Genomic DNA, 144,179 nt, shown 5'->3' on the forward strand with positions numbered 1-144,179 from the left:
AGCAAGTCCACTTGCAGGCTGCGGCATGTACACAGCATGGTGGCTATGACCACATGAGGAAGGCTGTTGAGGAAGAGTGGGGACCCTCTACATGCCCACCACTGGTGAGGGGCAAGGGAAAAATAGCTCTATTCCTACAAAATAGAGCTTCCCTGGTGGCTCAGCTGGTAGAAAATCTGCCTGCAACGCAGGAGACCACTTGCAGCAGAGGAGACGCTGGTTCAATCCCTGGGTCTGGAAGATTCTCTGGAAAAAGAAATAGCAGCCGACTCCAGCATTCTTGTCTGGAGAATTTCAGACAGAGGACCTGGTGGCCTACAGTACATGGGGTCACAGAGAGTCTGACTGAGTGACTAACACACACCTACAAAATACTTCAGTGTCTTATGTACCCCCTTAAAAACAAACCAGACAGAGTGGAGTGTTCTGGAATGAGGTGAATGCCAAGGAACTCAGCTGAAAGAAAAAGCAAGAATAGAACAGATTCCCTTTTGTATAAATGCACAGTGTACCCCATCCGTCCATAAGCCGTCTACAGAAGCCTCAGGGAAGGAGGTCCTTTTCACTGTAGACCCCTTGAAATCCCGAGTGATGGAGGTGGGCGTGGTGGCCACTGTCACTGGTCCTGCAGTTTTGTACATTTCACACAGATCATCTCGTTAAAGCTTCACATAATCCCATGAAGCAGAATAATTTGCTTTTGTTTTTAACAGAAAACTAAGGCACAGAGAGGGAAAACTCTATACTCAAGATGATCTAAAAATCGGAGACACTTGGCTGAGAGCTCAGGGAGCCTGATCCCCAAACCGATGCTCTTAATACAATGCACATGTAATTTTTCATTAAAAAACAAGTCCCTGAGGAATTTCTGGTTCCTAATATTGCTTCATCCATCGGGTCCCATGATTGTCAGACGCGGGCTGGACCTCAGACGCAAGCCGCTGCTCTCAGGATCCGGTGACCGAGGCTCAGAGCTGGGCGGAAACTCATCCCGGCCCGGGATCTGGTCCCCCCACCCCACCTCCCCGAGAGCCCCAGAAGCAACGCACTTGGTCGGCGAGCGCGGAGGCGCTTTCCCGCGTCCCGGGAGGGAGCCCGGCTGATGAAAGGTAGCTCCCAGCTCGGCTCCGACGCGAACCGGCTTCCCTCTAGGCCCGGAGGCGAGCCCTGCGGGCGGCTCCTCCCGGTGGGGTGACCACGCGGGGCCGGCCCGGCCCGGGGGCGGGACTCGGGAGGGCGGCGCGGGCGGCAGGCGGGGCGCGGGCGGCCGTGCCCGGAGGCTGCGGCGCGGTGGGGCGGCGGTGCCCCCGACCTTCCGCGTCCCCGGGGGGCGGTGGTGCGGGCGGCGGCACGGACGGGTGAGTGTGCGCGGGCCCGGGGCGCGCGCCCCTGTGTTTGCGCGGGCGCGGGCGCGGGCGCGGGCGCGGGCGGCCGCGAGTCCAGATTTCAGCCGCGCTGCCGCCTGGGTGCCCCGGTCCTGGCCTGGTGTGGGCGCCGAGGGCTGAGTTTGGGCCCCTGTTGTGCGTGGGAGCCGCTCTCCGGCGGCCCTTGTGAGGGGGCGGGGGAGGGCGAGAGGGGCGGGGGGCTGATTTCGGGGGTGGAGGGAGGCCCAGGGGCAGCAGACCCTGGATCAAGACTCAGCCGCCCAGGCCAAGGCCAGAGGTGGCCGAACATCCCCCTGCCCGAACGAGCTTGGTTCCTTTGTGGCTCCATCCCCCAACCTGGCTCCTTGACCTTGGATGGTTCACTTTCGTTTCTGGGTCTTAATTTTCTCACGTGTAAAATGGAGGGCTTGGAGCTATTGTCTCTGAAGGCTTTTCCACCCCAAAACTTCTGTGACAGACCCTCCATCACGGCCCCTTGTTGGGACTTTCCAGTTTAACAAAACAAAACTTGACTTGTGAAAACTGTAGGATTCCCCCGTACCCCCCCCCCCCCCCCCCCGGCAGACACACACACACACACACACACACACACACACACACACACACACCTCAGGGAGGCGCATGGGGCTCTTCTGGGGATGCTGGGCACTCAGTGTCTGCAGAAATGGAGATTTTTGCAGAGGTTTGCTACCCAACTCTGAAAGATGGATCATTGGAAGGTCTGGTTAAATGGAATCAGCAAGGGGAGTTAGGAAGCTGGGGAGTGGATGGCCAATTAGTTTGAGGAACTTCAGGGCTGGGCTCACTCCCTGCCTGACTCCATCCTGGTGTCCGACCTCACCCGCCTTGTCCCGTTAGGGCTAGTGTAGGGCTGGAGGGGGTGTGGCAGCTCAGAATACACTAATGGGTGATGGGTCAGCACCTGCCCTTGGCCAACACCCCTCCTGCCCTCTGCAGCCTCCAGTTTGGATGAGAGGCTACAGGGTGAGAGCAGAGGCCGCCTTGATTGGCCCCATCCTGCCCTCTGGTTTGTACCTCTCCCTACTTGGCAGTTCCTTCTCTCCCTCCACCTTTGCCAAGCCAGGATCCTCCTTCTGTGCTCTGAGAAGCCTCCAGAAGAAGTCTTCCCTCAATCCAAGGTACTGCCCGCTCCCTCTGACTGCCTTCTCTGATCATTGTCCGTTTCTTGTTTCTCTTTCTCTTAGTTTGTCTTTTCTACCAGATGGTGGTACCCATCAGAGAGGGCCGAACAGGGACTCAAGATTTTATTGCTGGCTTTATAATCTAGAAAGCACAGGGCCTGGCACCAGAAGATTCTTAGGGAGTGTCTGTGGAGTAAAAATAATGATTGGTATGTTCTGTTTTGCCCTGTGCTGCTCTCAAGTGATTTAAGTTTGAATTCTTTAAGCCTCACAACAACCTGGTCGCATTATTCCCATGTACACGTGAAGAAACCGAGGCGGTGCAAGGCACTCGCTCCAGGTCATTCACGTGGGAAGTGGCAGGCCTGAGCAGGTTGCTTTTCTCCATTACACTAAATAGCCTACAGGTGCATGACTTCTCCTGGTTGGGACTTTGTGGGAGGCTAATTGGGCCAACTGGGGTGATGGGGATTTCTTCCCCAAAACACTGTCTAATTGTGGGATTCTGCAGCTAATGAACCTTCCACGCTGTCTGGAAGGCTGTCTGGGCAGCTCCAGCTTGTGGATGGTCCCTTCTGCCTGGAGGAGGGACAGGGGACTCCTGGGCCCCACAAATGTTTCTGAGATTCCAGTATAGCCTCTCTGGGAAACAGATTCCTAGCTAGGATGTCCCTGGGTTCCTGGTCTGGAGCATAGATCCACGGATTCTCTTTGTCCCATAGGCCTAAGACCCAATCAGATGGAGCAGAACCTCGTTTATCGCCAGGTACAGGGTAGATATCCTTGGGCTGTTGTTTTCATGCCTCTTGGGGGTACCAGGGAAGAGGAAGGAAGTAAGGGGCGATATGATTGACTGATATTCAGCAGTATTTGGGAGTGCCTACTGTGCGCCAGGCTTGGGGGAGATGGTCCCTGCCCTCCCACAGCTTGGCAGCTCAGATGCCAACTCGAATGTGTTGTTGGATCACACCTGGGAAATGCAGTCTCCTTCCACCCACTCTTTTTTAAGGCAGTTTAAGGAAGAGGCTCAGCCATAGCCGGACCTGGGTTCCGAGGTTCAGAGATGTGGGAATGATAGGCTTGGATTCTGGAGCTGGATGGCCTGGGTCATCTCCAGTCCCCACAGCTCCCAGCCACCCCACTTCGGGCTGATCACGTCACATCTTTGACTCGCAATTCTGTCTCTGGGGAAATGGGAAAAACCTGTGAGGAAATGGCCTGATGGTGAACAGGATACTGGATGCCACACTTGTATTTCTTTGTGTAGCCCCATAGCAGCTATGCTGGGCTGGCCTCCCTGCACCCATTTTGCAGGTGAGGTCAGCAAGGCTTGGGGAGCTAAGTACCTTGACAGTGGATGTCCCAGAGCATGTGAGGGTCAAGTGAAGGTTCACATCTAGGTCCTTTGGTGCTGAAGTCCTTGCTCTTTTCTTTCTATAACAGTCTGTTGCTTTGTATAAACAAGGCTCCCTGTCATGAATAGACCTATCCTCTACTCAGTCAGGAAGGGAAATCCCAGATGCCTGAGAGTGGGGTCTGGTCAGCTCGTGAGTTCCCTGTGGTTCCTGGATGTGTCTGAGCTGGAGAAGATCCAAGACCAGAGGGAAGTTCTCAGCCCAGGCCTTGGAGGGTTCTGGCTCCTCCTATTCATTCCGTCTGAGAACGTTCCTTAGTCTGATCAACGAGACCGCAGTCCGAGGAAAGACTCTGGGTGGCTCTACTCGGTCTGGTGATGGCTTTGGCCTTGAGAGTCTGAGGAAGCTGGCCAGCCCAGGACCAGGCCTGAAGTTTTTTCTCATGATGTTGTTTTCTGAAGGCAGGCGAAGCTGAGCTGGCTGCTCCAGGATGAACCGCAGCTCCAAGAAGGGGAAGTAGGAGTCCTGCTGGTGCTGCTATGGCGTGTGAACCGCAGATGGACCCCGGTGGGGCGGCTGGCCCCTTGCCCACCTCCTCCCCTGGCTGGAGTCCCTTGCCTGGCGGAAGCCCTCCTGGCTGGGGGCAAGGTAGGGTCATGACCCTTAATTCCTTCCTCCTCTACCCCCCTGCCCCCGCCCCTAGGATGCTGAGCTGGACTCAGATAGTATGCTTGAGGAGAGGTGAGTGGAAGGGCCCAGAAGTGCCTGAGATAAGGGTGGGCATTTGGGGATGTGTTTCCAGGCATTTCTGTCATTGCTACGTACTCTCTCTGTCACCGAATTCCTTAGCTTGCCCTCTGCTAGGATGCTATAGCTTCCTCTTGCTCCTTGCCTCTTCCATTGTCTCTTCGTGGTGTCTCAGAGGGGTTTTTAAAAATGCACAACCTTTCTGTTTCCGTTTCTGTTTCTATCGTTCACCAGCTTGCAAGGCCTGCCTTAATGGCTTCTGCTGCCCCGGCCATGCTGCGCTGCCCCAGGACCTCTGCACCTGCTGTCCCTTTTGCATGTTATGCCCTTTCCCTGTCTCCTTTCCCCTGCTTTATTTCCTTTCATCCTTCAGAGCTCAGTTCAGATATCCCTTCCATGGGGAGTCCTCCCCTGATGGCCCAGCCTCAGCCAGGCTCTCTGATATATCTCTGCTTCTCCCTCTGGCACTTAGCACAGGTGAGTGCCACGTGCTAGTGCTAGTGCCAATTACTAAAAATTACTTAGTTTGTAATTAAATTAATTCCTTGTGTAATAACATGTTGAATGTCCAGCTTCCTAAGTAAAATGTAAGCTGCATGAGGGCAGGGGCTCTGTATTGCTTTGTTCATCCCTGTGTCTATAGTACATAGCACACAGCTTGGCACATACTCAGTTCAGCTCAGTCGTGTCCGACTCTTTGCGACCCCATGAACCACAGCACGTCAGGCCTCCCTGTCCATCACTGACTCCCAGAGTCTACCCACACCCATGTCCATTGTGTCAGGGATGCCGTCCAACCATCTCATCCTCTGTCGTCCCCTTCTCCTCCTGCCCTCAATCTTTCCCAGCATCAGGGTCTTTTCAAATGAGTCAGCTGTGTGCATCAGGTGGCCAAAGTATTGGAGTTTCAGCTTCAACATCAGTCCCTCCAATGAACACCCAGGACTAATCTCCTTTAGGATGGACTGGTTGGATCTTCTTGCAGTCCAAGGGACTCTCAAGAGTCTTCTCCAACACCACAGTTCAAAAGCATCAATTCTTCAGCGCTCAGCTTTCTTTATAGTCCAACTCTCACACCCATACATGACTACTGGAAAAACCATAGCCTTGACTAGGCGGACCTTAATCGGCAAAGTCATGTCTCTGCTTTTTAATATACTGTCTAGGTTGGTCATAACTCAGTAAGTATTTTGAATGAATGAATTAATGAGTGGCTGGGCATAGGCCAAGTGGAGATAGCATTTTATATTGTGGCTGGTTTCTTAGATGATTTCAAACTTAAAAACAAGGCTTCCTTTTATGTCTGCTGTTATTAGGAAAGCAATTCACACATACACGCGTACCAGTAGAATGAAATAGAATGGAATAATTTGCCTTCAGCTCTTTGAAGACATTGCTCCACTGGTTTTTGGCAAGCCAGTTCTTGCCCCTTTATAGGAAATAGCTTTCTGTATGTGCACACACACATACACATGCACACACACACACTTGTACACATGCATGTTTCTTGGTAGCTTTTCAGATCCTTTTTTTTAGCTTAGTGTGAAAATAAGGATTTCTAAGTGGAGGACTTTAAGTTCTCACTTTAAGCAACAGATGAGAGAGATTATTGCCAAGAATCCAGGAATTCATGGTTTGAAAGGGAAACAGAGATACCATCACTGTGAGAAGTCTTTGCATTGCTCGGGCAAACACTGTCCCTAGAGTGCAAAGAGCCAGGCTAGGGGAGCAGTTCACAGTCTCCACGCCCAAGGTCCAGATCAGTGTGGGTTTTCCACCCTGTGCCGTGTGGTGAAGGGCTAGTCTGAGGCTCCTACAGCATAGCTGCTGCCTTTTCTGTGCTCCTCTTTCTTTTCACTTCTTCTCTTTCTTACTTTCATTTCCCCTGGTATCACCAGCCAAGCTGGTTCTCCTTTCAGAGGCCCTGTTTCCTTTCCCATAGTCATTGTTTTCCACTTTCTAGGGCTCTTGCAGGAGACCCTGGTTTGATTCCTGGATTGGGAAGATCCCCTGGAGAAGGGATAGGCTACCCACTCCAGTATTCTTGGGCTTCCCTGGTGGCTCAGATGGTAAAGAATCCGCCTGCAATATGGGAGACCTGGGTTTGATCCTGGGTTGGGAAGATCCCCTGGAGGAGGGCATGGCAAATATTCTTGCCTGAAGAACCCCCCTGGACAGAGGACCCTGGTGGTCTATGGAGTTGCAAAGTCAGACATGACTGAGTGACTAAGCACAGGGCTCTTGGAGGATTAAATGGAATCAGGACTGTGATCCTGTGATTGTGGCTACTGCATGGGAAGGGCTCAGTCCCTGGAAGCTATTCATATTTTATTTTATTGTTCTATTTTTATTTCAGCCCTTATCTTCTTTTTATCTGTTTTCCATCATTTACTTATTTTAAAATCTAATTTTATAATTTTGCCTTTTTATATTTTATTTTTATGAAATCCTTTCTGGACCAAGGTGTGGGAAGATAAAAACCAATACAACTAAACCAGTGTGGCTTTATGGTAACTTAGGCGCTCTGACAAGCTTTTAAATGATGACAACCATAGCAGCCAGTTATTCAGCACCCATTTTACACTAAACGCTTTATCTTCATCGTCTTAATTATTTGCAGAATCTTCTGCAGTGGATATCATCATCCTCTAAGGGGATGGCCAGGAATTAAATGGCTTCTTCAAGTTTCTCTGTTAGTGAGAGGCTCACTTACAATTTGAACCCCAAACCATCTAGCGTGTGCTTCCCCCACTTCATTCATACATGAAACATTTATCTAGTACCTGCTGTATACTTGGCACTGAACCCAGTGCAAGGGGATTCAGTGATGTGTGAAACCCATGTGGGAGTAATATTGTTCGGATGGAGACAGTGGCTGATTGAGTAACTGGGTGTACATGAACTCATCTTCAGGGAGCATAAAGGAGAAGGGCAGTGATGGGCAGGGTTATCAGACAGATTTGACCTGGCGAGAGTTTAGAGCATCAAGGAAGACTCCCTAGGAAAGGGCTTAATGAACTGGAACGCAAATGATGACTGGGGTCTAAGGGAGTGATGCCAGGGGGATGTGTTCTAGGGAGAGAGCGGGAAGAGCATATGCAAAGGCCCTGTGGTGGGAGAGAACACTGCAGTCCCAGGAACAAAGGAAGTGGCAAGATGCAGAATGAGGCTGTGCCTTCAAGTTGAGTTTGGCAGGAAGCTAGTTCTTCTAAGGCCTTGGGGGAGTATGGTAACGAGCTTGGTTTTCTTCAGAGCACTGGGAAGCTATTGAAAGTTACTGTTTTTTTTTTTAAAGATTTATTCGTTTATTTATTTTTGGTTGAGCTTGGGTGTTCATTGCATTGGGCGGGCTTTAGTTGAGGGAATGGGGGCTACTCTCTAGTTGCGGTGTACGGACTTCTCATTGCAATGTCTTCTCTGGTTGCAGAGCATGGGCCCTAGGGCACATGGGCTTCAGTAGTTGCAACACACGGGCTTAGTTGCTCCATGGCATGTGGGATCTTCCCAGACCAGGGATTGAACCCGAGACCGCTGCATTGGCAGGCAGATGCTTAACTCACTGGACCACCAGGGGAAGGCCCCTATTGAATACTTTTACTCAGAGGATTCACGTCATTTGATTTGTGCCCTGGCAGCTGTGTGAATCAGAGAAAGCAATGGCACCCCACTCTGGTACTCTTGCCTGGAAAATCCCATGGACGGAGGAGCCTGTTAGGCTCCAGTCCATGGGGTCGCTAAGAGTCGGGCATGACTGAGTGACTTCACTTTCACTTTTCACTTTCATGCACTGGAGAAGGAAATGGCAACCCACTCCAGTGTTCTTGCCTGGAGAATCCCAGGGACAGAGGAGCCTAGTGGGCTGCTGTCTTTGGGGTCGCACAGAGTCGGACACAACTGAAGTGACTTAGCAGCAGCAGCAGCAGCTGTGTGAATGCACTGTGAGAGGAAGAGCAGTTGAAGAAGCCAGTTAGGAGACGGGTACAGCGAGAGGTGAAGGGAGCCTGGGCGAGGGTTGTGGGGAAGATGCCGAGGGGTGCATGGAGCTGGGAGAGATTTTGTTGGGCCCAATTGGCAGGGCCCAGGGATGGACTGGGTGAGGGGGTGGAGGAGCGATTGAGGTGGGTGGTGGGCAGGAATCCCCAGGAAGGTGGAGATTTAAGACTCCAGTATTGCCCAGAGCTGGGCTCTGTGCCAGTAGATAACATGTTTGTGGTTTAACCCCTTCAGTCCTGCTCCTCTTCTGAGTGACAGCTACAGAAAATGTGCTGAAATATTCAGCTTCCATCCTCGAGTGGCTCAACTCTAGGATCCTAGTATCTCAGGGCTCAGCCAGCCCCAGCTTTGCCCTGGCTGCTCACCGGTGGCTCCCGGGGCCTCATAGGTGAGAGAAGAGCTCAGTCCTTCCCTTCAGAGTTTCTCTGCCCAGAAGGGAAGTAGGTGTGGCTTCCTTCTGCTGCCATTCCTCCCTGGGCCTGAGGGGATTACCTCACTCTGGCTCCTGGTCTGGCTTCCATGCAGCGTTGCAGGGCAAGAGTGAGAAGTTGTGATAAGCCTGAGTTGATGTGCTTTTTGAGGTACTACTTTCACGCAATTTATGCTTTTAAAGTGTCAAACGAGTGCTGATATACTGGGGAGGGCTTGCCAGTAAGTTAGTGGATTGGATTTCTGTGGCTATTGTAACAATGACCACTAACAGGAGCTTAGAGAATGCAGTATCCTCTTGCAGTTCTGTAGGTTAGGAGTCTGACACTGGCCTCACTGAGCTCAGATCATGAGGTCAGCAGGGCTGTGTTAGGAAGCTCCAGGAGAGACTGTTTCCTTTTCTTTCCCAGCGTCTAAAGGCTGCCCATATGCCTTGGCTCCTGAAGCTTTCTGCCACTTTAAAGCCAGAGGTGTTCCATCTCTTTGTACCTTTCTTCTGTAGTCACAGCCCTCCTGGCTCTTCTGCCGCCTCCTTCTTCCACTTTTAAGGATCCTTGTGGTTGCAATGGGCCCCTCCCCAGATTATCTGGGCTTCCCTGGTGCCTCAGAAGGTAAAGAATCTGCCTGTAATGCAGGAGCCTGGGGTTTGATCCCTGGGTCAGGATGATTCCCCTGGAGAAGGGAATGGCTACTCACTCCAGTATTCTTGCCTGGAGAATCCCATGGACAGAGGAGCCTGGTGGGCTACAGCCCATGGGGTCGCAAAAAAGTTGGACATGAATGAGCAACTAACACTTTCCACTTCACCCAGATAACCTAGGAATCTCTCTCTTTCGGGCCCTATTAGACCCTTACTTTTACCTGCAGCCTTCATTGGAAGGTTTAAGGATGGTAAGTCCTTCCTTGCCATGTGAATGTTCAAGGCCGGAGGAGGTGATGCCACCAAGATCTGGGTTCACCCCAAGTCTTTATCGCTTAGCCAGATGAAGCGTCTGTCTGCTTTCAGAGCTCCGCAGTGGCCAGGTCCTTACGGTGCTCCGGATCGACAATACCTGTGCGCCCATCTCATTTGACCTGGGAGCCGCCGAAGAGCAGCTGCAGACCTGGGGTATTCAGGTGAGTGCTGACTGTACTGTATCCTTATTACCTTTTCTCCCATCCACCCATCAATCCACCCATCTGTCTGTCTTATCTATTCTATCATCTCATTATTTACAACATTTCTTTTTTTTACTGGCTCATTCACTGTTCTTTTAAAATTCTATTTTTGTATCTCATACTGGGGTGTAGTCAATTAACAATGTTGTGATAGTTTCAGGTGAACAGTGAGGGGACTCAGCCAGACACGAACATGTATCTATCCCCGCCCCCCCCAAGACTCCACTCCCATCCAGGCTGTCGCATGTTATTGAGCAGAGTTCCAGGTGTGATACAATAGGTCCTTGTTGGTCATCCATGTTAAACATAGCCGTGATTCACAACATTTTTTTTAAGCACCTACCCTGTGCTTGATATGCCAGTTAATTCACTTAATAGACATGTGTCTGGGGGTGTCCACCCTGTGCTGGGCACTTAATCACAGCTGCTCAGTGATTGCTACAGAGGTGACTAGGTCCCCGTGCCTGGGGTCACACACTGGGACTTTTGTGCAAATGAGAAGACATAGTGCTCGAGGAACACGTGCACCGACTCTGGCACATAGTAAATGTTCAATTAATTGTGGCTCTTAAGTTCCCACAGGTGTGATTCTCACTCTTCTCATATCCTTTAGAGTATGAGGTCTGATCATCACTGCCTGGGATGGATTATTTATGGATAAGGAAGCTACAATGCTAATTTTACCCTGAAGACTTGAGAATTTACTCCTTTAACACAGAATTGTATTATGGTTTAAAACATTTTAGCACCATTAAAGGGAAACGTTCCAAGTTGAAAGTACTCACCCCACATCAGCATGACAGCTGGTTTTCCTTCCCACGCTTCCTTTCAGCCTTTGTACAAAAGGACATTTTCCTTAAACAGTTGTCTTCAGATGGGGTTTTCTTCACTGGTGAACAGTTTGCATATTGTTCTACCATGCTCCTATCATCTCTAATGATTAAATTCTGTGTTCTTAAGCAGTTCATTCTCGTAAGACCTTTATGCTCTAGGGCGTTTTGCTGGGGCAGAAAGATGTGAGTTTTCAGTATCTTGGACTGCATTAATAGTTGTTGATGTAGTTTGATACTAATACTTGTGTATCAAGTGTTCACTTTGGAAGGGGGCCCTGGGCTTGGATAAGCAGATAGTTAGATACAGATATCCGTCTAAGTAAGAGAGCGACTCTGTGTGCAGTCTGTGCTGTGCTTAGTCTCTCAGTCGTGTCTGATTCTTTGCAACCCCATGGACTGTAACCTACCTGGGTCCTCTGTCCATGGGGATTTTCCAGGCAAGATACTGGCGTGGGTTGCCATGCCCTCCTCCAGGGGATCTTCCCAACCCAGAGATCGAATCCAGGTCTTCGGCATTACAGGCAGATTCTTTACCATCTGAGCCACCAGGGAAGCCCCAAGTAAGAGAGCAGAAACTCCCAGGGATGTCCAGATAATATGTATATATATATATAATACATATATTTACTGTATAATATATGGGCTTCTCTTGTGGCTCAGCTGGTAAAGAATCCGCCTGCAATGTGGGAGACCTGGGTTCGATCCCTGGGTTGGGAAGATCCCCTAGAGAAGGGAAAGGCTACCCACTGCAGTATTCTGGCCTGGAGAATTCCATGAACTAAATCCATGGGGTCGCAGAGTCGGATATGACTGAGCGACTTTCACTCACTGTATAATACATGCTGCTGCTGCTGCTATGTCGCTTCAGTCGTGTCCGACTCTGTGCGACCCCAGAGACGGCAGCCCACCAGGCTTCCCCGTCCCTGGGATTCTCCAGGCAAGAACATTGGAGTGGGTTGCCATTTCCTTCTCCAGTGCATGAAAGTGAAAAGTGAAAGTGAAGTCGCTCAGTCGTTCCGACTCTTAGTGACCCCATGGACTGCAGCCTACCAGGCTCCTCTGTCCATGGATTTTCCAGGCAAGAGTACTGGAGTGGGGTGCCATTTCCTTCTCCGGTATAATACATATATAAGTGTTATAAGTATTATCTTGTTTAATATGCACACCACCTCTATAAAGTGTACATTTATTACCCTCATGTTCCAGAGGAGGAAAGTGAGGCTCAGAGAAGTGGGTTTCCTTGCTCTGGGTCACGCAGCACATGAGGGGCAGGGCCAAGGTTTGGACCCAGGGCTGGTCAACTCCAGGGCTTGCCCCTTAACCATTAGGCTCTCCTGGGTCTGTTGTGAGGTGCTGAGCTTGGGGTTATGGGGATCCCTCTCCTGGGCGTCTCCCTGGGTCTTGAGCTGTCCCGCCTCCCCATTAGGGCCCGTCCTTCTCTGACCCTGTGATGCCATTCAGGGCTCCATGCGCCTTGTTCTGCGTTCTAGGGCAGCCCAGGATGCACTCACCCCACTTCCACATGATAGCCACGTGAACTGGACACAGCATGCTTGCTGGTGGGAAGAAGGGGCGTGGTTCTCTGTGGCCGACGGGTCTCTTTCCCTTGGGTGGCCAAACAGGTCCCAGCTGACCAGTACAGGAGCCTGGCTGAGAGCGCCCTCTTAGAGCCCCAAGTGAGGAGATACATCATCTACAACTCGAGGCCCATGCGGCTGGCCTTCGCTGTGGTAAGGAGGGCGGGGTCCCCTGAGACACTGCTGAATTCAGTGCCACGCCCTGCAGCCTGTGGGTGCTGGTAACGCCTTTAGGGGCTGGTGGCCAGGCTGCCGGGGAGAGAGCAGTACCCACGGCCCTGGGTTTGGTGTAGGAGGAGGTTTATGGAGGAGAGTTGTTACCAGCTCCTCATGTAAGGGGTGGACGGCAGATTTACTAAGGGCAGAGGCTGGGGGACTGGGAATCTGCAGACCTACCCCCGAGACCCCAGTCTTAGTATCTGGTCTTGTGAAGACCTTTCTGCTCTCTGGGACTTGGTTATTTTATTGACCTTTATAACAGCCACATGAGGGAGGTATTATTATCCCCATTTTATGGATAAGGAAACTGAGGCTCAGAGAGGTGCTATAACATGTCAAGTCCACTTAGCATTTAAAGTGGGCTTCTGACTCAGATTCATCTCGCTCCCAAGCCCTGCCCTTTTCTGTTTTATTTAAAATCAGAGTAAGAAGGAATTTGGAATACCTGTTCTAACCCCTTGCCTCTCCATCTGCTTATGAACAAGGAACAAGGGCTCGTTCTCACAGGCCCCCACACCCGCATTGGTCTCTGTCTGGCACTGTGAGCTCTCTAAATCCGAAGAAGGTGTCTGAAGTGGCCAGAGGGTGGCCCTGGGAGTGGAGCTGCTCCACCCAAGGACAGGTGTCCCTGACCATGCCCTTTCTCTGGCTTCTCACAGGTGTTCTACGTGGTGGTGTGGGCCAACATCTACTCCACCAGCCAGATGTTCGCCCTGGGGAACCACTGGGCAGGCGTGCTGCTTGTGACCCTGGCTGCCACGAGCCTCACCCTGGCTCTCGTGCTCATCTTTGAGAGACACCAGAGGAAGGTGAGCCCTCCGGGGACCCCAGCCATGCTCCCTCCAGAGAGGCTGTACCAGTAGGAGAACCCCAAGTCAGATTTTTCTTCCACCTGCTTCAAAGAATTTCCCCAGCTGTGAAACTTTGCCCTGGCCGATGTGTCCAGTGACTCAAAGAAGTCCAGTCACACATGTGATCAGGTCCTTTCTGTTTCTCCCTCTGATCCCTGTGTGTTGTTTTTTGGAAGCGGGCTGTGTTTTGAGAGTGTGGGAGTGGCAGGGACGGCCCTTTGAGGCGACTGGGCCCTGCCATGCGCCTCCCCTGCCTGTGTGCTTGCGATAGCCGTGCGTGTGGGTGGACTCCAGCCTGGCCCTCAGTTGACAGTTGCATCACCTTTAATCTCAGTAGCGACCTCTGAGGCCAAGAGTGGGTGATCAGGGAGTTTAGGTAACTTGTGCCAATCCCAGTCTGACTGGCAGAGTTGGGAGTTTAAAGCTTGAACCCACTGATTCCTGTGCCTTCATTCACAAAGGAGATTGATACCTTTGGCTGAATGTATGGTTTGCTAACTGTCTTCTGCTTCATCAGCATCAGTCTTTTGTTACTGTTGAGCGCTTCATATGTGGTAGATAAATGCTTTACATACCTTAACTCAGAACCCCCCAGTAAATTTCTGGGTAGAGTCTTTTACATTCATGTTACAGATGAGGTACTTGAGACTCCAAAAGGCCCAAGGAGTAGTCCAAGGTCATGCTGCTAATAAATGGCAGAGCTGGAATTCAAAGCCAGGAGCTCAGATTCCAAGCCATGTTCTGGACCAATACCCAAGTGCACTGGTGTTCTGTGGCTGAAACAGATAACCATAAATGTAGTGGCTTAAAACAATGTTTTGTTTTACAGTTCTGTAGTTTAAAAGTTTTGACAGGGCAGGGCTGTCTCTTCTCTAGAACCTCTAGTGGGGAATCTGTTTCCTTGTCTTTTCAAGCTCTCGAGGCCTCCTGCGTTTCTTGGCTCATGGCCCCTTCCTGCATCTTCAGAGCCAGCAGTGGTGAATTGAGTCCTTCTCACATTCTTGACTCTGAGTCTCCTCCCTCCCTCTTCCATTTATAAGGCCCCTTGTGATGACTTTAGGGCTTCCCTGGTGGCTCAGATGGTAAAGAATTTGCCTGCAATGCAGGAGACTCAGGTTTGATCCCTGGGTCTTTGGCCTGTCTAGGTACTCTGGGCCAGTCTTCCTATTTTAAGGCTAACTCATTAGCATCATTAATTCCATCTGCCACCTTAATTCCTCTGTGTTATATAACATAAATTCACAGATTCTGTGCGGTAGGATTTAAGCAGCCTTGGGAGGTCATTATTCTGCCTGTCACACCTCCATTGTCATTCTTTCTTCTTTTTTAAAAAAAAATATTTATTTATTTTTGGCTGTGCTGGGTCTTCACTGCTGCACGTGGCTTTCTCTAGCTGCAGCGAGCACGGGCTGCTCTCTAGTTGCAGTGTGTAGGTCCTCATTGTGGCGGCTTCTCTTGTTGCAGAGCACGGGCTCTGGAGTGTGGGCTCAGTGGCTGTGGTGCCTAGGTTTAGTTGCCTTGCAGCATGTGTGATCTTCCCGGAGCAGAGATCAAACCCATGTCCCCTGCGTTGGCAGGTAGGTTCTGAACACCTGGATCACCAGGGAAGCCCCTCCACTGTTCTCCTAGCTACTTTAGGAAGCTCCCCGGCACCTGGCACAGAGGTGGACTTTGAGACCTTTAGTAAACACTTTACTCTTGCCTGACTCAGGAGGAGAGGGCGGGATGTGAGGAAATGTGGTCAGGGTTTGGGGTATGAATTCCATTTAGCGCCTGTGCTCACAGGGACGAATAGGAACTTTATGGCTCAGTCATTCTGAAAGGATCTTTGTTGAGCTTCGAGATGAGGCTGACAAAATAATGCTGCCCTTGGGCTCCGTTAATGCTTTCATGGTCTTGTGTTTGGCCTATAAAAAAATAAATTGAACTGGCTGCTTTTGCAACAAGAACCTTCTCTTGGGGAGGGGGAAAATGCTAAGTGTTCTGCTTTATCAGGAGCAAGAAAAATATCTGGCGCCTGGCAGGTGCTTCAGGGAGGCAGTTCAGGGAGGCCTGCTGTGGGTTTCTGCCTACTCCCTCCGTTTCTTCCCTATTCAGCTGATATTCATGAAGGCTCAGCAAGTGCCAGGGGATGTGCTGGGCATAGGGCAGAGAGATGAGCAAAACTGTTTTTCCTCTTAGGTGCAGCATGGAGGCCCCAGGTGCATAATGGCTCTTCTGTCATCACTGTTTTTTGATCCTCCAGGATCCTTTACTTTCTAATAGGGCCATCATTTAATGAGCACTTATTATGTGTTCTGTATTTGGGGCCTGATACCTATGCCCAACAACCTGACAAGAAGGCAGGATACCCCTACCATTTGCTAGCCCTACAACCTGGGGTGACTTATGGCTTAACCTCTTGGGGCTTTAGTTCTCTCGTCTGTAAAATGGGGTGATAATTGTAGCTCCTCATAGGATTGCTGGGAGAACTAAATGATGTAATACATGCAGTGCTTGTAATCCTACTTGTGTGTGTGCGTTAGTTGATCAGTTGTGTCCAACTGTAGCCCGCTAGGCTCCTCTGCCCATGGAATTCTCCAGGCAAGAATACTGGAATGAGTTGCCATTCCCTTCTCTAGGGGATCTTCCCAACCCAGGGATTGAACCTGGGTCTCCCACGTTGCAGACAGATTCTTTACCATCTGAGCCACAAGGGGAGCGCATAATCCTACCTGGTATTACATAACATATTAACTCTTCACTAGTGGGGAAACCAAAGCTCAGAGAGGTTAAGTAACTGGTCTGTGGTCACACAGCCTTCCTTACGTCTTCCTTTGAGCCTCAGCTCAAGGACTTCTTCTCAAATCCCTTGTCACTCAGGACCATGCAGATCCCCCTCCCTGACCGTCGTCACTCTGATTGTTTGTGTTCAACCTGCATCACACAACATCCTTGAGAGTCTCAGCATTTGTACACACCGCTTTGGTTTCCCCTGTTTGGGAGAGGCAGGAGCCCCTCCTCCTGCAGATACCTGTGGCATATGACTGTGTCCTGGGCACTAGGTGAAGTGCTTCACACACACAGTCTCAATTCAATCTCACCACCTTCCTAAGGGCTGGGGACACTTTTTATCCTTATTCAGAACTGGAGAAAGCGAGACTCAGAGAAGGGACACAGCTGACCAAGACCACACTTCCCAGAAGTGGTGGAGCTGGGCTTCACCCCAGGCTTGCTGACACTGTTGAATTTATTGTCCCAACAACCCCACAGTCTGTTGTATAGGGGAGACAGTGGCTGTGTCTTAAAGACCAAGATTGTCCCGTGGTGTCTCGGGCTGGGACAGTGCGTGGTTATTACCTGGGCCCAGGAGTGCCCCGACAACGTGAAGTTCAGGCCGTGAGGCTGGTGTTTGTCTTCTAGGCCAACACCAACACAGACCTCAGGCTGACAGCTGCCAACGGAGCCCTACTGAGACACCGGGTGCTGCTGGGGGTGACGGACACGGTGGAAGGTTGTCAGAGTGTGATTCAGGTACCGCATCATTGAGCGACCCCTCCTGTGGGAGCTTTGAGGCCGGGCTCCCCAGGTCTGTGCAGTGTCTGCCCGGGTCTGCTAACAGAGACGGCATCAGCAGCCCTTCCTTCCTCCCTGCTCCCGTGTCCTCTTCTGGAGACTCCTCTCTTTGTGGTTAGCAGCAGCCTAGAACCTCCACAAGGCAGGACTGGAAGGACAGTTTGAAGGAAGCCAAGCTACATTCTGCCTTCAACATTTATTCAGCAGAGAGATGGGGCCTCCCCTGTTTCAAGCCCTCAGTGTCCAGATGAGGTCCCTGGAGAGGCAGGTCAGACCCTGAAGGCCGTGTGCCCCTGGCTTGGTTGTTTCCTTGGCTCCAGGGAAATGCGAGATCTGAAGCGACCAGAAGGAGGTCACACAGTGGGTCTGGGACACAGCCAGGCTGGAAGAGGCTCAGGGCTCCTGATCCTGGCTGGGCTCTGCCAGTGGGATGGGTGCATCTCCTCAGTCAGTGTCATGCCTGCCTCTCACCCAGTGGGAGCCCGGGGTGGGGGTACAGGTGGTCTTTGGTAGGAAGCCCATTGGGCACATGACCTGTACATCCCCAAAATATTTACTGAGAGCCCACAATGTGCCAGGCACTGTTCCAGGTACTGAGGCTATGGCAGAGAACAGACATAGGCAGGTCCTGAGTTTACGAAGCACGCCCGAGATGGTGTAGGATGTAAAGCGATCTTGCTTGACACCAAGGGTGAACTTGATCACTAGACTACTGGTAGGTCAAGCGTGATAGTGTAGGTCAGGAGCTTCTTGAATCTGGGGGTCCTTTCAGCCTCATTTGTCTCTAAATCCTCTTTTATCATTTGATACAGAGGAGCGACTTGGCAAGTGTTAGTTGGATGTATGGCTGGCTGGCTGGATTGACTAAGGAGTGGACACATCTTTTAAAAAACCAGGTTCTTTCAGTTGCAAAGTAGCATCTTGAGACGGGGTGATATAATGGATTTTTTTGGGGGGGATGTGGGGCATGGAGGGGTCCAGGGTGAGTAATGGGTGAGGGTAGAGATGAAATAAGCGTAGCATGAAGAGATAATCACTGAACCAAGATGATGGGTAACTGGAAGTTAATGACTTCCTGTGCTCTTCTTCTGTGTATATATGTTCATGATAAAAAGTAAAAAAGTAATCCAAATATTCCCTTGGGGGTGAGGTAGTGGGAGAGATGTGACCTTGGGTCTCACCAGGAAGAGGGAGGCCCGGGATCCAGAGGAGCGGGTCTGTGGCCAGGGGCGTGGGCCAGGAGCCAGTGGTTTCTTGCAGAACTCAGGTTGTGATGTGTGAACATGGAGGATTTCCACCTGGCTGAGTTTACCCCAGCCTCTTGGGGACTGTGGAGGTGGAGGTGGAAGGGGAGGTGATGGCGAGGGGCCAGCAGACTTCTTAGTCGCTCCTGCCTCCAGAGCCCCTAGGTTGTTGACCTCTGACATGGCCACGGCCAGTGGAGGTGACAGCTCCGAAGGGTTTCACTTGTTTGATAGGTTCCAGACAGAAGGGCATCCCAACCACTGTGGATAGAGGGGTACACACAGTGTTCATCCCAGGTGGATATGTGATGTCCAGGATGGTCCAGAGTTTATCTGGGATGTTCAGCGACTTGAGAGAGATGGGACTTCAGCCATTTGGGACAGGGTTTGACAGTTTCCGAATTTTGCACACAAAGCCATTTGTCTGCCAGTCATCCAAAGGGGATCGGTCATGTAGGGGAACTATGAGAGACAGCAGAATGGCTCCCATCTGAGACCAGGGTGAATCTGGTCATCCCCAGAAGGGCGGGCCTGTGGGGAGGAGGCAGGGGGTGAGGCCCGTCTTGGGGATGGAGAGTTCAAGGTCCCGTGGGCTTTGTCCTCTGTGGTCATGACTGCTTCTCTCCCCAGCTCTGGTTTGTCTATTTTGACCTGGAGACCTGTGCGCAGTTTTTGTCTGATCACATTCGAGAGATGAAGATGAGCCAAGAGGTAAGTAAGATACCTTAAGTGAAAAACAAAAGAAGAAAATAAACCAGGAGGCTAAATTGTATAGATTGCATTATCTCAGTGTTGGAAAAATGTCTAAGGAAAAAGTTACTTGGAAGGAAGAATACCTCTGTGGAATCATGGCTGTTTTTGCCCAGGATATTATGGCCGTTTTTCTCTTCCTTTATAACTAGTTGCATTTGCCACATTTCTTATAGTGAATGTTTATTTTAATTATAATAATAGTAATAAATAATAGATTTCATGTATCACGACAACAATGATAAAGATTCTGGCAGAGGAAAATACCATATATTTAGGTGACTTTCCCTTGTTCAGAATTTTCAGTGTTTTGAGGAGGAACAGGGAGATTTTGCTTCACCTACACAGAAGCAGAAACTGAGGCTCTGAGAAGGCCCAGAGCCAGCTGGAAATGCTGGATTCGGGGCCCAGCCCTCCCATCCTCGAGCCCTGTGCTTCTTTCGTGGGACCCATTTCCTTGGTCCCGAAAGTGCTGTAGTTGGTCTTGAAGTCAGGATTGTGGCTTAGCCCCGATCCAGCTAAGTTAGTCCCTGTGTGGCTTAGGAGAAGGCCTTTGAGCTCAAGTTTGCTCATCTGCAAATATGGGTAAAGATTCCCATATCCCAGGCTATTCTGAGGAACAGATGAGAGCATGGAAGGAAAAGTGCTTCTGACTGTATTTTTGCAGGAATTATCTGATCTCTCCAATGTGGCTCAGCTCCAGGGTCTCCTGAGGTTGGCATCTGAATCTGTAGACGGTCCACCCATCCTCTGTGGGTCTGATGCTTGGCTAGCCACCCGGCCTCCTACATCCACCCAACTGAGGACACCACTGAGCCCCTCTCTGTTTCCCTCGTAGTCCTTGCTGAGAAGCAGATTGAGCCAGCTGTGTGTTGTCATGGAGACTGGGGTAAGCCCCACAGCCAATGAGGGGCCAGAGAACCTGCTGGAGGAAACTCCTCTCCTGCCCGACCGTCCGGGTTCCACGGAGAAGCCGCTCATACAGACTGAACTTCGCCAGCTTGTTCCTGAGGCTGAGCCGGAGGTAACAGGCACTTGGGCTGGTAGGGCCGCCCTCCTTCACCGGGTGTTTGCATAGAGTCCGTGCATGGCTCTCAAGTTCTACTGTAGATTCCTGGGGATGTGCCTTTACTGAGTTGGTTGGGACAATACACCTCTTCCAGCCTACTAGTTTTTTTAATATTTTTTTTCCTCACTGCAGCAGTTTAAAAGATAGCTTGCTGCTACTGTTGCTGCTAAGTCGCTTCAGTCATGTCCGACTCTGTGCGACCCCATAGATGGCAGCCCACCAGTCTCCCCCATCCCTGGGATTCTCTAGGCAAGAACACTGGAGTGGGTTGCCATTTCCTTCTCCAATGCATGAAAGTGAAAAGTCAAAGTGAAGTTGCTCAGTCGTGTCCGACTCTTAGCGACCCCATGGACTGCAGCCTACAGGCTTCTCCATCCGTGGGATTTTCCAGGCAAGAGTACTGGAGTGGGGTGCCATTGCCTTCTCCAAAAGATAGCTTAGAGGAATATAAATATAAATTTTTAAATATAAAATACTTACTGGGTACCCCCCCATTTAAAAAATATCTTTGTATTTTTTTGTATAGTTCCATGGGATGTGTAGTTGTGTGTTGATGGATGGTAAGCCTACCTCAACATGAGCATGCTGATAAATATTTGGGTCATTTTAAAATCTGTTTATCAACTAATCCATCATCAATTTATCTATCTCCTTAAATTGTAGTTGGATATTGAAATCTTATGTGCATCTCTATTGAATTCTATTTCCTCCTGCTCCAAAGTTCTATTAGGTCCTGCTAGCTAAGCTGTTTGTTTGGGATGGCTAAGAGCTGGTAGACCAGAAGCCTGGTAATATGGTTTGCAGCTTGTGGAACCCCCTTCTCACCATGAGGACAGACGGTTTGGATGACATGCAGCGAGGGGTGATCTCCGGCAGGGTGTGATACAGGAGAACACTTGCCTTTGGTTTTTTGCCGATAGATTTGGAGATGAAAAGTCTAGTCCAGTCCAGACTTTACCTTTTGCATGGATGGGGAGTGGGGAGCCTGCAAATAGGACCATTATGAGAGAAAATGATAAATATATTAATCTCTTCAAAGAGCTGAAAATATAAGGTCACATTCTTTCTTGCGCATGCATGTCTGGGTTTATGTGAAATAGCCCATTAACTATGATGGGTCTTTTAAATGATTTTTTTCAAATTCACTCAAACCAATAGTAATACAATTTCCTGTCATGAATATCAAGTCTCAGTGCGTGTGCACATGTTTTTAAAGTAGCTGCCCTTACAACGTAGTGAGGGAAAGTACAATCTATGCCCAAGTCTCAGCCTGGGCCAGACTGTCATATTTTAGGAGGAACCCAGTGTGTGTGAAAGGCAGATAAATAGTTATAATAACCTCTTACATTTTTATAGATTTTTGTCATGCATAAAATTCTTTAGCATTTCCTCTAAAATATGGGTTATTTTCCCTTTTTTCTTGTTGGGTGAAATAAACTTCCAGGGCGTCAGCTGACTTACCCAAGGTCACATAACAAGGGAGAATATGGCAGAATCCAGGGCGGAAACCAGCCTATGATTTCCAGGAGGCAAATTTTCTTGTTGAGTTTCTTTCCTTATGTTAATCAATTTTGAAGTAAATGGGTGCAAAGCTCAATCTGAATTAGTAAGTGGTAGGCTGTTTGATGTTTTCAGCATTTTTCTAGCACAAAGGATAACTCTGAGGAAACACTGATCCAACAGAGCTAGTTTCTGCTTTTTGAATAATGATAATGATAGTGACATTGATGGCATTCACTGAGTACTGCACACTGGGCTTTCTTTCCATAAGTTCCTTTAATAAATCCTCACTCTAGCACAGCCAGAAAGATGTTTCGATTTTCTGTCTTTTGCTGCTGAGGAAATGGCTCAGCAAAGTGAAGTGACTTGTTTCCGGTCTGTCCCAGGGTGGCTGAGCTGATATTCCCACTTTTTTTGATCCCTAACTGTACCGACATAAACAGCCTGGGTGTAACCCACACCTTACTGCATTACCTTCAGACTGGCTGCAGGTGAAAGATCTCTGAAAGAGGAAAATAAATATAAAATTTTAAATAAAAAATACTTACCAGGTACCCCCCCATTTAAAAAATATCTTGGTATTTTTTTTGTGTGTAGTTCCATGGGATGTGTAGTTGTGTGTCAATAGATGGTAAGCCTACCTAAACATGAGCATGTTGATAAGTATTTGGGTCATTTTAAAATCTGTTTATCAGCCAGTCTGTCATCAATCTATCTCTTTAAATTGCAGTTAGATATTGAAATCTTATATGCATCTCTGTTGAATTCCATTTCCTCCTGCTCCAAAGTTCTATTGGGTGCTACCACCTAAGCTGTGCTGCACGTTAAGGAGCTAGAGCATCTTCCCTGGAATCCCAGCTGCCAGACTGGTGGATGGAACTTTGGAGACCAAATGTGTTAATAAGAGCATGCAGTAAACAATTTTTCCAGTTCTTTTTTTTTTTAACTTAAATTTTTTTCTATTGCAATAAAATATACCCAATATTAAATTTCCCACCGTAATTCTTTGTAAGTGTATGTATTTCAAGGGCATTTAAGTCCATTCGCATTGTTGTGCAACCATCACTGCATCCTCCTCCAAACCCTTCTTATCTTCATTGTGCATCACTGAAACCACATACCCATTAAAATACAAACTCTCTTACCTTCCCCAGCCCCTGGGAACCACCATGCTACTTTCTGTCTCTATGAATTTATTGCTCTGTGTGTATGCTCAGTGGTAAAAAAAATCTGTCTGCAATGCAGGAGACCTGGGTTCAATACCTGGGTCGGGAAGATCCCCTGGAGAAGGACATGGCAACCCACTCCAGTATTCTTGCCTGGAGAATGCCATGGACAGAGGAGCCTGACGGGCTACAGTCTATAGGGTCAGATGTGACTGAGCGACTAACACGCACACACACACACACACACACACGTGCTTGGTCACTCAGTCTTATCTGACTCTTTGCGACTCCATGGACTGTAGCCCACCAGGCTCCTCTGTCTATGGAATTTTCTAGTCAAGAATACTGGAGTGGATTGTCATTTCCTTCTCCAAGGGATCTTCCTGACTCAGGGACTGAACCTGGGTCTCCTGCATCAGCAGGTGGATTCTTTACCACTGAGCCACCTGGGCTTCCTGAATTTATTGCTGTATGTGCCTCTTTTAAGTGGAATCATACTGTGTTTGTCTTGTGTCAGATCCTTTGTACACACAGCTCTGATTGAAGAGGTCTTTGGCCTCAGCCAGCAAACAAACAAACAGAAACAAATGAGTGAACGGGGTGAAATGACTCATTGCAGTTTATTGCAGAGAAACCTGCTCCTCTCACATGCATGAGGGCAGGAAGTGAAGGCAGGTTCTCAGTGGGACGGGGACGGTCCCCTCGCGCTCTTAGGCTCAGCCTTTTTTTGCTCCTAAATATCCAACTGAGTCAGGCCCTGAACCCCGCTTTCCCTGGATCAGAGCATCCTTTATTTTCTCTAGGGGGCTCACACAGCATAGAGGAGAGAAGCGTGATCTGGTAGCCTCGATGAGCACTTTTAATATAGGAGTACTAGCCTGAAGTAATACAGCAGGTACTACCCTGTGTAAATTGAAGAATCTGCCGTCATAGGGATATTCCCAACCCTGCCTCCGTTTACTGGTGCTTCTCTTCAGGTGTATTACTTTGACCTCTGTACTTTACAAAATCACTTGAAACTGGAAGAAGAGAGAGAAAGAGACAGTGTGTATCTATGTGTGTGTGCAATTGGCTGTTATAAGCTAATGGTAATTTCTGTAGTGCTCCCTAGCTTTTTTGTGCATGAAAGTGAAAGTGAAGTTGCTCAATCGTATCCGACTCTTTGCAACCCCATGGACTATATAGCCTGCCAGGCTCCTCCGTCCATGGGATTTTCTAGGCAAGAGTACTAGAGTGGGTTGCCATTTCCTTCTCCAGGGGATCCTCCCAACCCAGGGATCGAACCCAGGTCTCCCACATTGCAGGCAGATGCTTTACCGTCTGAGCCGCTAGGGAAGCTTTTTTGTGCATATTATCGCCTACTAGCAGTTAGGTTACCCACCTTGGAGATGAGGAAATTGAGACTGCAGTAGCCCCACAGAGCTTGAGAGCTGGAGTTCCGGACCCGTTCAGGCATCTTTCAAGAACCCTGGCTGAGGGCCTGGCTGGGTTCTTCTTAGTGAGTGTCACTGCGTGACCAGTGTCAAAGCCGAGGACCACTTGGCTTTCTCCTCACTCTTTAGATACTTCTCTGTGGGCCTCACTCTGCTTCCCTGCCTCTTCCAGGAAATGGCCCAGCAGCTGCTAGCGGTGTTTGGTGGCTACTACACCCGCCTCCTCGTGACCTCTCAGCTTCCCCAGTCACTGGGGACACGACACATGGACTCTCCAAGGATTCCATGCCCCTGCCAGCTCATAGAGGCCTATATCCTGGGCACGGGGTGCTGCCCATTCCTGACCAGGTGACCTTGGAACGAAGGTACTCCTCTTCCTCCAGGACTGAAGGTGAGAGGTCAGGGAGGCTTTGCAGCCCCGGGGCGGCTGACGGCGAGGCTCTGGGGTGCCCTGAGGCTGTCAGTCATGTCAGCACTGGGGATCCGGTGTTCACTCCAGGACCCTGCACCAAAATGGCTTGTCGACAGTCCACGCTGACCCCTGGCCTTTGCAGAAGCCGATGGTCCCACTCTGAGCTACTTTCTGTGCTGCTTAGAACCGTTGGCATGAGTGGAAGGGGCCCCTCGCCCATCCCTTTCATTGTCTGCTGAGCCCCGAAAATGTGAAGATGACCAGACGGGGCTGAAAGTGGGCCCAAAGCTGGCTCTCAGGCGATGCTCCAGTCCTCACCTGCTTTGCGTCAGATGGAGACTCTGGGAGGACTCTGCTCTATGTGGCGTTGCCTCGAGCCCCTTAAATTATAAGATGCCCCCTTCCCAATCTGAAGCAAAGAAGTAAATTCTCAGAATGTTCTCCACTTTTAAGTTGTTTTTGCCCTACATTTTCTGAAAAAACGATGTCACTTGGGCTTATCTGCTAGCACGCAGGCCTTCAGGAGACAGAAGGAAGGAACGAACAGTATGTAACTAATGAGATTTGGAAGAGACTGATCCTGTCTGATCAGAGGACTTACTTTGTTCCAAGGCACACACGCCTGTGGGTGTGGTCTCACCGCAGACAGAGAACGGCAGTCCTGTTCCCTCACACTAACGCTGTCCTGCAGTGAAGCGAGATCTCTCCCTCGTGGAATTCCATGAAGAGCTCAGAGGCTTCCAGGTGCTCTGCTTCTGAAAAAATATGAAGACCCATTGTTCCCTGGGCCCGAATCTAAAGACCCCAGCCTGGCATTTAAAGGCTCCCCAGTGCTGAAGACCTGGCCATCATCTGCAATTTTGGCCTCATTGCCCATAAAAATCCTTCATAGGTTGAAAATATTTCCTGAACTGACATAGCTATTCTTTTGCATCTGTTGGATTCCTATGCATGCTTTTTTTTAAAAAAAAGATGTTTTAAAATTGAGGTATAGTTGATGTAAGATATACTATGTAAGTTTCAGGTGTACAATGTAGTGATTCCTCATTTTTAAGGGTTATGCTCCATTTATAGTTATTATAAAATATTGGCTGTATTCCCTGTGTTGTACAGTATATCTTTGTAGCTTATTTATTTTATACATGGGAGTCTGTACCTCTTAGTCTCCTCCCCCATATTGCCCCTCCTCCTTGCATGTTTTAAAGCCTAGCTGTCCTTAACCGTCCTTCAGGAAGCCTTCCAACATCTCTGCCACTTCTATTTTTTTGTTTTTTAAAATTACCTCTTTAATCTATTAATCCAAATCATCTCACCTTGTTTTTTTTTTTTGGCCACACCATAGGACTTGCATATCTGAGTTCCCTTACCAGGGCTTGAAACCAGGCCCTTGGCAGTGGAAGCACTGGGTCCTAACCATTGGGCCTCCAGGGAATTCCTGACTCTGCCTCCCTTAAATTCTCTCTTTTTAAAAAGTTACTATTATTATTTTGCCTTTGGGCTGTGTCACATGGCATGCTGGATGGTTCCCTGCCCAGGGACTAAACCTGGGCCTCTACAGTGAAAGTTCCGGATTCAACCACTGGGCCCCCCGGGAATTTCCTCCTTTGAGTTTTTGATGTAGCTGCTGCCTTTACTGGAGAAGGCAGTGGCACCCCACTCCAGTACTCTTGCCTGGAAAATCCTATGGATGGAGGAGCCTGGTGGACTGCAGTCCATGGGATCGCTAAGAGTCGGATACGACTGAGACACTTCACTTTCACTTTTCACTTTCATGCATTGGAGAAGGAAATGGCAACCCACTCCAGTGTTCTTGCCTGGAGAATCCCAGGGATGGGGGAGCCTGGTGGGCTGCCGTCTCTGGGGTTGCACAGAGTTGGACACGACTGAAGCGACCTAGCAGCAGCAGCTGCCTTTACTGCCGTTTTGTTATTGATTCTGATTTCCTGTGCACAGGCCTGTTTTTCTAGCCAGCCCATAAACCCCTCAAGGACAAAGACTTATACTTTTTGTGTATGACCTAGACCTGCTAAGGAAAAGAAATGCCTGTGGATTGAGTGCTTGTCACCTCAATAATAGCTTTTGCAAAACACTCTCTGTACTCAGTTGAATGATGAGTAGAGTTGGCACAGACTGGGGTTCTGGTCTTGAACTGACACTTTTAGCTATGTAATTTTTGGCTGGTCCTCAGTTTACACATCTGTATAATGGGTAGCTTGGATTTTTCTTTTTTTTTAATTGGCCCTTTCAAAGTCAAATATCTGGAAAGTTCCAGCATTTTCTGTTCCATTCTTGCCCTTGGCCTTTCTGTCTGTTATGCCTTTGTTTACATGTAGAAAGGTTCTATAGCTTCACACAGATAAGGTGCCCCAGGCTTGATAATCATTTGGATGGGGTTGTAGGAGACCTGGATTCTCATCCTAGATCTGCTTCTTCTTAGCAGTGTGACCTTGGCTAGGTTAACCTCTCTGAATGTCAGTTCACTCTATAAATGACTCTAGTGAACATGAACTGTAATTATGTGGCTGACTTACCATGTAAGAGATGAATCTGACCATTTTCTCTGGGCCAGAGAAGAGAAAGCGTGAGCATAGACCAGCTCTTAGAAATGGCTGTTTTAAGCATTTCTCTTCGGCCAATGCCGTGGCCTGCTTTGCTTAATGAGATTTATTCATAAAAGTGATCACTGCCTTCTTCCACCTGCCACAGAGGAAGTGTGGGCTGTGACTGTGACCAGTAGAAGCCCACGTTTATCATCCAACCACAAAGCCCTGGTAAGTATAATAATAGAGAATAAAAATGTGTGTGTTTTGAGAAAACAGCAGTTTCTCCTTAAAGGGCCCTTGATGTGTTCTTTCCGGCCTTTCCCTCTCTGTAGAGTTTCTGGTGGTCTCACTGGGCAGATGGGCCATTCAGGTATGACCATAAGATACATCTCTTTGCATTCAAGCCTCATTTCTTCTTTTAGAAAGTTCTGTGATCTCTGTCTTGCCTAGACCTTACAAGGTTGCTGTGAAGATGAGATTCCATAAAAGAGCGTGTGGGCTGTTTCAAGGTTCTGTGTTAATGATAAGTATGGTGTTGGTGAAGATGGTGCTGTGTTGTGAAGTGGGAGCGGAGGGCTTGGATTCCAGAGCCGCATGTATTCAAATCCAAGGACTGCCACTTTAGGGGAGGTGCCTCCCATCCTTGGGTCTCAGTCCTCTAAGGTGGAGTGGGGATAAGTGTGCCTACCTGGCAACTGATTGTGAAGATTAAATGATAGGAAAAATACTGTAAAGTGCTTACAACTGTGAGTTGCAAACTTGAGTAAAATCTCAATAAATTGTGGCTGCCATTATTATTTTTTCTCTCTCACGATGTCTTGTGTGCTGTAGGTGCCTCAGGTATGTTTCTGTGGATGACATTGTTCATTAACAGTTCATGTTTATTCATTCTGCATCAGAGCTCAGTTACCCCAGCACCGTGAGGTGTACTTATGAGCATAAAGATTCCAGTCTGATCTCTCTGAAATTCAGTACTGGAAGAAGCCTAGCGGGGTTTTAAGAACAAGCTGGTTGGAGATTCTGGATGCTCACCCTCTGTTGCTTCTCATCTGTTAAGGGCGTGTGTGATGACAGGGAGATGAGTTGAGGTGATGCATGGAAAGCACAGGTCTGGTTCATAGTGTGGTCCCTAGTAAGGCCTCCGTCATCCAACGCTGTCTTTTCTTTAGCTGCTACATGCTGTTTTCTATCTGTGTCTATTTGGTAAGATGTTACTTACGTTATTCAAATCTATATCCTTACTGAATTTGGTTGGTTGGTTCTATCAAGAGAGGAAAGTTTCCAACTAGGATTGTAGATTTTCTGTTTCCTCCTTTGGCTTTTGACAAGTTTTCTTGTTTTAGTTGCTGAGTTTAAAATATTGAGATGTAATTAATATGCCATAAAATTCACCATTTTAAAGAATAAAATTCAGTTATATTTCGTATATTCACAAGATTACACAAACATTACCACTAATTAATTCTAGAACATTTTCATCACCTCTTCCTCTCCCCACCAAAAAAAGCCCCCTACCCATTCAGTCACCCCCTATGCCTTCTCCCCAGCACTTGACAATGACTGATCTACTTTTTCTCTCTATGGATTTTCCAGTTCTGGACATTTCGTATAAACGGAATCATGCAGTTTGTGGCTTTTTAGGTCTGACTGTTTTTTCATGAAACATAATATTTTCAAGATTCATCCACATTGTAGCATGTATCAGTACTTTACTCCTTTTTAATGACCCTGTAATATTCCATTTCTTTTATACACCACATTTTGTCTATCCATTCATCATTTGGGGTAGTGAACCTACTTTTTGCCTATTATGAATAATGCTGCTATGAGCAATTGTGTACAGGTTTTTGTGTGAACATGTATTTTAATTCACTTCTGACAAATTTTGTTCTTATTCCATGCATACACATTTAGAATCATTAAAACTGCCTGATTTGACCCTTTTATCTTGATGAAATGTCCCTCCTTATCTCTACTAGATTTTTGAATTGAAAATCTACTTTGTCTGATACATTAGCTTTCTTTTGGTTAGTGATTATATAGTATATCTCTTCGTAATTTTAGTCTCAACTTATCTCTATCCCTATATTTAAGATACCCCTCTTATAAACATGGGATTAAAAATATTCAGTCTTTGTTTTTTAACTACAATATTTACTATGCTATGTCTAGTGTGTTTCCTGATATGTTAAATAGATTTGAGCTTAAATAGTCCATCTTACTATTTACTTTCTACTGGTTCTCCCTTTCTGTGTTCTTTTTTCTGTACTCTTTTGCCTTCATTTGCATTAAGGCTTTGTGATTTGTGTATTATTAGCTTGTGAGGTATGCATTCTTCTCCCTTAGTGGTACCCTAAATTACAACATACATTCTTGACACATTCAAGTATGTTACAAGAGAATCCTTCTACCACTTTCTGGACAATCCAAAGAGTTCAGAACTCTCTCACCTTTTCTGCCTGTGATGCTCTGGTTATAATGAGTTTCAATTCTTGCTGTATGGTAAACCACAACAGACATCATTATTAATGTTTTATATAGTCGGTGTTCATTAGGTTTATCCACATCTTTACTTTCTGTTATTCTTCATGTGTTACTTTGTTGGTACTCTTTGTCCCTTCCTGCATTTCTACACATTAATCTAGACTCTTTCACCTTCTCCAGAAACTACCTTTGGAATTGTTCTGTAGCATAGTGTTAACTATATTTAAAAGCACCCTTAGTATTTTCCTTCCAGTACAGATCTTCTGGTGACAGAGTGAGTTTTGGTTTGCTGAGAGGTCTCTATTGTGTTTTTATTTTTGAAAGAAATTTTTGGGAAGTCAAGAATTCCAGAGTACTACAGCTTACCCCACTCCCTCTGCCCCCAACCTTTGGAAGATGTCATTGGCTTTCACTACTTGTCAGTTCTGTGCTGTTCTTAAAGTTTTCTCTCTGCTTTGCATTTCAGCAATTGTATTTTGATCTACCTAGGTATAGATTTCTTTATATTTATCCTGTTTGGGGTTCAGAGCACATCTTGAAATCTGGGACATAGTATTTTTCATCATAGCTTCTACCTTTCTTTTTTTTTTTTCTTGTCTCCTTCTAGGACTCTAAGGATATGTGTGTTAAAGTCTTATCACTGTATCTCTAAGACTCTTGTGTTTTCTGTTCTTTTGGTTCTTCAAGATTTAGTATGAGTTTTTTTTTTTTTTTTACTGACTTATCTCCACTCCATTACTTTTACTCTCTTTTGTTTTTTGTTTGTTTGATTTTGTTGTTGTTTTCTTGGCCACATCATGCAGCATGTGGGGATCTTAGTTCCCAGACGTGGGATTGAACCTGCAGCCCCCTGCACAGGAAATGAAGAGTCTTAACCACTGGACCACCAGGGAAGTCCTTTCAGTTGAGTTCTTAATTTCAGCTATTGTAATATTCAGTCCTATAGTTTTTAATTAATTTTTAAAATAGTTTACAGTTCTCAGATATAATTTTCCATCCTATCATCTATTTTCTTCAATATATTTTTTTTAATATTAAAAATTTTTTTTCTTCAGTAGTCCACATCGGCTAATTCCAATATCTGGTTCTTCTGTAAATATGTTCCTTTTGTTTTTGGTCAGTTGATCTGATCTTCTAGTATGCCTGGTAATTTTTGATTGAATGCTAGACTCTTAAAAAAAATGAAGGATTGAAGAAATGTACAAGACTCTGGATATTCCTTCAGAAAGGATTTATTTTTGCTTCTGAGAAAGGTAAAGTTGAAATAGTTTGACTCTGGGTTTTAGTCCTAGTGAGATTTAGTCTGTTTCTGGTTAGCATTGATTTTCAGGTCCTCGCTCTTCAGGAACTTTAACTAGAAACCTATTTTATAAAAGCTTTTAACAGCCAATCCTTTTCCTCCAGGGTGAGCCCCCAGCCTCAAAGCTGTGATTCTGCTGGAAGCTCCGCCCACTTTTTCAGCCTTCTAGACTCTTTTTAGAAATTGGCAAGTGCCTGGAGTAGGTAAGAAGACCTTGATGTCCATTTCATCTCTCTGGACTTCATTTCTCTCCAGGATCTTGGCCCCTCAAGTCCTCACTGCCTTGGTAGCTCTCTGATACATTCAGACAGATTTAAGGAAAAAGAAACCACAGGCTTTTAAGCTACTCTCAGCAGGAGGGTTAGTCTGATACCAGCTAATGTGCCATAGTCAGAGGTGAGGCCCAACTGTGGCTTCCTTATTATTTTTATTATTTGAAAATCCTCTAAAGAAAGATATCATCCTGAGGCCAAGAGCCATTTGACAGGTTCTGTGAAGTGGCTTCTCAGTGCAGGAGATGACATTTACGGAGCCTCTTTTATGTGCAGATCACGTGCTGTATCTGTTGCAGGAAACAGTTCCAAGACATGAGGAACCTAGGGCTTTCTGGAGGTTCCCTTCCAGCCATTGTTCTTTTACCTTTTCCTGCTACACATTTCTAAAGCTGTTCTGGATGTGGCCACCTAGATGTCCCATAGGCTCCTCTAGCTGAGATAGCCCAAGATGACACGATCGCCTGTGCACGGTCAACTTGGCCTCACTGCCGCCCTTTTCTCAGTTCTGTGCTTTGCAAAAGAAATCAAGAACCTCACTGTACAGAATCTTCTTCCCTATACGGTTCTGAGTTAGAGTGTGGCTTTACCTGAGATATATATTGTGACTTGGGACTCTCTTCTCCATCCTAGAGCTGCTGACCTAGTGCATACCTATGTCACTGTCTGTCCTGATTGCTTAGGCAGCCTCTTTTTGGATGTATCAGTTAGGGGCCAATCAGAAGACAGAAAACACACAGTCATTTGAATATAGGGCATTTAATATAGAGAATTACTAACTTTAATGGGGGGTTGAAATAATGGATTAGTTAATAAGAAGTAATCTCTTATAAAGAATATAGAAATAGCAGATCTAAGGCATAGCCACCACCAAAGGGCTGAGATAGAGCCCCCAAGGAAGAGACCCCCTCCCACCCCCGCTCCATCCCTAGCTGAAGTATGGACCTTGGAAATGATATGGCTATGGCCCCCTGGATGCAGAGAAGTGTCTGAGATGCGATGTTGACAGAATGTTCTAGAAATGTGCCCTCTAGGGTGCTAGATAGATAGGTAGATATCTCTAGCTGTCACGGAGAGATGGAGGCACTGCTCCATTTGCTGGGGGAAGGCATGGGAGAAGCTGCTGGCTGCTAAGTGTTACTGACCACCACCACATGCTTCTGGATCTGGGTGCGGGAGAAGCCATGTGAACTGCCAGAGCCAGATATCCAAGGAGCTGCTACAGGAGCCTTCTTAAGAGGAGCTCCCCAGAGCAGAAGGAGAGCCCTGTGTCTACCACTGTCTGTACCACCCCGTAATGACAAAGCATGGCATTGCACTAGCTGCCGAGGGGAAAGATTTCAAAGGGCCCAGCACCAGGTTTGAAGAGCAGGCAATAAACAGTCCGCTGGGAGCCAAAAGCAATCACTGACTGCCATTCTACCATCATTGTGAAGGGCAGCATAACCAGTTGGTTAAGAGTACTGAATCTGGAACCAGGAGTCCCGGGTTCAAATCTCAGCCCTGATACTATTAGTGTAGTTTGCAGAGACTTAGGCACTGTATCTCAGTTTCCTGACTTGTAAAAACAGAGCAGTAACAGTACTGTCCTTGTTGGATTGTTACGCTAAGTGAATTGATACTTATAAAGTACTTAGAAAAGTAAGCAATATACCGGATTTATACATTTCCAGGATTGCTCACACTCCTTTACAAACAGCACATCCTTCAAATTGCAGCCAGGATGACCTTTCTGTTGTAGGTATGAATTGTAATCTATGATATCCTGGTGTAAGACATCCTCTTCCCTTATTCTTCTGTGCTGGGGGCAGACACAAGGAGTAAATGTTGCCTTAACAACTCACCATGTTCACACTGCAAAAACTAGAAATATGGCTATGTAACTATTGCCAAAACATTACCTTTCTTGACTCCCCATTACCTTCCAGACAGAGTCTAACTGTCTTTTCCTGGATTTAAGATTCTTAACGCTCTGTTCCCCTCACCTCCCCCCACGCCCTGGCTCAGGTCTTCACTTTCATCTTTCCAAACATTGAACTTCACCACCTTGTACTCCTATCAGCTTGTGTCTCTATTTCCCAGATTTGCCTATTTTGTTCCCCTCTTCTGAAATACCGTTCCTGCCTCCTCTTTCCCTTTGACTCTCAGGAAGCTCAAGCACCAGGAAGCCTTCCACCACGCCCCCCACGTTGGTTGCCAGATTTCCCAGTGCTATTGTTTCCAAATCGTGGTCTGCTATGTGAAGCCACGTGCTTCTGTGCCGGGCTCCCTGGCTAAAGTTGAAGCCACCTGGGGGCTCTTGCATGTTACTCATGTTGGCAGGCTCTGTGTTTTAGTACAGACAGCTTCCTACATCTGCATGTGCTATGCGCTGCATCTCTATAGGGCTGCTGCCTGCAGAGCTTTGTGCTTCCTGCCCCGCTGTTCACCAGGGCCCCGAGCACCAAATCGAGTCTCGCGCAGGCGAGCAGTATTGTGCCCTCCAGCTCCAGACAGGCATTGCCACGTCTATTTAGAGCTGCCCGTCACGCTGACCAGCCTCTCCCAAGCCCTTCATCAGGTGGGTGAGGAGTGACTGAAAGTGCTTTAGAATCAAGCCTCATTTCCTTGTTGTTTTCTTTTACTTAGTTTTTTTTTTTTTTTAAATAATATACAGTAGGTCCTTGATGGTTATCCATTTAAAATACAGCAACGTGTACACGTCCATCCCAAACTCCCTATCCCTTCACCTCATCCTTCCTCTACCCCAGCAACCACAAGTTCGTTCTCTAAGACTGTGAGTCTCTGTTTTGTAAGTAAGTTCATTTGTATAATTTCTCTTTAGATTCCACATTTAAGGGATGTCATACAACATTTCTCCTTCTCTGTCTGACTTCACTCAATATGACAATCTCTAGGTCCATCCATGTTGCTGCAAATGGCATTATTTCACTTTTTAATGGCTGAGTCATGTTCCCTTGTATATATATGTACCACATCTTCTTTATCCATTCCTCTGTGGATGGACATTTATCAAAACTCATTTTGTCATCAGGGATGCCAGATTCTAATTGTCCCCTACTCAAGGGGATCTCAGAAATAGGGCTGGGAGAGCGGAAAAAAAGAGGAAGAACACAGGCCTACGATGCAACTAAGGACTTTAATTGGAGGCAGCTCCTAAGGGTTTTTCCAGGAGCTGAGGCGATTCTTGCTGGTGGCACAGGGATGGCTCAGACATCACCTGCTCCTCTTGGAGAGTTTCTGAATCAGTCTTCATGGTCTCTGTTCACCACCCTCTTCCTCCTGGAGACACTCTAGTGACCGTGCAGCCTCACACGCATGTGAGGGGCTGCCATCTATACAAATCAGGGTCTCCCAGGAACACACTTCTTCAACGCAAAATTGTTGAAGTGATGGTGATGACGATGTTGGTATCTTGTTGACATATTATTTCTTTGAGGGTCTGCATTCAGATCTGAAAGAGTGGAGGAAAATATTTATCCCGGGTAAAGGCTTTGAATTACACGTGAATAAATGGTCTTGGTCATATCCTCCTTGGGATATTTGCATATTATTAGTGACTTAAAAAAAATATTCTGCTTGCTCGAGCTACAGATAACCTCAAATTGGGTTAAGGAATTGAGATCTTAGAATTTCTTTGTCACTTTAGCACAGCCTGTCTGGCCCTGACTCTGACGGATACACAATTACCATCTACTGAGTGCTGGGGTGGGGCTGTAGTCATTTATATATGTCGCTTCATTTCATCTTCCTAACAGCCTGAAAAGCAGGTGGTATATTGTCATGATCCTCATTTTGCAGAGAAGACGCTGAAGCTCAGAGAGAGATTCAGAGACATGCACAGTAAGTAGCTGAGACTGAGCTCTGACTGGTATGTAGGGTTTAAGTCCGTCATCAGTTCAGTTTAGTTCAGTCGCTCAGTTGTGTCCGACCCCTTGCAACCCCATGAACCGCAGCACGCTAGGCCTCCCTGTCCATCACCAACTCCTGGAGTTCACCCAAACTCATGTCCATTGAGTCAATGATACCATCTAACCATCTCATCCTCTGTCATCCCTTTCTCCTCCTGCTCCCAAACCCTCCCAGCATCAGGGTCTTTCCCAATGAGTCAGCTCTTCTCCTTAGGTGGCCAAAGTATTGGAGTTTCAGCCTCAACATCAGTCCTTCCAATGAACACCCAGGACTGATCTCCTTTAGGATGGACTGGTTGGATCTCCTTGCAGTCCAAGGGACTCTCAAGAGTCTTCTCTAACACCACAGTTCAAAAGTATCAATTCTTTGGCGCTCAGCTTTCTTTATAGTCCAACTCTCACATCCATACATGACCACTGGAAAAACCATAACCTTGACTAGATGGACCTTTGTTGACAAAGTAATGTCTCTGCTTTTGAATATGCTATCTAGGTTGGTCATAACTTTCCTTCCAAGGAGTAAGTGTCTATTTAATAACTGATGTAGTTTTTAGCTGTGCTGTTATAGGTTTGAATAAAAAAAATCCCTTACCACACCCCCAAAAGACTTGAAAGAAATCTGAAATGACCCAGAGCAGAAGCTGGGTGGGGAGTCAGAAGTCCAGAGAAATGATTCGGTGTTTTTACCAAAGCACTACAACACCCATGCGTGGAACCTACCGAAGGTCCGTGGGTGACGCTGTTGGCAGGCATTTTGACTGTAGGAGCTACCTGTGGTGGAAGACCCCTCATCGGGGCAGCAGCAACAAAAGATCCTTGACACCATGCTTTGGTGGGTGGTGGGAAGAGGAAAGGGCACTGCCATGTCTGGTTCTGGGCCTCAATCCAGAAGCCCATTGTTACTTAAGCAGTGGGTCATACTGAACTAGCCTCCCCCAAGATATCACGCCCCTCTTCTCTCCCAAATCTCCTGTGGCTCCAGCAGATCCATGCCCTCTTCTGCCCAAAATTCACTTAACCATGGGAAGTACTGCTTCTGCTCTGCCAGTCTTTACCACGTGTGTGCGTGCTCAGTGGCTTCAGTCGGGTCCGACTCTTTGAGACCCCTCTGTCCATGGGGATTCTCCAGGCAAGAATACTGGAGTGGGTTGCCATGCCCTCCTCCAGGGGATCTTCCCGACCCAGGGAGGGAACCCTTGTGCTCCTGCACTCCCTGTATTGGCAGGCGAGTTCTTTACCACTAGCGCCACCTGGGAGGCCCAGTCTTTACCCCAGGGTCGCCTTATTGAAATCAGTAGATCTTAGAGTCTGGCCCAGTTCTCTGGACAAGGCTGTTTCCTAAATGAATAGAAGACTACAGCCAGAGAAAGCCAGTCCCTTCTCTGCCAGGGCTTTTGGCAGCGCCCACAGGCCAGCCTATGCTTAGGGGTCAGATCTGTCTTTTGCTTTCTAGGTCTGTGCTCTTGGGTGGATTCTGTAATCTCTTTGAGCCTCACTTTCCTGCCTGGAAAATACTAGTGTTGAGTGGTACCCACCTTAAAGGAGTAAGTGATTAACTATGCACAGTGACCACTGGGGTAGCAGGTGCATATAGATGCTGGCTCAGTGTGCATACTTTTTCCAGTCCCACTGGAATAGGTAACGCAGCTCAGCCTTGCTCCTTCAACTCTTGCTTCCATCACTCACCTGCTCAGTAGCTCTGAGTCCAGGCTCCCGTCTGTAATAGGAGGCACTTGGGCTGCACCTTCTCTCCAGGGATCCTTCCGGCTCTGATGACACAAGCGGCAAGTCCTTGTCTCAGTCCCAGTTTCTCCTTTCTTTCTCCCAGATGCCTGGTCATCTCCTGCCCTTGCTCCCTCTTCTCTCTGGCCAAAGCCGCACGCTGGGAATTTCTGTCTTGGTGGCTGTCTTTACTAGCGTCACACTGGCTTCATTTCCTGGCCTCACCGTGGGCACCGGCTCCCCACCCTTCCCAGCCAGCACCATCTCTCACCTGAATTGTTGCAATGGCTTCCTGGCCTCTCCCAGCCCAGTCTCCATTAGTGTCAACACAGCTGAGAGTGTAAGTCCGATCGTGTCACCCCTCTGCTCCTTGGCTTCTTGTGTGAGGCAGAGGAAATGCTGAAGTCCTTCTCTGGGACTTCCCTCAAAAATTCACAGTCTCACTGCTACCCCTGCGGTCTCCTCTCATCCTTCCTTTATCCAGCTGCACCCAACACCCCACCACGACTGCCTTTGCACATGCTCCATGCTCCACCTTTGGCCTGCAACGCCCTTCCTTAGAGATCCGCAAGCTCACCCCTCCCTCTTTCAAGGCTGTGCTTAAAGGTCATCTTTCTGGTGAGGTCTTCTGGCCAAGTCACCTGAATTATTTACCCTATTTAAATGGCCCTCCCCCTCCCCTGGCAGTCCCTGTTCATTCTTCTGCAGAGCCCTTGGCGCATTCCAACACATCCTCGAGTTTATCTGCATGGGCTTTGTCTTCCCAGGAGAAATGCTGGCTGGGGTGGGGTGGGTGTGGTGTTCCTTGCACTACCAATGACAGCCTCTAGATGGAAGCAGGAGCTAAAGAAAAGGGCCGTTGGTTTGCCCCCAGTGGGCTGTGAACTTCAGGTCTCCCGTGACCCCACAGCACTTCAACCAGAACGAGAAAGATCAGTGAGGTCAGAGGGGAAGACTCCTAGAGCTGGAGGAGCCCTTAGGGGTCATTCAGCACAGGTGGGGAGATTGGGACCCAGAGAGAGAAACAGTGGGGTCATTCGAAGAGTAATGGTGTCTGCTTCCGGAGCAAAGTGGATAGGTGCCTAGGAGTGATGGAGATGTTGTCCCTTTAAATACAGAAAAGTACTCTTCCTGCTCTCAGGCCCAACCTTTGAGCCCCTCTCACCTGCAGCTGGCAGAGCAGAGATGGGACTGTCTGTGACGTCACAGAGCCTGAGAACCAGGGAATGTTGGGGACAGAAGGGTTTGACTGGACCACAGAGTTAAAGAAGGGGGAGGAGGTTTACTGACCCTCTCTCCCGTTGACCTTCCCTCGGTTCACGATGCCATGGCGTCTGCCGATGTTCATCAGGCTGGCTGGGGCGGTTCTGCCTCATGTAGCTCCTTCCTTGGAATAGGTTGCTGGGGCATGTTCTTCTCAGGGGGATTCTAGAGGCATGAGACAGCAAGCCCTACTGTGAAAACACATTTCTAAGCTTCTATTGGTATCCCATCTACTAGGTTTCCATTGGTTAAAGCAGGTCATATGATGAAGTTCAAAGTCAAGGGGGAGGAAAGGACACTTGGTCATATGATGAAGTTCAAAGTCAAGGGGGAGGAAAGGACACTTCACCCAAGAAGACTTGGCTAAGAAAGGTGAAGAACTGGCTAATAGTTTGCTGTGCCACAGGTAGATGTCATTGCTGTACCCATTTTACAGATGAGGAAACTGAAGCACAAAATTTATTAGGTATTTTGGCTAAAGTGATACTGCTAGTAATTGGCAAATGAAGTGATCAGAGGTGGAATTTTAAAAGGTTCAAATTGCTTTACAAATGGGTTATACCATTTTAGTTCCTTCTCTACTGGGGTGGCAATGCTGCTGCTACTTCCCCTCCTGTCTTGGCCTCTGTGCTATCATGGCAGTAACCAATTTAACAAGAAATTTGCCAAATTTATATGAAGAACATTGAAAAATAGCCCTGAGAGACAAAAAAGTAGGTTTGAACAAATGAAAAGCCATTTGTATGTGGATGGGAGGAGTAAAAATTGAAGAGGTGTTCGTTCTTCCTATGTTAATTTATATTTTTTTCCTGGGTTAATTTTAAAATTTAGTACTAGTTCTAGTTCAGTCGCTCAGTCGTGTCCGACTCTTTGCGACCCCATGAATCATAGCATGCCAGGCCTCCCTGTCCATCACCAACTCCTAGAGTTCACTCAAACTCATGTCCATCAAGTCAGTGATGCCATCCAGCCATCTCATCCTCTGTCGTTCCCTTTTCCTCCTGCCCCCAATCCCTCCCAGCATCAGAGTCTTTTCCAATGAGTCAGCTCTTTGCATGAGGTAGCCAAAGTATTGGAGTTTCAGCTTTAGCATCATTCTTTCCAAAGAACACCCAGGGCTGATCTCCTTTAGAATGGATTGGTTGGATCTTGCAGTCCAAGGGACTCTCAGGGGTCTTCTTCAACACCACAGTTCAAAAGCATCAATTCTTTGGCGCTCAGCTTTCTTCACAGTCCAACTCTCACATCCATACATGACCACTGGAGAAACCATAACTTTGACTAGATGGACCTTTGTTGGCAAAGTAATGTCTCTGCTTTTCAATAATGCTATCTAGGTTGGTCATAACTTTTCTTGCAAGAAGTAAGCGTCTTTTTTTAATTTAGTACAGTCACAATAAAATATCAATTTCTTTCTTTCTTTTTTTTGGCTGCACTGCATAGCATGTGGGGGTCTTAGTTCCCCAACCAGGGATCAAACTTGTGTCCCTTGCTTGGGAAGCACAGTCCTAACCACTGGACCGCCAGACAAATCCCCCAAAATATCAATGTTTTTTTTAAATGGATCTAGACAAGTAGATACTAATGTTTATATTTTTAAAAAATGGAGGAATGTGGGGAGGGAGATGGGAGGGAGGTTCAAAAGGGAGGGGATATATGTATACCTTTGGCTGATTCATGTTGAGGTTTGACAGAAAAAATTCTGTAAAGCAATTATCCTTCAACTAAAAAATAAATTTTAAAAAATGGAGGAATAAGACAAGGTAGTACCAGACCGACTTACAGTGGAATAAAATAGAAATTTCAGAAAGAAACCAAAATACATATGAAATTTTTGTACACGAGGATAAAGGAGTCATTGCAAATGATTGGGCCAAAGATGGTCTTTCAAATAAATGTCCAAAAAGATATGGATCCATACCTAATATATATAATGATAAATGTGAAACGGAACAAGGATCTAGATGTAAGAAATAAAGGCCCACAACATGTAACAAACATGGATGAACTCCTCTATAAACTGGATGTACCAGTAAGGGGGAGGGGAAAGAGGAGGTACAAAGTCCTGTGACGTCACCAAAGACTTTAATTGGAGGCAGCTCCTCCCAAGTGGCTTTTTGGGGTCTGAAGTGACTCTTGTTGGCAGCACAGCGTTGGCTCAGACGTCTTCTCCTCCTGGAAGGGAGTTTCCGAATCAGTCTTCATGGCCCCGGTGCACCGCCCTCTTTCTCCTGGAAACTCTCCGCAGCTGCGCAGGCTCCAAGACCTGCAAGGGGGTTGCCGTCTAGAATGATCAGGGCCTCCCGATGAGGCATGGTTGGTACGGCCAGTGATCCTGGGAGTAGCGGCTGAGCCTTCTCTTGTGAAACCCTCTTTTGGAAACTTGTGAATTTACATCTGAAAGGAGAAAGGAAAGAACACTGAGCGAAGACTCTGCTTTGGGCCTGGATGGACTGTTCTGGTCACCTCCATCCCTGTTCGGTATCAGATTCTGGAATAGCCTGTAAGTCATGTGCCCCCCCCCGCCTCCCCCCCCCCCCCCTCCACTCCCGGTCTGGGACGTGTTGGTACTCTTATTGGAGCATTAAGTGACAGCAGTTTGTCTTGTGAAATGCAGTAGCCTAGAAAATAGAAGAACTGGGCCCAGCCTGGTTCTGACATTACCACCTCTCTCTGCTGAGCTTACGCACTCCAGTGTTCTTACCTGGAGAAGCCCAGGGACGGCGGAACCTGGTGGGCTGCCGTCTATGGGGTTGCACAGAGTCGAGCACGACTGAAGCGACTTAGCAGCAGCAGCAGCTGCTGAGCTTTGGGAAAGCCCCTTCCCACTAGGGACTGAAGCCTCCTCTATACAATCAGAGATGGGTTTTTAAACTATGCACCATGGAGCCCTGTGAGGGGAGGGGAACTAGTGGGGCACCCAAACACTCATGCCCAATTCAAGTACAGCAGGACCTCGGATTTTTTATAGAAATTGGACTTTGAGATTTTGGTTGCAAGGAGGGTTTAGCTGTTATGAGAATTTTGTTTGTTTCAAATGTGGAATCTTATTTATCTTACATATATATGATATGTAATTGATGTCCTTTATAATTCTATGTATTTTATTAAATGCATATAAATACATTACTCCGAGAAGGGGTTGGTAGCCTTTTCGTTGTTGTTTTGACTGTGCCCTGTGATATGTGCGTGGCATGTGGGATCTTAGTTTCCTGACCAGGGATCAAACCTGTGCCCCCTGCATTGGAAGTGCGGAGTCTTAACCACTAGACTGCCAGGGAAGTCCCTGTTGCGAATCCCTCTGAAGTGACTGGGCTGGAGGACCTTTACCTCTCAACAGCCAGCCTGATGGGGTGGTTGTGAGCTATGTGAGGTCACCCGGGCACAGCGTCGGTGCCCATCAAGGGAGCCACATTTCTTCTTCCTGGATATGGCTACAGTCCAGGACTCAGAGGCATCCTCCTCCACCTGGAGACTCTCGATGCACAGGCATTTTTTGGCGTGTTTATCTGCCATGTATCTGTTTGAGTTTGGAGGAATGACACTCATGTAGGCCCTGCCCTCCTGGAACTTATCATCCGGAGGCTGAAGCAGACATTAAGCGAATACTTACATACTATACACATGTAAGACAATGCCACGGGGACTTAGAAGGAGAGTATGGACATGTATTCTTTCCTCTCAGGGCTCCTGCTCCTCATGTAATTCCCAGCTCCGAGGATCATACAAGCAGGTCTTTCCCTGGGCTCTGTCTGGTGTGTTCTAGAATGTGACTGCAGCATCCTAAAGGGAGGAGTCCCGCCGCTCCTGTCATCCCACTGAGCTCAGTATCAAACTCGGGTTTGGACATGAGGACAAGGCTCCCTACCCCAGAGGTTCCCGGTCAGCATCAGGGCCCCAGTTTTGAATTCACTATACTCACTGCTGCTGAAACAAGAAGTTGTCTTTTCTGAGGGGAGCGTGGCTTTCCCCAGACTCATGCAGGGTGCTGCATCACTGTGCTTGAGGCTTTGTCTGTTGAGCTCATCCTTCTGCACACCTGGCAATGGTAATTCCACGTGGTCATGTGGGGTGCTCAGAGGAGGTCACAGAGGCCAAAGTGTTTTGCCAACTCTGGAGCGCGCACATGGACCGGCGGCGATGGTTATGGAATGAGGTGTACCTGAATCAGCATCACTAGTCTTCTAAGTTCTCCCCCCTCATAAGCAGGTACTGGATTCAAAATATGTATTTCTTTACAAGTATAAAGTTTACTTTTCCCCATTTATAAGTATAATTCATACACATTATACAAAAGCTTAGGAAATATTGAAGAATATGAAGTAGGAAAAAAATGCCCCAAACACCACTCCCCTCAGATATGATCACAGTTCCAGGGTTTGCCTATGGATGTTTTTACAGAGTTGGACCATAAAGAAGGCTGAGCACTGAAGAACTGATGCTTTTGAACTGTGGTGCTGGAGAAGACTCTTGACAGTCCCTTGGACAGCAGGTGATCAAACCAGTCAATTCTAAAGGAAATAAGCCCTGAATATTCATTGGAAGGACTGATGCTGAAGCTGAAGCTCCAGTACTTTGGCTACCTGATGCAAAGAGCTGACTCATTGGAGAAGACCCTGATGCTAGGAAAGCTTGAGGGCAAGAGGAGAAGGAGGCAACAGAGGATGAGATGGTTGGATGGCATCACCAACTGCGTGGACATGAGTTTGAGCAAAATCTGGGAGATGGTGAAGGACAGGGAAGCCTGGTGTGCTGCAGTTCATGGGGTGGCAGAGTCGGACACAACTTAATGACTGAGCAACAACAATTTTTACATAGTCCATCACATCCTATATGTTATGCATGCTTTTACTTTCTACGTATCATAAGCTGTTTTCTTATGTCACTAAGCTTTAAAAAAAATGGTTGCATAATATTCTATGGATAATTCAGGATTTATTTAACCAATATTCTATTTTTGGGTGTTTAGACTATTTTCAAATTTCTCTACCATAAACACCGCTGTGATGAACATTGTATATAAGACTTTGTTTATATACTCCTAGATTCTTGTGTAACAGTCTTGTCAACAGACTAAGCAGTGTTCTTTAATAAACAGCTCTGTTCTTTTCTAGCTGCCTACCTTGAACAAATTGCTTCACCTCTCTCTGCCTCTGTTTTCAGAACTGCAAAATAATACATTCATTCTGGACAATCAGATACACTTCTTAGAGTTATTATGGGAGTTAAATAAGACCACTTTTCTAGTGTTTAAGTTCTGAAACGGTAAGGGACTTACCTGGTCACAGCTGGGTCCCTGTGCCTAGACAGTGCCTTGCATCTAATAGGGGCTCAGTACTTACTATCATCTTGGAAAAAGGAGCTGACACTTTTAAGATTCTTGTTTTTTATCATGAAATTATTTGGTTGGTCAAAATCCAATGGAATAAAATACATGGAAAACCCTGAATGAACTTTTTGGCCAATCCCATATTCCCAGGGGAAATGTTTTAAAGGCTCCTAGGTATGGATTTCTGGCAAAATATGCCATGAGTTTTTTCCTGCCATTGAACTGCCACGTCTCCCGGTAGGACCGTGCCGCCGCTCACCGCTCAGCTGTGTGTTAGTCCTAGCTTTGCCTGACCTTGACAATAATGCATATTTTTTTTGGTCTGAAATTGCTGATTTTGACCCCCAGTCTTCTCCACTATGATCTTTTGTCCTGGATCATTAAGAAGGATATAATTACAAACTGAAGGCCAGGATGCCTTCTCTCTCTCTTCCCTCTTATACCTGATAGTCTTGGAAACCATGTGTTCCATATGCCTTGGCTAAAGGTGAAAAATAATATGTAACAGACTTTGCATGAGCAAGAAATACACTTTTGTTTTGTAAACCATTGAGATTTAAAGGCGTGTTTGTTGCAGCAGCAGAGCCTATCTTCTCCTGACCAATACCTTATACTATAGTCTTCATTTGTTGACTTTTGTTGAATTCCTACTCTGTGCAAGCCCTGTGCTTTTTGCCTCTATACATTCCCTCTTTTAACCCTCCCAGTGATTCTGAAAAGCAATAATACAGTATAAGTATCCCTGTTTTACAGGTAAGGACACAAGCTTGGAGTGAGAGGGTAATTGACTTGTCCAGTTCTGTAGCAGAGCTGATTGAATTTAGCCTCAGACCCAAAGGCAGGGCTCTTTCTGTGGATTTGTTTATAAAAAATTATAAAAAATCTTTATAAAAAATTAAATTTATTTATTTTTAATTGAAGGATAATTGCTTTACAATATTCTGTTGGTTTCTGCCAAACATCAACATGAATCAGTCATAGGTATACCTAAGGCAGGGTTCTTAAGCACTATCTTTATCGTCTTTAGACAAGTGATTCTCAAACTATGATATACATTCAGGTTTCCCTGAGGTCATATTAAAATAATGGTTCTGACTTGGCAGGTCTGGAGTAGGGTCTGAAAGTTCAGTTCTAACAAACTCCCCGGAATGCTGATGTTGCTAGTCCAAGTATCCCACTGTAAGTATCAAGATTTTAAGCTCTATTGTTTATCAGTTTCGTTACTTAGCCGGTCAGTCTTCACCTCATTTTAGGTTGACATTATTCACTCAAAAGCTGAAGGAAATCTGAGGGCATCTCAGCAGGAGGGGGATGAGCAATATGAGGTCTCCCGAGGCTGGGCAGGGCATTCTTGCCTGGTACCTACCATGCTTCGACAGCTGAAGCTCTTGGGTTTGATTGGGGATCTTGGAGTCATCTGCAGCATCGGGTTTCTCACAGCATTTGCAGCATGAAGAGAAGATCTTCGAGGCCAGGTTTTGGTGAGCTGCTAATATGAAGAAAAAGGAATGGGGGCCCTTGGGATCCAGGGCCTGAATTCCAGATGCCCCGTTGGAAATTCCCTGTGATGGCAGGGACCGGGGGGTGGGGGGGGGTCATATAGGCTCAGCCTCCCCCAAGGTATAATAGTCTTCTCCTTTCCCAAATCTTTTGTAGCTCCTCCATGGAGCTACAGTGGGGAGCATAGTGGTTCTCTTCAAGTCATTTCCCCTGTTTTATACAAAATTTTCTTACCCATGGAAAGGAGTTGAAGCCTCTATTCTTTTAGCATTGCTTGCAGGGCTGCCTTATTGAATCAGCTGATCTTTGAGCCCAGTTCCTTGGGCAGGGCTGTTTCCTAAATAAACAAAAGACTGAGGGTGAAAAGTGCTCATGCTCCAGGTCGGACCTCACTGCAGCAAAATGCTGGGCCATGCAGAGATGCACAGAAACGTGTTTGCAGACCTATATTCTATTCTGTTTCTAGGTGTGGGTTCCTTAACTTTCTCGAGCCTCACTTTTATCCTGTGGGAAATGGGAATCACAGTGCCTGCTTTGCAACTGGCAAGGTTTAAACATACACAAAGTGACCTCTGTGGTGCCAGGTACTCAAAGTGCCTAGTCAATGGTCATTCCCTTCATGTAGCTCATTGGCTACAAAATAATTCTGCTGGTCCGGGTCGCAGGAGAATGTGGTGATGAAGCACACTCTTACCAACTTGCTGTGTGGCTTTGAGTAAGTCCCTGCTTCTCTCTTTGTCTCAGGCTCCTCACCAGTAATAAGAGGAAGTTAGGTTGCATGATCACTTCAAGCATCTTCCTAGTTTGGACAGTCCAGAAAAAGGCCTTGTTTTCATCCCAGAGTTTTTTCATTGTGTACCAACTTTTCCAGGTTTCTGGATGCTTCCTGTTCTCCTTTCCCTTTCAGTGGTAAAACCCCCTTGTAGAAAATTCTTCTCATGGTATTGGTTAGATGTCCCTCACAATCCTCAGTTCAGTAGATGAGTTGTTTCGTTCGTAGGCATTTCTGTCTCACTTTCTCCACTGTGATACCAAACAAGCCACCCTGAATTATGGCAATAGCTTTCTATTAGTAAAGTGAAAGTGAAAGTTGCTCAGTTGTGTGTGACTCTTTGCGACCCCATGGACTATACAGTCCAAGGAATTCTCCAGGCCAGAATACTGGAGTGGGTAGCCTTTCCCTTCTCCAGGGGATCTTCCTAATCCAGGAATCAAATCCAGGTCTCCTGTATTGCAGGTGGATTCTCTACCAGCTGAGCCACAACTGACTTCTTAATAATGAAGACAAAAATCTTGAACTTCCTTCACATAAGCTATTCAATATGTTGATAGCATCCTTTATATATTGTGGCTAGATACCCTCAACAGACTAAACACATACAGATGTCTCCACTATGTGGGATCCTTGGACCAAGAAGGGTACTTTCTGGGCCCATCTAGACTCCAGTGTTCTTGCCTGGAGAATCCCAGGGATGGCGGAGCCTGGTGGGCTGCTGTCTATGGGGTCGCACAGAGTCGGACACAACTGAAGCGACTTAGCAGCAGCAGCAGCCTCAATCTCTGATAGTCCTTTGGATCTGCTGCCAAGCGAGTTTTCTGTCATAAATTTGAGCTGTGACATATTTCACTGACTCTTTAATGAATTTGTTTTATTTTCTTAGGATATATAAACAAATGGATGTTAATATGAGGCAATCAGATCTTTTGTTTTGGAGATGCATCATTTAGCAAATACGCTTGCCATTAATACAGATTCTTCTGCTTGCTGTAGTTTCAGTTCTCTTCATCTACTTATATAAACTCTTGCTTCATGGGGTTTTTCTCTGTTCTAGATTACCTCATGTATGTGAGTGTAGAAGGCAGTGCTTCATAGGAGGGAATGGAGGCTTTAAGTCTAGCCAGCCACCCCCTCCCCCTGCCACCCCCCACTACCCCACCAGGCAGCCCTGGGATCTAATGGTTGGAGGTCTGTTAGACTGGTGGTCAGTTTGTAGGAAGGGAATTGCTAAAGTTTTGCCTTGGGTGTCTCCAAACCTTCATAAGCACATGTCTATCTTGTTAAAGGGGCTTCCCTGGTGGCTCAGAGGTTAAAGCAACTATGAATGGTCACTTTTCTCAGCCTGTATTCTGGAATTAGTGATTTCCAGGGCATAGATCATATGAACTCTTTAAGGTTCTCCTTGGCCAAGAAATTCAAGATGCCATGCAAAGTATAAACTTTTGACTAACTGTAGTGTATTCTTTTGGGCTTCGCTGGTAGCTCAGCTGATAAAAGAATCTGCCTGCAATGCAGGAGACCCTGGTTTGATTTCTGGGTTGGGAAGATCCCCTGGAGAAGGGATAGGATACCCACTTCAGTGTTCTTGGGCTTCCCTGGTGGCTTAGATGGTAAAGAATTTTCTTGCAATTGGAGAGACCTGGGTTCAATCCCTGGGTTAGGAAGATCCCCTGGAGGAGGGCATGGCAACAGACTCTAGTATTCTTGCCTTGAAAATCCCCACGGACAGAGGAGCCTGGCCGGCCACAGTCTATGGGGTTGCAGAGAGTCAGACATGACTGAGCGACTAAGCAGAGCACAGTGTATTCTTTCCTGTTTCTCATGGTCTCATCTATATGAAATTGCTGCCTCTTTCCAGAAAAACTCTTGCTTTGTATATATAGTCTCATTCAATGTACTCTGATGTGTTTATCTTAATGACAAAAATTTTGCTAGATGACTTAAAATGACAATGTCCATTATGGCAAACTTTCAGTGTCAAAAATAATAGATTCAAGAGGCACAGTAGAAAAGAGAGAAGACAAAAACTCAGATACTTAATAGAAGGCTTCTTTGATTGATATACTCTGACCCCAGAAAGAAGAAAAAAAATCTTACTCCTTCTCAAACCTGAAACTTACTTCATTTCATCTCTCACTCTTCCTCCACAAAGCATTATCTTTGTGCACATGTTAATAGTGCACAAAGAGTGGTGTCCGACTCTTTGCAACCCCATGGACTGTTGCCCGCCAGGCTCCTCTGTCCATGGAATTCTCCAGGTAAGAAGACGAGTGGGTTGCCATGCCTTCCTCCAGGGGATCTTCCTGACCCAGGGATTGAACCCAGGTCTTCTGCAGTTTGGGCAGATTCTTTACTGTCTGAGCCACCAGGAGAGCCCAGGTTTATCTTTATCACCCACTTAAACTTCTCTTGTTCCTTTCCCTAACTGCCTACATAAACTTTCTTTATGGGGCATTTCTATAGAAATGAACAGTCAACATTGCACAATATTCCTCTAAAACTCCTGTACAAGAAGGTGGGTCCATAGAGGTTGAATTTAAAATCTGATGAGAGCTGAGTTGAGGAGAAATATTTAGAATCATGCCAAATTTCAGAACAGAAAGTTGCAGTCCAGTTCAGGGTTCTGTTATTCAGTTACTATTGCCCTGAATTATCACACTTGTATCAATTAGTTCACTTAATTGTTAACCTTCAACATGGGGGACGGAGAAGGCACTGGCGACCCTCTCCAGTACTCTTGACTGGGAAACCCCATAGACGGAGGAGCCTGGTGGGGCACTGGAGTGGGGTGCCATTGCCTTCTCCACCCAGGTGGCACTAATGGTAGAAAACTCGCCTGCCAACGCAGGAGACATAAGAAATGCAGGTTCGACTGCTGGGTTGGGAAAGTCCCCTGAAGAAAGAAATGGCTACCCACTCCAGTATTCTTGCCTGGAGACTCCCATGGACAGCGTAGCCTGGTGGGCTACAGTTCATGAAGTCACAAAGAATTGGACACAACTGAAACAACTTAGCACACATGCATAATTCCTAAAAGAGTCAAGGGCTTGAGAAGTGTAGAAACAGAAAATATGCCACATAAAATTATTTCAGAAGCTATTAAAAAAAGAATAAAAACTTTTCTCTTAAGGGAAAGGTAGTTTGGACAAAGATTCAGAATTGCAAACAAAACCAAGATGAATCAATAGGAGACTGAATAAACTTCAGGACATTCTGGGGTAAACCGACAGCTTAAGCGAAACTTTTCTTCTTGCAAAGGACTTAGACCTGAAATGTGGACTTCGAGACAATAAATTGGAATGAGAAATGTCAACGTAGATCTCCAAGTTATTTTCAAATAGTCCTAAAATATTAACTAGAAATCAAAATGACTTAAGATCTCCTAGATAAAACAGTTGGTTTCTGAAATAAAAACAGGACCAAAATTTCCTCTGTTCTTAGGGAATATGGATTCTATGGATGAAGATACTTGCATATACTTTGAGCAGAAAGACCATTAGAAGAACTCATGTTCCATTATGGCCAAAGGTCAAATGTCCAGACTTGTCTAGTGATGCCATTCTAAGGAGCCTTAGCACTCAACACCTGCCTGTTCTTCCTCTAAACTTGCAAATAAAGTTGATGAAAGTGGACAATGATACTGCTTGACTGGTGACATGGTTTATTTCTTGTAGGAACGTCAGAGTCTTCAATGCTAACTGCGACTGTTTTTCTTTTTTTGATGACTACATGGACCTTTCCAAGTGTCCAGTTCCCCGGTAACCTCCGTGGACTTACACAGTGTTGGAAAGGAAAAAACGTCTTTATGGGGTTATCAATACCCTAGACTTTTGAGGACAGTGAGCCCTCCAAAGGAGGTGGACAGCACAAAGTGCTCATTTTCCTTCACGTTTACTGACATAGTACAAAACAGCTCACACCCTGCTGCTGCAGCTAAGTCGCTTCAGTCGTGTCCGACTCTGTGCGACCCCATAGATGGCAGCCCACCAGGCCCCCCCATCCCTGGGATTCTCCAGGCAAGAACACTGGAGTGGGTTGCCATTTCCTTCTCCAACGCATGAAAGTAGAAAGTGAAAATGAAGTCGCTCAGTCGTGTCCAACTCCTAGCGACCCCATGGAATGCAGCCCACCAGGCTCCTCCAGCCATGGGATTTTCCAGGCAAGAGTACTGGAGTGGGTTGCCATTGCCTTCTCTGCTCACACCCTAGGGCACAAACCACCAATTGAAAATCCATAGCTCACAGGTTTGAATTGTCTTAGTCATCCATTGCCTCTTGTCCAGAGAGTTGAATACTTCTATGCAGCAACTGGCCCGACATATGGTTCTGCAGATAATTTAAGGACAGAAACAAGAAGACATCAGGCTGGTTGATGCTCAAACTGAACACCAGATCCCTGTAAGTGGAAAACTGGAACTGCGTCTTCAAGGAAAGTCAGTAACAGTGGTGAAGATCTGTACAATCCCCAAGAGTATCTCCTGCAATTTTGGTTTGCTGCTGCTGCTGCTAAGTCGCTTCAGTCGTGTCCGACTCTGTGCGACCCCATAGATGGCAGCTCACCAGGCTCCCCCATCCCTGGGATTCTCCAGGCAAGAACACTGGAGTGGGTTGCCATTTCCTTCTCCAATGCATGAAGTGAAAAGTGAAAGTGAAGTCGCTCAGTCATGTCCGACTCTTAGCGACCCCATAGACGGCAGCCTACCAGGCTCCTCTGCCCGTGGAATTTTCCAGGCAAGAGTACTGGAGTGGGTTGCCATTGCCTTCTCCGGCAATTTTGGTTTAGGAAGGGCCCAAAGGGGGAGTTCCTACACTTCTAAGTGAAGACCAATTGCTCTGTAACCTTGATAACAGATAATCACCAGGACCTGTTTAAAGCCTTCAATCTGTTAATGAACTTTTACCTCAATGACCATCCTCCTGAAAGGAACAGACCGTAGTTAACACCTTCATGGCCGATGGTCTGCCATCCCTAGGCACTCCTGCCTCTGAAATACCACAAACTCAACGCCTTCACAGACCCTTAAAACACCAGCCATTAGTTTTGCTCAGAGACTTTGTCATCAAAGCGTAGGTCTCCCTTGTGTAACTAAAGTCAGATTTTGTTCCACACATTGAATGGAACAAAATGGAAATCTCTTCTGCTAAAGCAGCTTATACATACCCAGTGTCTTGAGGATCTCTCCGTAGTAGCAGCTCAGCAAAAATTTTCAAATATAGGTTTATCTGAATCTAGCACTGATGATTTTCATATTTTTACTCCCCAGCAGTTCACTGAGGAGACAGGTAGAACCACTTTCTCCTCTAAGTGTTTGTAACTAAGAGTTTTGAACTTTTGAACCCTCTTCAGAAATGGAGAGGATCTTAGGAAGGGCAGTGTAGCACTTACAAGCACATTTTTGGGGGTATAATTCCTAAGAACTCACTACTTATTAGCTATGAAATTTAAAAGAATTTAACTTTCCTGAACCTCTGTTTTCATGTTTGTAAGCTGGGAATGATAATAGTATCTACCCTTGAATGTGGTCTTGAGGATTAAATAGTGATGGGAAGTGCTTAGCACAGCTGTCTGGCACATTGGAAAGGCTCAGTAATTGTAAAAGCTGAATCTGATGAAAATGTGGGCTTGATTTGGCTTGGTGGGCTGGGTGTGGTGTTTCTTGCACTGCCAATGCCCTCCTCTAGATGGAAGCAGGAGCTAAAGAAAAGGGCCCTCAGGTTACCCACCCCGCCACTCCCGCCCTTCCCTGCTGTGACTGTGAACTTCAGGTCTCCAGTGACCCTGGAGCACTTTGACCAGAACAGGAAGGATTGATGAGGTCACACTTCTGTGTGATGAGGAAGACTTCTGGAGCTGGAGGAGCCCTTGGTGGGGGGTGGCGGGGGGTCATTCAACACAGGTGGGGAGGCTGGGACCCAGAGAGAGAAGCAGTGGGATCATGGTAAGAGAGATGGCCTCTGCTTCCTGGAGCAAAGTGAAAAGGCGTGATGGAGACGATGTCCCTTTAAATAGAGAAAAAAATGCCCCTCCTGCTCTCAGACCTAACTCTTGAGCCTCACTCACCTGCAGCTGGCAGAGCAGAGATGGGGCTGTCTGTGATGTCACAGAGCCTGGGAACCAGGGAATGTTGGGGACAGAGGAGTTTGGGCTGATGGTCAGTGCAGGAAGGGCGAAGGGTGTCTGCTGATCCTCTCTCTAGTGGCCCTTCCCTCCGTCCACAATGCCATGCTGTCCTTTGGGGCACTTGGGATGGAAGTCTTGCTGCCTCTTGTGAAAGCTTCTTGAGGATGGCTGGGCAGAAGGGGGCAGCAGAGCACTGGATGGCTGGGCAGAAGGGGGCAGCAGAGCACTGGATGCAGAAGACCTGGGTCCAGGTTCTGTTTCATACCCAGCTGGGTGGTAACCTCAGGCAAATGTACTTTGCATCTCGGTTGTAAAATGGCAATAATTATTATTATTTAATTGGAAATTATAGTTTTAGGATTAAATGGGATCAGGTAAACATTTAACACGGTGCCTAGGTATAGTAAACATTCAAGAAATGGTTGTTGTTAATGATAGGTGCAAAAATAAAGTGGCATTCTCTTCCCAATCTATCTTCTAGGAAAAGGCATATTTTATATTTGAGTCCTGAGAGAAATCTCTCACCTTTGGGGGGCACTCTCAATTCTTTTATTTGGGACAACCAAGTTCTATTTGGGGAAGCCAAATTAGGTTGAAATGTTCTCAATCAGTGCTATCTTTTGATGCTTCTGGAAGCCACCTGAAACAAAAGGAACAGAAAGGAGCAAAGATTCCGCCCAGTTTTTGGTGTCCTGGTGGAGGGGTGGCTGGACGTTGTTATGGGAGTGGGAGGTGCCCTAACTGAAACAGACTTTTAAACCTCATTTGTAAAGAAATACTCCTAAGTATAGTAACGTTGACGGTTCTCAACTCTGGCTGTAAGTGAGATTCATCTGAGATATTTTTAAAATGTAGAAACACCCTGGGGCTTAATTCCAGAGGAATTAGAATCCTGGTTGGGGGTGGGGAGGGATGGAGCAGCGGGTGGACCCTGGCATAAGTATTTTTAAAAAGCTTTCCAGGTGATTCTCAAATGTAATCAAGACTGAGAACTACTAAATTACGTTGTGGAGATTGTTTGTTATACACGTAAGTGGTGATTCTTGCAAAGGCTGCAGAAGTTTTAAAAATGTCAAGCTTGGGAATTCCCTGGTGATCAGGTAGTTAAGACACTGAGCTTTCATTGCAGGGGTTGCGGGTTCAGTCTCCAGCGAGGAACTAAGATCTCACCCGCTGTGCAGAGTGGCCAAAAGAACAATGCCACGCCCAGTGCCCACTTTACAGGCCAAAAAAATCACTATTTCTGGGCAATGGGAATTTTAAAAACTCCCCAGATAATTTCTCCCCACCACCCTTTAAAAAATTGAGATATAATTGACATATAAGTTTGTATAAGTTTGAGATGTACAACAGTGTTGGTTTGATATATTTATCTACCACAATATGATTACTAGGATATGTTAGCTAACACATTTATCACTTCACATAATTATTTCCTTTTCCTGTTGAGAACAATTAAGATGTAGCCTCTTACCAACCTTGAGATTTATAATATAGTATGACTTTAAAGTTGCAGCCAGCATCGAAACTACTGACTTACAGAACAAATTTTAAAAACCTAACTTTTGTTGATGCTTGTATAAATGTATCTTTTAGCTTTTCAAGGACAGTATTATTGATGGGGTCAAAAGGATTATTTTTAAAATAGCTTAGAAATGAAGACAGTATACTCTGGAAACCTCTGTTAGATGAAAATTTTATGAAAATTTTAAGGATACTAATGTTAGAGATATGTGAGAAGCATTTGAATGAAATCATTTCAGAAAACGGGAGAATGAGAATAGCAGTATTTCCAAGTTAATAGATTTTATGTTATATGCCATTGTATATAAACATCCTATATTGAATCCTTGTATTGAATTGGGCAAAATTTCATTTGGGTTTTTCCATAAGACATTAAATAAATGCTTGGTTTTTTCACCCATAGCACTAAATGTTGATATATTCGAGTTGCCCAAAAGACTTAAAAAAATCTTTGCACGGAGAAATTGGGAGATTGTCTTCTGTTTGGGATGGTTTATCGTTCAAGAATATATGGTATGGTTGCTTCTTTCCTCTTGGATCTGAGGTAGGAGTCTAATCAGCAGGCTCCTGTACTACTTCCTGGTCCAGGTAGAGAATAATGAACTCTTGAACTAAGGCAATGGCCTAAGATGAATGAGTGGATTTTGAACCTGATGATTCCAGAGGGTATGGCCTCTGGAGTTGGGCTGCCTGCATGAGAAGCCTGCCATGGTAACTTACCCCTCTCATCCTCAGTTCTTTTACCTTTAAAATGGGAATTATAAGAGTGTTCATGTGAGTACTGCCTTAGACCATTCATGGAATGTTGTAAGTATATAGTTGTTCCTCTGTATCTGAGGGAGGATTGTCTCCAGGACACCCAAGGGTACCAAATCTGAGGATGCTGAAGTCCTTATATAAAATGGTGTGCTGCTGCTACTGCTAAGTCGCGTCAGTCGTGTCCGACTCTGTGCGACCCCATAGACAGCAGCCCACCAGGCTCCCCGGTCCCTGGGATTCTCCAGGCAAGAACACTGGAGTGGGTTGCCATTTCCTTTTCCAATGCGTGAAAGTGAAAAGTGAAAGTGAAGTCACTCGGTTGTGTCTGACTCTTAGCGACCCCGTGGACTGTAGCCTTCCAGGCTCCTCCGTCCATGGGATTTTCCAGGCAAGAGTACTGGAGTGGGGTGCCATTGCCTTCTCCAAAAATGGTGTAGTATTTGCATATAATCTAAACACATCCTCCTGTATACTTTAAATCATTTCTAGATTACTTGTAATACCCAACACAATGTAAATGCCATGTAAATAGTTGCTAGAGAGTGACAAATTCAAGTTTTGCTTTTTGGAACTTTTCAGATTTTTTTTTTTCTTCTCTTTTTCTATTATGGTTGCTTGAATCTGTGGATGTGAAACCCTTGGATATGGAAGGCCAACTGTAGTGCCTGGTAGAGAAGAAGCATTCAATAAATGTGGCCTGTTCTTATTATTATTGGATATGGAGAGTGAAGGTTGAGTCTGGGCTGATGGTGTCACAGCTGTGGATGTGGAATTAGAGAATTCAGGAAGACTATATTTTGGATAAGGATAAATTTAGGTTTTAAAACTTTATTTTGAAATAATTACAAATTCACAGGAAGTTGCAAAGAAAAGAGCAGAGTTTCCATGGATCCTTTACTCAGACTCTCCCAATGTTAACATCTAGTATTACTAATGATATCAAAACTGGGAAATTAACATTGGTGCAATCCACTAAGCTCATTTGATGTTCACCAGTTTTGTATATACTCATACGTGTATGTATGTATACAGCTATGGCTAAGTCACTTCAGTCGTGTCCGACTCTGTGCGACCCCATAGACAGCAGCCCACCAGGCTTCCGCCCATGGGATTTTCCAGGCAAGAGTACTGGAGTGGGGTGCCATTGCCTTCTCCAATGTATGTATACAGCTGCATGCAATTTTACCACATGCGGCTTCATGTAACTGCCGCCACAACCAAGACATAACTACCACCACGACCAAGTTCCTTTGTGCTGCTTCTTTATAGACACGATACTCCCTCTCCCCACCATCTCTAACTCCTGGAAACAACTGATCTGTGCCCCATTTCTAGAATTATGTCATTTCATGAGTTTTCACAAATGGAAACACAGAGTATGCACGTATCTTTGTTAGTTTTTTTTTCACTCAGCATAATTTCCTTGAGATTCATCTAAGTTTTAGCATGTATCAATAGTTTATTCCTTTTCATTGCTGACTCATAATGCACAGTGTGAATGTGCCACAGTTTGTTAAGCAGTCACCAACTGAGAAACATTTGAGTGGTTTCTAGTTCTTGGCCATTACAAGCGAAACTACTGTCAACATTCATAAACTAGTTTCCAGGTGAAGGTAAGTTTTTTTACTTCTGTGGGGTAAATGCCCAAGAGCACAATTTCTGGATTGTATGGTAAATCCATTTTTAGTTCTACAAGTAAGTGTCCAATTGTTACCAACTTTCCCAAGTTGGTCCCCAAACAAGGGTCCTCCTGCCTCCAATAGAATGAGACTGATTTGAGTTCAGAAGCAAAGGAAAGGTCCCCCTTGCCACCACACCTCAGGCATGGCATGTAGGATCTTAGTTCCCTGACCAGGGATCAAATGAGTGCTGGTGCTTCCTGCAGTGGAAGCATGGGTTTTTAGCCACCGAGCCACCAGGAACGTCTGTGAAAGTTTTATTCTTTGATCAAAGAATGCCTGCACTTCCACTTCAGGGGGTGCAGGTCCCATCCCGATCAGGGAACTAAAATCCTGCATGCCATGGTGGCCAAAAAATAAACAACAACAGCAATAACAACAACAGCAGACGTGCCAGCTCCCGCTCGGGAGTCCATGCTCTCTGCTGCCCCTCAGGCCATTAGGACTCGCTGCTTTGTAGGGAATCGCTCATCTGTTGGGGAGGGTCCAGCACAGCTTTACTGCGCAGGCTCCAGATCGCGGCGCCAGGCACAGCCCCTCTGCGCACGGCTCATTGCCGCCATCTTGAATTGCAGTGCCGTGTGCAGTGCTTCTGCACGCGGCCCCGAGCTGCAGTGTTAGGTGCCGCCATGGTTTCTCACTAGGAATTCTGCTGTAAAGTGCCCCGTGGAGGCCTCTGTCAGTGGTAGCTTGTGAGAAAGTAAAGCTCCATGAAGCTCAAAAGAAAAGGAAAAAAGGTTAGATTTTATTTTGTTACCCAGATTCTATTTTTATTTCTTGGGAATTGTGAATGGGCTTTGCTGGTGACCAAATGATTTTCCAGAGAGACTGTGTCAGTTTATATTTCTCGCCTCTTCTCCAGGGTTTCCCCCCCCACCCCCCCACTTTTTAAATTTTAGCCATTCTAATTGGTGTGACCTGGTATCTCATTGTGCTTTTAATGTTCATTTTCTTAATAGCTACTAATGTTGAACATCTTTTCACATGCTTGTTAGTCACCCACATATCCTCTTTGGTGAAATGTCTTCATGTTCTTTACCCACTTTCTGATTGGATCATTTTTTAAAATTCAGTTTTCAAAGTGATAGCTTATTGAGATATAATTCATATGCAACAAAATTTGTTCTTCTATGATGTACAAGTCAGTAGTTTCATTATGTTCACAGAACTGGGCAACATTGTCTAATTTTCAATATTTGCATCACCCCGAAAGGAAACTCCATACCCATGAGCTGTCACTCTCCATCCCTCCTACTTTGCAGCCCCTGGCAACTGCTAATCTGCTTTCTGTCTCTATGGATTTACCTATCCAGGACATTTCATATAAATTGAATCATATAATGTGATTTATCTTTTTAAGGTTCGTCCAGATTGTGACATGTATCAGTTCCTCATTTCTTTGTGTTGTCAAATAATATTCCATTGTAAGGATATACCACATTTGTTTACTTGTCTATTGATGACATTTTGGTTGTCTCCAATTTTTGGCTCTATGGAAAATATTGCCACGAATATATGCAAGTTATTTTTTTCTGTGGACATGTGTTTTCTTTTCTCTTGGGTATATATACCTGGAAGTGAATTTGTCGAGTCATATAGTAAATTAGTTTTAACCTTTTAGAAATAGCCAAACTGTTTCCAAAGTGGTGCTACTCTCAGCAGTGTATGAAGATTTCATTTGCTTTACATTCTCAACACACTTGTTATTGTCTTTTTTTTTTTTTAATTTTAACCATCTTAGTGAGTATAAATAGTACCTCATAGTTTTGATTTGTGTCCTAATGACTAACCATATTGAACATCTTTTCATGTATGTATTGGCCATTTGTATATCTTGTTTGTAGATATGTCTGTTAAGCCCCTTTACCCATTTAAAAATGGGATTACCTTTTTATGGTTGAATTTTAAGAGCTATTTACATATCCTGGATATTAGACCATTGTCAGATATATGGTTGGCAAATATTTCTTGCATTCTGTTGATTGTCTTTTCACATTCTTGATGGTGTCCTTTGAAGCACAAAATTTTAAATTTTGATAAAGTTCACTTAACCAGTTTTTCTTTTGTTGCTTATGTTTTTTTTAAATATAAATTTATTTATTTTAATTGGAGGTTAATTACTTTACAATATTGTATTGGTCTTGCCATGCATCAACATGAATCTGCCACGGGTATACACGTATCCCCCATCCTGAACCCCCCTCCCACCCCCCTGTACCATCCCTCTGGGTCATCCCAGTGCACCAGCCCTGAGCATCCTGTATCATGCATCAAACCTGGACTGGCGATTCGTTTCATATATGATATTATACATGTTTCAATGCCATTCTCCCAAATCATCCCACCCTCTCCCTCTCCCACAGAGTCCAAAAGACTGTTCTATACATCTGTGTCTCTTTTGCTGTCTCACATACAGGGTTATCATTACCATCTTTCTAAATTCCATATATATGTGTTAGTATACTGTATTGGTGTTTTTCTTTCTGGCTTACTTCACTCTGTATAATAGGCTCCAGTTTCATCTACCTCATTAGAACTCATTCAAATGTATTCTTTTTAATGGCTGAGTAATACTCCATTGTGTATATGTACCACAGCGTTCTTATCCGTTCATCTGCTGATGGACATCTAGGTTGCTTCCATGTCCTGGCTATTATAAACAGTGCTGCAATGAACATTGGGGTGCATGTGTCTCTTTAAATTCTGGTTTCCTCGGTGTGTATGCCCAATAGTGGGATTGCTGGGTCATAAGGCAGTTCTATTTCCAGTTTTTTAAGGAATCTCCACACTGTTCTCCATAGTGGCTGTACTGGTTTGCATTCCCACCAGCAGTATAAGAGGGTTCCCTTTTCTCCACACCCTCTCCAGCATTTATTGCTTGTAGACTTTTGGATTGCAGCCATTCTGACTGGTGTGAAATGGTACCTCATTGTGGTTTTGATTTGCATTTCTCTGATAATGAGTGATGTTGAGCATCTTTTCATGTGTTTGTTAGCCATCTGTATGTCTTCATTTTACGTTTTTGATGTCATATTTAATCAATTACCTAACCTAAGGTCATAAGGATTTACTCTCATATTTTCTTCTAAGAATTGTATAGTTTTAACTCTTACATGTAGATCTTTGATCCATTTTGAGTCTCAGCTAGATGTTACCCACTCTGTAATGCCTACGGAAAGTTGACAATCTCCCTTTAATAACAAAAAGAAAATGGCACCCTCAGAGTTTTTGCAGGTGACAGCATCATACCAGAATCTCAGCCCATTATTATGTTTTTATTCAACTTTTTATGTTGACTTATCCTCTTATGGTACATTTGTTTTAGTGTAAAATAATGAGATGGCTTAAAGAAAAATATAACGAAATACTAGATAATAGGCAGATCCAACAATGATATGTGAATAAATGGAGTCTAGGAAATACTGATTTGATGTACATCATGATGTCTGTGGCCTATATAATAAATATTAAGAAATGGATTTATGTTTATTTTCTAAGCATCTTGTAGAAGGGCATCATTTTAGATGTAAACTCATCTCTTGCCTGTACTATTTGAGCCCAAAATTGGGCTTATTCTTTCAAAATATTTGGGCTTCTCAATTTCCAGGAATCTCAACCCCTAGACTTCTTTCAAAGCCCCAAGGTGATGGTCACAAATAAACTCCTTTTGTGGCTCTTACATAATTGTTACTTCGGAACCTTTTGGAAAAATCCTCCTCTGTAATCTCACATTCTAAAAATAGGCTTGACTTTTGTATTGCTTCTAAATAAAAACATATTTTTCGATTACACTGGGGACAAAGAAAAAAAATTTCCAGTATCGCTTTGAGACTTGTGGGAAAACGGAGAGACTCAAAGTTTCACTGTTCTCAGTGAAGGTTTTGGCACTGAAATTTTGTCATGTTGGCTGACTTCTGAGTGCAGTGGGGGTGGGGATGGAGGAAGGGTAAACATTGTCACCAGTCATTTAATATGTCACTTATTACTCAGATCTGACACTAAATGCAAAGGCTGTGGCAGGAAGATGAAGCTCGCATCACTGTACATGCTGTGGTCCAGGAGAACATCTTTGAAATGCTACGGTTTCTCTGAGTAATGCCTGAATCATCTCTTTATTACACTGAAACTTCACAGTGACACTATTTGCTGTGGAGCAGAACCCGAGGGCTTCCTTCTGGGGCTTCTTGGGCAGTGACTGAAAAGGACTGGCTTCCAAAGAGGCGATGCATACTCCTACACATGTCCCTCCCACCTGAGCGCAGCCCACGGGACAGTGCTACAGTGTAGGCCAGTTCTCGAGAACTCCCTCTTAGTGCTGAATTTTGTTCTTCTTCCTCTTTTGAAACAGTGGCTAGAAAAGAAGGAGCCATAGGCAGCATAGGGTGGCGTCTAATCCAGGGTTAAAATGTGGGCTTTCCCTATTCATTCAAGGGTGTTTTCCTTTTGTACCAAGTCATTTGCTAAGTCCATGGTCTGAAAGATTACTTACCCTTATGTGGATTCAGCTTTTTGCCTTTCCACTCATGGCAAGTCATTCACCTTCTTTGAGTCTCGTTTGCTCATCTCTGAAATGGGACCCACAATTCCCACCTTGCCCAAGGCAAAAAGAATGAGCTTCTATAAAATTGCTTGTTGAACCGCGCCGTGTGGTGTATTTTGGAAGGACACTGTACATTCCCCAAGGTCTTACCAGGCTGCCTTTATGTGGCCACCCACCTCTCTGTGCTCTCTTCTTGAGCTTTTGTGCTCACAAAGCACCAGTGTGCTTACAGAGCACCTGATCCAGAAGGTGATGGAGTAACTTAATGGATGATAAAGGCAAGCTTGAGACCTCACCTTTTCCCTACCCCCCGATTTCTGAATATCAGTGTTGTTTATTGTGTCTCTTTATAGTACAGATCCCAGCAGAGTGCCATTTATACATGGAGGATGGTGTATAAATACACTTTAATAGCATTTGAGTAAGAAACTATATGGGGCTTCGCCGGTGGCTCAGTGGTAAAGAATCTATCTGCCAGTGCAGAAGCTGCAGGAGACATAGGTTGGATCCCTAGGTCAGGAAGATCCCCTGAAGGAGGAATTGGCAACCACTCCAGTGTTCTTGCCTGGGAAATCCAATGGACAGAGGAGCCTGAAAGGCCACAGTTCATGGAGTCACAAAGAGTTGGACATGACAGCATGCATGCACACAAGAAACTATGTTTATTGTTGCCTTGACGCTTGAAAGAAACAGAGGAGACGTCAAAAAATGTATAGTGTCAAGCAGTAGGGGGATAGAAAAGAAGAATGTTACAAGACAAAGAACAAAGTCTTACGGAGAAGAACATTAAAAGAGTTGAGAAAGAGAGATTCAGGGTTTCTAAATCAGCGGATTTGGACAGTCTACTGGTGTATCCACATACCTTCTTCCAGTATTTTCTCTGGTCTACTGTTGGGCAAAGTTGCACCATTAGAAGTGACAATACATCTGTGTGTAACATACAGCAACTCTTCCATTTCTAACACCTGACCACCTGAACTCCATCAGGTGTCTCTTCAACTAGAGAAATTAGAGGTTGCTCCTTATAAAGAAAGATTGGAAAATATCAACTTAAGACTCTATCCTTTTCATGGTGGTTTTTCGGTTAGCCTTATAACTGATTTCAGCACAGTTTGCCAACTCCCCAGGCATATGGAGATTAGTAGGCTTATTTTGGAAGAAGAGGTTCTTACACCTGTCAGATGGAAGAGGCTTTTACTGTAAGATTTGAAAGCTTTATGATATTGTCCTAACCCAGAGGGAAGTGGATAGTTTCTTTCATCACAGAATTGTAAGGCTTTAAAAGATGTGAAGAAGACCTTAATTAGACTCTGAGCAAAGGTTTACTGTCTCTTTATAAAGTGCATATCAGTTCAGTTCAGTTCAGTCACTTAGTCGTGTCTGACTCTTTGCAACCCCATGAATTGCAGCATGCCAGGCCTCCCTGTCCATCACCATTTGATGGTGGTAAATTAAAATATGTTTGTTCTCTCTTCCCGCTCTAAACAGTGTCACATAAATGTTTCCTGGCTGGGTTTTGAATATCTAACTGCTCCTGTCTCAAATCCTTTTGGATCGTATAGCTTCCTTGCCCTGGATATGGGGCAGGAGTTGAGTGGTATAAATTGATCTTTGTTCTCTGACCACTACTAGGTGCCTGAGGGTTATAGCTAAGGTCAGACTTAGAAGCTTCTAGGCTCCCGAGAAAGCCACTTCTATGTAACTTGGAAAGCAGCAATGAGAGCGCTCAGGTAAATCTCCCTCTTTATCCAACACGGGTTTATATTTGGCATTTGTCCTTTTGTTCACTAAGTGCTTTCAGACCCAAGAGGAAATGTCACCCAGGTTTATAAATAGATATATTTATAAATATATATTTAAATATATTTATATACCTATTTATAAATGGATGGCTAACCTGAGGATGGAAGGCCAAGCTGTTCAGAATCTTCAGTCTGTGATTCAGGAAAGGGAAGAGGCAGAAAGAGGTTAAGAGGCCATGCAGACCAACTCTCTCCCTTGCCCTCATTCTATAGACAGGAGCACTAAGGCCTGAAGAAGGAAAGAATTTTCCCAAGTTTATAAGTTGAGCTCTTCCTGGCTGAACCGTGGATCAAACTAGGTCTGTTTGAGCCAAAACCTGTTTGGACTTGCAGCAGAAACTACCAATTGGTTTCCAGTTTCCATCTGCTGCTTTCCCCTTATTAACAGAACCTCCAGTTTGTGGCTGAGCATATAACTTTCTGGAATAAAGATTTATTTTTTAGTGTTCTTTGCAGTAGAGTAGTCAAGTAGTCAAGAAACTAAGTTCTGGCCAATAACAGATCCTGTACATCTTCTGGAAACATTTCTTTGTTCTTCCTCCACCTTACTGGTTGTACTGTGGAAGTGATGCTGGAGCTTGAGCAGCTTATCTTGGATGATGAGGTGAAAGCCATGTGTTGAGCATGGGGGAACATCCAGATAGCAGAACCCTGGATGCCTAACTTTACTGAACACTATACCAGCCCTGAAATGCCCATCCCTGGCCTTTTTATATGACTGAATTGTTTTTTAATATTTCATTTGCATCTGGAGCTAATCTTTACTGATACTCTACTACCTCATTCTGCCTCCATATAAATTTTCTTGTTGTTAGAGGATAGAAGTTAGGTCTTGGGAGTTCTGCAGGGGGATGGTGAGGCAAGATTGTCCTACACGAAGAAAGAGATATTCTGTGTATCTATTTCAGAAGCTGGGATCCCTATGAGGGAGGACCATGACTGAATTTTTTCTGTGATTCAGGATTCAGTATAGGACATAGAAGACACTGGTAAATGTTGTTGGATCTTATATCAGTTATTTGTTGCCAAAATAATGCTGAGTAACAAATAACCATAAAACCCTGGCATCTTATGACAATGACTATTGCTCATATGTCTGGGTGGTCAGCTAGGCACCTCTACTGAACTTGGTTGGAGCTAATCACACATCTGGGGGAACTGGCTGGCTACTGGATGATCTAGGGTGGCCATGGCTGGGACAACTGGCTTGACTTGGCTCTGCTTCACATGCCTGTTATATCCTACCTAGCTAGCCTGTGCCAATCGAAGAGGCCACAAATGAAGAGTAGAACATTCAGGTAATTTTTCTTGCCTCTGCTTATGTCTCATCTACTAACATCCCATTGGCCAAAGCAAATCCCGTGGCTGGACCCAGAGAGAGAGTGAGAAGAAGCTTGACTGTTACACGGCAAAAGCACTGGTACAGCATGAACCGAGAACCAGGGCTTTAGTGGATCCAGTGTGCTGCAGGTGGATGACTGGATGGATGGAGGGATAGGTGGAAAGGGGGAGAAAAAGAGGCCGATGGGATCGGAAGTTCTGTTCACTGAGTCCAAAATACAAGGGCAAGGGAGGCACTGGGGGGCAGTTTTTCAAGTCTCTGAGGTTAGCCGCTCTGGGTTTGGAGACTGCCCATGGCACACGGGGTCTGGACCTTTGGCACAGACCCACGCTGAGGGGTGTTTATATTATGACTTACATCTGTGCTGGGGAATCTTTGCTTCTGAGTGAGTAATTATGAAAGGCTTCAGAAGCTTCACCCGGTGCTTGGGAAGAGTCTATTTTGGAGACAAGACACTTTCAGAGAGAACTAATTCATAACACGAAGACTGTTGTGTTGTGGCCTGAGAACTGAACTGGGAAGCAAGGGGCCTTAGTTTCAGTCCTGCCTCTGCCAAGTCAGGGAAGAAAAACACCATAAATATGAGCTTCTCTTGGGCAACTTCTAAGTATTATAGTACTTAAGATAAAAGGCTTAAAAAAAAAAAAAAAGTTTCAAAGAATACATTTTCCCCCAGTCTTCATGGTTGTTTGAGTTCCTATAAATAATATTATTTAGGATAAGGAAAATTCTCTAGTGCTAATAAATTTGATAATTTAGTTTTCTGTTATATATTGAGTTGGCCATAAGGTTCATTCAGGTTTTGCTGTAACATTTTTGGAAAAACCTGAACATCCTTTGTGGCCAACCCATATATTGAAGATCCTTTTTCATTTGTTGTTTCAAATGCATTCAAAATCTTAGATATTTAAATGCTTTTTAATATATTTTAATATCAGGATGGGGAACACATGTATACCTGTGGCGGATTCATTTTGATATTTGGCAAAACTAATACAATTATGTAAAGTTTAAAAATAAAATTAAAAAAAAATTTAATTTTAAATATTAAATATTTTAAATATTTTAATATTTTAAAATTTAAATATTAAAATAATTTAAAATAATAAATATCTAAATATTAGATATTAAATATTTATATGCCATAAAATGATGACTAGGGTAAACATTAAATCATAAAGTGTTGGGTAGTATGAAAATTAAACATTACTAATATGGAAATCAATATCGATTCTAAACTTCATAACAGTTGATGAGAGATATTTAGTAGCAAATGTAACCGAGTGTTCCTCAAAGATGGGGAAAAAATTCAGGCGGTTTTGACAGTGGTAGGATGAGCAATTCACTTGGTCATTTTCCTTCTGTTTGAGAAATGAAAGTGATTCTGGCAATTTTCCAAAATCTTCAACACAAAATAAATGCTTTATTTGCTTACTCAGCTTAAATGAAAGGAAAATTAGCTCCAATTCCTTGGCAACTGCAGATCCTGCTGGCTTTTCAGGGTCAGTGACAAGAGCAGCAAAGAAGGTCACTTTGTAAGGGGCTGAATTCTGGAGGCCTGAGTCAGGTCTTTCTGATCCTCCTTTTGATCCTTCCCCTACCTTGAAATTCCAGGGCATCATGAGGCCTGGAAGGGGAAAGAGATTTGCCTATGTGAGTTTCAGAGGGCCACTAGGAATACTGGATCCTCATGTTGGTTCTCGTCATGTTCCCTAAGATCATGTTCTTCCATCCTACACAGTTTGTGTCTCTTTAAATGGTGACTTGCCGGTTCCCAGATGCACAAATTCAAAACGTGTTTCTCTGCTTTCAGAAGAGAACAAACAATGTTATATAATGTTGCCCTAGAGGAACGAGAAGCAATAGCTATTTCATTTCCTCATTACTTGAGTGCAGGGGTCCAGCCCCGGTGGATCCAGGGGTTTCGAAGGGGGAGAGGGCTTCGGCGATCAGGAAACAACAGCTTACTTAAATGTTAATTAAAGATATAAAGAGTGGTTAAATAAGGATAGCTCAGTGAGGAAATTCAGTGGAGAAAAGAGGCTGAATAATTTAGCCAGAAGGTGAGAGAAAGAATGACATGGGGAGACCAGGCTTCGGTGAACAAGGCCCACACTTTATTTTCCAAAGTAGTTTTTATACCTTAAGTTATGCATAGAGGATAATGGGGGAAGGGGTAGAGTCATGCAGTTAGCCAGGCTTTCTTCCTGCAAACTTAATCATATGCAAAAGTTTAGGTGATTTGCATCATCTTCTGGCCCGGAGGCCTGTTAACATTTTAAGAAACTTATTTTTCTCTAAAGGTGATTATTCTAAAGTCAGGCGCCACCCTCCAAAAGCATTAGATAAAGTTGCATTCCTATAGGGCAAAGGTGTGGTGGGCTACAACAAGAAAAAGAATTAACTCAAGGGTCCAAGGTTACAAATATTAAAGCTACTACTTACACCAATTATATTAATCAATACACTGCCAGGGACACAGCAGGTAAGGGATATGGAAACTTAGCAGCAAACATTGGCCCAGCAAGTGAAAAACCCTTCACCAATACAATTTCTAATCAATCTTGTAACTGTTCAAAGGAATCTGTATTTAGACAGTTTAGAACATCTCATGCCTCTCACAGTTGGGAGGCTCTGAACAATCACATGTGGCCGGAAAAACCTATTCAGGTAGGCTAGAGGACTTCCAAAGGAGTTTGTAGGTTGAAACACTGTCACACCCAGGAATTATTAACTGGAGCTGTAAGTTAACTCTTTTTTCAGAGAGAGGTAGTGGGGTACTGCCCCCATAAAGTCACGATGTAGGTGAGAGCACAAAGTAGTAAAGTAGGCAGGCTCTGGATATGGGGGTAGATGCTTGAGAATTTCCAGGGGGACTCCTGAGGCTCGATCCTGCCTTTGCATATGTCGAGCCTCCTTCCTCATGACCTTTGCCATGGGTGGAGGTCCTCACGCCAGCTCCCAACACTTGAGCATACTCAGCCTAAACCCCACAAGTTTGTTAAGTAGATCCAGGGCCCTTCTCAATCCTTTTTATCCCTTTCCTCCTTGGCTTGCACTGAAATATAGAAGAAATGCCTTCTTTTTCCTGGTGCGTGTGATTTCACTTCGTTAGGAGTTCAGGATAGGCAGGAGGTTGAAGGCACCAGCACCAGGCACTGACAGCTGTGAGATGCAAGGGCTCCCAGGGCCATCTCACATTTCCCTCAGTCAGAAGCCATATAGATCTTAGAAGGGCTTCTGCTCCTGCCACTTTGATTCATGTGGCCTGTGTGCAGAATGATGGCTGCAGTACAGGAGATGGTCTTGAGACTTATCTGCTGATCCCTTGAGTCAAAACCTTGCTGCTGGAGTCTTACTTCTTTAGAGAGCAGCAACAGTCACCACCTCCCTTGCTGACACTGGCCAGGGTTCAGCATGCCTCTGGTATCAAGATTCATAGCTACTTGTTTATATTTTCCGTTGTTCCAAATAGGATGAAAATGACCACCTCCAGACTATTGGCTTGGAAGGCACCCGGGGTCCTAGAGTTTTGAGTGAGTCTTCAGAGACCCTAAAATCCCATGGCTTTCTCACTGGAGTCTGTAGAGTCATTTTCCCTTCTCTGACCTCAGTTTCCCTGCCATCAAAATTGATATCTGTGTAGAGATCACCCCAGGGAATTAAGGAAAAGCTGAGCAGAAAGAACCCTGACTGCTTACATAGGCTTCAGACAGAGCACTTCCATTCTTAATTATTTCATAAATTGAGGATACATTTGAGTTGGTGTTTAAACAAAGGGCTCTGCTATTGCAAACGAGGTTTGAGCACTTCCTCACCTCTTTTACAAATCCCTGCTTGACATCTGAGAACGTCTGTTTTAAGTGCTCCCAGGGACAAGTTGGGTGGCAGTAGGGAAACATACTTCCACAAACTCTCTATTGTCTTTAATACCTCAGCAGTGAGCAGACTTTTGCAGTATTTTTTTTTTTTTTTTTGTCCTCTTTCATGTGAATACTTTCTTCATATCTCTGATTGTTAGCCCTGAATTGAACCCCTGAATCCTCCTGACTAGTGATTAGCTTTGGGAGTGGGTTCATCTGATCCAGACACTGTTGTATGAACTGGGTGTCACACTGTCAATTTATAGCATGTATAAATAAAAAAGCTGTCCATTTGCCTGTTATTATATGATATGAAAATACTGATTGAACTTAAAGATTTTGCCTTGGATGGAATAACCTAAGTTTCTGTGTCTGTATTAATTTTTTTTTTTTTTTTTTGCTTGATAATGCTGCATAATAACTAATCCCACCTACTTACCCTCATATCAGTGATTTATGATAACATGTATTTTTCTTACTCAGATTTTCTGGTCAGGAAAATGTGTTTCTACTGGGCTTAGCTTGGATCAGCAGAGCTTGGCTCTAAGATGCGGGTCAGCTCAGACTTAACCTCACATATCTGCACTTTAAGACCTGAACGGAAGGGACAGAAACTACTCGGGGGAAACTTTTATTATGGCAAAGAGCAGGAGTACAGGAGAGGCGAGCAGAAGCACGTGATGCCTCTTAAAGTCATTGTCAGAACTTGCAGTTTGTCACTCCCACCCATGTCCCACCGGCCAAAACAAGTCTTATGGCTGAGTCCAGTGTTGGTGGGCTTGGATATACACTTTATCCCTTCTATTCAAAGAGAATTCAGTAGATTGCCAACTCACAAGGCAAAAAGGAGATGTAGTCCTTTTTACAGGGCAGGAAAGAACTGGGAATAGTAATTCAGTCTACTACAGTATTCTTGCCCGGAAAATTCCATGAACAGAGGAGCCTGGCATGTTGTACAGTCCATGGGGTTGAGAAGAGTCAGATACAACTGAGTGACTGTGCATAGACAGACTACTGCAGAGGTTTATGTTAAATTCACTTAGTGGGGGGCACTGGGGAGCAGTTGAAAGATACAGTCATTCACCTCCCAGAGGAGTTAAAATGGAATTACAGTGAGATCCCATGTAATGCTAACCTTTACAGTCTGTCCCATAAAGACGGCAAGCAGTGGTTTCAAACATGAGCTCCACGTTGAAAATCACAGTGATAAGCAGGTAGATAAGTATAGGTACTGATTTTCAGGTGAGCTGTTTCCCACCGCATGGCATCTCTAAGCACTTCTGGATTGGTAGCACCAAGTCCCAACTGAATCCGCACTCAATCTATGAACTTTGGCTTTTCAAAAAAAAAAAAATCTAAATTCTTGTAAGGATGGCAGCTCTCATGAGTTTTATGTCCATTTGTCTTATTTTCATTCTCAGGGTTCTAGATTTGACTGTTTCTGTCACTTTCATATTCTGCCTACAGTAATGCTACTCAACGTAGGAGAAAAGGCAGTGAAAATAGAATTCAGACAAAGATAGGAAATCGAAAGTGACCAGTCTACCTGCAGCACTCATGCAGACACGATAAACAAAGGTCCTCTCTGCTGCTGAGCTCACGGGCACCCTCAGTCTAGTAACAAAGAGCTCCACGAAGTCACTGCCTATATGTCTGCCTGGCAGGAAAAGGATTTGGCGTCTTTCCCTAAAAGGAAAGGCCCATGATGCCTCAGACGGCATTTGTCCTGAGAGATTGCCACGGAGAGAGGCAGAGAGGTGGAATGAAAAGAGCTTTGATGTACGAGGGACACAGGTTCTAGCCCCAGCCCTGTAGGTGACCTTCTGTGTGACCTTAGGCAAATGGTTTCCCCTGCTCTCACCTCAGTTTCCCCATTGCTCATTGATACCTGTGATGAAAGTCGTGGGTTTTAGTCCTGACTCAGCTGCATGGCCCCAGTCAACTCATCTGGGCTTTCACAATCCTATTTTTCTCATCTGGTAAAGTAGGGTCAAATGTTCTTCAATAACTAGGACAAGAAAGTGACCTGTCAATTCCGAAGTGTCAGAGGAACGTGAAGGGCTTTCATCCAAGGGGCTACTTGATCAGTCCTCGAAGAGCCAGGATTCTTCTTGCAGTGGTTTTTTTCACTTGACCTGGTAGAGGAGGGAGAGGACGGGGTCCCAGAAGCTTTGAGGGTCCCTTCCTGCCTGACCTGGATGCTTTTGCAAACTTTTCTCTCCTTGTTACATGCTAGTGAGTGTGCTTGTTGGAAAAAAACAAAACAAAACCCCCACCGCTTTCTAGCCTGGGCCTCTTCTGAATCTCTCTGCAGAGAGAAATCAGGGATGCCCTGAAATTGAGAATGTGGCAGAGAACTGAGACCAAATTGCTCACAGCAGGGTTATGTGACGGATGCTCAGTCATATCAGGACCCAGGAGATGCGCAGAGCCCTGCCCTGCGGGCTGTTTGAAGGTCACACCGACTCGGCCCTGCTGGGAAACGAACTCAGTGTGTCTGTTTGCGGGTTGTCTATGCTGAAGGCACAGTTCGCTGGGGCTCTGCCTCCTCTATTCCTACTCCTGCCCGACCGTCTCTACCTGCCACCCTCAGGCCTCTGCCCCAGAGCCCCTCCTGGTGAATTTTCAACTTAAATTATTTTTGAACTGTCCTCCTCTTTGCTGTATTTTCCTCAAAATTTGTTATAAAGGGGCCAACATGGCACTGGAAATGCAGCTGTGGCCTGATACCGGTCCAGTCTAATTGAATCTGGGCCAGAAAGAAGCTCCTGACTCATTTCAGGGGAGAAGCTTTGGTCTTTGTTTTGTTGCCACCCTCTGGGAGAGTGAAAGCAGAGTGGCCCCTGTGACTGTCCTTGAGTCACAGGACCACTCAGGACAGTGAGGAGAACGGTTTCTGTGGAGCACTGGCTATGAGGCATTTTTTCCTATGTAAACCTCACAGCCCACAGCACAGGGAGGGAGGTATTATTACTCCTGTTTTGCAGATGTGACTCAGGGAGGAAAAGAACATATCTATGGGAAAATGAGTAGCCCCTTGGCACCTCCTTTTTCAGCCTCTCTGCCTTAAAAAGTGTATGCTGTGGAGAAGAATAAGGTGTTATTCCATTCTGTTCTGTGTCTTTAGAAAAAACCCTTTTCTCTCCAGGCTTCCGTTTATGCTTCTGTAAAATACAGTCCTTGACATTCGACCTCTTTGAGCTCAAGAATGCTATTTTCCATGCCCTCTCAGCACTTCCCTCAATTCTCCTTAGCTCCAGAGCAGACTGGATAACTTCCTGGGATGTTGGCATCCATTTCAAGGAGTGGTCCCACAGACAGGTGTGGATCCAGTATTTAAAGTGATAGAGGTACCTGCCCAGATGTTGTAGGGAAGATGGTGGATGGCTGTGACGTGGACTGAAAAGATTCCTAGATGTCGTCAGTGGAAAACTAGGTGTTTCTATGGGGCTGTTGTGATTTTCATTGCCTCTGAGCTACTTCCGAACTCTGTAAGTTGTAGATAACAGAGCAATGCAAATGGTTCATGTTCACAGATACCCAAGTGATTTTTTTTCCAGTGGAAGAACAACTGGCTTGGCACACCCCTGTGGAATAAGCCACTTGAGCATCTATTTGTAGTTTCATTTCAAAACTTCTTATTGTTTGTGTATATGTGATTCTTTAAACATCTTACTGGTTCCCTTGCTAATTAATGACCTAAATAAAATCTCTGATACACATTTATTTTATATTTCTATGAAGGTCATGATTATACCCAATTTTAAGTAAACTATCTTTTAACAATATATGGCAGCTGCAACACAAATCTGTTCAGCATTGTTGATGGGTAAAGGGTTGAAGGTGTAGGTATATAAACCTTTGTACTTGCAGGCTAGAGGCTGTTTTTCTGGTCCAAACTATTTCCTATAAAACTCTGGCCCCCTGAGTTTTTCTTTTTGCATTTCCTGCAAAGGGACCCATTCTTCCTGACTCCCTACTTCAAAGCTACTCTAGAGGCTTGCTAACCTACTACCTACTTCTTTGTTTGGATTTGACCTGTCATGACTGGGGGATGATAGAAATACTTCCCCTGGAACAGAGATGAGGACTAGGTTAGGCTGTGTATGTCTGAGGGTACTGATCTGCAGTCATTTCGGGTACCAATTGAGCTGGCCACTCAAGGGATCCATGTCTTGTGCCTGCCCCAAGTTTGTTCATGAGAATTGGGCTATCTAAGCTCCAGGCCACCCCTCTCCCTGCATCAGGCCCTTAGCAAGGTTGGTGGAACTCTCTGCCATTAGAGGTGAAATCGGGGCCTGAAGAGCTGACCAGACCTGGATGCGAGGTGCTTCTCAGACCAGGTGACAGGACCTTCTAAAGCCTCCAGTCTTTCTAGGAATGACCTCCTCCAAGATTTCCTCACCAGCACTTTCCTATTGACTATATGTTATTTCCATCCATTTTGAGCCAAGCCCTAGAATAGCTCCTTGAGCTAGGCTGGAAGAGTTTGATTGTTCCCCACTTGATATATGTAAGATATGAACTTCAGAGAGAGGAAGTGACTTGCTGAAGGTGAGTGTGGTAGGGAAAACCCAAGCCCGGACAAGGCAGGCCCCAGACCACTGTCTTGACACTTCATTTTGACGCTAGGTGTCCAGCTTTCCCGAGCCTTAGCTGTCTTAGACTTTTGTGTCTTTGACCAAAGAGACAGTCTGAGTGAGGGAGGGGAGGACTCTCTTCCACCCTTCCCTTCCGCTTGGGATATTCCTCTACCCTGGCGTTAGCTACTTAACTGTTCTTTGAGATGCAAATAAGATAGGGTTGATGGATTGAATATTATCCCCTAGGCAGTGGAGGCTCTGGGGCTGTCCTAGTCTCTCTCTGGAAGTATCAGTTAGAATGCTTTTGGCCCCAGTCAGGTGGCCTTAGTGGTAAAGAAGCCGACTGCCTATGCAGGAGATGTAAGAGATGCAGATTCAGTCCTAGTGTTGGGAAGATCCCCTGGAGGAGGGCGTGGCAAACCACTCCAGTATTCTTGCCTAGAGAATCCCAGGGACAGAGGAGCCTGGTGGGCTACAGTCCATAGGGTCGCAAAGAGTTGGACACGGCTGAAGCAACTTAGCACGCATGCATGCATCAGAAAACTCAATTTACATTAACTTAAAAACTAGAGATTTCTCTAGAATAATGAGCAGCTTGGAGATAGATGGCTCAGCATCAGAGTCAAAGCTCCCATGATTCTGTAGTCTTAACTGTCCAATAAGGTAGCCTCCAGCTACGTGTGGCTATTTAAGTTTAGATTAATTAAAATTTAATAAAAGTTAAAAAGAATGCAGTTCCTCAGTCATCCTAGCAACATTTCAAGTGGTTGGTGCCTACTGCATTGGGCTAGTACAGGCACAGAACATTTCCGTCAACGCAGAAAGTTCTGTTGGATGGCAGTGGGATGTTCCCTGCAGTCTAGGAGCGCATGGACAAAGAGAGGAGAAAGGTAGGACATGATGGTGCTGCCGCGTTTTTCCTTTTGTCAAGAATGAAACTTTTCCAGAATTCCCACAAGACTTCTGTCAGTGTCTTCCTGACAATGCCTAGGGCCCTTCCCAGCTGCCAGGGGATTTTCTGATAGCAAGAAGAAGGGGGCACGATGTTGGGCAGGCTTATCTTTTCCTGGTTACATCTCCTCTGAGATCCTGTCTCTGCTTAATGTGTTCTAAGTCCTTGGGTTGCTTCTGTGTATGTTGACACATACACAAAGTCTACCTCACTTTCCCTAGCACCTCTTCTTCAATTTGCACAAAAAACAGCAATACAGATGCTCATAGAAGTCAACTCTAGCAGAGCCCAGGGACTTGAAGGGACCTTAGATCCTATTTATGCAAATCACTTAGCACTAACACTGGGCATTCTTGGTTTTACCAGTTGGTATGTGTATCACACTGTCATGCTATCCTGTTTTTCCCCTCTATGTACCCATCATTAGGAGCACCATCTCTTAGGCCATCTGATTCGCCTCCTTTTACTAAGTAGAGCAATTTAGGCTGATAATACTTGCCACGTGGCCTGGTGGTGGGGTGGGGGTCTCCCTTTGCACAATAAAAAATGCTGCAAAGCAATGGCAGTCTTCTTTATCCTTCCTCCCCCCAGCCTCTTGCCTTTTCACTAGTGCTAGAGAACCAGGAAAAGGTTTTTAAATTGTCCATCTATTCCTTTCTCTCTCCCTACCAGCTTTGCCAGACTAAAGATGTATCTTCATGCTGATGGAAATAATTTCTCCTCTCTTTGCAAGGCAGAAACAACCACAGCTAGTTTTGATTTTAAATAACATTTGTTCTTCTATTGCACTCATCCACAGCATTGTTCATTATTGAATGTTGAAAATACAATTAGCCAAGCATTTTGGTTAAGAAGTAGAGATTGAGATTTTTTAAGAACCAGAATAAAATAATCTTAATTCTGGAGGCAGAATGGCCCATAAATCAGATCTGAGTATCAGTGACAGTCCTGACGGTTGAGTAACATTGGACAAATATACTTAAACTAGGTGGTTGGATGAATCAGCAATCCATGGACCATGGTCTTCAAGCCAAATTCTGCCATTTCAGAATGGAAACACTGTTTTTAGCTCAGGAGCTTGTTATAAAATAAAGAAGATTGGATGTGACCTACTAAGCCTAACATATATACTTGACCCTTTACAGGAAAAGTTCACCCTACCCTGGATTAGATGGCCTCTGAGAATTTTTCCTACTCTCAAGGTCTGAATGTCTGGGATCTTGGTAGCTTAGGTGATTCAACATGTGTTAAGTCCAAGATTTCGTGGGGCTCAATGACAGTGTTTTCCGTCACCTCTGGGGTCTTTCCATTCCGTATCAAAAAGGAAAATGGGAGGGGCATGACTAATTAGGGGCTGGGGCTGGAAGTCCCAGAGGATGACTTTACGGTAAACCTGCTGACGTGGTGCCTGAAGAGAGATTTCCCTCAGCAGGTGAGCAGCAGGCGTGTACGTCAGATACTGGAAACTGTGGGGCAGAACATTCTGGCTTTCTAGCCACAGCCAGGCCTGCCCATCTGTAACAGGTGTCAGCAGCTCTGACTGCTGTCAGCTGGACAGCTCTGGCACCAAGCTGTGTGTGTGTGTGGGGAAGGTCAGAGGTGGGAGAACTGAGTCACAGTCACTGCCCCACAAGGCCCCGAGGTCTTGAATTCCACTCTGGTAAGGACTTTGTAACGGGGACTGCTACCCTCAGCCTTTCTCTCTCTGAGGTCTGGGAAACCTGCCCCTTAGTGCAGGGTTTTGAAGGAACCCAAGTCTTCACTCCTGTTCATCCTCAGGGAGACCGCGTGCCAGTCACTTAACTTCACTGAGGCTCAGTTTCTCAGTAGTTAGAGGGCGCTAATGAACCCCAATCTACAGAGCTTCTTGGGCTGTTGAGAGGGCAAAAGGAGACGTTACCTGGGAAAACGGTTACAAGCGCGAAAGTACAAGGCCCCAAAGGTTCAAGGGGAGCTTTCTCTTAAAACTGTGGTTGTTGAACACTTACTGTGTGCCTGGCACTTGGGTAAGCTCTTTACATGGTTTATCCATTTAACCCTCAAAACGACCCTCTGGGACATGTACTGCTAACGCCATGGGACACTATACTATCCCTGTTTATGGAGAAGGTGACGCTGGATCACGTGCCTGTGAAGCTCCAGCGCTGGGACTCAGTCCCAGGTGTGAGTGAGCAATTTCCTTGTTCTTAACCACTTTTCAAGATCTGGAAAGACAGGAACTTCTAGAATTGACACTTTTAAGTAGCTCTGAGGAGTCCTCATTCCATTCGTGAGAATGGCCAAAATCACTTTAGACTGGCCTATTTTTTGTCTCAGAATTTTATTTTGGCTTCTGACAAATCACATGGATGATTGCCCTTATTAAAGCTCTCAGTTGGAGTATTTATACTCTTTAGTAACTTTAGAGAAAAGAAGAAACACAGTGTTCTCTGGAAACAAACACCCAAAAATCTCATCCCCAAATAAAATAATAATAACAATGAAAAACCAGTTAAGGTGAAATTTCAATGTTTGAATGAATTTTGTGCCATTAGAAGTTTCAAAATTCTTTGATTTTTATCTTACCTCTCCCACCGCTAATTCTTTTCTTTTCTGCTTGCATTCTGGATAATTTTGAGATGGAAACATTTTAGAGTTACAGATATCCAGTCATATCTGAATAATTATTATCCTTTTATGGAGTCATGCTACAGAGTTTTCTAACCACTTCTATTTCCAATAAATCAGTTGAATTTTACAGACACCTTCTGAGTTCTGGAAAGCATGATGTCTATCGTCCATGAGAGGAAGCAGAGGCGCAGGGAGCTTAAGTGACTTACCTAGAATCACACACCTACTCCATAGCAGAGGCAGAATTTCTAAGACTTACCATGTCTGCCCACCTCTGGACAGGCAGCCTACCCTGATTTCATCGTGTATTCAGCCACTGCCGATATTGGCTGTGTGTGTGTGCTTAGTCGCTCAGTCATGTCTGACTCTTTGCGACCCCATGGACTGTGGTCCACCAGGCTCCTCTGTCCATGGGGATTCTCCAGGCCAGAATACTGGAGTGGGTTGCCATGCCCTTCTCCAGGGGATCTTCCCACTCCAGGGATTGAACCCAGGGCTCCCACATTGCAGGCAGATTCTTTACTCTCTGAGCCACCAGGGAAGCCCAACGATACTGGGTTTGGTAGCTATCCCTTCTCCAGGGGATCTTCCTGACCTAGGAATTGATCTGGGGTCTCCTGCATTGTAGGCGGATTCTTTACCATCTGAGCTACCCAAATATTGGCTGATTGTGCTTTAATTACATTTCCTCATTAAATTCATCACATTAATTTATTAAATTTATTTTTATTATTATACTATAATATTATAGTATTATACTATATAGATTATAATATGCCATAATATGCTATGCATATCATAGTACATTATTATATATATATATAAAACAGTATTATATCATTATGATATATGATTATAATGTGTGATTGTGATATTTATAATATTTATTAAATTCATCACAATTATAGTGTATTATTATGCTGTATATGTCATAGTATTATAGTATACTTTTATACTATATTATATATATTTAGAATATTTATATTTTAAAATTTATTACATTAATTTATTAAATTCATTGCATTTTATTAATTTCATCATTAAATTAATTAACTACCTCATTAAATTCATTACGTTGATTCATGACAATCCTACAAAATAGATATTTATTATCATTGGAGTTTTTCAAATGAGGAAACCAAGACTTAGAGAGGTGAGTATTTGTTCAAGTTTACTCAGCCAAATAAAAGAAGAGGCAGGATTTGAATCCAGCTCTGCCTGACTCCAGAACCACTCTTGCCACCTGTCTTCTCTGCCATCATTGGCACAGCCAGAGAAGGTTTAAAGGAGGCAGAAGGGAGACTATAGGATATCTCCAAAACCCACTGGGATTTTATCTGGCCCTTGGGAGAGCCCACGAGTGCCTCTGGTGAGTGACCTTAATGTAAGTCTGGTGGTGAGCCAGCAAGGTGTGTCCTGGCCTCCCTGGGAGGAAATGGGTCTGTACAAAGGCAGCCGAGAGAATGGTCTAAAAGCAGCAGCAAGTCTTGTCAGGTTGGGCAGGTGAACTTTGTACCTGTCTGGATGTCTCCTCTCTTTCTCTTTTCTAGCTAAGGATTCAGGAGTTCATAACATTTATTAAAGCTCTCTTAGATATCTTGAGTTCCCTGCAAGTGTGTATGATGCCCATTTTACAGAGGAGGAAACAGGCTGAGAGGTGTCCTATGACTTACTTGAGATCACACAGCTGGAAGGGCTGAGCTGGGATTTACACCTAGGTCTCTCTGGCATTAAGACTGTCCACTTGCTGCCTTTGTCTGTCTTTTCATTCAGTCCTGGACCCCTTCTTTTTCAAGAAGCACTCTCTGCTATATTTCTAATCTCATTTGTCCTCAGGCCCAGCTTCTGGAGAAGTCCATGCTGGGCCTAAGCGAGAGAAAGCAATTCCCAGAGACTCAGATGCTGCCCCTGTGTATGCGCTCTACTGGGTCAGCGAGCTCCTGTCTTCCAGTCCTTATTCCCTTAATAACAATTTGAGTGACTGGGAGGCTGTCCCCAGGAGGATTAATAGTAGCTCACAGATGCCCAGCTCTTCACGCTCATGTTTGTTCCTCATTTGAACTGGGAAGGCTCAAATAGTTCATGAATGTCGCCCACTTCCTGGGTTCCTGGGTCCTGCTCTAAGCTTGGCCAACAATCTTTTTGTGACCCTGGCTCCATACCTTCCCTTTCTGAACCTCAGCTTTTCCATCTGCAAGTGAAAGAGATCCTTGGAAAGCTGTGTGTGTGCTTAGCCGCTCAGTCATGTCCAACTCTTTGTGACCCCATGGACTGTAGCCCTCCAGGCTCCTCTGTCCATGGGGATTCTCCAGGCAGGAATACTGGAGTGGGTTGCCATGCTCTCCTCCAAGGTATCTTCCCAACCCAGGGATAGAACCCAGGTCTCCGGCATTGCAGGTGGATTCTCTACCATCTGAGCCACCAGGGAAGCCCCCTTAGAATGCTACCAAGGGACAAATCTGAGGCCTTTGGCTTCTATGTAAAATTGTCTCCTTTGTTTTTAAAATTTTGATCTATGCTAAACAACTTTTATTTAATCTTACAGAAATAACCAAACAACAACTCTCTCAAAACTTGTTTTTACATTTTCTGTTTTTGTGGGGAGGTCATGTTTTTCTTCTTGTAATGTGAACTTTGCCCAAATCTAATTGATGATTTTTCTCTACTCCACCTCCAAGAAATGGAATTTAGCTTTGAGATGACTACTTCCAACCCAGCACAAAGTCTTCCTGTTGTAATCAAAGTCATAAGCTGAGCCCCTCACAGCACGTCAGGCTGATGACACATTTTCCGTCCAGGGACCATATCTATTTCTGTCACCAACCTCATCCCTCTCCCTTTCACTGAGAGCTCAATTCTTAGGCAATTGCTAGAGCTTGTTTTAAGGAGATGCCCTGACTGCAGAGTTTACTTTTTGAATCAGCTTTGGGAACTGCAGCCTAGAGAGAAAGATTGCTTCCTTTGCTTAGCTAAATGTTTTTGCTTTTCCCTTTATGGTTGTTTCATGAGCTTCTTTTACCCATCACTATCCCACCCTCACCTCTGTGCTCACTGGAAGCATGGGTCTAGGATGGCAAACAGGACATGAAACCTGGAATAGTGTCTTACCAGGCTGCAAGGAGAGCTGCAAGGGCAGGAGGCTCTGGCTCCATTCTCGGCACTCTGTCCCTCAGGGCTGCACGGCATCTCCCGGCCAGGTTGGGGATATTTTTCCTCATCACCTGTGAAGTATCATAAATCAGCTGCCCCTGCTCTATGTTTAGCTGAGTTCTGGAGGTTTGCAGAGAAGTCTGAAGGTCTGCTTTTTGTCCTCAGGGGTGAACTGTTGAGGCAAGTAGATTTGATTGGAAAAAGTTCAGAGTTGATTAACATTGGTCTGAGGCCGTACTGAAAGTACCAACATGATGCCTACCCCGCCCACGAGTTCTGGGCTGCAGGCTCTTCCGGGTTTGTGTAACCACTTGGGGCTTTGCAAAACAGCAAATTTCGCTATTTGGTCTTTGGAGGCTACACGATAGCCTGGTAAATACCACTTTCATAGTGTCACTGCTTTGCTCAAGAATACCCAGTAATTCCTCATAATAGTTTTCTACTTGTGTGTAACAAAATTACCCCTAAACCCAGCGGGCGAAAAATTTGGGAGCAGCTTAGCTGGGTGATTCTGGCTTCAAGAGGGTGTGACCTCATGTCTCAGCAGAGGAGACAGATTCATTAACACATATGAATGTTATGATTTGCGTTACCAGCTTTGAGTATAAACACAGTCACAAGAAATTATTAGGAAATGTATTTTAAAAGCAAAAAGCCCTAAAGAATCTTGTAAGATGGATGTACTCTACCTATCCTAAGAAACAAACATTTCCAATCCTGTAGAAACTCCTGGGTATACCTTGCAGGTCCTTGCTAAGTTGCTTTGGTCACGTCCGACTCTTTGTGACCCATGGACTGTAAGCCCGCCAGGCTCCTCTGTCCATGGGATTCTTCAGGCAAGAATACTGGAGTAGGTTGCCATTTCCTCCTCCAGGGAATCTTCCCAACTCAGGGATCGAACCCCTCTTGTGTTTCCTGCATTGGCAGGTGGATTCTTTACCACTAGTGCCACCTGGGCATACCTTTCCTGTTGCATATTCCCACCATCTCTTCATCCAAATGGTAACTGATTCCTTGAATGAAGTCTTTATCAGCCCCCATCAGTTCTCCTATACTTTTACTGCACCAGTGTGCATATCTAAGTGATGTGTAGCATTGTTTTGCAGACTTTTAAATTACACTGAGTTTTATCATAGTGCATGTGCTTTTCTGCAAGGTGTTTTATTCATCCAACACCCTACAGGTGAATACCCTCGTTCATCCAGTTTTTGCTGCTGTATAGTGTTACACGGCGTGGCCATACTGTAACTTTTATTCATGCTGTTGTTGATGGATACCTGAGTTTTTATAATTTCTTTCAAATTAATTGCCAGAGCTCTCCCTGCCACAATTAACAGAATGTTCCCTATCACCCCCTTGAGATCCTATGATACCCCCCAAAATGGATATGAATCTTAGTGACTTTCTTAAGCTTAAGGGATAAGCTCTTTTCAAGATCTGAATCTGTCCATTGGCTGCCTTTGCCTCAGTTCAGTTCAGTCGCTCAGTTGTGTCCAACTCTCTGCAACCCCATGGACTGCAGCATGCCAGGCTTCCTTGTCCATCACCAACTCCCGGAGCTTGCTCAAACTCATGTCCACTCATCACTAACTCAATGGAAGTATGAGCCATGCTGTCTAGGGCCACCAAGACGGATGGGTCATGGTGGAGAGTTCTGACAAAGTGTGGTCCACTGGAGAAGGGAATGGCAAACCTTTTCAGTATTCTTGCCCTGAGAACCCCATGAACATTATGAAAAGGCAAACAGATAGGACACTGAAAGATGAACTCCACAGGTTGGTAGGTGCCCAATATGCTATTGGAGAAGAGTGGAGAAACAACTCCAGAAAGAATGAAGAGACAGAGCCAAAGCCAGCCCAGTTGTGGATGTGACTGGTGATGGAAGTAAAGTCCAATGCTGTAAAGAACAATATTGCATAGGAACCCAGAATGTTAGGTCCATGAATCAAGGTAAATTAGAAGTGGTCAAACAGGAGATGGCAAGAGTGAACATCGGCATTTTAGGAATCAGTGAACTAAAATGGACTGGAACGGGCGAATTTAATTCAGATGGCCATTATATCTGCCCTTGCTTTCTGGTAGTTAGATGGTGTCAATGCTCAAAACTTGTTCCTTGTAGTCCTTGGTGTCCTTAATCCTCAATATGGTAGCATCTGCAGGAGAAGAGCTGAGCAGGTAAGTGGCCTTACCTGGCCTCACACCTGGAGTGTGAGCCTGGGCCACTGCTAGTTCTGTACACAAGGCTGTTTCTGCAGCAAGCCATGGGGACAAAGACCCTCACCAGCCCTGAGAGCACAGATATAGATAAACTGATCAGTAACCATGGCTATAGTCACCTTTTGAGGTTGGAATTTTCCTGCTGAGGCCTCTAGAAGCACAACCTTTTGTACATCTGTATGTGTGTGTGCTCAGTCATGTCTGACTCTTTGTGATCCTGTGGATTGTAGCCCGCCAGGCTTCTCTAGCTATGGGATTTCCCAGGCAAGAATACTGGAGTGGGTTGCCATTTCTCCCTCCAGGGGATCTTCCTGACCCAAGGATGGAACCCCATCTCCTATACCTCCTGCCTTGGCAGACAGGTAGATTCTTTACCACTGCGCCTCATGGGGAGCCCACAGCCCTTTGTTGGTCTGCATTAACAGGAGACACATCTTCAGTTTTAAACATCAGTCTCTTAGCCTCTGTGTTTTAGTTTCTCATGTGTCAAGAGTGCATTATCCCATGCAATACAGAAAATCACACTGATTGCTCAGCTGGAAATACCCTCATCTAGTAGGGGCCCCAGCCCTGACATGCCCTCCTGCTTCCCAAGGGCATTGACTCTTCTCTGGGCTTCCCTTTTGAGAGGCCCCTTACCTCCGGCATGGCCAGAATGCTGCTCTTGGAATGAGAGGACCCGGTGTAGGCCCCACCCCATCCATCTTCCAGCTGTGTGACCTTTTCAATATCACTGAACCTCTCTGAAATTCATCCTCCCTATATATCAGCAAAGGGAAACTCACTTCTCCTGGCAGAAAACTGCTGTGAGGCAAAATAAGACCACAAACTTGAAAGGGCTTGAGAGGCTGCAGTGGGTGGGGTGAGGGTGTGGGGGGAGTCTCTCCAGCTTTGGAGCAGCACATTCTGTTGTTGAACAACTCTGGCATTGCAAACGTGTGAATCGGTTCTGGCTTCCCCAGAGCAGGCTCTCGACAGCCTTTTGTGATTTCTAAGACTGCTCATAGTCCAAACATCCTACCCTATCCCTAGTCTCCTCTTCTCTAGAAAATCTTCCCCAGTTCCTTCGAAAATTATATTATGGGACACAGTTTTCCTAAAACAAAAGGAAGTTGTTGAATATAAACTGCTTGTAGAAGTAATAAAAAGCCATATAGTTCTAGAGTGATATCATTGTTAATAAGATCCTTTATTGTTATCACTATGATGAGAATGAAAACCTCCTCTGTTGGGGGCAGAGGTCACTGATGACTTTCATGCCCCTAAATACCTTTCAGGCCTCATCTGACCTGATTCTCACCTGGCCACATTTCTTAACACGTACTCTTTCCTTGACTGCCAAGGGGGACACTTTTTCTCAGCGTCTTGCTATTTCTTCTTTAGACCTGCCCTTGTAATACTCAAGGATAGGTCTTTGACCCTCTATTCTCTTCCCTCCTCACACCATCCCTGGAAGTTCACCCCTGCTCATCTATTCCAATGGCTTCAATTCCCGCTCATGGGCTAATGATGTCCAAGGCCATCTAGTCCATATTTCTCTCCTGACCACCAGCCCTATAGCCCCAACTACCTGTTAAACATCTCAGTTTGGATGTCTTGTGGGCACGTCAATCTCCTTGAGTCCTCCTTGAGTCCTTTCCCTGACCCTGGACTGTCTTGTGATACACAGTGTAAGTTAACCACCATCCACTCAGTTGCCCAAGCCAGAAACCTAGGAATCACTCATGACTTCTTTCTTGCCTTTTATCCCACACGTAAAGAATTACCAAGTCCTATCAACACCATCTCCATTCCCAGCACCACTACCTCTGTCTAGGAGTTGACAGCTCATTTATTGCAATAGCGCTTTATGTAGTTTCTCAGTCTCTGGGATTCCCCATTTCTAATTCAGTTTCTACACTAGCCAAAGAGATCTTTCTAAAGCCGGATCAGATCACAGGGATTTCTGTTAGATGGTTCACACCACTCCCACTGGCCCTTGTATCCTAACACCTGCCACCACAACCTGAACTCTGGGGACACCATGGAAGGAAGGGGAAGCATGGAGGCACTTAAGAACTAGTCTAAATCTGTGGGAAGCTCCGGGGAGGACATCCTGATTTGGCACGTGGAGGGAATATGAGCCAGAGGCAGACGGGGATGGGAAGCCTTGTCACACAGATGTGACTTCTGCTCTTTCCTCTCTCCCACTCATTGCCTCAGGGTCCCAGCGCCTGCCTGCTACAACTTGGCTGTGACGCGGAGAACTGTGGGGGCACCTCGGTTTCCCCTGCAGCTGATGCCAAGAAGAAGAAACGAGAAGTTGTTTTCCCCCGAATTTATATGTTAAAGTGCTAACCCCCAGGCCCTTGGATTGTGACTGTATTTGGAGATAGAGTCTTTGAAAATATAATGAAGTTAAAATGGGACCATTAGAGCGGGCCCTAATCCGGTAGGACTAGTGTCCTTATAAGAGGAAGCTGGGACTCAGGCAGGTACAGAGGAAAGACCATGTGAAGATAGGGAGCAGACGGCCGTCGACAAGCTGAGAAACCAGCCCTATTGACGCCTGATTTTGGACTGCTAGCCTCTAGAATTGTGAGAAAATAAATTTCTGTTGTTTAAGCTATTCAGCCTATGGCACTTTGTTATAGATTCCCCAGCAAACTAATACAGAGGTGTGAAGATTGAAGGGAAAAGATAAAGCTCTCATTATTCACAAGTGCTGTGATCATGGACAAGGAAAACCAACTGAACAAAACTAACAAGAGGATTCAGCAAGACTGTCAGACACGAGACCAGCTACTAAAAGCTGACAGCTTGTTTCCACACCAGCAAACACCAGCCATAAAACACATAAAAGAAAATACGCTGCCATTCATAGTAGCTACAAAAATGATTCCTAGGAATTAGTTTATCACTGAATAAATGAGTTCTCTTTGGAAAAAAATTAAATTCAATTAAAGGACATAAAAGAAAGTTTTAAATAAATCGAGAGATACTCCAGGTTCATGATAACATAACATTCTATACATGTCAGCTACTTCAAATTAATTTAAAATTTTAAAAATGCAATTGCAATTAGAACTTCATATATGTTGAGAAACTTAAAACTTTTTCTCAAATTAATAAATATAAAGGTCTGCAAATAGCTGAGGCATCTTTTAAAAAGAGGAGGGATGTGTCTTCTAGATACTAAAATATTTAAAAAAGTTGTAGTAGGACTTCCTTGATGGTACAGCAGATAAGAATCTGCCTGCCAGTGCAAGGGATGTGGGTTCCAGCCCTGGTCCAGGAAGATTCCACATGCCATGGAGCAGTGAAGCCCTTGCGCCACAACCACTGAGATCCCTGTGCCACAGCTACTGAAATCTGTGCGCCTAGAGCAGGTGCTCCACGACAAGAGAAACCACCACCGCGGGAAGCCCATGCTCAGCTAGAGAGTGGCGGGGTCCCCCTCCTCCCCCCACAACTAGAGAAAGCCTTCGTGCAACAAGGAAAGACCCAGCTCAGCCAAAAATGCATGTGTACATAAATATAGCAGTGGGTACATGTCAAAAGATAAAATGCAGTATCTCTGGGATTGTATTTTAAAAAGTCAGGGTAATAGAGAGCTATGTGGTTTCCACAGAAGGAATGTCAGTAGATCCATGGAAGAGGATGGAGAGCTCAGGGACAAGGCACACAGGTATGGGAACTTGATACGTGATAAACACAGCACCACAGAGCAATGGGGAAAATCTCACGGACTTGCAGATGCCTTTGAAAACTGGTTGATTATATATATCACGGTAGAACTGGATTCCTACCCAGAACAACACAAGTAGACTCCAGATAAATTGAAGATTCAAATGTCAGTAAAACAGATTGAAGAAAATGTAAGGGAATATTTCTTTAAACTTAGGCATAAGGAAGTCTTCTCAAACAAAATCCCCAAATGCAAAGTCTCATGTGAAAAATTAATTTATTTTTAATCAAAATTTTGGATTTCTAATCAATGGGATTAGATAGTCATAACCCAGTGGGAAGATGACCTATAGATCAGTGGTCCTCAACTAGGGTTGATTTTGCCCACCATCCCAGGACACTGACAATATTTGGAGACAGTTTTGATATCACAGCAGGGCTGGAGGCACTCCTGGCATCTAGCGCACAGAGGCCAGGGGTGCTACTAAATGTGCTCCAGTGCCTCAGTGAAGGACTCTCAGGACAAAATGTGAGCAGTGCTGGGACCGCAACACTCCGATAGACAGATGTCACAGATGCCACATCTAAAACCTCGACTATATAAGACATTATATAAAATTTTAAGAAAAAATGGGGAGCCCAATGGAAAGTTGGGCAAAATGTTGCTGTTGTTGTTCAGTCATGAAGATGTGTCCAGCTCTCTGTGACCCCATGGACTGTAGCATGCCAGGCTTCTCGGTCCTTCACCATCTCCCTGAGTTTGCTCAAATCCATGTCCATTGAGTCAATGATGCTCTCTAACCATCTTATCCTGTCACCCCTTATCCTCTTGCTCTCAACCTTTCCCAGCATCAGGGTCTTTTCCAGCAAAGTGGGTCTTCACATCAAGTAGTCAAAATATTGGCGCTTCAGCTTCAGCATTAATCTTTGCAATGAATATTCAGCATTGATATCCTTTAGGGTTGACTGGTTTGATCTCCTTGCTGTCCAAGGGACTCTCAAGAGTCTTCTCCAGCACCACAGTTCAAAAGCATCAGTTCTTTGTCATTCAGCTTTCTTTATGGTCCAACTCTCACATCCATATGTGACTACTAGAAAAACCATAGCTTTGACTATATGGACCTTTGTTGGTAAAGTGTTATCTCTGCTTTTGAATGCGCTGTCTAGGTTTGTCATAGCTTTTCTTCCAAGGAGCAAGCATCTTTTAATTTCATGACTGCAGTCACTGTCTGCAGTGACTTTGGAGCCCAAGAAAATAAAACCTGTCACAGTTTCCATTTTTCCCCCATCTGTTTGCCATGAAGTGATGGGACCGGATGCCATGATGTTAGTTTTTTGAATGTTGAGTTTTAAGACAACTTTTTCACTCCCTTTCACCTTTATCAAGAGGTTCTTTAGTTCCTCTTAGCTTTCTGCCATTAAAGTAGTATCATCTGCATATCTGAAGTTATTGGTGTTTCTCCTGGCAATCTTGATTCCAGCTTGTGATTCATCCAGCCCAGCATTTCACATGATGTACTCTGCATATATGTTAAATAAGCAGTGGCATATAAGTGACAGTTACAGCCTTGATGTACTTCTTTACCAATTTTGAACCAGTTCATTGTTTCATGTCCAGTACTAACTGTTGCTTCTTGTCCTGCATACAGGTTTCTCAGTCAGAAGATAAAGTGGTCTGGTACTCCCATCTCTTTAAGAATTTTCCACAGTTTGTTATAATCCACACAGTCAAAGCCTTTAGTGTAGTCAATGAAGCAGAAGTAGATAGATATTTTGGAATTCCCTTGCTTTTTCTTTGATCCAGTGGACGTTGCCAATTTGATCACTGGTTCCTTTGCCTTTTCTAAATCCAGCTTGCACATCTGGGAGTTCTTGATTCACATACTGCTTAAGCCTGGCTTGAAGGATTTTGAGCATAATCTTGCTAGCTTGTGAAATGAGTGCAATCGTAAAGTAATTTGAACATTCTTTGGCATTTCTTTGGGATTGGAATGAAAACTGACCTTTTCTAGTCCTGCAGCCACTGCTGAGTTTTACAGATTTGCTGGCATATTGGGCAATATGTACAATTAAGCAATCCACAGCAAGAGAAGCCAAAATGGCTTGTGAGTATATTCATTAATAATTGGAGATATGAGTTACAATGGTAAACTTTTACACTCGCTGGCAAAGATGAAATAATTGGATAATGTCAAGCATTTACAGGGATATGAGGATCTAGGGACTCTTGCACACCACTAGTGTGGGTGTAGATGGAGGCAGTGATTTTGGAGAGCCATCAGACAGAATTTAGTGAAGATAATGTATCGACTCTGATGGACTCAGCATTGTTACTGGTGAGCATCCCAGGTTTTTTACACAGGTTCCTCAGGGAACATATTCAAACATGTTCATCACAGCATTGCTTTTGGTAACAAGGTGATCAGGAGGTCCTTGGGGTACACTGGGGGAACAGGAGAGGCAAACATAGTGTCAGCACACTGTGAAGTCCTGTGCATTCAGCAGAGCCCACAGATTGCATACATGTGTATGGCAACAGGCATAGCTTCCAAACAGTTGTAAGAATTAAATGGAATAAAGTAGAACCATGCCTGACACACAGCTCTGAATAATGCTTTTGCATGTGCCACTTAGATGAAATTAAAACACATGCACACATAGATTTGATCAGAACTCGGGCACCTGTGTTGTACATTTAGTTAAATTCATTCTGTGTCTTGTTTTGTTCAGTATTATGTACTTTGTGCCAGACACTTTTTTTGTTACTTTCATCCTCGTGCCCTGGTAGGTAATTATTTTAAGGACTTCGATATATACCAAGTGTGGGTAATAAAAAAGTAATAAAACTAGGAGAGAAGTGTTGTATTAATCTTCTTAGGCTGCCATAATAAAACACCACAGACGGGGGGACTAAACAACAGAAGTTCATTTTCCTACAGGTCTGGAGGCTGGAAGTCCAAGGTCAAGGCATTGGCAGGTTTGTTTCTCCTGAGGCTTTTCTCCTTGGCTTGCAGGTGGCTGTCTCTTGCTGTATCCTTACATGTCCTTTTCTCATTGTCATGCCTCCCTGGTGTCTCTGGCTCTTCTTCTTTATTTGGCTGCACCTCACAACATGTGGGATTTTTATTTCCCTGACTAAGGATCAAACCTGTGCCCCCTGCATTGGAAGTGTGAAGTCTTAACAACTGGACCACCAGGGAAGTCCCCTCTGCCTCTTCTTACAGAGACCCCAGTCCTGTTTGACTAGGGCCCTACTTTTTGACCCCATTTAACATTAATTACCTTCTTTAAGGTCTATTCCCTGCAGTAATGTTGGAAAATAAGGCTTCAACATATGAATTTGCAAAGTGAAAATGTTAGACGGTCAGTTGTGTCTGACCCTTTGTGATCCCATGGACTGTAGCCTCCCAGGCTGCTGTGTCGATAGAATTCTTCAGGCAAGAATATTGGAATGGGTAGCCATCCTCCCGACCCAGGGATTGAACCCAGGTCTCCCACATTGCAGGCAGATTCTTTACCATCTGAGCCACCTTTGGGGGGACGGGTACGGGGGCAATGCAATTCAGACCAGAACAAGACTATTGATTTTAAAGGGGTCATGAGGCCTCTGGGATGGTGCTGCTTACACAGATATGTTTATCTGGTGAGAATTCTTTGAATGACACTTATGGTTTGTATATTTTTTTAAAAGGTATCAGTTCAGTTCAGTCGCTCAGTCATGTCTGACTCTTTGCGACCCTGTGGACTGCAGCATGCCAGGCTTCCCTGTCCATCACCAACTCCTGGAGCTTGTTCAAACTCATGTCCAGCGAGTCCGTGATGCCATCCAACTGTCTCATCCTCTGTTATCCCCTTCTCCTCCTGCCTTCAATCTTTCCCAGCATGAAGGTCTTTTCCAGTGAGTCAGTTTTTTGCATCAGGTGGCCAAAGTATTGGAGCTTCAGCTTCAGCATCAGTCTCCTCCTTTACTGACCAGAAAATTCATGCCCTCTCCTGACTTCCTTTTTTACACCCTAGCACCTGCCTCCCCAAAGAATCTCACAGCCTTGGGATAAATTTCCAAGTCACACTGGCCTTCCACTCCCTCCCTCTGGACAAGAGAGTAGTGGGTGTGGGTGAATAGTCAAAAAGCACAGCTCCTCTAGCCACAGAATTTGAATACCCAGCAGGAGTGGCCTCTGTGAGTCATGAAGGATGAAACCACACGGCCCCCACCTCTTGTGTTTTTCTTGGAATCGGGTGTGTGGGTGTGAGCACCCTCTCACAAAGACCTTTGAAGACTTGTGTCTCAAAAGGGGGCTGACATCTCACCTGTACAGGATGCTCTGCAGGTAGCAAAGCACTTTCATATACCTTGATTCATTCCTACCTTATGACAACCCTTGGGATTGGGATGGTCATTCCCAGGCAAGAGCTGAAGCATCTGAGCACCCGGGTGTGACTTTCCCAGAGTCATCACTGGTAGACAGCTCAAATGCCACTCAAAACTGGTCTTTCTGCTCACAGATGGAGGAAAGAGCATGCATTGGGGATCTCTCACTGCCAGGCCCTTGGCAGTTGTTACCTTGTTGCGTGAGAGAAGTTGAGGCTCAACCAAGTGGGTTTGCTCAGAGTCTCCAGCTAGTGAATGTTATCATGAGGGTGTGAAGCCACATGGCTCTGAATACAAAGTTAGTGGATGTGCAAATTCATTCAGTGCATGGCTTCCCAAATCCAGGTCTTCCCAGATCCTGATCCCAAAGGATCAGTCCCAGTCAAACCCAGAGGGGCTTCCTAATGGGCACTGATGGCTTGTCATCCTGTTGCAGTAGTTCCCAGTCAGGAGAGTGTCATCATTTCCATCATCACCCTCACCTTTGGCACCACTTACTGAGTGCTTCCTGTATGCTAAGCACTGTACCAGCTGCATGTATGTAACTCATGTGTTAATGTTCTAAGCCCTGGTACATCAGCTTATGACTGTATTTAAAGATAGTGTCTTTAAGAGATAATTTAAATGAGGTTATCAGGGTGGGCTGTAATTCAGTATGACTGCTATCTTGATAAGAAGAGGACATTATGGCATATTTACATAATATTTGCACATATTTACATAAGAATGCATGCAGAGGGAAGATGATACGAAGACACAGGGAGAAGAAAACCCTCTGCAAGTCAAGCAGAGAGACCTCAGAAAAACCAGCTTACCAAATCTTGACCTTGGACTTATAGCTACTGGAACTGTAAGGAAATAACCTTTCTGCTGTTTTACCCAGTACCAGTCTCTGGTACTTTGTTATGGCAGTCCTGGTGAACACCTGACCTTACTATGTTCTAACAGGCATTATTCGAAATAAGGAGCCTGAATAAGGCAGGAATGAAACGGGGACAGGTCTCATGGGATTGTCTGCAAGACCAGTTGACAGCTAGACTTGTGCCCACAAAGTGGTGGTTATCCTGGTGACGTCTCCATAGTGGGGACTGGTGGCCTTCAGCTCAGTGAGTTCAGACACCCCTGGGTCAGTCCACCCCTGAGGATGAAAGCCTCCCGCTTGTCCTTGCCTGGGCTCTGCTTCTGTGCTGGGCACATGCTTGGTGGACATAAGCCTGCTTGCTTCCTCCCAGCAGTAGTCCCCTGGGGCGAGCGTGGTATCTCTTTATAGGTGGGACTTGAAGAAGAGAGAATGCAGCTTGTAGGGACTGGAAGTAGAATGTGAACCTAGTTTTGTCCCATACCAGAACTCAGAGTGACACCAGCTACCTCAGGAGGAATGATGCACTTATGTATACCTGATGCCGAGGGATCGGTCCCAGTGCAGACGCAGCCCCCTGTGGTCTGGATGTCTCTGGGGGCCTGGGGCGGTGTTCCGTTCCCTGTGGCCTTGCTTGTCAGAGCATTCTCGGGGATGGTGGAATTGAAGTGAGGAGAAGGAGAAAACGTGCCTGTGCTTTTTCTTCTCTTGAGCCAGTAAGGCAGAGGCTGAGTGAAAACAACTTGGGCCAGCCTGTGTAGATTCAAACCTGAGCTCCTCACTTGCCTGGGTGTGACCCAGGGCAAGTCGTGTGACCGTCTGGAGCCTTGGTCTCCTCCTCCAGGAAGCATAGAAAGTTGTGCTCACAAAGGCCCTCCTGGGGCTGCAGGGAGGACCAGTGTATCTGTATGTCCAAAGCCTCCACAGGCTTCCCTTCCTGGTGGGGTGAGGAGCGGGCACGCGTTCACTGGCAGTGGTCCATATCGACTGATACCATTCTGTGTATTGTTATTTAGTTGCTAGGTCGTGTCAACTCTGCAACTGCCAGGCTCCCCTCTCAAAGGGATTTCCTAGGCAAGAATACTGGAGTGGTCTGCCTTCTCCAGGGGATCTTCCAACCCAGGGATTGAACTAGACTCTCCTGCATTAGCAGGCAGATTCTTTACCACTGAGCCACCAGGGAAGCTTGTTTTGTGTATTCAGTTCAGTTCAGTTCAGTCGCTCAGTCGTGTCCAACTCTTTGCGTTGCTACTGTCCTCCAAACAGAACTCAGTTGACAGATGACAGCACAGGGCAGGTCATCTCCCCTTGTGCTTTGGAGAGCAAGTTCTTTACACACACGTTCTTCTTATCCACACAGGCAGCTCATCTCTTCCTTCATGGGTGGATTTGTTTACATGAATATTCTGTCTCTTTCTCTTGCTTCTGGGCCTTTGTATGTGCATCTCTCTTTGCTTGGAAACTTCTCCTCCTGCCTCTTTGTCTGATCAACTCCTACTTATCCTTCGGGTGTCAGCTTAAATGCTACCTCCCCTGAGAAGCCCACCCTGATTTGATTCTGGCTTCTGGGCTCCCACAGATCCTACTATAGAAATGGCCACTGCAATCGCTCCTTCCTCGTAGTGGTCTCTCCCTGCACCTTCCCCAGCCCCACTGTACTGTGAGTTCATCAAGGACAGAAGTAGGCCCTCCTGTCCACTGGTGGATCCACAGTGAGTATCTGACACACAATATGTGCACCACACATGTTAACTGACTTAGCGGTGATCGTATATGTGAGGACAAAAGCGATAAAAACCACACGGCTGGCCCTGGTTGCCCCTTGTCTGTTTTACAAGGAGCGCCCTTGGTTGGCGCCGCTCGCGGGGTGTGGAGAGGAGCAAGGCGGAAGTCCCCTGGGCCAGGCTGCTCTACTTGAGGGGCTGGCGAAGGGACAGGAGTGTGACTCTCCAGTTCTAGGCTTTGAGCAAAATGAGAATGAGTAGGAAAGAGGGCAGAGATCTGAGCAGGTTCACAAAGGACAGAGCTCTGTAGAGAAAGAAATGCTGAAGGAGGAGTTGGAGGAAGTTTTGTGCGTGAGAAGCGCTGTCTGACTCCCCCCTCGACACCCTCAAAAGGCCTTCAGAACAGAACCAGCAGTCCCATCACCCAGCAGTTGTCAAAAATGCAGATTCTCTGGCTCCGCCCTGGACCTGTTGAATCAGAAACCCTGTGGGTGGACTCAGCACATCTACGCTTTAACAAGCCCTCTGGGGGATTCTGACTCACAGTAAAGTTTGGGAACCGACTGCAGGACAACCCAGTACCGCCATCCACCTCTTTCTGTTGCTCTGTATCTGCTCTTGGGCTTCGTCGGGGGGAGAGCCCCCATGTGAAGAGCTAGGCTTCGGGTCGAGCAGCAGGGCCAAGTGCTGGTCCCACTTACTTGCAGGCTCTTGGTGGCATTTCCTTCCTTCTAACCTCGAGGTACTGCCAACAGCCTCTGTTTGACAGAGAAACTGAGGCTCATAGAGGTAAGGAACTTGCTCAGGAGGCATCAGTGGACTGAACAAGTCAGATTTTGGGATTGAGACCTGATTTCCAGCAGCGCTTGTGCTTTTCTAAAGCATTTGTCGCTCTGAGTCCAGGTATTTTGGTCTGGAAAATGGAAACATGGGTGCCTGGAGCCAGCAATGGGATAACAGTTGTGGAAGGCAAGTGTAAAGAGCCTCATATAGAAGATGCAACAGTAGAAGAGCACTGTCTTGTTGCATGCTAGGAACATGGCGTCACTAATTTCTTATTGTAATAATTTGGGAATTGCTGAGTCTAAGAGGTACTGTGCAAGACTTGGGGGGGGGGGGGGGCGGAGAGAGAGAGAGAATGCCACAAAGCCTTTTTGCTCATTAATGTATTTTGGAGGAAGCCCTTGTTTGTGTCTGATTTCTGAGAACTCAGGATTGGAATGAAAGTCAGCCGTCTGTGTCTTGGATGATACTGCTGCAGACCTAGGGTTTGCAAACTTGGCTGCCAGTTAGAATCCCTGAGCAGTTTTTAAATGTCAATGTTGTGGTTGCGCCCCAGACCAATGACTTTAGAATCTCTGTAGATGGGCCTGGGCTGCTCAAGAAAGGCCTCCAAGTGAGGCTTCCAAGAAATGATTGCCAATGGAGATGACAAAGCATTAAAAAGAAAACTCTGAAGATTATTATAAAGGGGGAGGGGAGATTCCATTTATTGAGCACCTTTTCTTGCATGGTCACATCTCTTTCTGACCTCATCTGGGAAAGATTCTTGGCCTTCAAGAGCCCGTGTGGTTAGACCAATTAACAGTTTAGACCCAGACCGTCCAGGATAATCTTCCCATATCAAGGTCCTTAACTTAAGCACATCTGCAAAGTCCCTTTTGCCAGGTAAGATGATATATATATATACATAGGTTCTAGGGATTAAGTCAGGATATCTCTGAGGGGCTATTAATCTGCATATCACGAGTGCTGAGCCCAGTAGGGGCTCGGTAGAGGTTGATTAAGTGAAGTGAAGTCTGACTCTTTGCAACCCCGTGGACTGTAGCCTGCCAGGCTCCTCCAACCATGGGATTTTCCAGGCAAGAATACTGGAGTGGGTTGCCATTTCCTTCTCTAGGGGATCTTAACAACCCGGGACTGAACCCAGGTCTCCCACATTGTAGGCGGACTCTTTACTGTCTGAACCACCAGGTTAAGCTGGTTGGTAAAGGTTAGCCTTGTTAATCTCATTAATGACTTGGAGAGATGGACACTGGTATTCTGCCTACTTTCTGTCACATCCATGATGTGTGACCTTGGGCTGGTCACTTAATATCTCTGAACCTCAATCCCCTACTCTGTATAATGGGGGATAATAGCATCTATCTTATAGTATTGTTTTTGATGATTAAGTGAATTATTTCTAATCAAGTGCTTAAATTAAGGGCTTCCCTGATAGCTCAGTTGGTAAAGATCTGACTGCAATGCAGGAGACCACAGTTTGATCCCTGGGTGGGGAAGATCTGCTGGAGAAGGGATAGGCTACCCACTCCCGTATTCCTGGGTTTCCCTTGTGGCTCAGCTGGTAAAGAATCCTGCAATGTGAGAGACCTGGGTTCGATCCCTGGGTTGGGAAGATCCCCTGGAGAAGGGAAAGGCTATTCATTCCATTATTCTGGCCTGGAGAATTCCATGGACTATATAGCCCATGGGGTCACAAAGAGTTGGACACAACTGAGCAAGTTTCACTTTACTTTCAAGTGCTTAAAATGTTGTCTGGTATACAGTAAACTTCCAATAGTTGTGATCTGAAATAATAAAATAATGACAACAACATCATCATCTTCGTGTTACATGGCACAGAGAATTAGATCATTCAGGGTTTCGAGGTCTGTTGCAGATACAAGTTTGTGACCCCAGGTTCTATGCTTTCTTCCAGAGAAGTGAAGGGTTCTCTGGGGAAGAGTAAAGGTCAAGGGTGGATTTTCCAAGAAGCAGATTTCAACTCAGTGAAAGACCTTTCTGTCAGGCAAGGGGACTGGCGAAAGCATGCCTCCTTCTGTGGAGGCTTCAGGGAACCCCTGCTACAGTCTCCTCAGAAGTCTGTGAGTCTGGCAGAGGAGCAGGGTTGGGGGCCCAGGGAAGGACAGAGTCCTCAGAATGCACCTTGCTGGCTTCCTGGACTATAACAGAAACGGGACTGATGGGGTTCAGGAAGCTCCCTGCATAGCAGGTGGTGAGGGCTTCTGTTTATCCTCTCTGCTCCTGTTCTCCCTTTTTCAGGAAACAAATGCCTGTGGAATCATTGGCAGAGGCCATGTGAGTGTGTCAACAGAGAAGCAGAATCATAGAGGTGGCTGCCTCTGCTAGATTGTGGGGCCCTTACCCCCATTTTGCAGATGAAGAAACTGAGTTTCCTCATCTATGATATGCCGTTGTTGTGGTAGGGGGAAGAGGCAGGGGATGGCTCCCAAAGCTCCTGCTCCTATGTCACTTACATCATTACTGCTCACACCCCAAGGTCACACCGATCACATGGCCAAGCCTGATTTCTGGGGTGGGGAGGGGACAGGAACTATACCAGCCTCCTCCAAGTATGCACTACAGGCCACAGGGCGATGAGTGGGAAGGGTAATCTGCCTCCAGGGAAGGCGGCCAATAACTGGGACTGATAATACTCTGACCACCCTCTGATCTGAGAGCTTTAGTCATTTGGGGGGCAGGTTCTGATGCATCCCTTCAGTTTGCTTACCCTGATTCTCTGCTCACAACACAGAAACATTGCTCTGGAAGACTTGGGGGGCTGTCAACTAAGAATAGATACAATGAGTCGTCTGAGCGTCTTTTGCTCTGCAGGTGGGTCCATAGACTGAAACCTTTGAAACTTCCTTATGGCAGTGTTATGTATGGTGACTGGGAGCAGCCTAAATGTCCAGCAAGAGGGTACTGGCAAAGGAACCATAGCTAAATATTAAATTGGAAGACTCTCCAAAATGTAACAGTGAGTGCAAAAAGTAAATGCAGGATGATACCAACATAAAAACATGTAGAGTTTTGGAAGCAGGCGATTCCTCAAAATGTTAAACATAGGCTTATCATACGCAATTTCACTCCTAGGTGTCTACCAAGAGAACTGAAAACAATTGTTCACACAATAACTAGCGTATGAATATTCAGAGCAGCATTATTCATAATAGCCAAAAAGCAGAAACAATCTAAATGCCCATCAGTAGATGAGTGGATAAACAATTACAACATATCCACAAATGGAATATTATTTGGCCATAAAAAGAATGAAGTACCAATACATCACGGACGGATGATCATTGAAAACATCATACTAAGTGGGAGAAGCCAGACTCAAAAGACCAAAGATCACACACTGTAGGATTCCATTTGTAGGAAATGTCCAAAATAGGCAAATCTGTAGAGGTATGAGTGAGATTCGTGTTTGCTAGGGGCTGGGAGAGGAGGGAGTGATTGCTTAAAAGCTGCAATGTGCCTTATGGGGTGATGAAAATGTTCTGAAATTAGATAATGTGATGGTTGTATAACATCGTGTCATACTAAATGGCACTGGGGGTTACTCTTTAAAAATGATTAAAATGGTAAATTTTACTATGACTGTTTTATCACAATAAGACAAAACATACAGAACAGCATACATGTAGTGTATACAAAAAATATGCATGGAACTGTCTATACCAGTATCAGGACAGTGATTAACTTGGGGATGGTTGAAGGGGAATGGGAGAGAAGGGGTCTCAATTGTGTCTAACATTTTATTGCCTTAAAATGGCCTGGAAGTGTATATGGCAAAAGGTCAAATTTTATGAAAGTTGGGTTAGTATTCGAATATTATTTTGTAGTTCTCTGCATTTTTCTGAATGTTTGAAATGTATGTTAGTCAAAAGAGAAAAAAGCCCAGAGGCTTTGAAAACAGTTTCTGGGCAGCTGTAAATGCGAGTGCGTCTTTTGCCTCACTGCACTCTGAGAGCAGGTGACTTAGGGAACAGGGAACGTTAGATTTCACTGTATTTCTGCCTGGCTGCATTCCATTATTTTAGATTCTATTGAAATTAATGATGCAGGGACATTATTTTTTTCCATCTGGACATCGAACTTTGACTCTGATCTATGAATTCCATCTTCCAGACGCATACTGATGGGCTGAGGGTTTCCATCTCAGATAATTGCTTTTTTCCCCTTTGTTTGGTGGAAGACACAATTTTCCTTTCACACCAAAACCATTTAAAGATAAGGCAGTAAACTTGTTTTTTCAGTTTGTGATGTTTTAAATGAGTTATTCCATCATCATTACAAGCAATTCTCCAATCTGTGGGACCTCTCAGAGATGAAGAGGGAGAGGGATGAAGTGAAGGTGCTGATTTTAGATGTTACCGATTATGTCGCTGAACAGACAAATTCAGAGTATCTCTGGGGATAAGGCAAGAGATGGTTGGAGTTTGGTTTTCCTCCAAAAGATTAATACCTCTCTGGATCCTGTTCTTTTTCTCTGTAAAATAAAGTGATCATCCTTGTTTCAGAAGCACCTATGCAATAAAGTTAACTATAATTTCAACAAAACCTAGCTAAACTCATATATCCAGCAGCAAACATAATACCACTGGGGTTTCCATTACTCAAACTTTTCCTGAAGTTCCCTTCAAGGTCATGTTATCCAACAAGCTCACTTTATAGATGAGGAAACTGAGGCCTAGTTTGGCAACAAGTCTTGTCCAAGATCCCGAAATCTGTTTAGCTATTTCAAGGTCAGATTTCTACCTCACTTGTCAGTCTTGACCTCATATCTTATTGTCTGTATCTAAAATAACTTTTCCTACCAATGGCAGTTGCTTTGTCTATTCAGAGTCTCTTTTTTTTTTTGGTACCATATGAATTTTAGGATTGTTTTTTCTTTTTCTGTGAAATGTGCCATTGGGATTTTCTTGGCAAAAATACTGAATTTAAATACATTGCTTTGGGTAGAATGGACACTAACAGTGTTGTCTTCTGATCTGTGAGCACAGTATGTCAGTGATTTGTGTAAAGACAGACAAACAGGTCAACGGGACTAACTGACAAGAGTGCCAGGAATACATAGTGGAGAAAGGATAGGCTCTTTAACAGATGCTGTTGGGAAGACTGGATACCTGCATACAAAAGGAGGAAATTGAGCTTTATTTTACACCATGCACAAAAATCAGCTCAAAGTGAATTAAAGTCTTAGATCTGAAACTGTGAAACTCCTAAAATCAGAAAATAAGGAAAAAGTTTCTTGATTTCTTGGCAATTTCTGGTCTTGGCAATGATTTCCTTAATGTGACAGTAAAAGCACAGGCCACAAAAGCAAAAATAACCAGTGGGATTATATCAAACAAAACAGCCTCTGCAAAGGAAACAATAGACAGGCAGCCTATGGAATGAGAAACAATAAATGTTTTTGTTGTTGGCAGTAAAAAGGCAGCCTATGTAATGAGAGAGTGTGTTTGCAAACCCTGTATCTGACAGTGGTTAATATCAAGAATATGTAAGGAACTCCTCTGCATGCATGTTAAGTCGCTTTAGTTGTGTCTGACTCTTTGTGATTCCATAGACTGTAGCCCTCCAGGCTCCTCTGTCCATGGGATTCTCCAGGCAAGAATGCTGGATTGGTTTGCCATTTCCTACTCCAGGGGATCTTCCTACCCAGGGATTGAACCCACGTCTCAGACATCTCCTGCACTGGCAGGTGGATTCTTTCCCAGCCGCACCACCTGGGAAGCCCAAGAACTCCTCTGACTCAATAGCAAGAAGACCAGAAATACACATAATTTAAAAATGGACCAAGTGAATAGACGTTTATCCAAAGAAGACATATGAATGAAGAAATGGTGCATGAAAACATGTTCAGAATCACTAGTCATCAGGGAAGTGCAAGTCAATACCATGATGAGGCATCATTTCACACCGGTGAGGAAGGCGCTTATCAAAAGAAACCCCAAAACAAAGGATAAGTGTCGGCAAGAATATGGAAATGTTGGAATTCTTGTCCACTGTTGGTGGGAATGTATACTGGTGCAATCATTATGGAAAACAGTATGAAAGTTCCTTAAAATTTTAAAAATAGAACTAGCATATGATTTACCAATACACTTCTTGGTATATATCCAAAGGAATTGAAATCAGGACCTCAAAGAAATATCTGTACTCTGATGTTCACTGCAGCTTTGTGCACTATGACCAAGCTATGGGAAAAAAAAAGAGTGTTTATCTATGAATGAATAAATAAAGAAATGAGGAATATATACACACAGTGGACTATAACTCAGCCTTGAAAAAGAAATCCTGACATATGTAATAATGAAGGTGGAGGATTCTTTACTAAATGAAATTAGTCAGTCAAAGAAGATTAAATTTTGCATGATTCCACTTATATGAAGTGTCTAAAATAGTCAGTCACTAAAGCAGAGAGCAGAAAGGAGATTGCCAGGGGCAGGGAAAAGGAGTAAATATGGCGTTCAGTGGTATGCAGTTCAGTTATACAAGACGAATAAATTCTGGAGATCTGCTGTACAGACCTATTGTACACTTAAAATTTTGTTAAACAGGAAAACTACAGCAACAGGGAAAATAAGCTTGTGGAATTTCACTTTCTTGAGAAAAGGAGAGGCTGAGAGAAATACATGGGAGAGCATGCATTTTGAAAGGATGGTTTGAAAAATCTGACAATGAATGTTCCTGTTTTCCAAATTCCAGATCAGAACAACTTTCTCAGCACCGTTTGCTTCTGACCACTCCATCTGCACCAGAAAAAAAAAATCACAGGTCAGTGATTTGTCCAACAGGGCTTCTGACCTCATGAATGGAGGCCCTGGAGTTCTTACTTCAGGAGGGATAAAGCCCCTGAGAAAGAATATGGGCCCTGTCGAGAACACTTTTTTGATGTTCAGCAGGGGTCCCCCTAATAGTCTTCGCACATGGTTTGTAGAGCATGTCCTCTGGATGCACTCTGGATTTCTTTATCTACTACTGTACAGCTTAGTTCAGTTGCTCATTTATGTCGGACTCTGCAACCCCATGGACTGCAGCACACCTGGCTTCCCTGTCCATCGTTAACTCCTGGAATTTCCTCAAACTTATTTCCATTGAGTCAGTGATGCCGTCCAACCATCTCATCCTCTGTTGTCCCCTTCTCCTCTTGCCTTCAATCTTTCCCAGCATCAGGGTCTTTTCCAGTGAGTCAGTTATTCCCATCAAGTGGCCAAAGTATTGGAATTTCAGCTTCAACATCAGTTCTTCCAATGAGTATTCAGGACTGATTTCCTTTAGGATGGACTGGTTGGATCTCCTTGCAGTCCAAGGAAGGCACTCTCAAGAGTCTTCTCCAATACCACAGTTCAAAAGCATCAATTCTTTGGCATTCAGCTTTCTTTATAGTCCAACTCTAACTTCCATACATGACTACTGGAAAACCATAGCTTTGACTAGATGGACCTTTGTTGGCAAAGTAATGTCTCTGCTTTTTAATATGCTGTCTAGGTTGATCAGAGCTTTTCTTCCAAGGAGCAAGCATCTTTTAATTTCATGGCTGTAGTCACCATCTGCAGTGATTTTGTATCCCCCCAAAATAACGTCTGATGCTGTTTCCACTGTTTCCCCATCTATTTGCCATGAAGTGATGGGACCAGATGCCATGATCTTAGTTTTCTGAATATTGAGTTTTAAGCTAATTTTTCACTCTCCTCTTTCACTTTCATCAAGAGGCTCTTTAGTTCTTCTTCACTTTCTGCTGTAAGGGTGGTGTCATCTGCATATCTGAGGTTATTGATATTTCTCCCTGCAATCTTGATTCCAGCTGTGCTTCATCCAGTCCAGCGTTTCTCATGATGTGCTCTGCATATAAGTTAAATAAGCGGGGTGATAATATACAGCCTTGACATACTCCTTTTCCGATTTGGAACCAGTATGTTGTTCCATGTCCAGTTCTAACTGTTGCTTCTTGACCTGCATACAGAGTTCTCAGGAGGCGGGTCAGGTGGTCTGTTATTCCCATCTCTTTCAGAATTTTCCACAGTTTTTTGTGATCCACACAGTCAAAGGCATTGGCATAATCAATAAAGCGGAAGTAGATTTTTTTTCTGGAATTCTCTTGCTTTTTCGATGATCCAGCGGATGTTGGCAATTTGATCTCTGGTTCCTATGCCTTTTCTAAATCCAGCTTGAACATCTGGAAGTCCACGGTTCACATACTGTAGAAGCCTGGCTTGGAGAATTTTGAGCATTACTTTGCTAGCGTGTGAGATGAGTGCAATTGTGCAGTAGTTTGAACATTTTTTGGCAATGCCTTTCTTTGGGATTGGAATGAAAACAGACCTTTTCCAGTCCTGTGGCCACTGCTGAGTTTTCCAAATTTGCTGGCATATTGAGTGCAGCACAATATGCTTTCACAGCATCATCTTTTAGGATTTGAAATAGCTCAACTGGAATTTCATCACCTCTACTAGCTTTGTTTGTAGTGATGCTTCCTAAGGCCCACTTGACTTCGCATTCCTGGATGTCTGGCTCTAGGTGAGTGATCACACCATCGTGAGTATCTGGGTCATGAAGATCGTTTTTGTATAGTTGTTCTATGTATTCGCAGAAATCTACGATGCTCCATAAACCAGAAATTCTTCTGCTGGGAAAATTCTTTTTCTTAACTGCATCTTAATTGGTCTGAGGCTCTGTATTCGTCATTTATTCCACTCAGGGTGACTATGCATCTGTTTTGCTACAGTGTTAGTGTGTTTGAGTGTGGGCTGCCCCATACTTGGCTGGGTGGGATATGCAATAGAGTAGAAGCAATGTATAGCTTTTCTAAAATTGGAACCATTTTATTTCCAAAATATATCAAGCTGTAGGGCTTTGGGTAAGGGATTGTGCACCTGTACGATGTACCACAGGGACTGCATGGCTGTTTCCTTGTTGCTGAGTGTTTGAGATGTTTTTAACTCTATATACTGCCATGTATAGTGTCTCTCTTCACCAAGCCCTGCTCACTTTGGGATTATTTCCCTGGGAACACTCTTAGAGTGGAAATATTTTATCAGGAGGAAAGAGCAGTTTTACAGTTCTTGGGCCTGGCACCAAGCTGTGCCCCCTTCACTGTTAGGTTCTGAACCATTCATGGTCACCCCCTCGGTGCTCCAGAGAGGAGGAACTTTCAAGAAGATGCTGTCAGTTGGAAGGAGTCTGTGAGGGTGAGCAAAGAGCAGGGCTCTGTACAAATAATCAGTTACCCTGTGAATGGCTTCTGGGATGTTCTGGGTGCAACATGGTCTCCTCAATCCTGTTGGCTGGATTTCCAGGGGGCAGAGGATGACAGCATAGTTATGGAGATCTTTATTACTTCATAGGACTTAAAGCCTTCTCTTAGGAGGACAAAGCTCCATCTGTTCATCCATTGTCCATCCTTCATGGGATATTTATTGAGGATCTGTCCCTTGTCTAAGAACTGGGGGTAAAAGCAGCGAGCAAGACAAACAGGGTTCTTAATGTTATGAAGCCAAGACTACGGTGGGAGTAGGGAGCAAGAAACGGCAATAAAAAAATCAATAAACAAGATAGTGAAGTATCATGATAGAAAGAAAACTTCGCAATAGGATTGAGGGGGCTGCTAATCTGGACAGGGTGTTCAAGGAAGGTGACATTTGGTTTGAGGCCTGGTTGGCAAGAAGGAGGTCATTGCACAAAGATTTTGGGGGGTTAAGCCTCAAGTAGAAGCCGTAGCAAGTGTAAAGATCTTCAGATGAGAAGGAGCTGGTGTTTTGCAGGATGCCCTGAGGGCTGCTAGATATTGGTAAGGGGACATACAACAAGCGTCTGGAACTAATGCTCTGAGGATGTCAAAGACGAATTTGAATGAAGAGAAGAGAGAACACCAGATATGTCTGCCACAAGGATTCTCATGCTTCTCTAGGACCCTGGACCAAATGTTGTTTCTCTCTGGGGTATAGGTCTCTGGGCAGTGGGTGGGTTGCCTAAATGGTCTCTAAAAAGCCCTTCTGATCTGATATTTTGATCTTTTCTAGCCTTTCAGATGTATGCCTCCCCTGCATTCATGCTTGGTCTAATTCTGAAAAGGTACAAAATGGTAGCTCTAGCCACACATGACAAGTAAAACTAAAATTAATGTTGATTAAAGTTAACACTGCAGATGGTGATGGCAGCCATGAAATTAAAAGACGCTTACTCCTTGGAAGGAAAGTTATGACCAACCTAGATAGCATATTAAAAAGCAGAGTCTAAATTACTTTGCCAACAAACGTCCGTCTAGTCAAGGCTATGGTTTTTCCAGTGGTCATGGATGTGAGAGTTGGACTGTGAAGAAAGCTGAGTGCTGAAGAATTGATGCTTTTGAACTGTGGTGTTGGAGAAGACTCTTGAGAGTCCCTTGGAATGCAAGGAGATCCAACCAGTCCATTCTAAAGGAGATCACTCCTGGGTGTTCATTGGAAGGACTGATGCTGAAGCTGAAACTCCAATACTTTGGCCACCTCATGTGAAGAGTTGACTCATTGGAAAAGACTGATGCTGGGAGGGATTTGGGGCAGGAGGAGAAGGGGATGACAGAGGATGAGATGGCTGGATGGCATCACCAACTCGATGGACATGAGTTTGGGTGAACTCCGATAGTTGCTGATGGACAGGGAGGCCTGGCGTGCTGCGATTCATGGGGTTGCAAAGAGTCGGACACGACTGAGCTACTGAACTGAACTGAACTGAAAGTTAACAAGATAGAAAATTTAGTTCCTCCGTAACACTTACCACACTTCAAGTGTTAAGGAGCAAATTACACAAATCTACCTTTCTGGACAGCACAGGGAAAAAGCATTTTCATCACTATGCAAAGTGCTCCTGGACAACACTGGGCTAATTTGAAATATAATGAAGCCCATCATCAGGAGGAGAAGGGGGCGACAGAGGTTGAAATGGTTGGATGGCATCATCAACATGAGTTTGAGCAAACTCCAGGAGATGGTGAAAGACAGGGAAGTCTGGCGGGCTGCAGTGTAGGGGTCGTAAGGAGTCGAACACGACTTAGCGACTGAACAACAACAACAGTTTTCCAAAGAGCCCCTGGTGACTGTTATGGGCTGAATTGCATCCTCCCCAACTTCGTATATTGAAGTCCTAATTCTCACTACTTCAGAATGTGACCATATTTGTGTATAGGATATTTAAAGAGGTAATTAAAGTTAATTTAGGTCATTGAAGTGGGCCCTAATCCCATTAGGACTGGTTCCCTTATAAAAAGAGGAGATTAGAACACGTACATACAGAGGAAGGCTATGGAAATAGGGTAAAGATACCAATCTTCAAGCCATGCATTGAGGCCTCAGAAGAAACCCCTCTATCAACAGCTTCCTCTTGGACTCCTAGTCTCCAGGATTGTGAGAGAATAAACTTAGGTTGTTTAAGCTACCCAGTCTATGATGCATTTGTGGTAGTTTCTTTTTTTCAATGATAGCCTTGGCAAATGAATTCAGTGACTTTTCTTTGATCTGCATATAGCACAGGAGAGTGCATTACACTCTTTGGGAATGCAATTCTGTCCAGTCGTGGCCAGTGGAAATAAACTAGTTTTGATAACCCTGGCATAGGCGTTAACTCAAATTCTCGTTCTGGGCACTGATTTGTCATCCCTGGTCTCCAGTGCTATTTGGTTCTCCACCCTCTATCACTTGACCTTTGAGGGATGGATAGAGTCACCTTTGTGGATTGCTTTCTTCCTGTAATTTAGTTTATGGCCTTCATCTTCGATCTCCAGTGTACATTTTTTTAAAGATGTAACTGAGTTGTACAATCTACTCATGGAAGAGACATAAGAAAAAAAAATTCCTAAGGTGTCAACAATACAGGATCAGGGGCACAGGAATCAGATTCCTAGTCCAACATTGAATAGCATGGGTTTAAAAGTGTTATTATATAACATTATTATATCTAATATTATATATACAGGCTATATCTATAAATATAAACGTAGTTATATATGAAGTGAAGTGAAGTGAAGTTGCTCAGTCGTGTCCGACTCTTTGCAACCCCATGGACTATAGCCTACCAGGCTCCTCCATCCATGGGATTTTCCAGGCAAGAGTACTGGAGTTGGGTGCCATTTCCTTCTCCAGGGTTTTCTTCCTGACCCAGGGATTGAACCTGGGTCTCCCGCATTGTAGACAGACTCTTTACTGTCTGAGCCACCAGGAAGTCCTAGTTATATATAATTATGAATTATAATTTATAATTATAAATTAATAAATGTCATATTCAAATGGGTGACCCCCACCCAGCAGGGAACTTTAAAACTATTGAATTCACCCATACATTTCTTCCTAATTCTATTCCTTCAACCTTCTCTCATCAGTAATCAATACTATAAAATTTAAAAAAAATTTTTTAAAAATATGTTTTCACTACTTCTGTATATGTCCCTAAACATTAGGGTTGCTTGCTTTGAGTTTTATAAAGGTGGTCTTATGCTTACATGTATTGTTCCATATATTGTTCCATGAGTTGGCTCTTTTTCATTCCATATTATGCTTTGAGGATTCATCCATGTTGCTAACAGCTATAATTTCATTTTTTCTTCTATGTAGTATTTTTATTGTATAAAAACTCTTAAGTGTAATCCTTCTTTTTTGGTAGACACCTGAATTCTTTCAGTTTCTGTTACAGTACAGTTCTGTTACAGGAACATTCTTGTGCCTGTCTCTTGTTTATTGCAGGAGTCTCTCAGAGGTATGTATGCATAACGCTTTTATGGTATAAAAAACTTAAAGACTGTGTAGTGATGCTACACATTAAAATATGCTTGAAAATAACTCTACATTAGTTGATTAAAATTAAAGTGCATTTTTTGGTTTGAAATAATCTAGATGTCTTAACTAACCCCCCAGTTTTAGGACATCCAGAGAGCTGATGCTTTATTGTATTATTAGTGTTTCTGAAAAATATCTCATTTCTTAAATAAAAGCAGTTTAGAATATTTAGCTCAGTAACTTATGTCATCGAAGCACCTTTAAAAATTTTTATTCAAGATGCTCCAGTCTTCCTTTTGTTTTTATGTCTGTTTCCTGGTTTCCTGACTGGATGGTAAGTATCCTGGGGACACATAATATATATAATGAGGATTTATTGCCTCTGTTTATAGCAAAGGAAGTGAGACTGAGCAAAATCAAGGCTAAAATGGCAGAACTGGGAATCAGTCTAAAGCCCATGCACATCTCATTGTGTAATGCCTCTTGGCCCTGGGGTGTGTCCCCTCCTATCCTGAGGTCCATCACCACCTCTATGGCTACTGGAGTTGGCAAACGAAGAAAATAAGTATCTGCATTGGGCAGGCCAAGAAATTAAAAGATGCTTGCTCCTTGGAAGAAAAGCTATGACCAACCTAGACAGCATATTAAAAAGCAGAGACATCACTTTGCCTACAAAGGTCCATATATTCAAAGCTGCGGTTTTTCCAGTAGCCATGTATGGATGTGAGAGTTGGAACATAAAGAAAGCTGAGCGCTGAAGAATTGATGCTTTTGAACTGTGGTGTTGGAGAAGACTCTTGAGAGTCCCTTGGACTTCAAGGAGATCCAACCAGTCCATCCTAAAGAAAATTAACCCTGAATATTCATTGGAAGGACTGATGCTGAAGCTCCAATATTTTGGCTACCTGATGTGAAGAGCCAGTTCATTGGAAAAGACCCTGATGCTGGGAAAGATTTGAGGGCAGGAAGAGAAGAGGGTGACAGAAGACGAAATGGTTGGATGGCATGATCGAATCAACAGACATGAGTTTGAATAAATTCAGGGAGATAGTGAAGGACAGGGAAGCCTGGCATGCTGCAGTCCATGGGGTTGCAGAGAGTTGGACACAACTGAGCAACTGAACAACTGGGTGGGCTGATTGCCTGCTAATTGCTACTGTGTCTTCTATGCCTACTATATACCTGCCAGACACTGCTAGGTACTACAGATAGGTTTGAACTAATTCTCATATCAGCAGTATAATGTTGATATTATTATTCACGTTTTCCAAGATGAGAAGAATGATACCCAGAGGGAATACAGTAGTCCCCACTTTATCTGTGGTTTTGCTTTCAGAAGTTTCAATACCCATGGGTCAGCCATGATCCAAGAATGTTAAATGGAAAATTCCAGAAGTAAACAATCCATAAGTTTTAAACTGTAATGTGATAAAAACTCAGCTGTCAGCCCTGACCTACCCAGGAGGTAAATCCATCCAGAAGGTGATTCATCTTTTTGTCCAACCTTTTCCATTCCCACCCATTAGTCACTTAGTAGCCCTCTTGGTTATCAGATTGACTGTCACGATGTCACAATGCTTATTTCAAGGAACCCTTATTTTACTTAATAATGGCCCCAAAGTGTAAGAGGAGTGATGCCAGCCATTTGGATCTGCCAAAGAGAAGTGATTAAGTACTTGCTATAGGTGAAAGGAGAAAGTTCCTTGCTTAGTAAGGAAAAAAGAAATCATATGCTGACATTGCTGAGATCTATGGTAGGAAAGAACCTCCCATCTCTGAAACTGTGAAGAAGGAAAAAGAAATTTTTGCTAGTCTTGTTGTCCCACCTCAAACTGCGAAGGTTACAGCCAGAGTGTGTGGTGAGTGCTTAGTTAAGATGAAAAGGCATTGAATTTGTGGGTAGAAGACCTAAACAGAAAACAGGTTTCTGTCTGTGGTGTCAGGCATCCCCCCCATGGATACCGGGGGATTCCTGTAAATATCTAAGGACAAGCTGGTAGTAGAGATGGCAGAGTTGGGTCTCAAATCCTGGTCTGTCTGACTGCAAAACCTTCATTTTTCCTAAAAATACCATACTGCCTTCAGAAAGAGGAAACACTAAGCGTGCTGGCAGCGTGGTACCACTCTCTATCCAACGGTGATCACAGATGCACACCTGTGCTGCTGGAAGGAAGCAGAGTGGGGACAAAAATGCTGGAAATGAGCCAGAAAATTCAGTCCAGAGGCGCCTTTGGAGGACTGGGCTCAAACGCAAACAGAACTTTTGTGATTCTCACCTTCAATTTTGGATTGAGGTCCACTCCCTGCTATGAGTTAGCTAAGAGATGGCAAAGATTATCTTCCAAGTGGGGCTGGATTTAAAAGAATGGGCTATGAAATCAAGTGAATTTGAATTTGGCTTCAAATTCTGACCCTCATTTATTAGCTGTTTGATCTCAAATGAGTTAACTTCTGTGAGCTGCAGTTTTTCTGTCTCTAAAATGGGGATAATTAATAGCACCTTCTGTATAGAGTTTTGGTGGGAGCTGGGTTGAGCCATGTAAACCTCTTAGACCATCATTACTGTAAACACTCAATACCAGATATTGCTATTGCTGAGTAAAAATAGAGGATTGAATCAGGTTAAACTTCAGGACCCTGACTAGGCATGGTAGGAATACTCAGGCTATTGCATTGTGGGGGATTAAAATGTGTGATCTGGGATGAAGTCCATCAATTCTCTCCCTAACCCTGAAAGACTGGCAGGACTTGCTGGCCAAGCTCCCTTGCTACCCATGAGACTGCTGCGGGGGTGGGTGAGTCATTCAAGGATCCACCTGCTCTCTCTGGAAACAGAACTCTGGGGGCTTATTTGAGCCCTGTCTTTAACAAAGTCTTCAGATCCCAAAGGGATTTAGAGGTTAAAAAAACAGAGAGACTTCTAAGAATTGCCTTCAGTGGAATGCTTCTCCATGGCAAAGATCCAACATGACCCACATTTTTTTTAGCATTTATTAAGATGGCTAACTGGGCACCATTAGAATGCCAGGAGAAGTATCAATAACCTCAGATATGCAGATGACACCACCATTAAGGCAGAAAGTGAAGAGGAACTAAAGGGCCTCTTGATGAAAGTGAAAGAGGAGAGTGAAAAAGTTGGCTTAGAACTCAACATTCAGAAAACTAAGATCATGGCATCCGGTCCCATCATTACATGGCAAATGGATGGGGAAACAGTGGAAACAATGGCTGACTTTATTTTTCTGGGCTCCAAAATCACTGCAGATGGTGATTGCAGCCATGAAATTAAAAGATGCTTACTTCTTGGAAGGAAAGTTATGACCAACCTAGACAGCATATTAAAAAGCAGAGACATTACTTTGTCAACAAAGGTCCGTCTAGTCAAGGTTTGACTATGGTTTTTCCAGTGGTCATATATGGATGTGAGAGTTGGACTATAAAGAAAGCTGAGCGCTGAAGAATTGATGCTTTTGAACTGTGGTGTTGGAGAAGACTCTTGAGAGTCCCTTGGACTACAAGGAGATCCAACCAGTCCATCCTAAAGGAGATCAGCCCTGGGTGTTCATTGGAAGGACTGATGCTGAAGCTGAAAGTCCAGTACTTTGGCCACCTGATGCAAAGAGTTGACTGATTGGAAAAGACCCTGATGCTGGGAAATATTGAGGGCAGGAGGAGAAGGGACGACAGAGAATGAGATAGTTGGATGGTATCATCGACTCGATGGGCATGGGTTTGGGTGGACTCTGGGAGTTGATGATGCACAGGGAGGCCTGGTGTGCTGCAGTTCATGGGGTCGGAAAGAGTCGGACACGACTGAGCGACTGAACTGAACTGAACTGAAGAATGTGGGGTCTTATATGAGTCAGTGGAGAAGGCAATGGCACCCCACTTCAGTACTCTTGCTTGGAAAATCCCATGGACGGAGGAGCCTGTTAGGCTGCAATCCATGGGGTCGCTAAGAGTCGGAAACGACTGAGGGACTTCACTTTCACTTTTCACTTTCATGCATTGGAGAAGGAAATGGCAGCCCACTCCAGTGTTCTTGCCTGGAGAATCCCAGGGACGGGGGAGCCTGGTGGGCTGCCGTCTCTGGGGTCGCACAGAGTCGGACACGACTGAAGTGACTTAGCATATGAGTCAGACTTAGGGTGGCAGTTGTGTAAGGTGAAGGTAATCGTGTTTGATTTCTTTGGACTGTTGTATTTTCATAGATAACCACCTGTGGGAGAGATTGGTCTAGAAAAAAAAAAAGGTTTCTGTAGTTCCTGGAGAAGTTAGACATTCTGTTGTTCTTTTCTCTTAGAATTACGCAGTCATGCTTGAGAATATTTTCTAAGTTTCTAAGAAGTTGCCATAGCTATAGCTTGGTCTGTTTGTATTGAAATCAAAACATTGACATGGTAGGTTTTAAAAAGAAGTGACAACTTTTTGACAATAAAACTGGGTGGGGAAATTACCCAGTCTTGGGCAGAGTTCAGCTAAAGTGCTACTTGCTGACAACATCGTTGAGCTGTGCTGAGTGTTCAAGGTCATGCGGACCCTGACCACTGAGAGTTTCTGTGTTTCTCCGTCAGAGAGAATGTTCTCGCTCTGAATGTGCGTTAGGGGCTGGGGTCTGGCCCTGGCTCTGAGCTTTGTTCTTGGTAAGACCTCAGGAAAGTCATTTTCCCTCTCGGAATTTTATTATTGTCCCATATTTAAATGGGGATGTTAGATTAAATGGTCTCAAAGATCCCTTTCACTTCTGAAATTTTAGGATTCGGTGAGTTCTGCTTTTGTAGCTTTGTCGCCCATTTGAAAACCATGCCCTTTCCATTTAAATCCACCAGAGGGCGATATGACCCATGTTTTGGCTGTGCAGCCCCTCCTCCCACCCTCGCCTCCCCCTCCCCCAGTCTGAGAGACCTGATCACGAAGATCCAGTGCCTGCCTTTCGTGGGAGATAGATGGAAAAAGACTATTTAAGTTGTTCCTTAGAGCTACAGTTGACAAGGGATCTTCGTATCTACTGCTCTTTTGATCTCACATCGGTTCCCTGTGCCAGATGCTGTCCTCCCATTGCACAGGCTGGGGAACCCAGGCTCACAGTATTGAAAGGATGTGTCTCAGGCTACATGGATTTCCAGTGGTGGACTGGGGACCATATCTCCTCATCCCCATTCATTCCTTTGGTCATCTTCCACTGGGCTTCAACAGACTGCCTCTGTTTCTAAGGGGTTTCTGAGAAGACAATTTGCACAGGTATTGACTAGGGCAGAGTTTGAATCTGTATTCGGTAGAATTGGGATAGGAGCTGAATGTAGACCATGTAGACCAGAGCTTCTTTTCAATAAAGCTCTCCTTTGGAGATTTTGGGCTTCCCTGGTGACTCAGCTGGTAAAGAATCCACCTGCAATGAGGGAGACCTGGGTTCGATCCCTGGGTTGGGAAGATCCCCTGGAGAAGGGAAAGGCTACCCACTCCAGTGTTCTGGCCTAGAAAATTTCATGGACTGTATAGTCCATGGGGTCGCACAGAGTTGGACACAACTGAAGCGACTTAGCAGCAGCAGCAGCAGCAGCAGCAGCGGCCAACAGGAGCTCTAGTGGTCCTGGTTCTAAGTTGTAGATGGCAGAATCTACTCAGGCTCATTTAAGTAGCAAAGGAATTTTTGAAAGGGTTTTAGGAAACTCTCAGACTCTCCTGGAGGGCCAGAGAACACGAATCTGAAATGTATGAAGCCAGAATCGTGACCAGTCCCACTGTGGGGGCTTTTCCAGGAAAAAGCCAACTGCCACCACTGCTTGGCGCTTATGGTGTTTGGGACTGGCTACCACCACGGGGATTACCATTGACTGAGCTGCTTCTAGGGCGTATACCTTATCTCAACTGGTCCTGCGGGACTTGTATCGTTACCTCTCATGTGCTCGTACTTGCCCAATTAAACCCAGGCTTCTCAAAGCCTGGACTCCAGCAGAATGAGATTAGGCTGGAGTTTGGGTCTACTCCCAGTCCTGAGAGGATTTCAGGAGAAGAGGGCTATTCCTGATGTTTCTTACTGCCTTTGTAATGCTTTTGTTTTCTACTACCATGGAAGAGTTAGACAAGGCTGTGGTCCGTGTGATCAGATTGGCTAGTTTTCTGTGATTATGCTTTTAGTATGTCTGCCCTCTGATGCCCTCTCGCAACACCTACCGTCTTACTTGGGCTTCTCTTACCTTGGACGTGGGGTATCTCTTCACGGCTGCTTCAGCAAAGTGCAGCCACTGCTTCTTACGTTGGACGAGGCGTATCTCCTCACTACCACCCCTCCTGACCTTGATCGCGGAGTAGCTCCTCTCGGCCCTCCTGCGCCCGCGCAGCCACCTCTCCTTGGATGTGGGGTTGCTCCTAATAAATATTTCTTTGAGCCCCTTTTTTTTGGTGGTGGGGAGGCAAGGATACTGGAGAGGGTTACCATTCCCTTCTCCAGGAGATCTTCCTGACCCAGGGATTGAACCCATGTATCCTTCATTGTAGGCAGACGTTTTACCATCTGGGCCACCAGGGAATTTATTTTTTTGGGCTCCAAAATCACTGCAGATGGTGATTGCAGCCATGAAATTAAAAGACGCTTACTCCTTGGAAGGAAAGTTATGACCAACCTAGATAGCATATTGAAAAGCAGAGACATTACTTTGCCAACAAAGGTCCGTCTAGTCAAGGCTATGGTTTTTCCAGTAGTCATGTATGGATGTGAGAGTTGGACAGTGAAGAAAGCTGAGCGCCAAAGAATTGATGCTTTTGAACTGTGGTGTTGGAGAAGACTCTTGAGAATCCCTTGGACTGCAAGGGGATCCAACCTTGCAGTCATTCTAAAGTCATTGCAGATCTCATTCTAAAGGAGATCAGTCCTGAGTGTTCCTTGGAAGGAATGATGTTAAAGCTGAAACTCCAGTACTTTGGCCACCTCATGCGAAGAGGTGACTCATTGGAAAAGACTCTGATGCTGGGAGGGAGTGGGGGCAGGACGAGAAGGGGACGACAGAGGATGAGATGGCTGGATGGCATCACTGACTTGATGGACGTGAGTTTGAGTGGACTCCGGGAGTTGGTGATAGACAGGGAGGCCTAATGTGCTGTGATTCATGGGGTCTCAAAGAGTTGGACACGACTGAGTGACTGAACTGAACTGAACCATAGAAGAGGAACAAAAAAGAATGCGAATTCTTTGTTTCTATTTATTTTATCCCCTTGTGCCTCTGGGTCTTTCCAACAAATATAAATAGCCCTGAAGGAAGGGAGTATTTTCCACTTGACACGCTATAGGCATTACTTGGATCTGACTTTCTTCGAATAAAAAATTGTTGGAAAAGACCATGACATAGACTCATCTAATCCCATTAGTTTATTAAACAGAAAACTGAGGCCCAGAGCAGAAAATTAACTGCTCAGGGTCACGGAGTAACAGGGCAGCTTTCATATATCCAGCGATTATTTAGTGAGTGCCTACTATGTGCCAGGCACAGAGCACAGTACAAGACAGACAACTACTCTGTTGCCATGGAGCTTTATATAAACGGATACCTCAAAGGTAGCTTTACCTCTAGTTATCCAACTTTAACTTAATTTGGAGCAAAATAGTTTTAACTCTTTTTCTAAATTAAAAAAATAAAAGAGAATGTCATTAAGAAATGCCGCTGGAAAAGAGCATAACTTTATTAGTTAGCAAACAGTACAAATAGACTTTTTCTTCTCTATCACTTTGCAATATTTAAGAGAAAAACTATTCAATGATAAGTTGTGTGGAGTTCTTGTCATTTCATACACCATTGATGTGGGTGTAAATTAACCTTTATGAAGAAAAAAATGCAGTATGTATCAAGACAATTTTGACCCAGAATTTACTTTTTGAGACTGTCTTCTAGAAAAATTACTATGTATGTATCTGAAGATTTATCTAAGAAGGATCACAGTATGGTTTATAATAAATAGAAAAATCTGAAAAACCTGAATGTTTAATAATTGATTGATTATATGAAACACGCTGTAGCCCTTCTACCAGGCAGGACCGTATTTGGCTGTGTATAGCAGGAATCCCCAAATAATAGTGACTTAGACATGTATGGAATTTCCCCCCCTAAAAGAAACTTGGATGTAGGGAGTTTGGTGTTGGTAAAGAGGAGTGACAGTCATCTGGAACCCAGGTTCCTTCTGTCTTTCAATACCGCAGTTCTTAGTGCATGGTCCAAAGTGGCTGCTGGAGCTCCAGCCAGTGTATCCACACCTCATGTGGAAAGCGGGAATGGCAAAATTTAGTGTGTCGTTAGCTGGCATCTAGTCACTTGTCCATACATATTTGCCAGGAGAGTTGGAAGGGTGGATTTTCAGCTGGGCATATTGCCAGCAATTCTGGTATAAGGAATAAAAGGAAGAATGAGTGAATATGTGTTGGGCAGATGTAAGGTCTTCAGACATTTTTGCTCACATATCCTTTAAAAGAATTTTGAAAAATTATAGACTACTTTGTACAGTTTTAGATTGTCCCTGAAATTTTTAGCTTTTATTTTTTATCACAGTCATATAGGAATGTTAAGAATAAAATTTCTGGCTCATTGTAAATATTGGTGTAAAAAATAAAACTCTTGTGTTACCTATTAAGATAGGCCCAATGGAATGTAAATACCATTGCAAAATGATAGCCGCCTTCCTTCATCTAAAAAATAAACAAATTTTTAAACAGCTGGAAATTTTCTGTCATTCCTTTTCTCATTCTGCTTCCTCTAAAGATTTTTTTCTAATATGTATTTTCCTGCTTCAGCATTTTTATTGATCACTTTATCGAGTCTCTATAAATAACATTTATAGAAATGGAAATTTTAATTTAAGTATTAAAATGTTTCTTTGAATTATCATTGTAGCTATTGGTGCTATACAATTAATTAAAATAGTAAAAGCATAACATATATATTGGCAAATATGAAACAAAAATGTGTATTTTAACAAGAGGGATGAGGCTTTTAAAAAATTAATTTCTGTATCTGTGTATGACTATTAGTGATAGGAAGTGTAAACATAACATCAATTATATTTCTGATTTTATTTTCATAGATTCAGGCAGTGAAAAACCTTGTTCCATAAATAAATGGAAATGGAGGGAACTATTTTAGAGCTATGTTACTCAATTCCCTGGACTCTTTTGAGGGAATGTGAAAAATTACAGTCTACCATCACAACTTATTTTTAATCATCTCTCAGTTGACAACTCACTCTCAGTTTTGTTGAAAACAAGAATTGAAAACCACCTGACTTGTAAAGGGTTTGTTATGCACTTAGTGCATTGATCGCAAAGTTGACTCCAACATTTAGAATTTTCCCTTTTGAATTTAGAATTTTCCCTTTTGACAACCTGCATCATCATCACCACCACCACCATTATCACCACCATACTCAGGATGGATGAAAAGTGTGTCTTTCTATTGACAGAGAGAAAAGAGTGATTTTGAAAGGGGAAGTGGGGACCCAAAAGATAAGCCCAAAGCCTTGCCTTGACTGAAGGTGTATTCTCAAGCGAGTCCTTTTTAGGAAAGTATCCAAGTGGACATGGATTATCTAGTCATTGATTTCTTTAAAACTATTCCTGCTCAAGGGCCCCTTGAAATATCACTAATGAGGGAGCCAGCAGGTTTTGCCACATATCTCTACAAAGTTATATGATAAAATTGTATTGTACAATGTTTGTGTTCCAGGAGGTGCTGTGGTATTGAAGGAAAATTATAAGCTATATGGTTAATTTAGAAAATGACTACAAACTAATATGAGCAATATGATCCCATTTTTGTTATGTTTGTGTCTGGAAGGTTAAAAACAAGTGCTTTTGTCTAAATGAATGAATTAAACACAATTTTTACACAATTTTAATTTTTCTTATAATGCAAATGTCCTGGGCTTCAAAAACATCTTTTCCCTCTCTCCTTTTTTTCCCTCTCTCCCTCTCTCACTTTCTTTTTTCATTCCTTCCACAATAGTTAAAATTGATTTTATATACTTAAAAATTTTAATTATGTTTATATAAATTATAATGTATTTTAAAATTGATTTAGTATACTTTAAATTTTAAAATATTTTATATATTTTAAATTTATAATTTATGTTTTTATAAATTAAAATATTTTATTATATATCTATATTAGAGATATATAATATATATCTATATTATGAATATATATTATATAAATAATATATTTATTTATAATATATATTTTAAACTTATTTATAATGTATATTTAATATATACTTTAAATTCAGATCTTAAGTATCCCATTCAAGAAATTTTGATAAATATACATCAAGACACCAAACATTTCCATCAACCCAGAAAATTTCCTCATGTCTCTGCCTAGTCAATTCTTGCCTACATGGTATTCCCCAAATACCCTCTGATTTCACACCTACTACCGTAGGCTATTTTTGCCTATACTAGAATGCCTTGTAAATGGAATCATGCAGTTTGTAATTTTGGTGCATTTTGCTTGTTTTACTTAGTATAATATCCTTAAGATACAGCTATGTTATAACAGCTATTATTAATTTGTTTCTTTTAATTGTTGAATAGTATTTAATTGCTTGAATTTATCACAGTTTCTCTCTTTTCCTGTTCAATTTGAAAAATACCTTCTTTTGTTAAGATTAACAGAGAAGTTGCAAAGATAGTACAGTTTCCCTGATTTAGTATGGTACATTTATTGCAACTGTGAAACAATACTGAAACAATATTAAGTAAAGTCCTTTAAAATTTGAAATCCTCTGTTTTCCCCTAAGAACTTTTTGTTGTTATTCAAGGACCCCATTCAGGATACCACATTACATTTAGTGGTTTTTTGTTTTTTGTGGGTTTTTTTTTTGTTTGTTTGGTTTTGTTTTTTTAAGGCTCCTTTCTACTGTGACAGTTTCTGACTTTCCTCGGTTTTGATGATCTAGATAGTTCTGAGGTCAGGTTTTTTTCATAGATATTCCTTCAGTTGGGATTTATCTGATGTTTTTCTGTAGTTAGACTGGGGTTATAGGTTTTGAGAGAAAGACTGTAGAGGTGATACGCTGTTTTCATTATATCAAGGGTACCTTTTATCATTGTGACTTATCACTGATGATCCTTGGCTGAGATAATGCTTGTCAGATTACTTCCTATAAAGTTAACTATTTCCCCCCATTTTGATACTCTGCTGTCCGGAAGGAAGCTGCTTTGCTCAGCCCACACTCAAAGTGTTATGGAATTATGCTCCACTTCCTTGAGGGCACAATATCCATGTGGGTCATCTGGAATTTCTTACTATGGGAGATTTTTCTATCTTCCTGCATTTGTTTATTTACTCATTCATATCAGTATAGACTCATATCTATTAGCTTATACTTTGAGGTGACTCCAATACTAACTTTCCTATTTTGCTGCTGAATGTTCCAGCTTTGGCCTTGGGGACTCAGGGAGTCAGCTGAGTGCCGAATAATTGATGCTTTTGAATTGTGGTGTTGGAGAAGACTCTTGAGAGTCCCTTGGACTGCAGGGAGATCCTACTAGTCCATCCTAAAGGACATCAGTCCTGGGTGTTCATTGGTAGGACTAATGCTGAAGCTGAAACTCCAGTACTTTGGCCACCTGATGCGACTCATTTGAAAAGACCCTGATGCTGGGAAAGACTGAGGGCAGGAGGAGAAGGGGACAACAGAGGATGAGATGGTTGGATGGCATCAGTTACTCAATGGACATGGGTTTGGGTACACTCGGGGAGTTGGTGATGGACAGGGAGGCCTGGAGTGCTGCAATTCATGGGGTCACAAAGAGTCTGACACAATTGAGGAACTGAACTGACTGACTATATTCCTTGGACATGCCTCCATTCTTTTGTTTCTTGAGCATTTTCTTACTTTTTGGCACTACATCATGCTGCAGGTTCATCCTCCCTATTTTCTGCCATTGGAAAATTGGTCATTCCTCCAAGAAGTCCTGTTTTTTTTTTTTTTTTTTTTTTTTATGTTGTTGTTGTTTTATTTAAGAATAGTATTACCTACCAATATCTGGGTGCTGGGGTGTGATTACTTTTTTATTTATAATTTTTTAATCATTCACAGCTCAGATCAGAGAAACCCTTTCTGATCACTTAGTTTAAAATAGCATCCCATTCCCAACCAATTGCTCTCTATGACATAATCTTTAATATATTTTATAGGACTTATTATGACTTGAGATACTTATTGCAATTTGTATATATATACACACTCTTGAAACCAAGCTATGCATTGTGTTTTGCAGCTTGCTTTTGTACTTACACAATTCCACAGTATATTTTGGATATCTTTCCAGATCAATATATATGATTTTGTCCTATTTAAAAAAAATAAACGTTTGGTATTCTTTCTTCTGCTCTGGCTCTCTACACACACATGTGATAATTTTTACATTGATGGAGCAGTAAAGAATTTCAAAATTTCTATTACAAACAGCACTATGAAGAATGTATATATGTTTGTGAATGCTTGAGTATTTAACAGTGACTGATAGTTTTTTAAAATAATTTACTAAGGGCTTTTACATGTATTAAATCATTTGTTGGTGTTCAGCTCTTTGCGACCCCATGGACTGCAGCACACCAGACTTCCCTGTCCATCACCAACTCCTGGGCATGCTCAAACTCATGTCCATAGAGTCAGTGATGCGATCCAACCATCTCATCCTCTGTCATCCCCTTCTCCTCCTGAGTTCAATCTTTCCCAGCATCATGGTCTTTTCCAATGAGTCAGCTCTTCATATTAGCTGGCCAAACTATTGGAGTTTGAGCTTCAGCATCAGTCCTTCCAATGAACATTCAGGACTGATTTCCTTTAGGATTGACTGGTTGGATCTCCTTGCAGTCCAAGGGACTCTCAAGAGTCTTCTCCAACACCACAGTTCCAAAGCATTAATTCTTCAGTATTCAGCCTTCTTTATAGTCCAACTCTCACATCCATACATAACTCCTGGAAAACCATAGTTTTGACTAGATGGGCCTTTGTCAGCAAAGTAATGTCTCTGCTTTTTAATATGCTGTCTAGGTTGGTCATAGCTTTTCTTTCAAGGAGCAAGGGTCTTTTAATTTCATAACTGCAGTCACCATCTGCAGTGATTTTGGAGTCCAAGAAAATAAAGTCCGTCACTGTTTCCATTGTTACCCTATTTGCCATGAAATGATTGGACTGGATGCCACTATCTTAGCTTTCTGAATGTTGAGTTTTAAGCCTTTTTTTCACTCTTCTCTTTCACTTTCATCCAGAGGGTCTTTAGTTCCTCTTCACTTTCTGCCATAAGAGTGGTATCATCTACGTGTCTGAGGTTATTGATACTTCTCCCAACAATCTTGATTCCAGCTTGTGCTTCATCCAGCCCAGCATTTGGCATGATGTTCTCTGCATATAAGTTAAATAATCAGGGTGACAATATTCAGCCTTGACTTACTCCTTTCCCAACTTGGAACCAGTCCATTGTTCCATGTCCAGTTCTAACTGTTGCTTCCTGACCTGCATACAGATTTCTCAGGAGGCAAGTAAGTTGATCTGGTATTCCCATCTCTTGAAGAATTTTTCACAGCTTGTTGTGTTCTACACAATCAGAGGCTTCAGTGTAATCAATAAAGCAGAGGTAGATTTTTTTTTTTTTCAGTTCTCTTGCTCTTTTGATGATCCAGTGTTTGTTGGCAATTTGATCTCTGGTTCCTCTGCCTCTTCTAAATCCAGCTTGAACATCTGGAAGTTCTCAGTTCACGTACTGTTGAAGCCTGGCTTGGAGAATTTTGAGCATTATTTTGCTAGTGTGTAAGATGAGTGTAATTGTGTGGTAGTTTGAACATTCTTTGCCATTGCCCTTCTTTGGGATTGGAATGAAAACTGACCTTTTCCAGTCCTGTGACCACTGCTGAGTTTTCCAAATTTTCTGGCATATTGAGTGCAGCACTTTCACAGCATCATCTTTTAGGATTTGAAATAGATCAACTGGAATTCTATCACCTCCACTAGCTTTATTTGTAGTGATGCTTTCTAAGGCCCACTTGACTTCACATTTCAGGATGTCTGGCTCTAGGTGAGTGATCACACCATCGTGATTATCTGGGTCATGAAGCTCTTTTTGGTACAGTTCTTCTGTGTATTCTTGCCACCTCTTCTTAATACCTTCTGCTTCTGTTAAGTTCATACCATTTCTGTCCTTTATTGTGCCCATCTTTGGATGAAATGTTCCCTTGGTATCTCTAATTTTCTTAAAGAGATCTCTAGTCTTTCCCATTCTATTGTTTTCCTCTGTTTCTTTGCATTGATCATTGAAGAAGGCTTTCTTATCTCTCCTTGCTATTCTTTGGAAGTCTGCATCTTGTGCTAGAATGATATCTAACCTCAACAATTTATAAGATACCTGTTACTATCGTTTTCCTCTTACAGATGAGAAAGGCTAACATAGGGCCAGACGACTTCTTCAATATGACATACTTCATGGGGACAGATTCTGAATTTGTTGGGAGCCAGAACCAAAGAGTTAAATATTATATAATTCTTGTAAAAAAAATGAAAAGGGTATATATGCTGTGCTTCATCTCTCAGTCATGTCCAACTCTGCGACCCTATGGACTGTAGCCCACCAGGCTCCTCTGTCCATGGGATTCTCCAGGCAAGAGTACTGGGGTGGGTTGCCATGCCCTCCTCCAGGGGATCTTCCCAACCCAGGGATCAAACCCAGGTCTCTTGCATTGCAGGCATATTCTTTACCATCTGGGCACCACATTCCTAAAATTCCCAAAACATACCCATATACAAACTACCTTTTCAAAAGTTCTCCTCAGAGTTTTGGTCTATATTTCTGCCCCATATCTGGTAAAAATAAAAACTCCTGCTTCTTAAAAGACTCAGATGTTTAATCCTCTAATAAAAATATTTCCCAAATGAGCATATATTTCTCTGCTTTGATATCCAGGACCTTCATATTTTCAAGGAGCTGTGAGCACTGTTTATCAGATATTTCCAGATCTTTGCTTTCTGGATATATGGTAGAATTATATTTCCTCTAACTTTGAGTTTAAATGTAGTGATATTACTTTCTTTGACTAAAGAAATATAACCAGAAGTGATGTATGTCAAACTACTGGGGATCCACACTGAACATGTAGTATGAACCAGAAATAAACTCTGGTGGTGTTAAGCCATCAACAAATTTTAGCTGCAGTAATGGGTAAACCTTAAACTTTTGTGTCTTCTGATAGTAGAATTTTACTTCTCAAAGTGCAATGAGACAGTACTCTCTCTATCTATAAGGTGATTCTAGAAATCATTTATTAACATGTCATCTTCAACCTGTGACTTCCAGGATTCCTCTGGCCAAGACATAGAGATGAGGTAAAATGAAGACTCACACAGGGTTTTTGTGGGCCAGGGCTTCTGCTAGCTAGGACTCGTACTTACAACCATGCCTGCAAGCGAGTCCAGGAAAGGGAGTCTACATGTATGAACAGGAAGCAGAGAAATGAGTTTCTTCAAGGTCTTTGCCACTCTGAGTCTCTTCTCCCACTGTATGTACAACATGGAAAATAAGTTCTATTTTATGGCTTATTGTGAGGATTGATGAGATGCCATGTTAGAATCCTCATATAGTATCTGGCATATAGTGGGTGCTCAAAAATGTTTGGATTCCCCTTCTTTTGAATTTATGACTTTAATTTGGGTTCTGTACACAAAACTGCCCTGGATGTTAATGAGTCTTTATCTTTGAGCTTTCCATTGCTCCAGGCATGATGGCCAGCATATGGTAGGTGTTTGATATCGATCTGGCAGTTGATTGCATTTGCTGAGAAAGGAAGAATGTTGAGGCCTGCATACTGCAAAAATTCTGGAAGTTACAGATGTCAGAGAGCATGAGTTGACCTAAGCCCAGCTCTGAGCCGAGAACAGTGGTTTAACAGTTGTGATGGCATGTTACTTCTTTTGGGCATGATTGCTAGAAGAAGCAAGGGGAGTGGATGTTGCTCTGACACCAAGACTTCAGCAGTGACCAAGAAGCCACGAGTGTGCAAGGTGAGTCGAGGGAGTAGGTGGGGATAATTCTCCCGTAAGAGGAAGTGCTACCTTTTGCCTGATTTTCCTCCCTATGTACAGGGACTGTTTTAACTGTGGGTAAAAGGTTGGCAAATGGTGTGGTGGAGCTAAAGAAAGTCCAGGCCCCAACCCAGTCTGGTGGGGAATTTGAGATAGACAGAAATGACGCTGGGTGATCTCTCTTGGATTTTCTTCCTTTGTTCCCCTAAACAAGAAGTGTGAGCTTCCAGGGTGATATGAATGATAATCAACCTCCAGCTGGTCTTGGCAATTTGGCCTGTAGAGGATTCATTGTTCCTGGGGGCTCTTGCAGCCAAGAGGAGTTGTTCTTCCTGACTTTATGGCTTTTTGTTAATGTCTCCGTTAATGAGATGGGAAGAGTGTTATGTATCTTACAGGGTGCTTGTGAATGGTATATAAATAATGTACAATATTAAATATATCACCTTGCTATTCCCTGAGCCATACTTGTTTTACCCCTGGGGTCATCTAGCTTTAAGAGTAACACTCAGTTCAGTTCAGTTTAGTGTCTCAGTCGTGTCCGACTGTTTGCGACCTCATGAATCACAGCACACCAGGCCTCCCTGTCCATCACCAACTCCCGGAGTTCACTCAAACTCATGTCCATCGAGTTGGTGATGCCATCCAGCCATCTCATCCTCTGTCGTCCCCTTATCCTCCTGCCCCCAATCCCTCCCAGCATCAGTCTTTTCCAATGAGTCAACTCTTCGCATGAGGTGGCCAAAGTATTGGAGTTTCAGCTTCAGCATCAGTCCTTCAATGAACACCCAGGACTGATCCCCTTTAGAATGGACTGATTGGATCTTGCAGTCCAAGGGACTCTCAAGAGTCTTCTCCAACACCACAGTTCAAAAGCATCAATTCTTCGGTGCTCAGCTTTTTTCACAGTCCAACTCTCACATCCATACATGACCACAGGGAAAACCATAGCCTTGACTAGACGAACCTTTGTTGGCAAAGTAATATGTCTGCTTTTCAGTATGCTATCTAGGTTGGTCATAACTTTCCTTACAAAGAGTAAGCGTCTTTTAATTTCATGGCTGCAATCATCATCTGCAGTGATTTTGGAGCCCCCCAAAAATAAAGTCTGACACTGTTTCCACTGTTTCGCCATCTATTTCCCATGAAGTGATGGGACCAGATGCCATGATCTTTGTTTTCTGAATGTTGAGCTTTAAGCCAACTTTTTCACTCTACTCTTTCACTTTCATCAAGAGGCTTTTTAGTTCCTCTTCACTTTCTGCCATAAGGGTGGTGTCATCTGCATATCTGAGGTTATTGATATTTCTCCCAGCAATCTTGATTCCAGCTTCTGCTTCTTCCAGCCCACCGTTTCTCATGATGTACTCTGCATATAAGTTAAATAAGCAGGGTGAGACTATATAGCCTTGATGTACTCCTTTTCCTATTTGGAACCAGTCTGTTGTTCCATGTCCAGTTCTAACTGTTGCTTCCTGACCTGCATATAGGTTTCTCAAGAGGCGGGTCAGGTGGTCTGGTATTCCCATGTCCTTCAGAATTTTCCACAGTTTATTGTGATCCACACAGTCAAATGCTTTGGCGTAGTCAAAAGCAGCACTACTATGCATCAGTTGCTTCAACCAGAACCTGGACATCATACTTGCATGCTCTCCTCCAATCACTATATTCTCTCAGTTGTCAAAGCCTGCTTCATATCTCTGGTCTTCATGCTCCGCTCTGTCACTCTGATAAAACTTTAGCCCAGGCCACTAGCCTCCCAATAGGTCTTCCTGACCCCACTCTTGCTCCTAGCCAATTCTTTCTCCTGAGTGTAGCCAGCATAATCTTCCCAAGCTTGAAATCATATTAAGTTCTTCTGCTGTTTCAAGCCCATTCATGGCTCCTCAGGACTCCTAGAGAAAGTCCACAGTCACTGACATGACCTGAAATACTTCTCGTCCCTGGCTCCATCTACTTCTTCAGGCTCAGCTGTCTTTGCACCCCTTGGTCTCTGCCTGTCACCCACAATGCTCTTCTCTACATTAGTCTGCTTGGTAGCTCAGGCCTTTGGCTATGCTCCCTCCTCTACTTGAAACTCTCTTTGCTAGGCTGACCCTTATTCAGCCTGGGAGGACCAGTTCAGTGGTCCCTTCTTCTGGGAAACTCACATGTGATGCTCCCTTCATCCTTTCCTGAATCATCTGGTTCCTTGTTCTCTCCCACACTAGGGCATGAGCTCCTCGAGGTCATGGCTAGCTGTGTATTTAGGGCACATAAAATTTTTAGCTGATAATTGTTAGAGTGAATTGAAATGAATTTAACAACATGTAGTCTCTTTTCTCAAAGAGTCCCCAGTCAAGACAAGGACAATAAGTACAGTGTTAACCACCATATACAGACATTGCGGGGTACCTGTTTTCTTTTTCTGAATGAGGCAGGTTGGTCTGAAACAGCATATTTTCATGTCACTGGAAGTTACCAGGCAAACCTTGTTTGAGAAAGTTTAGTCCTCGGTGAAGGAGTTCCTGTGTGTCTCTGGATGCTGATGGAGTCTGACGGCCTTCATCAGTGAGAAGTGAAGGGATGGGGCATGAGACTCAGGAGAGATAATGGGAGGGAAGTACTGCTTCTGTGTGCTCTGAGCTTTTGCTGCTTTAACCCCTCCTCATGGGAGGTCATTTGAGTTGTTCCTCTCCTTCCTAAAACACGGGGAAAGCCCAACAACTGTTCCCTTGCCCTCATCTCCAAGTTGGGAGGGTAGTTCATTTCACTTCTGTAATCTCGGAACATCTGGACCTGTATGGAACTTAGTGCTCTAAGGCCCATGGGGCTGGTTGTGGAAAAGGGGGTAGGTGAGAGCTGGTGGATCTGAGAGAGGAAGTGTGGGTGAGCTGCATTCCCACTGAGATATAGGGGATTCTCCTTTGGGCACGGTGAACCTCCTGAAGGTGCCTGTGGCTTAAACCTTCCTGCTCATTCCTCTAAGGGGACCACTGAGGGGAGAGGGGCCTCTGAGGGAAGAGGAAGATGTCCGGCCTCAACGGGGCCTCCCAGCCAGGGGACTGGGGAGAGGGCAGTCCGCAGAGCACCAGCCTGCCCCCACCAAGAGCTACAAACAACCTGTACAGGAGAGCCTGCATTTGAAAACTGGCCCTGAGAGAGAAAAGTCCAACACTTGCAGAGGCAGACAGCGAAACAGAGGCAACCAAACAGAAGGGGGGCCTGCGCCTTTCAAGATCCCTGTGGATTCGCTCACGAGAGGGGAAAGAGGCATGAGCAATGAAGATGAGAACAGCCACTTTCTCCACCAGTAGCTGGCTGAGAACAGTATCAACTCGTTTCTCCCTCCTTCCCACCTTGACAGAGGAAGACAACCAGGAAAGGAAGAAGGATGGAGTGTGTACCGTATCCAGTTCCTTCTGTCCCACACTGCTGAAACCACAGACACAACCTGAGCTGGGGCGCAAGGAAGAGAACTTTAATTAGATGGATTCAAAAATATTGGCTTGGCCAAAATGTTTGTTCGGTTTTTCCCTATGCTAGCTCTAGTAGTACTCGGTTGTCTTTACTTCACTGGAAACACTTTGGTTAGATTGTATCGTGACGGCTGTCATGTCAGTGTGAATTAAAAAAAACATCAAAATTGATGAATTTTTGTGTAGCCATTTTAATATTGAATGTGGATGAAAAAGAGCAACATTTTCATCTTACTATGCTTTATCGTTTCCAGAAAGGTAAAAACACAACCGAAATGTGGGAAAAAAAAAAAAGAAAAGATTTGTATAGTTTATGGAAAAGGTTCTGTGACTGACTGAATGTGTCAAAAGTGGTTTGCAAAGTTTCATGCTGGAGATTTCTTCCTGAATGATGCTCCACAGTTGGGTAGACCAGTTGAAGTTGATAAAACCAAGACATTAATTGAGAATAATCAACAGTATACCACATGGGAGATAGCCAACATACTCAGGGTATCCAGATCAAGCACTGAAAATCGTTGGCACCAATTTGGTTATGGTAGTTGTTTTGATGTTTGGGCTCCACTTAAGTGAAAAAAAAGGACAAAAACTTCTTGGCTGCATTTCTGCATATGATTCTTTACTTAAACATAATAAAAACATTCTGTTTTTAAAACAAATTGTCAGGAGCGGTGAAAAGTGGAAACTGTGCGATAATGTAGAATGGAAGAGATCGTGGGGCAAGTGAAATGAGCTGCCAACAACCACACCGAAGCCTGCAGGATTTTCCTGCAATGAGAGTGCTGGAGTAAGGAAACCAAGAGAGATCGAAGAAGTCTAGCAAAGTTCTGATGATAAGGAAGAACAGTCTGTGTTTGTAGAGCAACAGTACATCTCATACAGCTGGATTTGAGATAAGTATTGCTAAATTTTCCTCCATACTTTCTCTGGCAATGTATAGAAGTGGATGTTCCCCCTGAACTGTGCCTATTTTTGGCATTCATGTAAAAGCAGACCACCTGACCTGTCTCCTGAGAAATCTGTATGCAGGTCAGGAAGCAACAGTTAGAACTGGATGTGGAACAACAGACTGGTTCCAAATCAGCAAAGGAGTACATTAAAGCTGTATATTGTCACCCTGATTATTTAACTTATATGCAGAGTACATCATGCCAAATGCCAGGCTGGATGAAGCACAAGCTGGAATTTCAAGATTTCCAGGAGAAATATCAATAACCTCATATACACAGATGACACCACCCTTATGGCAGAAAGTGAAGAACTAAAGAGCCTCTTGATGAAAGTGAAAGAGGAGAGTGAAAAAATTGGCTTAAAACTCAACATTCAGAAAACTAAGATCATGGCATCCTGTCCCATCACTTCACAGCAAACAGATGGGGAAACCATGGAAACAGTGACAGACTTTTATTTTTTTGGATTCTAAAATCACTGCAGATGGTGACTACAGCCATGAAATTAAAAGATGCTTGCTCCTTGGAAGAAAAGCTATGACCAACCTAGCATATTACAACCAGCATGTTAAAAAGCAGAGACATTGCTTTACTGACACAGGTCCATCTAGTCAAAGCTATGGTTTTTCTAGTAGTCCTGTATGGATGTGAGAGTTAGACTGTAAAGAAAGCTGAGCACTGAAGAATTGATGCTTTTGAACTGTGAGGTGGAGAAGATTCTTGGACTCTTGCAGAGTCCCTTGGACTCCAAGGAGATCCAACCAGTCAATCCTAAAGGAAATCAGTCTTGAATGTTCATTGGAAGGACTGATGCTGAAGCTGAAACTCCAATACTTTGACTACCTGATGGGAAAAAGTGACTCATTAAAAAGACCCTGATGCAGGGAAAGATTGAAAGCGGAAGGAGAATGGGATGACAGAGGATGAGATGGTTGGATGGCATCACCAATGCAATGGAAATGAGTTTGAGTAGGCTCCGAGAGTTGATGATGGACAGGGAAGCTTGGTGTGCTGCAGTCTATGGGGTTGCAAAGAGTTGGACACGACTGAGCGACTGAGCTAAACTGATTGATATTTTCAGAAAATACCATCTCAGCATTTTATTTTGCATTATTTGATTGCCAGTGAAATGTTTTATTATTCTGTTTATTGACTTTTATTTCCTTCGTGTGTGTGTGTGTGTGTGTATATATATATGTACATACATGCACATATATATACACACATATGACCAACCTAGATAGCATATTCAAAAGCAGAGACATTACTTTGCCAACAAAGGTTCATCTAGTCAAGGCTATAGTTTTTCCTGTGGTCATGTATGGATGTGAGAGTTGGACTGTGAAGAAGGCTGAGCACTGAAAGAATTGATGCTTTGAACTGTGGTGTTGGAGAAGACTCTTGAGAGTCCCTTGGACTGCAAGGAGATCCAACCAGTCCATTCTGAAGGAGATTAGCCCTGGGATTTCTTTGGAAGGAATGATGCTAAAGCTGAAACTCCAGTACTTTGGCCACCTCATGCGAAGAGCTGACTCATTGGAAAAGACTCTGATGCTGGGAGGGATTGGGGGCAGGAGGAGAAGGGGACGACAGAGGATGAGATGGCTGGATGGCATCACTGACTCGATGGATGTGAGTCTGAGTGAACTCTGGGAGTTGGTGATGGACAGGGAGGCCTGGCATGCTGCGATTCATGGGGTGGCAAAGAGTCGGACACGACTGAGCGACTGATCTGGTCTGATCTGGTATATACACACATTATATATATCCTATGTAAATCCTTTGCCTATACCTATTGGGCATTTGGTTTCTTCTTGATTTGTGAGAATTAGTGATTTTACTAATAAGTTTTTAGTTTTTGGCCAATTTCTTAAATCCTAATAGAAATTTAAAATATTCATCTAATCAAAATGTCTTTCACTTTGTGACTTCTATTATCAGAGTTTCTAGGAAGGTCCCCATCTTTATATTCATGATGACTTTATCACTGTTTTCTTCTAGTACTTTTGCTCTTTTATCCCTGCGTGCATGTGTGTTATGTTGCTTCAGTTGTGTCCAACTCTTTGTGACCCTGTGGACTGTAGCCTTATAGGGTCCTCTGTCCATGGGATTCTCCAGGCAAGAATACTGGAGTGGGTTGCATGCCCTCCTCCAGGAGATCTTCCCATCCCAGAGATCAAACCTATGTCTCTTACGTCTCCTGCACTTGCAAGTAGGTTCTTTATCACTAGCACCATCTGTCAAGCCCCTGTTTTATCCCTAGGTTTATATTTCTTAGTTTTATAGGTTGTAAAATTGGAAGTTAAACGTAGCAGAATTACTAGTAGCATCATAATGAAGGCCTTGCTTTTTTTTTTTTTTTTTTCTTTTCTCTTTTTTTTTGGCCAATTTTGTCAACTTGAGTGCATGCGATTTTGAGTTGTTTGTGGGTTTCTCTCACCCCTTCCTTACCTCAAATTCTCCTCTCAACTCACTTCATCAGGTCATGGTCCTGTGGAAGATTAACGATGGCCACAGATTCCTTGCTAACCTCTCACTGAAAGCTGAAGTCTGCTTTCCCTCCCCTTGATTCTAGGCTTACTTTGATTAGTAGGACATGGTAGAAGCAATGCTTCATGACTTCTGAAGCTAGCTCATCAGAATCCCTTCAGTTTCTGCCTGGGTGGGTCTCACGGTCTGATGCCTCTTGCGACACTCCTTCCCAGAACTGAGATGCCGTGAGAAGCCTAGGACATGGAAAGGCCACACGTAGTCACTCTGGTCCATAACCCAAGTGGGGCTTCCAGCTGACTGTCAGCATTAAATTCCATTCGTGCTGGATGTTCCAGCTTGACTGATTCTGGATGACTGTAATCACCCCAGCTCACCACTAGATACTCTGTGGAACAGAGGAACTGCCTGTCAAACCACAGAATCATGAGGAATAATAGTCGAATTCTAAGTACTTGATGATTTGTTATGTAGTGACATGTAACTGAAACAGAGGCCCGTCACCACAAGGAGTCATTACTTTTCAAGTGTGTTGATGATTTTCATGCTGTGAGATCCATGGTCTTGGGTCTTCCCTTGTGTGGTCTGTATCCCTTCTTGGCTTCTGTGACCTCTCACTCTCCTGGGTTTTCCCCTACCTGACTGGCTCACACCTCTGAGTTTCCTTTACCTTCTATTTCACTCGTCCTCTAACTCTTCAGTTCAGTTCAGTTCAGTTGCTCAGTTGTGTCCGACTCTTTGCGACCCCATGAATCGCAGCATGCCAGGCCTCCCTGTCCATCACCAACTCCCGGAGTTCACCCAAACTCACATCCATTGAGTCAGTGACGCCATCCAGCCATCTCATCCTCTGTCATCCCCTTCTCCTCCTGCCCCCAATCCCTCCCATCAGAGTCTTTTTTAGTGAGTCAACTCTTCACATGAGGTGGCCAAAGTATTTGAATTTCAGCTTTAGCATTAGTCCTTCCAAAGAACACCCAGGACTGATCTCCTTCAGAATGGAGTGGTTGGATCTCCTTGCAATTCAAGGGACTCTCAAGAGTCTTCTCCAACACCACAGTTCAAAAGCATCAATTCTTTGGCGCTCAGCTTTCTTCACAGTCCAACTCTCACATCCATACATGACCACTGGAAAAACCATAGCCTCTAACTCTTAGTGTGTCTCAGAGTAGTCTTGGGCTTCCTTCTCCATCTAGAGCTATGCACATCTCTCCAGGTGACCTCATTAAGCCCCATGTGCCGTGCTGATGGTTCTCAGACACACAGACAGGTTGATTTCTCTCTGGGACTGTAGATTCATATTGCCCATTGCTTGTCTGCTGACTCCACCTGGCTGGTCAGTAAGCTGCCCCAAACTTACACAGTAAAAGTATAACCCTGGACTCTCCCTGTAGCCATGACCATCCCTCCGTCTGTTGACTTTAGTAAAAAACAGTACAGCCATCCGGATGTTAAAGCCCAGAAAGCTAAGTGCTAAACCTTGACTTCTCTCTTCCTCAGCCCCTACATCCAGTCTAGTGTTCAGTCATATGGAATCTGTTTGGAAAATGTGATCTAAAAGAATCCATCACTCCTCTTGAATCTACATCTATAGACTATGGTCCCATTTTCTCTTGTCTTGCATCATTCAAACAATTTCCTAATTGATTGTCTTTCTTTTTTCTACTGTTGCATCTCGATGACTTAGTCTCTAAATTTCAGACAGATTGCTCTTTGAAAATATAACTCAGATTGTATCACTACATTGCTTACTTACAATGGATTCCAGTTGCTTATAGATCAAAGCCCAAACTCTTTGTCCTTATACTGAGCACTACGTGACTTGGTCCCTATCTTCCTCTTTGACCTTTTCTCCCACTGTATTGCTCCCTGCCCATGCCCCAACCATTACTTGTCTTTCTATTGGTTCCTTGAAACACTTCAGGTTCATCACACTTTAAGCCTTTGCACTAGTTATTCTCTGTGCCTGGAGTTGTCTCTTCTTTGATCATCACTAGTTGGTTCCTTTCTGCCCACCCAATTGCTCCTGTCACCATATTTTAGTTTTCCTTGTAGAGGTTACTTTGTTACCAGTTTCCCCCACTAGAATATTACCTCCATGAGACCACAGATGTTATCCACCTGCTCACTATGGTGTTTCTAGTACTTCCATTAATATCCAGCATATAGCAGATACTCAATAAATATTCACTAAAATAACTGTTCTTTTTCATGTCCTCATTCGTCTCTGCTCCCCTTGAGCCAGAGATAAATAAAATGCTGTTAAAAAGGGAAAACATCAGTAAGTTGCCAGGGGAAGGAGCACTCTAGAAGAAGAGGATCTCCCAGAAGCATCATCTTGCCTGACACCATCAATGACTCTCATAACTCTTGCAACAAAGCCCGAAATCAAGGAGCACCATGCTCAGTGCCACCTGTCACTCCGATCTTATCCGCCATTGCTGCTCTAGAGTGCCACTCTTTCTCCCCAGTAAATTCATCTTCTCTGTCTTACATATCCGATTCTTCTCCCTGTCTTCTCCCTGTTTCTGTACTTTTCCATTATTCCTACAACGGAAATGCCTGTTATTTATTTTTAATTTTTTATTGGAGTGTAATTGCTTTACAATGTTGTGTTAGTTTCTGCTGTACAACAAAGTGAATCAGCTATATGTATACCTATAGAAAATGCCTGTTCTTTTTGTCTCAACATATCCTGCAAAATCCACCCTCAACCCCACCTCAACAGGTTGGCGCACCTTTATTGGGCTCTCACCACAGGTCAGGCCTGTTGAGTCATCAGTGTTGGGCAGCCTCACAGGCCAGGCACCATTCCTTACATGCCTTTGAGAGATGACCTTAGGCTTGGTCTCTAGAGGGGTAAAGAGAGCCAGGCGGACCTGCTTGAGGGTAGGGGAGGCTCTTGGAAATTTTCCTAGGTCACTTAATCAGAGCAGCTCTGCTTTGTCTGTTGTATGGTAGAATCCCATTGTAACGAGGGTGAGATTTTTAAAGTCACCCTGTGCAAAGCCCTTCAGAAGGCACGGCTCTGGAAAGTGACTCTCATTAGGCGTTGCACAGCCAGTTTTATCCCCAGTGGGACTACTGTCCCTTTAGTCGAGCAACACTGTCGTCCACTTACTGAACACGTTCTATGGACAGTGCGTATCTATACCTTTAAATGAAGGAGCTATGTTCAGCTCATGCTCTTAAAGGAAGTGTGGGCTGAGACCCACACATCAAGGGTCCAGCAGCATCACACCTGCTCACTTGGTGTGGAATGACTGGCAGAGTCCCACACAGTCAGACTTGCTGATTTTGTGTTTACGGGCAGTAACCAAGGTAGCTTGGGATTTTGCCCACTGACTGCTTTGTTTACAGAGTATCTTACATTTCATTTAAATACAGGGCTCTGCTATTAACATGTTGAAACCACAGCTTCACATATTGCTGTGCTTCAGCAATTTGCTGAATTTGCATTATGCAATACGCATATGTAATATGTCTTGGAGATGATCTGAGGCCCACAGCATATAATTATTACTTTCAAGCTCTAGGAGCAGGGAATTCATCACCTTGCGCTATAAATACAACCATGAGAAATGTGGATACGTAGGATTAAATCAAGCTGTTTTGGCTAAAAAGAGTTATCAAAGTGCTTTTTTCCCCCTTTATATTCTAAATTCTCAGAAAGTAAGGTTATTAAATCAGCAAGGTGAAGATAAAAAAAGTTCCCAATCGAATAAGTTGAAAACAGAGTCACTAAGCATTGCATGAACTGAGTAATTAGGATTTCCAATCCCTTATTAAAATACCCCAGTGGATTTCAGGAGGGGAATTTTCCTGAAATTTGCAATATATCAACAGAAAGAACTTGATGATTAACTTGACTATGCATTTTAGGAGGCCAGTGCATTCAGTTTATGGTGCGTGCTCAGTCGCTTCAGTTGTGTCCAACTCTTTGTTAACCTATGGGACTGTAGCCCACCAGGCTCCTCTAGCCATAGGATTCTCCAAGCAAGAATATTGGAGTCAGTTGCCATGTCCTCCTCCAGGGGATCTTCCCAACCCAGGAATTGAACCTGTGTCTTCTGCATTGCAGGCAGATTCTTTGTCACTGAGCCACTGGGAAAGCCCACATTCAGTTCATTCACCCAGTATTTGTTGAGTACTTACCTTTGCCAGGCAGTGTTCTATGTGCATTAGGCTGTAACCATTTATAGTATAGGCAGGGCCTCAGCTCTCAAGGGACTCACATTCTAGTGTGGACGGAGAGACACAGGTGATAAAAAAAATATGATTTTTTAAAAATTCAAACACAGTTCATTCAATACATAGTTGATGTACAATATTATGTAAGTTACAGGTCTGCAATATAGTGATTCTCTATATACTCCATTTATACTCCACTTATAGTTATTATAAAATAGTGACTATATTTCCTGTGTTGTACAATATATCTTTGTAACTTATTTTATACCTAATAGTTTGTAGCTCTTAATCACCTACCCCTATGTTTCCCTTCCCCCTTCCCTCTCCCCACAGGTAGCCGCTAGTTTGTCGGCTATATCTGTGAGTATAGCCAGTGGAAGGTTTTAAGCATGAGAATGGGATCATTCATTATTTGCTTGTTGCATCAACTTATTCCCCTGCAGAAGAATTAGTCAGAGATTCTGAATCTCATCACATAGAAAGATTTGAAATAATACTGGTCGAGGCCCAATCTTAGGGATTCTGATTTATCAGACTGTTGAAAACTGGAGTATTGAGTGTTTCCTTATGTTTCTGCTGTGCAGCTCCTCTGCTGTGTTCCCCTTTTGCTGAAAGTGCCTACAATAGAGAAATTAAGATCATTGTTTATTAAGGATATGTCTTCCTGCTTGGATGGAATGATGCTTACAATTAATGCAGCAGGATAGTTAAATTCAGAAATGATAGCAGAAACTTCAAACCACTACCATTGTTTGTTTGAGTACCTGCTATATCTTGGGTACTGGAATAGTACTTTATGCACCTTATCACATTTATACCTTGTAAGAAGCATGCAAGAAAGCAGATAAAGTCCCAGGTCTTGTGGCCAGAACATGTTTGGGTGAGCTTTGAGGTGAGAAGAGAATTGTTGCAAAGATGGGCCTTCAGACAGGACTGGATGGTTCCTTACTCTTGTCCATGTGTGCATGCTGAGTCACTTCAGTCATGTCCAACTCTCTGTGACCCCTATGGACTGTAGCCTGTCAGACTCCTCTGTCCAAGGGATTCTCCAGGCAAGAGTACTGGAGTGGGTTACTATTTCCTCCTCTAGGGGATCTTTCTGACCCAGGGATTGAACCCAAGTCTTGTGCGGCTCCTGCACTGCAGGTGATTTCTTTACCACTGAGCTGCTGGGGAAGCCCTGCTGTTGTCCATAGAAGAACCCAAGATTTCCCCATTGGATTCAATATCTATCTCATATATTCCTTAGTGATAATCAAATAGAAAAAAGCCTCTTCCTCTATTTTTAGTTGATCTGAATGGATATTAATTGGTGTATGGTTTTAGAATATCCATGTCCTAAACCTCATAGACTCCATTTCCAAGGCTGAGCTGTCTTCATTAGTGCTAAGGGGAATTAGTGTATTCACCCCAAAATCCTATAAAATGTTCAGTTTTTGTAATACTCCTGGCCACTTTCTTAACCTTTTCAATGGGGGTAGTTATCGAGCCCACCCAGGCAGCAAAGAGTGAGGAACTGACCCGACTGTCACTTGTGCAATCAGCAAAGGCTTCCTAGAAGATGAGACGTTTCATCTGGGTCCCACACAATGAGTTAGGAGTGAGCCAGAATAGATTGAGGGAGGAGAGAGGTTTGAAGATGGGCAAAGTCTTCCCAGACCTTTCAACACCCTGTGCAAAGGCACGAAGTTATCGAGGAGCTTTTGAGGGAGCTTGAAGTGGCTCAGCGGGCCCAGATGTGCTGGGGACAGAGTACAAAGGGCACTTTGGGAAGAAAGACTGTGCACTTTCATTCTAACCTTCAGTTCTGTTATATCAGAATTGATATGACTGAAGATAATGATCCTGAGATCCAACTTTCAAATCAGTTCTTCTCCTTCCCTTGATTGGCACCTCCCAATAGCATCCTTTGAACCCCCAACAAGATTCATAAGGTGGGGCTTTTCTGCTCCCTCTCCACATGTAGAGACTGGTGAGGCCACTGGTGTGGGGGACAGTTTCTCTATGAGGAAGAGCAAAGTCTTTGTGTGTGTGTTTGTGTGTGTGTACACATGTGCTGAAATGGGTGAATTTAACTCAGATGACCATTATATCTACTACTGTGGGCAGGAATCCCTTAGAAGAAATGGAGTAGCTATCATGGTCAACAAAACAGTCCGAAATGCAGTACTTGGATGCAATCTCAAAAACGACAGAAAGATACCTGTTTGTTTCCAAGGCAAACCATTCAATATCACGTAATCCAAGCCTATACCCCAACCAGTAATGCTGAAGAAGCTGAAGTTGAACGGTTCTGTGAAGACCTACAAGATCTTTTAGAACTAACACCCAAAAAAAGATGTCCTTTTCATTATAGGGGACTGGGATGCAAAAGTAGGAAGTCAAGAAACACCTGGAGTAACAGGCAAATTTGGCCTTGGAGTACGGAATGAAGCAGGGCAAAGGCTAATAGAGTTTTGCCAAGAGAATGCACTGGCCATAGCAAACACCCTCTTCCAACAACACAAGAGAAGACTACACATGGACATCACCACATGGTCAACACCAATATCAGATTGATTATATTCTTTGCAGCCAAGATGGAGAAGCTCTATACAGTCAGCAAAAACAAGACCGGGGGCTGATTGTGGCTCAGATCATGAGCTCCTTATTGCCAAATTCAGACTTAAATTGAAGAAAGTGGGGAAAACCACTAGATCATTCAGGTATGACCTAAATCAAATCTCTTATGATTATACAGTGGAAGTGAGAAATAGATTTAAGGGCCTAGATCTGATAGATAGAGTGCCTGATGAACTATGGATGGAGGTTTGTGACATGGTACAGGAGACAGGGATCAAGACCATCCCCATGGAAAAGAAATGCAAAAAAGCAAAATGGCTGTCTGGGGAGGCCTTACAAATAGCTGTGAGAAGAAGAGAAGCAAAAAGCAAAGGAGAACAGGAAAGATAAAGCATCTGAATGCAGAGTTCCAAAGAATAGTAAGGAGAGTTAAGAAAGCCTTCTTCAACGATCAATGCAAAGAAATAGAGGAAAACAACAGAATGGGAAAGACTAGAGATCTCTTCAAGAAAATTAGAGATACCAAAGGAACATTTCATGCAAAGATGGGCTCGATAAAGGACAGAAATAGTATGGACCTAACAGAATCAGAAGATATTAAGAAGAGGTGGCAAGAATACACAGAAGAACTGCACAAAAAAGAGCTTCATGACCTAGATAATCATGATGGTGTGATCATTCACCTAGAGCCAGACATCCTGGAATGTGAAGTCAAGTGGGCCTTAGAAAGCATCACTACAAACAAAGCTAGTGGAGGTGATGGAATTCCAGATGAGCTATTGCAAATCCTGAAAGATGATGCTGTGAAAGTGCTGCACTCAATATGCCAGAAAATTTGGAAAACTCAGCAGTGGCCAAAGGACTGGAAAAGGTCAGTTTTCATTCCAATCCCAAAGAAAGGCAATGCCAAAGAATGCTCAAACTACCACACAATTGCACTTATTCACACGCTAGTAAAGTAATGCTGAAAATTCTCCAAGCCAGGCTTCAGCAATACGTGAACCATGAACTTCCAGATGTTCAAGCTGGTTTTAGAAAAGGCAGAGGAACCAGAGATCAAATTGCCAACATCCTCTGGATTATGGAAAAAGCAAGAGAGTTACAGAAAAATAGCTATTTCTGCTTTATTGAGTATGCCAAAGCCTTTGACTGTGTGGATCACAATAAACTGTGGAAAATTCTGAAAGAGATGGGAATACCAGACCACCTGACCTGCCTCTTGAGAAACCTGTGTGCAGATCAGGAAGCAACAGAACTGGACGTGGAACAACAGACTGGTTCCAAATAGGAAAAGGAGCACATCAAAGCTGTATATTGTCACCCTGCTTATTTAACTTCTATGCAGAGTACATCATGAGAAACGCTGGACTGGATGAAGCACAAGCTGGAATCAAGATTGCCAGGAGAAATATCAATAACCTCAGATATGCAGATGACACCACCCTTATGGCAGAAAGTGAAGAGGAACTCAAAAGCCTCTTGATGAAAGTGAAAGAGGAGAGTGAAAAAGTTGGCTTAAAGCTCAACATTCAGAAAACGAAGATCATGGCATCTGGTCCCATCACTTCACGGGAAACAGATGGGGAAACAGTGGAAACAGTGTCAGACTTTATTTTTGGGGGCTCCAAAATCACTGCAGGTGGTGACTGCAGCCATGAAATTAAAAGATGCTTACTCCTTGGAAGGAACGTTATGACCAACCTAGACAGCATATTAAAAAGCAGACACGTTACTTTGCCAACAAAGGTTCGTCTAGTCAAAGCTATGGTTTTTCCTGTGGTCATGTATGGATGTGAGAGTTGGGCTGTGAAGAAAGCTGAGTGCCGAAGAATTGATGCTTTGGAACTGTGGTGTTGGAGAAGACTCTTGAGAGTCCCTTGGACTGCAAGGAGATCCAACCAGTCCATCCTAAAGGAGATCAGTCCTGGGTGTTCATTGGAAGGACTGATGCTGAAGCTTAAACTCCAGTACTTTGGCCATCTCATGTGAAGAATTGACGCATTGGAAAAGACCCTGATGTTGGGAGGGATTGGGGCCAGGAGGAGAAGGGGATGACAGAGGATGAGATGGCTGGATGGCATCACCGACTCGTAGGACATGAGTTTGGGTGAACTCCAGGAGCTGGTGATGGACAGGGAGGCTTGGTGTGCTGTGATTCATGGGGTTGCAAAGAGTCAGACACAACTGACCGACTGAACGAAACTGACTGACTGACACATGTGCAAGTGTAATTGTGTGTGAAAATATGTGTGTATGTGTGTGCAAGCATGGGGAACTAACATGTGTATGTGTTATATGTCTGCAATTGGAATGAGACTGAGAGAGGGCCTGGAGCCAGCACAGTGAAACAATAATGAATATATTTCCTGAGGTCTCACTTTGTTTCAGAAGCTGAGGGGTTAATACTTATTTCACAAAATAGTACCTGTGTCTGTAGAAACACCTGGCATCTTATGTCAATCTCTCCAGGATTCTTGCTTCACTCTTGTAGGAAACATTTAAATTAACTTGCTTTGATAGTCTTGAGTCCACATGGTAGATGACACAAGATAGAAAGGAGCTCATAGTACCAGAAGAGGAAAAAACAAAGCTGTCAGCTTGCCCATAACTGCTGACTCAAGCCATTTGTGAGCTGATACCCCTCAAGAGATTTTTGACTTTCCTTGTTGAATATTTTGCAAAGATGCGAGAAGGGTGTGAAAATGTTAGATAGTGTTCAGCCCACGGGAATAGAATTCTGATATAAAGATAATAGTAATGTATAAGATTCTCTGAGAACTTACAGGATGCTGAGTAGTTTAGGACAATGTTAAGATCTTTTTTTAAAAAAATTGAAGTCTAATTTACATACAGTGAAATGCACAGAACTTGTGTGCAGTTTCATGAGTTCTAGCAAATACATACAGCTATGTAACTCACATCCATATCAAGATATATCAGTACCATTCCAGGAAATTCCCTAAAATAATTGGTACTATCACTGTTTTTTTTTTTTTTTTTTTTTAAATTTCATTTTGTTAACACCAAAAACATTTTGTATTGGGGAATAGCTGATTAACAATGTTGTGATGGTTTCAGGTGAACAGTGAAGGGACTCAGCCAGACATTTACATGCATCCATTCTCCCCCAAACGCCCCTCCCATCCAGGCTGGCACATAACATTGAGCAGAGTTCCACGTGCTATACAATAGGTTTTTGTTGGTTACCCATTTTAAATATAGCAATGTGTACGTGACCTTCTCAAAGTCCTTAACTAACTATCCCTCCCCCTACCGCCCCGCCCACCCTGGCAACCATGAGTTGGTTTTCTAAGTCTATGAGTCTTTTTCTATTTTATAAGTAAGTTCATTTGTACCATTTCTTTTTAGATTCCACATATAAGCGATGTCATATGATATTTCTCCTTCTCTGTCTGACTTATTTCACTCAGTATGCCACTCTCTAGGTCCATCCATGTTGCTGCAAATGGTCTTATTTCATTCTTTTTAGCGGCTGAGTAGTATTTCATTGATTCTCCAGGCAAGAACACTGGAGTGGGTTGCCGTTTCCTTCTCCAGTGCATGAAAGTGAAAAGTGAAAGTGAAGTCACTCAGTCATGTCCGACTCTTAGTGACCACATGGACTGCAGCCTACCAGGCTTCTTCTCCATTGATGGGGTTTTCCAGGCAAGAGCTCTGGAGTGGGTGCCGTCGCCTTCTCCGATATGTACACCACATCTTCTTACCCACTCCTCTGTCAGTGGACATTTAGCTTGTTCCCATGTCTTGGCTCTTGTAAACAGTGCTGCAATGAACATTGGGGTGCATGGATCCTTTCAGGCCACGATTTTTCCTCTGGATATGTGCCCAGGAGTGAGATTGCCAGGTCATATGGTAGCTCTATTTGTAATTTTTTAAGGAACCTCCCTCCTGTTCTCCATAGTGGCTATACCAATTACATTCCCACTAACTGTGAAGAAAGGTTCCCTTCTCTCCACACTCTCTCCAGCATTTGTTGTTTGTGGATTTTTTGATGATAGCCATTCTGACCAGTGTGAGATGGTATCTCATTGTAATTTTGATTTGCATTTCCCTAATAGCTGGGACTTCCCTGGTAGCTAAGCTGGAAAAGAATTTGCCTGCCATGCAGGAGACCCGGGTTTGATTCCTGGGTTGAGAAGATCCACTGGAGAAGAGATAGGCTACCCACTCCAGTATTCTTGGGCTTCCCTGGTGGTTCAACTGATAAAGAATCTACCTGCAATGTGGGAGACTTGGGTTCGATCCCTGGGTTGGGAAGATACCCTGGAGAAGGGAACACTTTACTCACTCCAGTATTCTGGCCTGGAGAGTTCCATGGTCTGTGTAGTCCATAGGGTGGCAAAGAGTTGGACTTTTCTCTAATAGCTAGCGATTTTGAGTATCTTTTCATGCACCTATTGGCCGATGGCACCCCACTCCAGTACTCTTGCCTGGAGAATCCCATGGACGGAGGAGCCTGGTGGGCTGCAGTCCATGGGGTCGCTAAGAGTCGGACACGACTGAGCGACTTCATTTTCACTTTCATGCACTGGAGAAGGAAATGGCAACCCACTCCAGTGTTCTTGCCTGAAGAATCCCAGGGACGGGGGAGCCTGGTGGGCTGCCATCTATGGGGTCGAAGAGTCGGACACGACTGAAGCGACTTAGCAGCAGCATGTCCTCTTTAGAGAGATGTCTATTCAGGTATTCTGCCCATTTTTTTAAGTGGGTCGTTTGTTTTGCTGCTGCTGCTGCTGCTAAGTTGCTTCAGTCGTGCCTGACTCTGTGTGACCCCATAGACAGCAGCCCACCAGGTTCTTCTGTGCACGGGATTCTCCAGGCAAGAATACTGGAGTGAGTTGCCATTTCCTTCTCTAACGCATGCATGCATGCTAAGTCGCTTCAGTCCTGCCTGACTCTGTGCGACCCTATGGACAGCAGCCCTCCAGGCCCCTCTGTCCATGGGATTCTCTAGGCAAGAATACTGGAGTGGGTTGCCATTTCCTTCTCCAGGTTTTGATGCTATTAAGTGTCAAAAACTGTTTGGTACTATCACTGTTTTTAATTTTAACCATTCTAGTGGGTGTACTCTGGTTTCTCATTGTGGTTTTATTTGTGTTCTACTAAGGATAATGATCTCAAGCTTTTTTTCATGTGCTTATTGGTTACTTAAATAACACCTTTGGTTATATATATGGTTCACGATTTAGCCTATTTTCATATTGTTTTTTTTTTTTTTAGTGAGTTGTAGAAATTCTTCATATATTCTGAAGTCTAACTTATTATTTTTTCTTTATGGTTAGTGTTTCCTGTGTCCTGTCTAATAGATCTTGCTTGCCCCAAGGTTGGAAAGATATGTTTCTTTACTTTCAGTTTTTATATTTAGGTCTGTGACTCATTTCAAATACTTTTTTGGTGGCTGGTGTGTGTTATTGTTTTTCATATACACATCTGCATCATTTGCAGAAACACTTTCCTTTCCCCTTTGAATTATTTGGCCCTTCTACTCAATATAAGGTATAAATGTAGGAATATTTTGGACCCTATTCCACTGATCTATCTTTGTGTCATTGTCTTGATTACCTTAACTTTATCATAAGTCTTGAAATCAGGCTAGATCCTCCCACTATTTTCTTTCACAAGATTGCACTGAATTTTCTAAGTCATTTGCAATTCCTTGTGCATTAGAATCAATCTATCACTTTCTATAAAAAAGCCCATGGGCTTTTAATTGGGATTATATTAGATTTATCAATCAATCCAGAGAGAAATGACATGTTGGTAATATTGAGTTTTATGATCCAAGAAGTGGTAAATTTCTCTGTTTTCTACAGTATTCAAGTTTTCTAAACGTTGTTTACTAGTTTTCAGTGTAGAGCAGAAATTGGCAAGCTCTTTTTTGGTAAAGGACCAGATACTAAATATTTTAGACTCTGTGGGCCAACATGAAAAATCAGATATTATTTATGTTCTCATGTAAGAGGAAAGAAAATAAATTTCAACAATTTTTTATTGACAAAATTATAAATATTGAGTACAGTGTTTTTTGTAATACTGGTCTACTAATGAGAAGAGTAGAATTATTTTTCTTTGAGGGATAACATTTTGCTTAACTGGAGTTCAGAGTCAGTATTCTCTGTCAGCAAGTTCAGTTGCAAACGTTCATCTGTGAGTGCTGATCGGTAATGAGATTTTATCTATTTTAATTCTGAAAAATGTTTTATCTCATAGGTGGTACTGGGAATACTAACACCAGGTTGCTGACATGTGATTATAAGTAAACATATTCACCACTTGGAAGGTATTTAATATTTTTATTAGATTCTCCTCTTGATATTTCCCTTTTAGCATGTCATTACAATGCAGATTCAGTTCAGTTCACTTGCTCAGTCATGTCCAACTCTTTGCGACACCATGGACTGCAGCACGCCAGGCTTCCCTGTCCATCACCAACTCCTGGAGCTTACTCAAACTCATATCCATTGCGCTGGTGATGCCATCCAACCATTTCATCCTCTGTCATCCCCTTCCCCTCCTGCCTTCAGTCTTTCCCAGCATCAGGGTCTTTTCCAATGAGTCAGTTCTTTGCATGAGGTGGCCAAAGTATTGGAGTTTCAGCTTCAGCATCAGTCCTTCCAATGAATATTTAGGACTGATTTCCTTTAGGATGGACTAGTTGGATCTGCTTGCAGTCCAAGGGACTCCCAAGAGTCTTCTCCAACTCCACAGTTCAAAAACATCAATTCTTCAGCACTCAGCTTTCTTTATATATAGTCCAACTCTCACATCCATATGTGACTACTGGAAAAACCATAGCTTTGACTAGATGGGCCTTTGTTGGCAAAGTAATGTCTCTGCTTTTTAATATGCTGTCTACGTTGATCAAAACTTTTCTTCCAAGGAGGAAGTATCTTTTAATTTCATGGCTGCAATCACCATCTGCAGTGATTTTGGATCCCCCCAAAATAAAGTCTGTCACTGTTTCCATTGTTTCCCCATCTATTTGCCATGAAGTGATGAGACCAGATGCCATGACCTTAGTTTTCTGAACGTTGAGTTTTAAGCCAACTTTTTCACTCTCCTCTTTCACTTTCATCATTAGGCTCTTTAGTTCTTTGCTTTCTGCCATAATGGTGGTATCATCTGCATATCTGAGGTTATTTATATTTCTCCTGGCAATCTTGATTCCAGCTTGTGCTTCATCCAGCCAGGAACTTCACATGATGTACTCTGCATATAAATTAAATAAGCAGGGTGATAATATACAGCCTTGATGTACTCCTTTCCCAATTTGGAACCAGTTTGTTGTTCCATGTCCAATTCTAGCTGTTGCTTCTTGACCTGCATACAGATTTCTCAGGCGGGAAGGTGGTCTGGTATTCCCATCTCTTTCAGAATTTTCCACAGTTTGTTGTGATCCACACAGTCAATGGCTTTGGTATAGTCAATAAACCAGAAGTAGATGTTTTTCTGAAACTATCCTGCTTTTTTGATGATCCAATGGATGTCGGCAGTTTGATCTGGTTCCTCTGCTTTTTCTAAATCCACTTGAACATCTGGAAATTCACAGTTCAGGTACTGTTGAAGCGTGGCTTGGAGAATTTTGAACATTATTTTGCTAGCGTGTGAGATGAGTGCAATTGTATGGTAGTTTGAACATTCTATGGCTTTGCCTTTCTTATTCACCACTTTCAATTGACATTTAGGGGGAATCTCCTCAATTGTCCACTTTAATGGATTTTGAAAATGGGCATTTTGTTTGCCCTTGTGTTGGGGTTTGAGAAACACAGCTGTAACTGTACTTTGAGCTCAGAAACTATGTAAGCTGCAAATCTGTGTGAAATAGAGATTTTCCTTCTTAAGTTTTGAAAGCATGGGTAGTACACAAGGCAGCTTGACATTATTTGTGACTCAGATTTTGTTGCTTGTTGTCAGATGACTTTGTTGCAGTACACGATCCCCAAATACAAGCTATGCTGTCTTGTAATTTTAAGCAGAATTCACTAAGAAACATGATTGAATCTTCAGCAAAAGCTGATTTCCAGTCATTCAAATGTTGGATAACAGTAGTTTCGTTTGTTATTGTTTAGTCATTAAGTCATTTCTGACTCTTTTGGGATCCTGTGGACTGGTGGTTCAGATGGTAAAGACCGCCCGCAATTCGGGAGACCTTGGTTTCAGCCCAAGGTCTGAAGGTTCAGCCCAATTCGGTTCCCTCTGGATTCAGAAGATTCCCTGGAGGAGGACATAGCAACTCATTCCAGTATTCTTTCCTGGAGAATCCCCATGGACAGAGGAGCCTGGAGATCTGCAGTCTGTGGAGTCAAAAAGAGTCAGATGTGAAATTGCAATTAATGTTTACCACTGTTAAGCCATCAAACTGCTATGTGGTAGGGCAAGTGAAAATATTCCCTTTTATTTTCACCAAAAATTCGTGAAACTGACATGGAACTTCATTCATATGGAAGTGAATGAAGCCTACCAGTAACACTAGTGGTTTAATAATACTTGGATGATTTAAGTAACTACTGATAAATAGCCAAGTAACTACTGATAAATAAACCATTGACCTCAAACATCTCACATTTTCTTAAGCTTTGTAAGTTTATATGAGTAAGAGATTTTCTTTTCCGCACACATTTTTACCACCATCGGTTGTAACCCGTCTATCAGATTTCACTTCAAATTATCTCAACTAGTGTTTTCTCAACCTCTTTGAAAATATTCTTACCTGTAGTTGTTGCACAAAAACTAGTCATAGTGGCCAGTTCTTTAGTCATTTCAAATTTGGCAGTGACTTCTTGAATAGACAACAGTGGAGCCGTATTTGTAACATCTGTCAACTCATAGACAGTATGGAAAATAGCTGAAATCATTTGTCCTGTTTTTTAATTGACTATTGATGTTGCTCCTAGTGTCCTCAACAATTCAATCAATTCTTCTTGCCAAAAGGTTAATAGTCTTAAACAAATTTATTTCCTCCGGACATGTTTCTTTAGCTGCTGCAAACATAATTTAATTAACTCATCACTGGTGAATGATCTTCCCTGCTTGTGTAACAAATGAGCCACTTGGAACTTGGATTGTGGCTTCATTTCCATTTATTATTTTTGTGAAGAGGTGGTTCTGTGAGGAGATTTGTTATTTTACATTTTCTAATTCTTCTGACTATTGCTAGTTTGTGAATAGGGAATATTGTGACAAATGTTAGTGTAGTAATGTTGAGATATACTGTCTTCTTTC

General features: G+C 44.1%; 2 protein-coding genes and 2 long non-coding RNA genes across 13 annotated transcripts; 1 reads left to right on the forward strand and 3 right to left on the reverse strand.

Moving 5' to 3' along the window:
* Positions 1–916: 916 nt before the first annotated feature.
* TMEM268 (transmembrane protein 268) lies at positions 917–83,879 on the forward strand. Of its 9 annotated transcripts, none has more exons than XM_025279205.3 (11): positions 1,240–1,358; positions 4,344–4,530; positions 10,058–10,167; positions 12,665–12,772; positions 13,498–13,647; positions 17,092–17,202; positions 18,057–18,140; positions 19,119–19,199; positions 20,077–20,262; positions 24,579–24,797; positions 83,264–83,879. In XM_025279205.3, exons 2-10 carry the CDS (start codon positions 4,422–4,424, stop codon positions 24,756–24,758), a joined length of 1,119 nt encoding a protein of 372 aa, XP_025134990.3. In that variant the 5' UTR covers positions 1,240–1,358; positions 4,344–4,421; the 3' UTR covers positions 24,759–24,797; positions 83,264–83,879. The 9 variants fall into 9 exon arrangements, with proteins under 9 accessions (XP_025134983.3, XP_025134990.3, XP_025134989.3 ...); XM_025279204.3 differs by lacking the exon at positions 83,264–83,879 and adding an exon at positions 42,715–42,731; XM_025279201.3 differs by lacking the exon at positions 83,264–83,879 and adding an exon at positions 24,906–26,446.
* Positions 34,538–38,702, reverse strand: LOC102411744. Its single transcript, XR_006550177.2, has 2 exons — positions 38,341–38,702; positions 34,538–34,871 (listed from the first exon to the last, which is right to left on the reverse strand). It is a non-coding gene; the product is annotated as an uncharacterized LOC102411744 (long non-coding RNA).
* Positions 40,382–50,250, reverse strand: TEX48 (testis expressed 48). Of its 2 annotated transcripts, none has more exons than XM_025279210.3 (5): positions 50,163–50,250; positions 45,377–45,479; positions 45,009–45,128; positions 42,236–42,352; positions 40,382–40,710 (listed from the first exon to the last, which is right to left on the reverse strand). In XM_025279210.3, the coding sequence occupies exons 2-5, from the start codon at positions 45,378–45,380 to the stop codon at positions 40,607–40,609; spliced, it is 345 nt and encodes a 114-aa protein (XP_025134995.1). In that variant the 5' UTR covers positions 45,381–45,479; positions 50,163–50,250; the 3' UTR covers positions 40,382–40,606. The 2 variants fall into 2 exon arrangements, with proteins under 2 accessions (XP_025134995.1, XP_025134993.1); XM_025279208.3 differs by having other exon boundaries at positions 45,009–45,131.
* LOC123332961 lies at positions 65,090–78,891 on the reverse strand. The gene is made up of 2 exons (XR_006550178.1): positions 78,803–78,891; positions 65,090–65,313 (listed from the first exon to the last, which is right to left on the reverse strand). It is a non-coding gene; the product is annotated as an uncharacterized LOC123332961 (long non-coding RNA).
* Positions 83,880–144,179: the final 60,300 nt, after the last annotated feature.

Source organism: Bubalus bubalis, chromosome 3 (assembly GCF_019923935.1).
Source record: "Bubalus bubalis isolate 160015118507 breed Murrah chromosome 3, NDDB_SH_1, whole genome shotgun sequence".
NCBI classification, from domain to species: Eukaryota; Metazoa; Chordata; class Mammalia; order Artiodactyla; family Bovidae; genus Bubalus; species Bubalus bubalis.

Bases quoted from the DNA above. Each gene is read 5' to 3' on its own strand.
- TEX48 (XM_025279208.3), bottom strand. The intron at 42,353-45,008 runs GTAGGTACCAGG...TACCATTGCCAG, and splicing joins GCTTCAGCTGTCGAAGCATG to GTGTGCAGAAGGATGAGCTC. The intron at 40,711-42,235 runs GTGAGTATAGTG...TTCTCCTTTCAG, and splicing joins AACTTCTTGTTTCAGCAGCA to ATGTAAATTCACAAGTTTCC.
- TMEM268 (XM_025279198.3), top strand. From the start codon at position 4,422: ATGGCGTGTGAACCGCAGATGGACCCCGGTGGGGCGGCTGGCCCCTTG. The intron at 4,531-10,057 runs GTAGGGTCATGA...GTCTGCTTTCAG, and splicing joins CCCTCCTGGCTGGGGGCAAG to AGCTCCGCAGTGGCCAGGTC. The intron at 12,773-13,497 runs GTAAGGAGGGCG...GGCTTCTCACAG, and splicing joins TGCGGCTGGCCTTCGCTGTG to GTGTTCTACGTGGTGGTGTG.